The sequence below is a fragment of the Balaenoptera musculus genome, chromosome 10 (assembly GCF_009873245.2).
Source record: "Balaenoptera musculus isolate JJ_BM4_2016_0621 chromosome 10, mBalMus1.pri.v3, whole genome shotgun sequence".
NCBI lineage: Eukaryota > Metazoa > Chordata > Mammalia > Artiodactyla > Balaenopteridae > Balaenoptera > Balaenoptera musculus.
Window position 1 is genome coordinate 95,294,298 of NC_045794.1, and position 140,578 is coordinate 95,434,875.

Here is a 140,578-nt window from a genome sequence, read left to right on the forward strand (position 1 = left end):
AGCCAGGATCCAGCCCTAGTGAACACACGGGTCACTGCAGCAGATCCAGGAGGCCTGGGCAGAATGACTCTGGTGGTCCCACATGACCGAGGCACAGCAGCTTGTGACGAGCTGGTAGGTAGACTAGGGCTAAATTGCGACGCGTCTTGAATGCCACACCAAGGTGCCTGATGCGTAGGAGGTGCTTAATACATGTTTTCATTATATGAATGTGCAGCGGGGAGCCATGGAAAGCTCTTGAGCAGGGGAAGGCCCTGACTTTGATGGGATGTATCTGTGGAGTGCTTAGGTTAGTGGCTGGCCCTGAGGAAGCAAGAGGGCATGGTGTCTCAACGGGCCTTCGTGTTGCCGTGCTGGTGAGTTCACAGGCCCTGGCCTGATGGAAACGGTGTGGCTGTGTCAGTGTGGAGGTGTGTTCATGGGCACTGGTGTGTGAATGGGCTGGTGTGTAAATGGGAGCTGCTGCCCCCTTCTGCTTGGGCTCCCTGCCTATAAGACAGGGGTGAGGACTTCCTGGTGGTTCACTGGTTAAGAATCCACCTGCCAATGCAGGGGACACGGGTTCGAGCCCTGGTCCGGGAAGATCCCACATGCCGCGGAGCAGCTAAGCCCATGCGCCACAATTACTGAAGCCGGTGTGCCTAGAGCTCGTGCTCCGCAACAAGAGAAACCACCGCAATGAGAAGCCCGCGCACCGCAACGAAGAGTAGCCCCTGCTCGCCACAACTAGAGAAAGCCGTGCACAGCAACGAAGACCCAATGCAGCCAAAAATAAATAAATAAATAAATAAATAAATAAATAAATAAATAAATAAATAAATAACAGGTGTGATAAAAATAAACAAACAAATAAATAAATAAATTTATTTTTTAAAAAAACAACAGGGTTGATAATAATGCTCCTTTCCTGTCAGGGGGTACTTCAAGAGTGGACGAGGCACATCCCTGCCTGGCCCGGTGCCCGGAGGGTAGGTAATCTTCACATCAGGACCACTGCCTGGGTCCCTGTGCGGTGCCCCAGGCTGGGCAACCAGGCTCTGAGTGGCTGCCGCTGGGGTGGGGACCCACTGGCGGAGCCCACGGGGGACGAGGTGATGGCCAGCAAGGATGGGGAAGTCGGCGAGTCAGCTATCTTTAGCTCCTTCCCTCACGGCCCTTTTCCTCTGCCTGGCAGCATGTGGCCGGGGTGGGGGGTGGGGGGCGGGGAGCGGCCGGGAGGGGCTACTTCTCCATAGTCACATGAGGCCCGGTGACCCAGAGGCCAGCTGTGGGGCTGGGGCAGGAGGAGGTGGGGCCGGCTGTGGTACCTGGCTCCCCTACCCCGACCTGTCTGCTGGCAGCCCTGAGGGTAGCATCCCCTGGTGCCCCCGTCTCTCAAGCAAGCAGGGGCCCCAGGGTGTGCGCCTACAAGAAGTGGCGGGCGAAGGAACACTGGTGCCGCGGTGGCTGCTGGGATGAGGTGTCCCTCCTGCTCCTCACGGGGAGCCTCCAGGCCCCCACTCGGTGAGGGCAGTGCAGTGCAGTGGTTAGCGCTGAGCTGCTGATGCCTGGATTTCACTCTCTGCTTCAGCACTCCCGAGTGAGAGGCCGTTGCTTGGTCTCTCCAAGCCTCCATGTCCTCACTGTGAAAACAGGAGTGTCAACACTCACGACTCACAGGGCTGTCATGACCACTCAGTGAGACACAGCACCTAAGATGCCTGGCAGACTATATTCTAGCTCTCTGACCTGGGAGGATTCTCTGAATCTCTCTGGGCCCCCATTTTCCCCATCTGTAAAATGGGAATAGTGATTGCAAGGATTAAATAAGATAGCTTTGAAAGGGTCCAACACAATGCTTGGCACACAGTAGGTACTCAAAAAACAAGCACCCTTGGGGACTTTCCTGGCAGTCCTGTGGTTAAGACTCCATACTTCCACTGCAGGGGGCATGGGTTCAATCCCTGGTTGGGGAACTAAGATCGCGCACGCTGCACGCGCAGCCAAAAAACCCAAAACCAAATAAGCACCCGACTCTCTCCCTTGAGCCAAAATATGCTTTCCTGGCCCCTAGTACCATAGGTTCAGGGTGAAGTGATGCCTGGGCTCAAATCCCAGCCCTGCCAGTTATACACTGTGTGCCCTTGGGCAAGTGGCTCACTCTCTCTGAGCCTCAGTTTCTTGTTTATAAAATGGGGTAATAATAGAAGCTGCCTCAAGGGGTGATCCTGAGTATTGAGTTTATATATATAAAGTACTTAGGACAGTACCCAATAGGTACAAGGTATTCACAATTACTACTACCTGTCAGCCTGGGCACCACCCTCCAGAGGCATTCAAAGTCAACATGAGCGCTTGTTATCGAGGGCCAGGGGCTGGTGAAGTTGGGCCCTGGGCAGCATCATGAGTCCAGGCGGCCGATGGATGCCAAGGACACAGTCATTCAGACATTTAATAGTTCTGATGTATTAATAGGCCCTGGAAGTTTCCTGGATGCCACCTCTCTCATTCCTGGGCTCATGGATGTTGCTTTCTTGCCTCCAAGAGTTCGGGTCAGGCCCCTCTCCTCTCAGAGGTCCAGACCGGGCTTCAGAGCCTCTGCTGAAAGCACAGGGAGAGCTATTTGGGCTCCTGGGAGCAGCCCAGGAGTCCAGACCCCAGGAGGCACACGATGCTGGTGAGGTCGGCAGGCCCCGAGTGCCAGCCTGAGTGCCAGAACATCGCATGAAGGGCAGGGGCACCACAGAAGCTTCAGACAAGTAGCTTCCTGCTGAGAGCCGATGGGAGGAGGGTGAGGCCGCTGGAAGCCAGGGCTGGGCGGCCCCCCCCCCCGGGGTGGGGGGACAGGGCTGGAGGCTCTGGGGGATGAGGACTGAGGGGCGAACACGCAGCCCCCACTGGCAAGGCTGTCAGTGAGAATCGGGGGAGAGCACTTGGGGGTGAGCCCTCGAGGCGGCAGCAGGCTGTCCACCCCTCCACCCCCCAAGGCCACCCCCAGGTAAGCTCCACGAAGTCACTGGCTCTGCCTTTTAAGGCAATGGTGGCTCCTGCCACCTCCCTGTTCCCACGTGCTCAGACATTCCCAGCAGGTATTTTCTTTTTTTTTTTTTTTCCCCAGGAGGAATGGAATGAGGCTCCTTTTTCTGTCACCACAGGATCCCAGAGAGGCCTGTCTGGGGATTCTGGTGACAGGAAGCACACACCGCCAGGCACTTGGAGATGCGCTCTCTGTGACACACACAAACAAGGTCTACAGGAGGCCCAGACCGCTGCCCAGCTCACCACAGGCCCACGGAAATGCCTGGGGACCCCCTCGTGGGACACCCAGACGTACACAAGCACGGGCGACTCCCAGAGACCCTGGGAACAACATTTACTGAGCACCTACTATATGCCAGGTCGTGGCTATGGAGGCGGGGGGGGGGGTGGGAGCCAGTCCCACCTTCGTGGAACTCACTCAACTGCCTCCCTCGGGAGTTCATATCTGAGCCCCAAAGCCTCGTTCCCACCTCAGGGCCTCTGTGCCTACTCTTCCCTCCGCATGGGGTGTTCTCCCCTTAGAGCTCCACCAGGCTGGATCCTTTACACCCTCAGGTCTCAGAAAGGCCTCCTCTGCCCCATCACTCAGCATCCCAATGTCCTGTCTTATTTCTTCACAGCATTCATCACTTTTTTTCTAAGTGCATTTAGGGGAATTCCCTGGTGGTCCAGTGGTTAGGACTCTGTGCTTTCACTGCCGTGGACCCGGGTTCAATCCCTGGTCAGGGAACCAAGATCCCGCAAGCCATGCAGTGTGGGCAAAAAAAAATTTTTTTTTAATTAAAAAAATAAAGTGCATTTACTATGAAAGTAACTTTCCCAATGTCCATAATACAGTTGCGCTTTCACAATCCAATATACAACTCAAAACTTTTTTTTACAGCCCAAAACTTATATTTACTAAGTTTCCAATTTGAATGAAGTCTAAAATATACAAATCAGGGCCCTGACCATACAAAAGGATAATATTCAAAGAAAGCTCAGTTCAGAATCATTCTGTTTTTGGATCCACAGCAACTTTTGTAGTAATTAGATTTAACAGTAATATAATTCCAATGAAGAAAGTTAAATCAGGGATCTCTAAATTCTGGCCCACGTCTATCACCAATAACTCAGATGTTTCTTCTTTCTAATGAATTAAACATTTCATGCATAAAGTTCTGAAATGGCCAACAGACCATAGATACTTCTTTACGCTCCTGCTTAAAACCAAAAGCTTCAGGGCGAAAGCGTTATCACTTCTATTACCCAAATATTATCTTAGCAGACCAATGCTTTCTTTTTTACTTTTTTAGGCCACACGGCATGTGTGATCTTCAGGGATCGAACCCACACCCCCTGCAGTGGAAGAGCAGAGTCTTAACCACTGGGCTGCCAGGGGAAGTCCCTCATCACTTCTAAAACTGTCTTGTTTGCCTATGTCTACTGTCTGCCCTCCCCAACTAAAATAAAAGCTCCTTGAGAGATGGACCTTTGAGTTCAGCACTGCTTCCGCAGCACCTGGAGGAGTGCTCTGTCCACCGCGGGCGCTCAGGTTTCTTGAGAATGAAGCTGATCCCACACACGTGGCTGAGCTTTCCGCTGCCCCCAGGAAGCCCAATTACTCGTCCTGACCGGTTCCAGGCGTTGTGTGCACATGCTGGGGCTGTCTTCCACACTGGGTCCCATAACCACCACCTCTGAGGCGGCCAGTCCCCAACCAGATGAGGCTGAGGCTAAGATCTGTGATCCTGGGCGTGCCTCAAAGCACTCACTGGCCAGGGGCAGGGCAGAAACGAGGACGGGGACGTGGGGATGGTCAACAGATAAGGGCTCAGCCCTTGTCAAGCAAGCCTGCCCCTGAAAAGGCTCTTTGTGCACGTCACACGTGTGGGGACATGAGCGTGTGCTCTGTGCTGTTGGAGGCACGTGTGCACACCCTCAGCCTGTTCTCTGGACCCACGTCCCGAGTCATCCTGGCCATACCTACAACTGGGCAGAGTCCCGAAAGGGAGTGAGGCCCAGCCAGGACGTCTCAAACCAGCAAAGCGTTTTGTACCTGGGCTGGGTGGGCAGCTGGGCTCCAGGGCTGGCCTAAGGGTCTGGGGAGGCCCACAGGCTAAGAGGCCAAGGGCAACCGGGACGAGTGAGGGGATGAGGTGGGGCCACTGCCCAGCTCAGCAACCTCCCCAGGATATGACTGGACAGAAGCTCCCGCAGTGAAAAGAACCCAGACCAAAGACCAGGAGCCCAGCTCCCACGCCTGGCTCTGCCACAGGTGCCTGGTGGCCTTGGGGCAAGTCCTGACTCCCTCTGGCTGTGGGCTTGAATCCCAGGATTATGGGGCTGAAGAGACCCTGGTTGGGGAAGGGATTCTGCGCCCCCTGCAAAGCCCAGAGAGGTCCTCCTGCAAGGCTGCCCCAACTGGGTGCTGCCCACTCTCGCCCCCTGGTGGCTCCAGCCTGAAATGCAGCTCTGGCCAGTCTAGGCCTGGATCCTGAGCCCACGGGTGCTGCATGGGGTAGCAAATTGGCGCAGAAGTTGGCTTTGAGGCCCACTGCCCCACAGAGCTCAGAATGGACTCCAGAAAAGTGTGCAGACGTTGGGGAGGGGTCCCACGCCAAGGACTCTTGCTCAGCCCCTCCAGACCTCAGCTAGCCTCCGCCTCAGGGCCCACATGTAATTCCTGCAACCTCCTCTGTGCCTCGACTCGACATCTTAGGGCCTCACACGAGTCATGGGGATACCATGCTCATTGGGAACCAGAGGTTCAACTCGGGCCACCTCGTCATCTTGAGACAGCACCGTTAAGTATGGGACCTCCGTCCATCCCCAGCTATCACTACCCCTTTCGAAGAGGAAACTAAGCCTCAGAAGATGCCAGAACCCAGGTGATTAATTGGTGGGCAACCAGCCGTCTGCCAAAAGGCTGAGCAAGGCCATCAGCGCTGCTGCAGCTGTGCTCTCTGCCCTCCGCTTAGGTGGGGCTGAGGCAAACATACCACATGGGCAGATGTGACGTGACGTGGGGAGCAGCTACGGCTGGAAGGGGGATAAGCAGGGGCATCTTGTACACCTGTAATGCCAGGGGCTGGACTGGGGTTCAGTCACCCCACCAAAGGGTGGGCCAGACATCACAGGCCTGGGTGCTGGGCTCTAGCAGCCAAGCTCTTACCAGCCTACATGATGCAGGTGCACAATATATGGTCAGCACAGGGGACACTGGCACGGGACAAGGGGCTGAGCCAAGTCACCAAAGCAGACCTGGACCAGAATGGAAATTGGGGTTCAATGACCTCACCAGCCAGGTGAGCCTGGTCAAGGCACTCAACCTCTGCCGGTCCACATTCTCACCTGTTTTAATGAAGTCCTTGTTAATCACCAGGGCTTTCCTCAAAGCAAACATTCCAGTGTTTTCCTAAGTCCCAGGTGCCGTTCAGGGCTTCTACATGACACCCTCTCCCATGGCCAGAACTTTGCCGCTGGCTACAGAAGAACCTCAACAAGCCCTAACTGGAACTCCTCCTGCATGGATTAGTGACTAAATTAGGTATCTGTACACTCAGCAGAGAGCCGGGGTCTGCCCTGCCATGCCCGTGGGCAACAGCAACCACCAGGTCCTCACTGCCTCCTTCCAAGCTGTACAGACACAACGCGTACAGCAGAGACCCAGCTTCCTTGCTCTGTGACAAACATTTCACACAGAGCTCACTCCCCAGGCTGGCTGTAACAGTGCAGGGCAGACCAGGCTGGCTGGCTCTCGCCTCCCGCTTCGCCTAGTCTGCTCCAAGCATGGGGCCCGGCCAGTGGTAGGGCAAAGAGGCAGCCAAAGAGGCTGGGGGGACAGCATGCCTCTGGGAGCATGAGGGCCGAGGGAAGCAGCCAGGACCGGGAAGGTGAAGTACAGGCAGATGAAAATATTTTCACTGGAAAATAATTTTATTGAGATTCTACCAGCTGTATAATCTGTTCTGACATTAGGCCCCTTCTTCCTTTGCAATTCGGTCCTTCTTAAGTGGTCCCTGTGGAGAGAAATGCAGCAGGCAAGGTTAGAGATAGAAGGCAGTTAAGAATAACCACCAAGGGCTTCCCTGGTAGTGCAGTGGTTGGGGGTCTGCCTGCCAATGCGGGGGACGCGGGTTCGAGCCCTGGTCTGGGAGGATCCCTACATGCCGTGGAGCGACTAGGCCCGTGAGCCACCGTTGCTGAGCCTGCACTCTGCAACAAGAGAGGCCGTGATAAGGAAAGGCCCGCGCACCGTGATGAAGAGTGGCCCCCGCTTGCCACAACTGGAGAGGGCCCTCGCACAGAGACGAAGACCCAACACAGCCATAAATAAATAAATAAATAAAAATTAAAAAAAAAAAAGAATAACTGCTACATAAAATACTTTGCCTTATTTCTGACACAATATCCCTAGTAATTCTTTCTAAGGAAAAAAAAAAAGAATAACCGCCAACCACAGTGCGATCAGATTCCGGGCAGGTCTCCACAGCCTGGGGCACACACATGCACAAAGTGGCCCCCTCTGCATCAGCACCAGATGGGCAGGCTGACAGCTGACAGCAGCTGAAAGCCACCCCCACCCCAGCCTGAGGGCAGCAAGGTAGGTGCTCACCATGAATGCTTTCTTCTCCTCCACAGTCTGGAAACGGCCATGGCCAAATTTGGAGGTGGTGTCAATAAACTTGAGGTCAATCTTCTCCAGGGCCCGCCGTTTGGTCTGCACCAGCAAGGACTGTGGACCAAGAGTGCAAGGGTTCAGAGCCAAACCTTTCTCTGTACCATCTTTGTTCACAGGTCCCTCATCTTAAGAGGGCAGAGGTCAACTCCATCTAAATCAGTCCTGGAATCAGGACACCCACCCACCCCAAACACCACCATCCAGCCACTACCAAGGGGTTTCCTCCTGCCACCAGGCGGATGAGAATACACTTAAGAACAGAAGCAAACAGCTGGGCCAGGCCAGACACGGACTTCCCTCCTCCCGGGACTTCAAAGTCAGGAGTAGCAATCCCTCCCCACTTTCCCTCCCAACTCCCCTAACAGAGATCAGTCTCCCCTCCTCCAGCCTCACCTTGCGAAGGGTGAGCACTCGCTTCTTGGTTCCCACCACGCAGCCTTTGAGCATGACAAAGTCATTGGTCACTTCACCGTAGTGGACAAAGCCACCCTGGGAAGGAGCAAGGCCATCAGAGGTCAGCACAGATAAAGCAAGGGGCTGGAGACAGGTCTGACCACGCACATGACACCCCCCCGCCGCAGGTCCTGGCGGTCCCACCACCTGACCAGAGCTGTTCTCAGAAGGAAGGCAGCAAGGAATACTTCCGCAGTCTGACTCGGGCGCCGCACCCAGCGCTCATTCCAGGGCCTCATCACTGAACAGCTGGGCCTGCCACCCCACTCCTCACCAGCCAATCTCCCTCCAATGACAAAGGGTGGACAGACAGCTGGATGCTGTGCAGGGGTCCAGTTAACTGGCTGTAAAAATGGCCCCAGCCCCATAGGGGAGGCCTGGAACTGGAAATCCCCCACCAAACCAGATATCTGAGGCTTTGCAAGGACAGCTCCCATTACTCACCAGAGGGTTGATGCTCTTGTCAGACAGATCGTAATCAGTAGAGGCATTGTTCTTGATCAGTTTGCCATCCTTGATGAGGTAGCCCTGGCCAATCTTGTAGATCTGGAGGAAATGAGCATAAATACTTGAGAACAAGAAAATTGGGTGGGGAGACAGCTCAGAGGCCTCTGGAGCTGGCTGGAGGCAAGGACAGCCATTAGGGACAAATGATCCATCTTGGGGGTGGGCTAGCCTACAAAGGCCTCTGGGAAAGCAGCTATGACCTCGGCCCTAGCGAGGGGGCGTCCCAGGCTCGGAGCAAAGAAAAGGTGGCTGGGCCTGAACTGCAAACAATGCCATCCAGCGAGACAATGGACGAGGCCTCTCCAAACACCATGGAACAGGAGAGGGTAGACAAAGCTCATATCCTCAGCCCCGCCAAGGGTCAGCTGCACCAGAACCACCTTCAAGGATGGCACTTTACTCTCATGACACCCAAGAGCCAGAACTCTGCCACCAGACATGAGCGACTAAGTCCACGGGATGCTCCACCACAAATGGACCGATGGTGACAGGGACTGGGACCCCCAGCTCCCAATAGTGGGGCCACCCTGCCCCTCCTAGGGTTAAAGTCTCCACAGGACCCCCTTGGGCACCTCACCTTCTTGTTGATCTCGGTGCGGTGATGGTAGCCTTTCTGACCGGCCCGAGCCACAGAGAAGGCCACCCGTGCAGGATGCCACGCCCCAATACAGGCAACCTTGCGCAGCCCTCGGTGGGTCTTACGGGGCAGCTTCTTGGTGTGCCAACGGCTGGTGACCCCTGGAATAGACACATGCTATTACTGGGGTGCCTGGTACCCATGCCATTGGCCCTTTCCTGCTATGAATGCCCAACTTGAGTTTGTGGTACTCTGTCCACAGAACATGCAATGCAACACATGATTGCCGTGTCCTCTCCCTTCTTATACCTCCATCCAAGCTTGAATACCAGCTGAGACATAACCCTTGAGTTACAATCAGCAAACAAGAAGAGGCCTTGGAGAATCAGCCTACTAGAATGTGATCATGCTCATCTGAGGGCATTCAGGAAGCCTCCCAGTGCGTTCTGCAGTGTGCTCGAAGCGTATGTATGTCACCCCCGGTCCCACATGCTACCCCAGCCACCTGACCACAGCAGTCCTCAGGAGGAAGGCAGCGAGGAATACTTCCGCAGTCTGACTCGGGCGCTGTGCCAGCGCTCATTCCAGGGCCTCATCACAGAACAGCTGGGCCTGCCACCCCTCTCCCAGGTTAACCACAGCAATGTGGGCCACTGCGAAGCTCACCTTTGTAGCCTTTGCCCTTGGTCACCCCAATGACATCAATCATCTCATCCTGCCCAAACACTTGGTTCACAGGGACCTGCTGCTCTAGCCTCTCTCGGGCCCAGTCCAGTTTTTCGGCCACAGTGCCTCCGTTCACCTGGATCTCCATGAGGTGGGCCTTCTTCTGGCGTAGAGGAAGCAGGCGCATCTAGAAGGGAACAGATGCTTCAAGGTGAGAGGAACTCAGGCTGCGCACAACAGGCAACAGCACTGCTCTCCAGTGTCATGACTCCCCACTGGGTACCATTCCCCTTTCAATTCTGGTGCCTGAATCAGGTCAGAATGAGCTGCTCCCTGACAGACACACCAGGCCCACATTAAGACAGGCTCATTTAACCAGATCCTGGGACCACCAGCCCAATGTTCCTGACCACTGTCATTTTGGCCAGTTCCTTTCAGGTACCTGCCCTGGTTTACCCTGGCCATCTACCTTGCTCTATTAACTACCAATAAGCCACTTATTTTGGGAGCAGGATAACACTGCGAGTACAAGCTGTGATTAAGGAATGAAGCTAAACAAAGATTTTAAAGCTGTCCGGTGTTATCCTACTGACGCGTCTTCAGTAATGGACACACACCACAAATCTGTGGTAATCTGGTCACCACTAACCACACAGGACTACTGATCACTTAGGAATCATGGGTATACACCCAGGATAATCGCCCAGACTGACAGCAAAGGCGGCACCCATTCCTACCCAGACAACCAAGAGCTAATTCAGCTCACGTCAGGTCTGAAGTGCAAATAGCCAGCATCTCAACACTATTTTCAGTTAGGCGCTAGACAACATTAGTTATGACTCACCAGTTCCTTCGACCAGTTCTCCTAAAATGGGATATGGTTTTCCCTAATTAAGAACCACCGGGGACACAGTGCCCTCTGCTGGCAACAAAAAAACCAACCCTATGTGAGGAGGCCTGGATGCCTTCTCAAGCAGACAACTGTCCTAAACATGGCCCCAGGAACCCAGGCCTCAAGGCAGGGCACTGGCTGGACTTTGTTGCTTTTAACCCCTTCCTCCACCAGGAAATAAATTTAAGAACCTCAAAGTCTTACCATCCCTAAAATCCTGAGGCTTGACAAAACCAGTGTGAGCTGAGGATCAACTCAGAAGATAACTGAGCCCCGCAAAAGCCACAGGTGGTCATGTAGGTCATCACCTCCACAGACCATAGCAGTGGGCACTCACCTGGGTGTGGGCAATGACACGGATGACCTGGCAGTACTTCTTCATGCTGCTGAAGTCCCTCTCCAGCTGCTTCTTGCCGTCTACATCCTGCCACTTCTTGCAGTATTTGGTGAAGGCCTTCTTCTTAGATTTATGCCTTCAGAAGCAGAGCAGAGTTGGGGAGGGGGCCAGGTGCCAGCCTTCATCACCCCTCCAAGGGGTGAGCGGAAGGCACACGGGCACCATGTGGGGACGGGGCTCATTGCCGGCTTCTAAGGAGCCTTTTCCACCGGCAAGCGGAGCCTGGATGGAGCTCATCGGGCAGAGCCGAGCGGAGCTGAGCAGAGGTCCACAAGATTAATGATGCAAGTCACACACGTTCAGATACACAAGTTCTTGCTCTAGGTTATCCATTAACCAGACCACACACCGGGGGTGGTGGGGTATGGGGGCATTACTGCTATCCCTCAGCTTCTAAGTAGACTCAACACTTGCCAGCAACTCAGGAAATACTGACTCAAGGTAGCACCCACTAAGGTGAACACTGAAGGAAATGTCTCAAGATGCTCCTCCCAGCGCAGGAAAGAATGGTTCTGCTCTGTTCCGCAACTAAACCTGACACCAGAGCACCTCCTCCCACCCCAGCTATGGAGCTGAGGCCCTGCACGGCACACTGCCCCTCCTGGCCAGCCTAACCCAGGGCGAGGGCGGCATTGGCCCCCTTACCAGTTCTTATAGAAGCGCCTTTTGCATTCATCACTGATATGCTCAGCAAAGATGGTCTTAAAGGTCCGGAGGCCTCGAGGTGTTTCCACGTAGCCCACAATGCCCACAATGACCATGGGCGGCGTCTCCACGATGGTCACAGCCTCCACAACTTCCTTCTTGTTCACCTCTGCAGACGAAGCAGGCAGTTAGACCTGAGTGGGCTGCCTCAAGTACCCGGCAGGAGGGCTGTCTTTTGGAAAAATGTCACGTGCCCTTCCAGGCCAGCAACGCAAGTTGCTTCAGATGACAGGAAGGTTTGTGGGGAAGTCTGCATCGCAGCCCAAACTCCCTCACTGCTGAATGCTCAGTCTGTGTGCACTGACCTTTTCAGCACAAAACTATCTGGACCCTAAGCAGCCAAGTAACAGCCTGGTTTCGGTGCTGGTTTATCATAACCTTCTCCAGAGACAAACTCCTTATTACCTAGAAAATACAAGGGTACTAAGTATAGTGAGGTAGTAATTCCTCAGCATAGACAATTTTAACTGTCTACTTACTGTGTTTCAATCACCAGCACCGTGTGTTCTACTTAGTGCCTTTTCTACTTCGAACTTCACAACCCAGGAAGGTGGGTAGTATTCAGGCGCTCAGATGAGGCTCACAGTTCAGTGCTGCCACTAAAATGTGAGTGGAGTTTCTATTTAACCCTCAATGGTTGCCACCTCCCATGTTAGCATACTTCTCTGCTGCAGCTCTTGACAAATTTCCTCATCACGCTCCCTGACTCCATTACATCTCTCTGCCTAAATCAAGCAGTGCCAGCCACCTGAACCCTGGAAGCATTAATCAATCCTAAAATATCTTTCCATTGTGATATCTAGAGGTTCTGTTGATCTCTCCAAAGCCTGCTCTTTTCTGAGAGCTTGGCCCCATCTAGTCAGCTCCCACCAACTCCTACCCTCCCAGCAGCTGGGGAGACACAGCGTGTACTTACTGGAGCCTGGCCTATCGACCTCCCTCACAACGTGGGTCATGCCAGCCTTGTAGCCGAGGAAGGCTGTGAGGTGCACGGGCTTGCAAGAGTCATCCTTGGGGAAGCTCTTCACCTTCCCGCGGTGCCGGCTGCTGCGCTTCCGAGGCAGAAAGCCCAGGGACCCATGCCTGGGAGCGGAGAACTTCCTGTGAGACTAGGAGAAAACGATCAATCAACGTTAGCACCTTCTAAGTAGCTCACGCCTCTTCATCCCCAGAGGCCTAGGTTCTAAGAAGATTCCCAGCAATGCTGGATCCACACCAGCAACCCAGGTAACGGGCTTACGTGCGGGATTTACTTTTGTCGGGATCACACATCTAAAAGGCATTATTCAGCCAAATGAGTTGAACATTTATCTCAAACCCTCACCCTGTAATTTAAAGAACATGAACCATCCACCTTTTCCTCTAAAGAGGACAAAGGCACACCAGGTAATGGTATTAAAAATCGCTTAACAAGCAGCTTTATGTGCAAGTCAGTTAAGATTCTGATCACGCACATACATACAATGGAATGTTACTGAGCCATAAAAAGGAACGAAATTCAGTTATTTGTGATGAGGTGGATGGACCGAGAGTCCGTCATACAAAGTGAAGTCAGAAAAAGAAAAATACCGTATGCCAACGCACGTAAATGCAATCTATAAAAACAGGACTGATGAACCTAGTGGCAGGGCAGGAATAAAAACGCAGACGTAGAGAACGGACTTGAGGACACGGGGGTGGGGGGAAGCTGGGACGAAGTGAGAGAGTAGCACTGACATATACACACTACCAAATGTAAAATGGATGGCTGGTGGGAAGCTGCTGCATAGCACAGGGAGATCAGCCTTGTGACGACCTAGGATGGGATAGGGAGGGCAGGAGGGAGACGCAAGAGGGAGGGGATATGGGGATATATGTATGCATGTGGCTGATTCACTTTGTTGTACAACAGAAACTAACACAACACTGTAAAGCAATTGTACTCCAATAAAGATTAAATAAAAGAAACAGATCCTGTCCACAATAGGGACTTCTGGTCAAACGCCTGGGTGGCAGATAATAGTAGTAAAGGTTCCTCATGCTCCCAAGGGGAGCTAAACGGGCAAGTGGAGGCCACTAGAACTCGACAGAACCAAATCAGAACATGACAATCAGCACACAATCTCTGTCCGCCCGTCAGTAAGTTCATCATCTCTGGTTTCTGAGACCTCTAGAGGCCCAAGAGGTTGTACCAACCGTCCCAGACGTTTCAGAAGAGGATTCAACAACCCATACCCAAAGCCTCCCCTGCCGCCTGCGGCCTGGATTTCTGCACCTCCCACTTTCACAACAGTGCCAAACGCCCCCACCCAAGGTCCTCCTGGCGAAAGTGCTCATGACTCGCATCTCGAATGCTGAGGTCGAGATCTAGTATAAGTCCATGGCCTGAAGATTATCGGGCCCGGGCGCCCCAACCCAGCTCCCGTGGCAAGGCCTCTTGCCAGCCGACCGGCAGGCCCAAAGCCAACCTCAAGCCTCGGACATTTTAAGAAAATAGACCTGACTGCGGATTCTGCTGAGTGCCCCATGCTTCTAGAGCACAACCCCGGCGCCGGGTGAGGCGAGATGGCGGGGATGTGCCGCGGATTCACTCATGCCGCCGCAGCGGACAAGTAGAAGTCCGCCATCACAACACTCACCATCCAGCCGTCGGATGCTGCCGGTAGAGATCGTCCGACTCTCAGCGCGCAATATATAAATCCCAGTCTAGCTCCGCCCCTTCCGGCGTGAGAGCGCGCGCCCGCGGCAGCCGTCGGGTCGGGGGGCGGGTACTGGGTGCCGTTTCCACGCACGCTCATCCTCGCCTTGCTTACGTTCCGACCGGGACGTCAGTTTCGTAGGCGGGACTTAGAGGCTCTACGGCGAGCGGCCGAGTTCAAACTTAGTGAAAAGCCTTGGACTCGCCGGCAGAGAGTTGTATTACAACGACCTTGAGGCGTTGGGCAGCGGCCAAATTTGATGAAACTGCTGATACGGTGAAGGAAAATGGCTACGTCGGTTCTTTTCATATGAAATGCAGGTTTCATATGAATCCTCTGGAATTGAGTAACCCTGTTGGGGCTTCAGTTCCAAGGCGCTTTCCCACGTGGTATCCCGCTTCCGTCCCACACAGCGTTGTTGCCATTTTGCAGGCACACAGAAGTGGGACGAGTCGCACCGCTTCCACCAGCTCGAAGTTGGAGAGGAAAGACAGGAACCCTGGTTTCCTGGCTCCCAACCCAGAGCCGCTTCCCGGTACCAGCTTGCCTTTAATGCTTCCTGATTTCGGGCCCCCCTCCCTCAAGCCCCATCTCGGCTACTCCTCCGAGAATCTGGCTGTGGGGCCCGTGCTTGGTTCTGAAGGTCTTAGGCGACGGAACCACCTCACCGTCTAGGGTCATGGGTCCCGCTGCCCGGCCTCACGGACCCTGGCCCTCCCTGCTTCCCAGACTCTCTGCATGAATGGCTCTTGCTGATGTCTGCTTGGGCTCGGGGTCACCTAGGTCCTAGGAGGCTCCTAGCGGCTCACCCTGCCGCCAGGCTTGCCCCTCCAAATCTTTCTAAGAATCAAATCCCTTCTTGCTACTTCCCATGCCCCTCCCCACGCCCACCCCCAACCCTCGTTGTTTCCTGTGGATGAAGCCTTAACTTCTGAGCCTGCCAGCCAAGAATCTGCCCTAACTAGCTATTCCAGCCTCTTCGCTGCAGGCGAATACACACACTTTTTCATAGATCACCACCTTCCACATGCATCCTTCCCCGTCCTGTGCTTTGATTCTGGGCCTGACCATTGCTCACACCGTTGTTAAAAAACATTCTCTCATGTAACCCTCACGCCATCCCCCAGTGGCAGTGCTGATAGTCCTCAGCCCCTTACTGGAAATCTTTGGGGCCAAATATGTATCCAAATTAAGCATTCTTCACGTTTTAGATAATACCGTGCAATATGGTGCACATACTGTATATTATGTAATCATACCTAAGCTGTTGAGTGAAACACGTTAATTCTGCTAAGAAACGTGAATATTCACATGGAGTGGGATAATTATAAATAGCCTCACAGTTAAAGGCTAACTTAGCTACCTAAAAAATTCAGGTTAGTTTGGTTTTTGCCACCAAATGATTTAAGAAGTTTTTTCATAATGCCCTTTACAGCAACATGGATTGACCTAGAGATTATCATATGAGTGAAGTAAGTCAGAGAAAGACCAATACCGTGTGATATCACTTATATGTGGAATCTAAAATATGATACAACTGAATTTATTTACAAGACAGAAACGGACTCACAGACATAGAAAGCAAACTTACGGTTACCAAAGAGGAAAAGGGGAGGGATGGATTTGGCGTTTGGGATTAGCAGATACAAACTACTATACATAAAATAGATAAACAAGGTCCTACTGTATAGCACAGGGAACTGTATTCAATATACTGTAATAAACCATAATGGAAAAGAATATGAAAAAGATATAACTGAATCATTTTGCTATACACCAGAAACTAACACAACATTGTAAATCAACTATACTTCAACTAAAAAAAAAGTTTTTTCATTTCAGAATTGCAGACAAGGAATTATGGCCCATATGACAGAGAAAACTAAGTTCAGGCCAAGAGGAAATAATTTGGCAAAAGTCATGCAATAAGGACAGAGCTCAAGTCTGACTGAGTCTAGGTTGGGTTTTCATGACATCAGACTCAGGGTTCTGTAGCCCTTTCACTGGAAAAGGAGCTCTGGGGTCCTGAGTCACTCATTCACTCAATAAGAAATTCTTCCTGAAGGCCTGCTCTGTGCCAGGTACTGCACCAGTCTGTGGGAATACATAAGAGAACAAGACAGCTACCGTCGCAGAGCAAATAAGACTGTTTAAAATTATGATGAGGGTTGAAAAAGATTTAACAAACAATGTTACCAAAGGTCCTGGACAAACCATTCCCCCTAAAAGGAATTCCCTCTTTCCAGTCAGAGAAAAGGGAGTATCGACAGACCTGCACAGTCCTGCCAGTTGTACACATAGCTCACTGAGTTATTGCCTTGGGCCTCAGTTTCCCCATCTGTCAAATGAGGGATTCATTCATTCACTCAACAAATGTGTACTGAGCCTCCTCTGCCTAAGAATGACATTAAAGGACCAACTAAAGGTGAGAATAAGGTCGAAGGGCTTTCACTACTCCATGCAAGCCGTCAGGTGGGTGACCTGGGAAAGGACACTGAGGGTAGACATGAAGGAGTAGAATCTGGAGATATTTAGGATAGCAGGATCTGGAGACTATTTGTATGAGTCATTGTGGGTGGGGGCAGGGAGAGGAAGCAGAGATGGCAGGAGTCAGGATATCCGTTTTGGAATATTGGATAGATAACATTACTTTTAGAAAGGATAGATTAATTTAGATATGTAGGTTTGGATTCAGTTATGGGGTTAACTGTATCTTTCCTTCTTCCAAGAACATGTCTAAGACTACACAGCAAGGTGTATGCAAATCAACAAGAAAAAAATAAGGGACTTCCCTGGTGGCACAGTGGTTAGGAATCCGCCTGCCAATGCAGGGGACACAGGTTCGATCCCTGGTCTGGGAAGATCCCACATGCCGAGGAGCAATGAAGCCCGTGCGCCACAACTACTGAGCCTGCGCTCTAGAGCCCGCAAGCCACAACTACTGAAGCTGGCACGCCACAACTACTGAAGCCTGCGTGCCTAGAGCCCATGCTATGCAACAAGAGAAGCCACCGCATGAGAAGCCCGCGCACCTCGACGAAGAGTAGCCCCTGCTCGCCGCAACTAGAGAAAGTCCACGCGCAGCAACGAAGACCCAACGCAGCCAAAAATTTTTAAACAATAAAAAAAAATTTTTTAAAAGGAAAAGTCTATTTAAAAGAAAAAAAAAAGTAAGGACGTGAGTGAAGGGAAATAAGATGAAGCCAGAGAGGGATTGATGCCGAAAGCTCAGCCTCTCTGTACACCCATGCCGAATCGAATCTCGGAGACAATTTTGGGTGAAGCAGAAAAGAATAGCTTTATTGCTTTGCCAGGCAAAGGGGGACACAGAGGGCTCCTGCCCTCGAAAACTATGTGTCCCAACCCAGGGTGGGGTTCTTAGTTGCGGCATGTGGGATCTTCATTGCGGCGGGCGTGTGGGATCTAGTTCCCTGACCAGGGATCAGAGCCAGGCCCCCTGCATTGGGAGAGCGGAGTCTTAACCGCTGGACCACCAGGGAAGTCCCTGGTCCCTTTAATCTTGTCTCAGGTGGTTTCTTGGCTGCTCCTCCCTTGATTAGCAACTGTTCGAATCTGCCCTTTGGAACTCAGGGAAGGTCAGGAAGGCTGGAGTCTTGCCTACAAGAAATGGGGGGACAAAAAGGCCTCCGTGCCCGGGAGCCCCATAGGGCCCCGCTCGGTTTCACGATCACACCCAAAACAAACATTATAGAACTCTTGTTTGTGCTACAGTAGTCCTCCCATTAGGTTTCAAGCCTCTGTCCAGCTAAATAAGAAAGATAAATATGATTAGTAACATGATTCACAATATCCACGTGATAAAAACAAACCAATGGCCAAAGGAATCCACTGTGCCTAAAGTAAGGCTTGAAAGAAATTTCTCTGGGGAGATGGGGTTCTCCTAAAGGGGCCAAAGTGGGATGCAGCTAACGACACCCTGAACATCACCCCACAGTGAACACACAATGGTTGAGCACATTCGATGCGGACCAGTGAAATCAGGGTGACTCACCGAGCCCATCTGTGCGAGCCCGTTACAAAAGACCAAAACAAGGGGGTTGGGTTACCTGATCCCGGATTGCTGGTTTAATCCAAAGATAAAATCCAGAGTCTGGAAAGAAATGGATTAACTTTGTTTACAAATGGTCCCCCATCGATACTGTTTTTCAAAATGGAACTTCTAGTAAGGAATGGAAAAGGGTCCAAGGTTTTGCTCACATCCCTGAAGGGCAGATGTTCTCTGCTGCCAGGTAAAACCAGAGGTGTGGACTAAACTCGGCAGAAGTTAGGGGGACTTGAGGGGCAGGATGGGGAAGCATGGGGGAATTCCCTGCTGGTCCAGTGGCTAGGAGTTGGCACTTTCACTGCCAGGGCATATGAAAGCACCAGGTTCATCCCAGGTTCAATCCCTTGTCAGGAACTAGGATCTTGCAAGCCACATGGTGTGGCCAAAAAAATAAAAGAATGGGGAAGCACGAGGGCAAGAGAGGAGCTGAGTGATGCAGTTTTATCATGAGGGCGTTTCAATGTCCATCTCTCTTACTGGACGGGAAGCTTTGTGGTGGCAGAGATTGCAGGTCCTAGCCCAGAGAAGGCTCTGGCTCACATTTGGCAGATGTGGGCATGAACTAGAACATCACAGTTTCCAAGGATGCCTCCCTTGCCCATTGAAGCAATAATGCTCCCTCTTTTTTTCTTTTTTTTTTTTTATTTATTTTATTTAATTTATTTTATTTTTGGCTGCGTTAGGTCTTTGTTGCTGCGCGCGTGCTTTCTCTAGTTGTGGCGAGCGGGGACTACTCTTCCTCGTGGTGTGCGGGCTTCTCATTGCGATGACTTCTCTTGTTGCGGAGCACGGGCTCTAGGTGCGCGGGCTTCAGTAGTTGTGACACGCGGGCTCAGCAGTTGTGGCTCGCGGCTCTAGAGCACAGGCTCAGTAGTTGTGGCGCACGGGCTTAGTTGCTCCTCGGCATGTGGGATCTTCCCGGACCAGGGCTCGAGCCCGTGTCCCCTGCATTGGCAGGCGGGTTCTTAACCACTGCGCCACCAGGGAAGCCCAGCTCCCTCTTTGACAAGAGCTCACATCCTGATCTCTTGTGCTGTCACTGATTGTTGCAAAGCCACCTGGCTCAGATGACAGGGCATTTGGGCCAGAGGCTCAGTTAATATGAGCTTGTGGCATGAGTGCAGCCCCTTGCCCCTGGAGCGGGAGGCTGGGCACAGAGCCTCTGCGTCATGAAGGCCCCCCTCCCTACTCCTCCACCGCCAGCTGCCAAGGGAATGCCCCTCAGAGAGGGAGTCGGCTGGCCAGAGGCGCCTGGCAGCTCCTGCTCCTGTGCGGGCCGGGCCTGGTGAAATTCTATGGAGCCCTGCTGGGGCTGCAGGCGACCATGGCAAACACGGCTTCTCACTGCCTTTGTGTCTCCATGCTGGGCCTCTGCATCCTGTGCGGCAGGAGTCTGCAGGTGACTGGGGGGCTCGTCCTGGCCTGGAAGCTGAGCGTGGAGGTACTGCTGCCCATCCAGCAGGCCTTGTGGCAGCTGCTGACTGTCGTGCAGGGCTAGGGCCTTCAGCTGCTCGCCACCCTGCTGCACGGAGCTTGCCACTGCGTCCTGTGGCTCCAGCGGCACTTGCGGTGGGAGGCCCCCCAGCCCTGCTCTCTGTGGCCCAGTGGGCCTACTACAGCCTGGTCGACTCCCACCACGAGAACTGCAAGGCCTTGGAGCTGCTGCTGCGGGCTGTGCTGCAGCTGGTGGCAGTGTCCCTGCTGCTCCGCTGCCAGGACAGGCTGTGGGTGATCGTGGGACAGGTGGCTCAGGCCCTGCCGGGCAGTGGCCTGCAGTCCCTGGGGTGGGCCGGGCTGTGCGGGGCACCCTCCAAAGACCTGGATGCGGTCACCACCATCCTTCCAGCGACCACCATCCCTTTTAGCCAGCACTTCCCTGGACCTGACCCGGCCACCCTGAGGTGGGTTCACGCCAGCCTCCATTAGCCTGTGCCTAGTGGCTGGGGACAAGGATGCCAGTGAGGGAGAGGGAAGCTGCAGTCTGGGGGCCAGTTAAGGTGCCCATTAGCACCAGGTTCCAGAGCAATAGGACAAGCAAGATAGCCTTCAGGTCTTCATCCAAGCAGGCCCTCGCACGACAAGTCAAGGCGACCTGTATTCTCATCATTCTTCTGTATATCTATGCCACGTGTCTCTTCGTGCAGATCTTAAAATAAAGGACCAAGTGTGAGCCAGCCTCTGGTATGTCCATGACTTGCTTTGTCAAGAAGAGATTGAATGGCATCAGATCTGTCCACCCAAGCCTTTGCTGGGCTGGGGGCAAGGGTGGGTGGTACCCAGTATGCAAGCCACATTGCATAGCAGGGCCTGGGCTAGGGGACCTGGTCTCAGCTCTGTCACTTCTATGTGTCCTTGGGGAAGTTCCTGGGCCTCAGTTTCCTTTTCTGTAAAATGTGGATAATAAGCCTCCAGGGAGAAGAGGTGTATAAAACTAAGCCATTTGTAGGTTGTAGAGGGCTCTTCCCCCTCAGTTATCCTAACAGAGCTTACAAGGCCTCCTTGGAGAACACTTAGATTCTATTAAAGGACATGAAAAGAAGACCCGAATAAAGAGGGACATAATCAATTTACGGGTGAACTGGCCTAATGTTCTAAAAAAGTCAGTTGTCTCCAAATTAATCTATAAAGTCATTAGGATTCCAACCAAAATCTCAAGGGATTTGAGGGCAAGGGAGAGGACTCATAGTGATTCTAAGATGTATATGGAAAATCAAGGTCCTTAAAATTTTAAAGCATTTAAAAAAAAACGGAGCCAAGGTAGGAGACTTGCTCTACCAAATATTAAGACATAGTATGAAGTCACAGTAGTAAAAACAATGTGGCAGAAAAAAACAGGCAGATGAATGGAACAGAATGCAGAGCCCAGACATAAGCTGGCTACAAATGGGAACTTGGTACACGGAAAAGGAGACATCACAAACCAGTGGGGAGAGCAGGAACTATTTAGCAGATAGAGTTGGAGAAATTGGTTCACTATATGAAAAAATAAATAAATATGCGTCTTCTGGTTGTTGGAATGGTGGTCCCCCAAAGATATGTCTATCTAGAACCTGTGAATGTGGCCTTATTTGGGAAAAGGGTCTTTGCAAAGGACACTTTGAACTAAGGATCTTGAGATTAGATCATCCTGGATTAAGATGGGGGACCCAACGACACGTGTCTTTATAAGAGAAGCTAAGGGGAGGAGAAACACAGAAGAGAAGGCCATGTGAAGAGGGAAGCAGATTAGCCAAGGAATGCCAAGGGTTGCCAATAGCCACCGGAAGCTAGGAGAGAGGCATGGAACAGTTTTTCCCTCAGCCCCTCCAGGAGGAACCAACCCTGCTGACACCTGATTTCAGACTTCCTGTTTCCAGAACTGTGGCAGAGTGAGTTTCTGTTGTTTTAAGCCACCAAGTTTTTGGTGATTTCTTACCGCAGCCATAGGAAACTAATACAGATCTTTACCTTGTATCTCAACTCTATACCTAAGGTCCAAAAATATTTGCGGCAGTATACCAATGCAGAGGTTATTTTAATGTGCTTGAGGCATTTATTATTCTTTGGGAAATGATATTAGCTGCCATTTACTGAGGGCAGAACAGTCTTTTATTTCATTGGATCATCCAATCAACCCTTTGAGGAAAGCACTCTTTTATGTCTCCATTTTATAGTTAAGGAAATTGTCTCAAAAGAATTAAGTAACTTCCTGAGATCATACAGCAGAGCTCACACCTTCAACCACACCTCCTGCTCAGGTGTCATGTAGATGGGCTCTGCTGAGTTCCCTGCTAAAGGCCTAGAGCATTTATCCTATGAATGAAATCAGATGCAGGACTTCCCTGGTGGTCCAGTGGTTAAGAATCCACCTTCCAATGCAGAGGACGCGGGTTCAATCCCTGGTTGGGGAACTAAGATCCCGCATCCCTCGGGGCAACTAAGCTGTGCGCCACAACTAGAGAGTCCACGCAGCCTAAAATAAAAATAAATAAATAAATAAATAAATAAATAAATAAATAAGAAATCGGACGCACTGTCCCCTTGTAGACTTTCGCCTGTGCCATCCCCATTTGTTTGTGGTTCAGCAGATACTCAACCCTCAACCCACTAAGTCTAGGTCACGGTCACCTCCCACCTGGATTGCTGAACCAATCTATAGGTGCATCCTCTTGGCCCCCCTCCTCCCCTTCAAGCTGTTCTCCACCCAGCAGCTAGGTAGATATTATACCAAGAATCAGACCATTATTCCACCGATTAAGACCTCCAGTGGCTTTCCATATGAGGCCTCTGGGGACTGCCAGCTGGGTCCCAGCACATCCCTTGGTCCCGGGATTTCCCCTCACGCTGACCTCCCCCCTTCCACAGGCAGCCCTCCCTGCAGCAGAGTCTTTGGACCTGCTTCTCTTCCTGCCCGGAACATGGGCTGACTTCTATTCTTGTTAAAGCATAAATTGTAAAAGATGATAAAATCACGACACTTGTACAGATATAAAATGAACATATGTGAAAGATTTTTATTTAGCTCATTAATTAACGAGGAAACCAGGCAGATGCCGCAAATGGTTCAAAGGAGAACACAGAACCACGTAGTTATATGCAGCAAAGAAATGTTGAAATGAATTTACAAATAGACATAAAACTGGCTTTTTCCACTGGTGGGGGTGGGAGTGTCCTTCCACTGGACAGGATTTATTTGCATGTATACAGATAAGGATTATGTGCATTGCTATCCTTTGTCTACAGTGTACAGAGATGCAAAATAGTTTAAGGGCAAAAAAGAACCTTTAAACTACAAAGAACTAGATAATCTCTGAGGCTCCAGCTTGTCATTAAAAGGATAGCCAGTGATCTCTTTTGCTTATTCCAAAAATCTTTTTTTTTTTTTTTTAAATGAAGGGCAGGGATCTGTGGATCTGCCCCTAGCTGGGTATCTGCCTCTGGTGCGTGGGCCTTGGAGTTGTTGTTTTTTTTTTTTTTTTTTTTTTAATATGATGAAAGCTTTTATTATTTATCTATTTATTTATTTTTTGGCTGTGTTGGGTCTTCGTTTCTGTGCGAGGGCTTTCTCTAGCTGTGGCAAGCGGGGGCCACTCTTCATCGCGGTGCACGGGCCTCTCACTATCGCGGCCTCTCTTGTTGCGGAGCACAGGCTCCAGTTGCGCAGGCTCAGTAGTTGTGGCTCACGGGCTTAGTTGCTCCACGGCATGTGGGATCTTCCCAGACCAGGGCTCGAACCCGTGTCCCCTGCATTGGCAGGCAGATTCTCAACCACTGCGCCACCAGGAAAGCCCTCCAAAAATCTTTAAACGTTCCTATACTCTTCACATCTCACCTTGTATGTTATCTCTTTGGGAGCCTTCCTCAGTCACCTGATCTTGTAAACTGGCCTCTCTCCCCTCCCCAGATCTTTTTTTTTTTTAATTAATTTACTTATTTTTTAATTATCTATTTTTGTCTGCATTAGGTCTTCGTTGCTGCACGCGGGCTTTCTCTAGTTGCGGTGAGCGGGGGCTACTCTTCTTTGCGGTGAGCAGGCTTCTCATTGCGGTGTCTTCTCTTGTTGCGGAGCACAGGTTCTAGGCACGCAGGTTCAGTAGTTGTGGCTCACGGGCTCTACAGTGCAGGCTCAGTAGTTGTGGCGCACGGGCTTAGTTGCTCCGGGCATGTGGGTTTTCCCGGTCCAGGGCTCAAACCTGTGTCCCGTGCATTGGCAGGTGGATTCTTAACCACTGCGCCACCAGGGAAGTTCCCCCTTCTCAGATCTTATCCTGCATTGTGGATTCTAACTTATCAGCTTCTTCAGAGACGGGGCTATTTTCTGTTTTGTCCAGCAGCAAGCACAGAGGAGGGCTGCAGAAATATTTGTGGGTAGATGCAATGGTGAGCCTGCTTGTTTGGGCATATGTAAGTATTGTCAGTGGAGCCCCAAGCGCGGACATCCTGGGTCTCTCTAACAAAAAGGCATTTCTCTTCCCTGGGGGAAATATGAGGATGAGGAGCCCCTTCTCCCAGAATATCCAAAAATGTAGTTGTGTGTCCTGGCCTTCAAGTCTCTGGAAACTTCCCTTTTTGCCATCCCCCAAACACCATGCCCATCGCCCCCAGCCTTTTACTACTTTGACCAGCTAACCTAATAGCCAACTAAACCATTGTTTCCTCAGCTGTAAAATGAGAACATCACATGTAAATCAAGGGGTCATTTATTCATTCAGCGAACACATAAGGAATGCCTGTTACCAGATTCCGTTATACTCATTACATATAATTCATTATATAATTATAATATTCACTATCTCAGTCATTCTTCAAAATCTCCTGAAACGGTGTTTTTCAAACTTTAATATGCAAACAGATCACCAGGCAGCTTGTTAGAATGTGGGCTCCGATTCAGGAGGATTGGGGTTCCAAGGCTCCTGGTCCATGGAACACACTTTAAATAGCAAGGCCCTAAGTACATCTTATTAATTATACCCATTTTACAGCCCATTACTGAGGCTCAGAGTGGTTGAGGGTCCCACAGCTGGCAAAGGTGGAGAGGGGTTTCAGGGACAGAGTAAAGCAGAGATTCTTCAGCATTGGCTGTACATTAGAATCACCCAGGGAGGTTTTAGAAATTCTGATTCCCAGGCTGACTCTCAGCACAACAAATTGTAGTTTCTGAGGGTGAGACTCAGGCATTAGACATTTTGAAAAGCTCTCCAGGTGATTCCAAGTGTAGCCAAAACTGAGAACTACTGGGCTAGAGAATTCATTTGGAGGATGAAGTTGTAGGTTTCAACGTTATCCATTCAACCAATCTTTTCTATTTTCTGAATGTGTGCGATGTTCTGCCCTGGGGGGTTGGGGATTTGGACATGAATCCCTTTGGTGTTCATTCAATTCACCTGGAGAGAGGTGGGGAAGGGCTGTAGGAGGGGAAGGACGGAGGGGGAGGAGGGGCAGAAGGGGAGGGGGAGAGGGGGGCCATCTTTCAAAAGGAGGCAGATCTCCCCTGAGGCAATAGCGTTTCTGTGTCCTGCCCTACAGGCTCCTGGGCTGAGTAACTTGTGCTGGGGTAAGTCTCCCAGGGACCTGAGGTGACCCTGGTGTGGTTCTTGGGCACAGAATCCCCTGAAAAATAAAAAATACGTATCAGTCGGGGGTGGCGAAATAAATCACAGCTCACCTTACCTGACATTAAGACATTTCACAAAGTCACTCATTCAGCACATATTTTTTGTGCACCTGCTGTGTGCCAGGCACTGATTTAGGCATTTGGGAAAAATCAGTGATTAAAACAACGCTTCCTGCCCTCTGGGTGCTCACATTCCAGCCTTAATGATAAAAAGAGCATGGAACCGGGACAGGTACAGACAAAGGAGTAAAGACAGAGCATGGAAGCAGATCTCCATGCACCTTGGGACCGGACCCATGATTGATGAGCCACAGGCCATGGGGCACAGATGGACTGACAAGTGATATGTATGGTGTGGGGAGAACCGATTCACTGGGGGGAGAAAAACTATGGCATCTTCTACATATGTCATATATGAATGCAAATTTTAGGTAGATTAAAGAAATGTACGACTATAAAGCTTTTTTTAAAATGGGAGAAAAATCTTTGTGACTTACGGATGCTGAAAGACTTCTTATATAAGGCCCCAGAGGGCTTCCCTGGTGGCGCAGTGGTTAAGAACCCACCTGCCAACGCAGGGGACACGGGTTCGAGCCCTGGTCCGGGAAGATCCCACCTGCTGCGGGGCAACTAAGCCTGTGCACCAAAACTACAGAGCCTGCACTCTAGAGCCCGCGAGCCACAACTACTGAGCCTGAGCGCCACAACTACTGAAGCCCACACGCCTAGAGCCCATGCTCCACAGCAAGAGAAGCCACCGCAATGCGAAGCCCACGCACCGCAATGAAGAGTAGCCCCTGCTCACCACAACTAGAGAAAGCTCTCACACGGCAACGAAGACCCAATGCAGCCAAAAAAAAAAAAAAAAAAAAGATTGACACCATTGTAAATCAACTTACTTCAATAAAAAAATTAAAAACAAAATTAAAAAAGAAAAGGCCCCAGAAACACACATTATAAGGGGAAGATGATTGTATTCAGCTATGTCAAAATTAAGGATTGCTTTTCATTGAAGGAGATTATACTTAGCACTTGCAGAGTATTGCCTAGGTGCCTGGCACTGTTCTATGTGTTTACAAATGTTAACCCATTTCATCTCCCAGCTCTATGAGCTCTGTTCCATTCATATCCTCATCTCATACATGGGAAAACGGAGCCACGGAAAGGTACACTTGAAAGTGATGAGAGCAGATTCAAGCACAAGTAGTCTGGGTTCAAGGTCTGGGTTCATTAGCCAGGGCTCCACAAAAGCTTTCTGCAAAGGGCCAGAGAGGAAATATTTGGGGTTTTGTGGACCATATAGTTGTGGGGATTCAAAATGCACTCCAGCGGCATTAAGATTATTTTAAGCCGAAAATATCTGAACAAACCGCAGCCACAGAAAAAAAACTTACCTAAATGTCTTTGCTGCCTTAAGCAGGACCACCTGAAAGATACAGCCACCATAAATCCCCGGTCTGGGAGGTTCACGGTCAGAAAGGAGACTAAGCATCATAACCTGAATATTGCTTAAACCAACTTTATCTGAAACTGTCACACCTTCCATTTGTTCTTCCATAGACGCCCTTTCTACCCACTCCCTATCCCCTTATTAAGTGGGTATATAAATTTATTTATTTATTTATTTATTTATTTATTTTTGGCTGCGTTGGGTCTTTGTTGCTGCGCGCGGGCTTTCTCTAGTTGCGACGAGCGGGGGCTACTCGTCGTTGCGGTGTGTGGGCTTCTCATTGCGGTGTCTTCTCTTGTTGCGGAGCATGGGCTGTAGGGTCATGGGCTCAGTAGTTGTGGCCCTTGGGCTCTAGAGCACAGGCTCAATAGTTGTGGCGCATGGGCTTAGTTGCTCCACGGCCTGTGGGATCTTCCCAGACCAGGGCTCGAACCCATCTCCCCTGCATTGGCAGGCAGATTCTTAACCACTGTGCCGCGAGGGAAGTCCCTAAGTGGATATATAAACCCCTATCTTCCTTTCTTTTTCTTTATTTTTTTATTGAAGTATAGTTGATTTACAATGTTGTGTTAGTTTCAGGTAATACAGCAAAGCGATTCAGCTATACATATATATTCTTTTTCAGATTCCTTTCCATTATAGGTTATTACAGATATTGAAGAGAGTTCCCTGTGCTATACAGTATGTCTTCCCTTTACTTTAATTCAGTAGTTCTTGAAGCAAATGAGAACAGTGGAATTGAAGCAAGAGGTGGCGGCAGCCCCAGTGGCCACCACTATGGGGATGGATGAATAAGATGTGGGGATGTACACAATGGGATGGACCACATTTGGAATTGCCAAGTTCGATGCTCCTACTGTAACATGGAGGAGCCTTAAAACATAATGTGGAGTTGAAAAAGGGAAGAAACAGTAAGATGTATAGCCCAATGCCATTAATACTATTTAAAAACACAAACACAAATGCATCCATACTTAATTTACAAGGAGGAACAAGGTAGAAACACAAAGGCCCAGGCCATACCTGTCAGCAAAGCTGGGGCTCCGTGTTCTTTCTTAGCTCTCCCGGGGAGGCTGTTACACTCCAATGTTTGAGAACCTCTCTTTAGAAACTGTTGTGATGAAGGGCCTGGGAGTGAGGGTCAGGGGAAAAGGCAAGAAATTAGAGGAGACAGGAGAGGGCTTTTGACCCAGTCTGGAGACCGTAATGTGTTGTGAGCTGAGGAGACCAATGAACCTGGCAGTTTGCACTTGAGGTGAACAAAGAACAATAATTATTATTATTACCATGACGATTGTAGGGGAGGAAAAAATTTTTTTTCCTTCTACGCTTCTAGGTTCTTGGCTGGGGCTCTATAACATATGACTGATTAACAAGAAAAAAACAAACAGAAGTTTATTAACATTTATATAGTATATACACATGGGAGAAACCCATGAGTAACTCAAAGGAGTGGCTAAACCTTGGGCTTATCTTGCAGCTGCAATAAAGAACCACACAACTGTAGAAGAATGCCGGGACAAAGGAAGTGGGTTTAAGCTTCCAAGGGTGGCAAATTGTGGGGAAGTAAATACATGGGGGGAAACGAATGGAATACAGTTCGTTTTCAGATTCCTCTGGTGCTGTCTCTGGGCTAATAAGAGTCTAGAGTTGTCTCCAGGAAAGGAAAATTTATACCCTAGAAAAGGGGAGGGGAAAGAGAGCTTTTCCTGTATTTGCTACTTTTTAAAAAATTTTTTTTCTTTTTTTTAATAGATTTTATTTATTTATTTATTTATTTATTTTTGGCTGTGTTGAGTCTTCCGTTGCTGTGTGCAGGCTTTCTCTAGTTTCCGCGAGCAGGGGCTACTCTTCGTTGCAGTGCGAGGGCTTCTCATTGCGGTGGCTTCTCTTGTTGCCAAGCACGGGCTGTAGGCGCGCGGGCTTCAGTAGTTGTGGCACGTGGGCTTCAGTAGTTGTGGCACGCGGGTTCAGTAGGTGTGGCTCACGGGCTCAGTAGTTGTGGCTCACGGGCTCTAGAGCGCAGGCTCAGTAGTTGTGGTGCACGGGCTTAGTTGCTCCGCAGCATGTGGGATCTTCCCGGACGAGGGCTCGAGCCTGTCCCCTGCATTGTCAGGAGGATTCTCAACCACTGCGCCACCAGGGAAGCCCCTGTATTTGCTACTTCTTAATTGCCTTCAGCTCAAAAGAATTCTTATGTCAAAGAGGTATATTTGGGGGTGACATATTCTGGTTTCCTTCAGTGAAATAGTTTACAGCCTGTTAATCAGAATTAGGTAGATCTATATATAGTGACGTGAGAAGACTTTCAAAACACATCAAGTTAAAATAAAAAAAGCAATACATGGAATAGTCCAAATGCTATAATCCTATTTATTTAAAAACTAGGGACTTCCCTGGTGGCACAGTGCACTCAGCTAGGGAAAGTTTGGGCAAATCGTTTAAGCTTAAAATCCGAGTAATTGTATAAGTCTTTGCTGTGCACCAAAAAGCTCCTGTAGGACATTACAAAGCTCTTGTTGGGAGCCTTTGAGCAAATCCCTTCCCGTCTCTGGAAAATGAGGGGGTTGGACCAGAATCTCTTTAATGGATGGTCCCAGGCCCCTTCCACTTACCTTTAGGATTCTAGATGAGCTGTGTTTCTAATCCAACCAACCAAAATCTACTACTATGTTGTTAAAAAACAAAACACCAGATAACAGCTCTGCTAATAAATACAGAATAAAAATAGACAAATCACCCCTTTGTAATCCCTAATTGAATCAGGCAAGAATCGTCAAGAGACGTTAAAACCATTGGGTGAAACACAGCTGGGAAACAGGCTAGTCATGCGAAGGATCAGCTACAGATTACTTATTAATAACCAAGGAAAAGTGCACTTCAACATCAGGGAGACTGATGGTCACACTTTAAGCCAGCAGCACATAGTAGGACAATCTGGCATCATGTCCCTCCCAGTGGGGTGCACGGTGAAGTGCATGACATCATATGTGAACTACTAACGTCCAAATGTTTCACATAGGTGTCATCATGAGGAAACAGACAAATCGTGCCTCTTTGGCCTCCACTTTCCCCCACCCCTTCTCAAGCTCTCCCCTTCAGCTCCTCTAAATTTATTGCAACTCCCACAGATGGGGTTTGCAGTGTATGTAGAGGTGACACATATGACAAGTACAACATAGAGCAGGGAGGGTAAAGGGACTTCTATGATGGCGAGATTTTTACAACCTACTTGTATCAGTTGAAGTTCTCCAGAGAAACAGAACCAACAGAACCAATAAAAATATATGTATGATTTATTTTAAGGAATTAGTTCATGTGATCATGGGGGCTGGCAAGTCTGAAATTTGTAGGGCTGGCCAGCAGCCTGGAAACTCAGAAAGGGGTTGATGTTGTAATCTGGAGTCTGAATTCCTTCCACTCTGGGAAGACTTCAGGCCTTTACCTGATGAGATGAAGCCCACCCATATTATTGAGGATAATCTCCTTTACTTAGTCAAATGATTATATGTTAATTACATCTACAAAATACTTGCACAGCAACATCTAGACTAATGTTTGACCAAACAACAGGGCACTCTAGCCATCAGTAAACTATACCAAGGCATTTAATCACTCTGATCATCCACCTCACTAATTCATTCTTCAGCTGTATCCATGCTGTGTTCTTTATTTCAACATTTATATTTTTCATTCAGTACTTCAAGGGAGTTCCCTGGTGACTTAGTGGTTAGGATTCTGGGCCTTCACTGCCGTAGCCCAGGTTCAATCCTGGTCAGGGAACTGAGATCCCACAAGCCATGTAGTGCGGCCAAAAAATAAAATAAAATGAAATACTTCTGCTGGATTCACTTTGATTATTTCTTGTTCCTCATTTATATCATTAATGTCATCCCTTAGCTCTGTGTCAGGCCTATTTTATATTCTTGGTTTGTTTTTTCCAGTAGCCCAGCTTCGAATGGTATATGTCCTGCAGTTTACTGTGTTTATTTTCAGGGACTTGTCCTACTCAGACGTCTAGTTATTTTAGCCTCTGAGCCCCACCCTCTCCCACAAGGATTTCAACTATTCAATCTGGTAATGTGTATTGGGAAAAGAAAAAGGGCAGTTTCGGGCTTCCCTGGTGGCACAGTGGTTGAGAATCCGCCTGCCAATGCAGGGGACACGGGTTCAATCCCTGGTCCAGGAAGATCCCACATGCCGCGGAGCAACTAAGCTCGTGTGCCACAACTACTGAGCCTGTGCTCTAGAGCCCGTGAGCCACAACTACTGAGCCCTCGTGCCGCAAGTACTGAAGCCTGCGCGCCTAGAGCCTGTGCTCCACAATGAGAGAAGCCACTGCAATGAGAAGCCCGCGCACCGCAACGAAGAGTAGCCCCCGCTCGCCTCAACTAGAGAAAGTCCGCGCGCAGCAACGAAGACCCAACACAGCCAAAAATAAATAAATAAATAAAATAAATTAAAAAAAAAAAAAAAGAAAAGAAAAAGGGCAGTTTCTAGTGTGTGTTTGTCCCAGGAAATTGAAATAGAGGGGAGGGTGAGCCCTGGGGCAGAGAGCTCCTGGCTCCACAAGACAGCCAAGCACCCACTCTTGCTGACACTACCTCCCACTTTACCATGGTTTTACCTCAAAACACTTAGGGTGAAGGGGCTTTGGGAGGAGGCCGTCTCCCAGCTGTCATCCCTGGGCTGCTGATTTGGAGGGGAGGGGTGGGTAAGTGACTCCTGCGGCCAGTCCACACCTGTTTTCACAACTGCCACACCCGCTGGGGCTTTTGATTTGCACTGATGGTACTTGCAACCAGCATGTGGAATTAACTTGTGTGAATGATGTGAGGTAGGAACCCAACCTCATTTTCCCCCCCATATGGATAGCCATTCTTCCCAGCTACTACTTACTTACTGAATGGCCCATCCTTCTGTTTGCAGTGTCACTTCTGCTGTATAACACACTTCCATATGTTCACTGTTCTATTTCTGGGCTCTGTATTCTGTTCCATTGTTCTTTCTGTCTACCGCCTTACTTTAGCTTTATAATAAACCTTTACAGCTGCCCTACCTGTCCAATAGGGCTTGCCCTTCTTCCTCAGACTGTTTTACCAATTCTTGGCCCTTTGTTTTTCCATAAACATTTTAGAATCAGCGTATCAAGTTCCACTAAAAAGCTTATTGATATTTGAATTGGAATTACACTGACTCTGTAGATCAATTTGGGAAGAATTGAGATCTTTATAATATTGAGTATTCATACCTGATTATCTTGGAATACCTCTCCATTTTCTTAGGTCTTCTTTACATAAGTCCCCTATATACGAATGAGGTCCGATCCGAGAGCGTGTTTGTAAGTCCAATTTTTTCGTAAGTCCAACAAAGCTAGCCTAGGTACACAACTAACACAACTGGCTATATAGTATTGTACTATAATAGGTTTATAATACTTTTCACATAAATAATACATAAAAAATAAACACAAAACATAAAGAAAACAATTTTAATCTTACAGTACAGTACCTTGAAAAGTACAGGGGTACCGTACAACAGCTGGCACACAGGGGCACGTTCGCATCTTTGAAAGTTCACAACTTGAAGGTTTGTATGTAGGGGTTACTGTGTTAGGGCTTAGGTTTTATTTTTATTTATTTATTTATTTATTTATTTATTTTTGGCTGCGTTGGGTCCTCGTTTCTGTGCGAGGGCTTTCTCTAGTTGCGGCAAGCAGGGGCCACTCTTCATCGCGGTGCGCGGGCCTCTCACTGTCGCGGCCTCTCTTGTTGCGGAGCACAGACTCCAGACGCGCAGGCTCAGTAGTTGTGGCTCACGGGCCCAGTTGCTCCGCGGCACGTGGGATCTTCCCAGACCAGGGCTCGAACCCGTGTCCCCTGCATTAGCAGGCAGATTCTCAACCACTGTGCCACCAGGGAAGCCCCTAGGTTTTATTTTTATTTTTAAAATATTTATTTATTTATTTACTTATTTTGGCTGCGCTGGGTCTTAGTTGCAGCACATGGGATCTTCGTTGTGGCACGCGGGATCTTTTAGTTGCGGCATGTGGTCTTCTTAGTTTTGGCATGCATACACGATCTAGTTCCCCAACCAGGGATCGAACCTGGGCCCCCTGCATTGGGAGCACGGAGTCTTACCCACAGGACCACCAGGGAAGTCCCCACACCCCCCACTTTAAAATTAACCCTAGATTTAAATTTAAAAATTTTTTTTAATTTTTACTTTTTTAAAATTTATTTATTTTATTTATTTATTATTTTTGGCTGTGTTGGGTCTTCATTGTTGCATGCTGGCTTTCTCTAGTTGTGGTGAGCAGGGACTACTCTTTGTTGTGGTGCGCAGGCTTCTCATTGCAGTGGCTTCTCTTGTTGCGGAGCATGGGCTCTAGGTGCCAGGCTTCACTAGTTGTGGCTCGCAGGCTTCAGTAGTTGTGGCACACAGCCTCAGTTGCTCGGCGGCATGTGGGATCTTCCCGGACCAGGGCTCGAACCCGTGTCCCCTGCAATGGCAGGCAGATTCTTAACCACTACGCCACCAGGGAAGCCCTAGATTTTTAAAAAATGCATTATAAATGGCTCCCTTTAAAATTTTACATTTTCTAACTATTGCCTGTGGGAATATAAAAATACGATTGCTTTTGGTATTTTGACTTTCTAGTCAGCATACTTACTAAACTCTAATCAATTCTAATAATTTGACTGTACATTCTTTAGAGTTTTCTATGTACAGCAATTATATCACCTGGAAATAATAAATATTTCTTTCTAATCTTTGTACCTTATATATAGTTTTTCCTTGTCTTACTGTGCTGGCTATGATCTCTAGAGCAATGCTGAATATAGTGATGGCTGGTATTCTTGTTTTTTCTCTAATTTTTAAAAGGAATGCTTTTAATGCTTCATCTATTAAGTATACTCATCGTGGGGCTTCCCTGGTGGCTCAGTGGTTAAGAATCCACCTGCCAATGCAGGGGACACGGGTTCGATCCCTGGTCCGGGAAGATCCCACATGCCGCGGAGCAACTAAGCCTGTGTGCCACAACTACTGAGCCTGCGCTCTAGAGCCTGCAAGCCACAACTACTGAGCCTGAGCGCCACAATTAATGAAGCCCACGTGCCTAGAGCCCATGCTCTGCAACAAGAGAAGCCACGACAATGAGAAGCCTGCGCACCACAACGAAAAATAGCCCCTACTCGCTGCAACTAGAGAAAGCCTGCGCGCAGCAATGAAGACCCAATGCAGCCAAAATAAATAAATAAATAAAATAAAGAAATTAAAAAAAAAAATTTTTTTTAAAGTACACTCATCCTATAGGGCTTTTGTAGATAATCTTAAGGATGTTGTATTTTTAGTTTTGGAAGAGATTTTATATTGAACAGGTATTGATTTTATTGAATAGTTTTAATGCATCTATTGAGATGATCATGTAGTTTTTACCTTTTAATCTGCTTATATGAAAAATTACATTTATTGATTCCCTAAAAATGAACCAAGTTTGCATTCCTAGGATAAAACCAACTTGCTCATGATGTATTATCATTTTATGCATTGCAGGATTAGGTTTGCTAATATTTTCTCAGCACTCTTTGCAATGATATTCATGAATGAGACTGGCCTGAGCTTTTCCTTTCTAGTATTATCTTTCTCTGATTTTGATGTCAAAGTATTCTAACTTCATAGAATAAAATAAGTATACCCACTTTTTCACTCTAAAAGAATTTGTGTGAAAATGAAATCATCTTTTTTGGGTGATTGTTAAAATTCACTCATAAAATTATCTGGGCCTTGTATTTTATTTGTAACTAGATTTTTTGGCCACTGTTTCAGCTTCTTTCATGGTTATAGGACTACATAGATTTTTCTATGTCTTGTTGAATCAGTTTTGGTAAACTATATTTTTCTATAAATTTTTTTATAGAAAAATATATTTTTCTATAAATATATAGGCAGTTGTCCATTTTTCTTTATTTTCAAATTTTATTGGCATAAAGTTCACAATATTCTCTTGCTATATTGGTATTATTATTTTAAATCTCTGCAGCTCTCACAATGATGTGTTAGGGCTCCTTCCTATGGACATATTGGGGATGCCTTGTTTGGGGTTGCAGTGGGAGGCTTGCTTCAGCATTCGGTGGCAAGCTAAATCTTTGTCCTCCCTTCCTGGACCCATCACTTTCTTAAGTCAGAGTCCCAGGCAAGAATCCCCTGCAGTTCTATTCTTTGCTTCCTTTCCCAGTGATGGAGTGCCACCCCTGTTGCTGAGTTCAGGCAAGAGCCTGGCTCAGGTTCTGTCTCTTTTGGAAAGTTTTAATCTCTGTTATCCTACAAAAGCCAAAGCTTCGGTGGCTACTTGGATGCAGAGCTCAAGTATCCATGACTTCAGCCCTCTCCCCAGCTCGTATTTCTGCTCTGTGGTATCCAGCTGGTACATGATCAGTCTGGAGGGTTCAGGACAGCGGTGGTGATGGCTGGAAGGATGGGCTCGGCTGGGAAAGTGCTGAGTCGTAACCACTGGACTGCCAGGGAATTCCCTCAGCTGGGATTCCTGACCTGAGTATGGACATGATGTCTCAGTGGTGTCAACATAGTCAGACTTCTTACATGACAGCTCAGGGCTGAGTGTTTCAAGAGGTGGAATGTGAAAGCTGATATTTTCTTAAGACCTGGGCCAGGAAAAGGGCACAAGGCCATCCTATTGATCAACGAATCACAAGCCTGCCCATATTCAAGGGGAGGAGACATAGACTCCGCCTCTCTGTGGGAGGAGCGTCAAAGAGACCACGTACTATGTCACTGTTGGATCCCAAGGGTCTTCAATGACCTGGAGCACAGTGGTGTTACAGATATATTGAACAAATGACTAGGTGAACGTGCAACCCGGTCTTAGAGCTAACTAGATCTGTGTGTACTTCCTACATCCCTTCCTTGGGAAAAGAATGGGATTTCTGTATCAAATGGCACATTCTTTATTCAATTGAAACACACTGCCAAACAGCTCTCCAGAAAGGTACCTTGGGCAAATTTTTAACGTTATCATTATGCTGTGGCTCATGCACTCAAATACAATGAATGCATTGCCCATTTGCCCAGGTAACTCCACACTCGCAAAAAACAGACCAAACACCTTCCATACCAAAGCGGCCTCCAGGGGGCAGGAGAGAAGGAACAAAGGCGAGTTACAGCTCAGCCTGGGCTGGGAACTTGAAAGACCAGGCAGTACAAGGCATGATCCAGGCAGCTCTGCGTTTGCAAAAGCTTGACCTACAAAGGACAGCCTGACTTCCTCCTTTGGCCTTGCCGCTAATGCAGAACACATAAATACAGACAGTAGAAGAGGAGGTTTCTATGACCTGCAATGATAGTTAAAAAGTAGAGGTTCCTGGGTGAGTCGGGAAGCTACCCACCATTTATAGCTTTGTGTTTCTAAGAAAGTGCCTATATACCCTGTTGTGCACAGCTACCCTGAAGACCAACGGGGATGGGTAGCTCACTAACGTTTATTGAGCTCATTCTTTGTATCAAGCGCGATTCTAAGCACATTCTGTGAGTTCTCTCCTTTAATCCTGTCAATAATCCTCAGAGGTAGGTACTATGCTTATTTCCATTTTTCAGATGAGGAAACAGGCACAGAGAGGTGAAGCCATTTGCCCAAGGTCACACAGTGAGTGAAGGGTGGTGGGAGCCAGGACGTCCACCCAAGAATATCTCAGTCTGAAGCTCAGGTTCCTGAACACTACCCTTTCTGAGATTTAATTCATTAGTGTGATCAAACCTTAGTGCTGGAAGGTCTAGGGACAGTCTCTAAATTCTTCACTCTTATGGCCCTATGCTTAGCACAAAGCCTAATGCATGGTGGGCTTCAAATAAATATTTATTGAATGAATAAATGAATGAACATGACTCACTGATCTGAATATTACTCACTGATTCAGCCCATCACCCTTGCACACTTTTTTCTCCATTAAAAAAAAATTAGGTATAACTTCAATACAGTGAAAGTCACACTTTTATGGACATTTTTGCAAGTTTTGACAAACATATATAGTCAATTGTATAACTATCACCACAAACAAGATATAGAATGGTTCCATCATCCCCCCAAATTTCCCTGTGCTTCTTAGTAGTAAATCCTACACACACACACACACGCACACCCCAACCTCACTCCTAGCCCCTGGCAACAACTGGTCTGTTTTTTGTTCCTACAGTTTTGCTTTTGTAAGGATGTCACGTAAAGGAAGTCGTGTAGTCTGTAGTCTCTTGTGGTTGAGTGTATCAGTTGTTCATTCCTTTTGATTCCTGAGTAGTATTCCATTGTATGAATGTTCCACAATTTTTTTTATACAATCTACAGCTGAGGGACATTTGGGTTGTTTCCAGATTTCAGCTATTCCCAATGAAACCGCCATAAAAATTCCTGTACAGGGTTTTGTGTGAACGTAACTTCTCGTTTCTCTAGGGTCAATACCTAGGAGAGGGGTTGCAAGGTCATATGGCAAATGTATAGTTACTGCCATAAGAAGCTGCTAGATTGTTTTCCTAAATGGCTGTACTATTTTTTATTTTCATCAGCAATGTACAAGAGTTCTAGTTGTTCTAAATACTCATTAACACTCAAAACTGTCAAATTTTTATTCAATTTAATTAATTAATTTATTTATTATTTTTGGCTGCGTCGAGTCTTCGTTGCTGCGCGAGGGCTTTTCTCTAGTTGCGGTGAGCGGGGGCTACTCTTCGTTGCGGTGCACGGGCTTCTCATTGTAGTGGCTTCTCTTGTTGCAGAGCACAGGCTCTATGCGTGTGGGCTTCCGTAGTTGTGGCACGCGGGCTCAGTAGTTGTGGCTCACGGGCTTAGTTGCTCTGCGGCATGTGGGATCTTCCCAGACCGGGGCTCGAACCCATGTCCCCTGCATTGGCAGGAGGATTCTTAACCACTGCGCCACCGGGGAAGCCCTAAATTGTCAAATTTTTAAAACATTAGCCATTTTAATAGGTGTGTGGAAGTATCTCATTGATATTAATTTGCATTTCCCTAATTACTAGCGATGTTGAGCATCTTTTCATGTGCTTAGTTGCCATCTGTATATCTTCTCTGGTGAAGTGTGTCTGTTCGAATCTTTTGCTCATTTTTTAAAAAATGGGTTGTTTATCTTATTATTGACTTTTTAGAGTCCTTTATATATCTGGGACGCAAATCCTTTGTCCGAAATGTGCTTCGCAAATATTTTCTCCCAGACTGTGGTTTGCCTTTTCATTCAGTCTTTTAACAAGGTCTTTGGATGAGTGTTTTTTTTTTTTAATATTTATTTATTTATTTATTTGGCTGTGCTGGGTCTTAGCTGTGGCACGCGGGATGTTCGTTGCCACGTGCTGGATCTTTGTTGTGGCGTGTGGGATCTTTTAGTTGCAGCATGCGGGATCTTTTAGTTGCGGCATGTGGGATCTAGTTCCCTGACCAGGGATCGAACCCCAGCCCCCTGCATTGGGAGCGTGGAGCCTTAACCACTGGACCACCAGGGAAGTCCCCGGATGAGTGTTCCTAATTCTGACGAAGTCCAATTTATCGATTTTCTTTTATGGATCATGCTCTTGGTATCGTATCTAAGAACTCTTTGCCTAACCCAAAGTCACAAAAAATTTCTGTTTGCTTCTAGAAGTTTCATATAATCATAGAATATGATTGCTGTATTAAATGGGATAACGTATGTAAAGCCCTTAGCTCAGGGCCTGGTGCTGAGTTAACACTCACTAAACAGAGCCTAAGATGGACATTTGTCTATGGAATGTTTATAAGGGGTGGCCTCACACCCACCACATTTCCTCCGCACGGATCTGGTGTCCTGTCATCACAGGATGCGGCATGTTCTGTCATCACCAGGACAGCAAAGGCCCCTGCAGATAGACATCCTTATCCAACAGCCTCCTGGAACCAGTGGAGACATGAGGCCCTAGGGACTACAGGTCATGCTAAGAGCCAGACCTGGAAGGCAGTCATTCTCACTGCAGCAAGCACTCCTCCATCCAGCCTCGGTTTCCATGAAAGCTGGAGCTCTAGGCCAAGCAGTAATGGGGTGATGGGGATTAGGGTCTGTTTACTGAGCACTTACTGTGTGCCAGGCCCTTGGCTACCGCAGTGAACAAGTCAGACAAAATTCGCAGACTAGCAGAGGAGGACAATGAACAAATAACTACATGATTAATTAGTGGATTAAGGAAAAGGGTAGCGTGCTGGTGGGGTGGGGGTGAGGGTGCCTCATAAAGAATCAGTTGCCCTTCCTCAGTCTCTGCCTCTGAGTCAGGTACCTCGGACCCCTCCAGGCTGGGGGTTGGGGGTGCGCAGACACGGGGACTCACGTGACGTCAGCGTAAAAACAGGGTGGAAAGGTCCTCCGGGGCGGTGGGGCTGTGCTTTAGAAGGCTCTGAGAGAAGGGTTATTCATTCGTGGTTCATTCATTCGAGAAGTCCTGCGGCACCTACTGTGTCCCATGCACCCCATGAGGAGTACAAACGCGGCCCCTGTCCGCTCACTATATTGGAGGCAGACAGAGCGACAAGAAACCAGCAAAAATGTCACGAAGGTGGTTTCATCCAGGGCCGTAGGCTCGGAGGGGGTAGGGCGGCCCGGCAGACCCGCCACCCGGGGGCGGGGACAAGACTTGCATTTACTGCACCCCCCGTCCCCCCTACTCAGCAAAGAGGTCACCAAGCCAGTGACGAGCGCGCCCTCCGCCGGCGCCGCAGCACCCGCGTCCCCACGATCGAGGGCGCGCGCGACACCCCCGCCCGCGCCGCGCCCGCCCGGCGCCCTCGGCTTACGGCGCCCCCTCGCGGGAGCCCTCGGCCTCGCCGGTCGCGCGAGCAGGGGAGGGGGCGGTGGCGCCGCGCACGCGCACGGGCTGGCGGCGCGCGCCGAGCGGGGTGCACCGCGCGGGTGCAGCCACGATGGAAGGGGGTGCGTACGGAGCGGGCAAAGCCGGGGGCGCCTTCGACCCCTACACCCTGGTCCGGCAGCCGCACACCATCCTGCGCGTCGTGTCCTGGGTAAGGACGGCTGGGTGGCCCAGCCAAGCAGGGGGTGGGGCGGGGTGGGGGCGCGGGCGAGGGCGGCGCGCCCGGACGGACCCCAACCCCACCCGGCTTGCTGCCCGGGCGCGGCCGCGGGCGGGGAGCCGTCCGGCCGGCGTACTGGCGCCCGCCCCTCCCTCCTTCCCGGGCTCCGGGCGGGGGTCCCGGCGTTCGCGGGGGCGCCTGCTCCCCGACCCCTGGCTTCCCGGTGTCCCCACTTCTTACTCTCCCCCCCGCCCCCCATCGCGGTGACCTCCAGGCCGCGACCTGGCGCCTCGCGGTTCGGGTTGCGCGCGGCCGCCTGGGCGGACCGGCGACCGTGGGGACGGAACCCTGGTTTCAGGTGGCCTTTTTTCGGGGGTGGATCGGGGCGTGGATCGTTTCGCGGGGTGCACGCGCTCTTGCCATGGACGATCAAGGAGGAGAGGGCAGGAAACCGGGTTTTTGTGGCTTAGCTGGACTCGTGTGGAGCGACGCGTCGGGAGCCGGATACTTGGTCTCTCTCCCCGGGAACTGCCTTTCTGCAGCGTGACCTTGGGCTGGAAGCCGCCCGAGAAATGTTCACGGAAAGCGAGGAGTTAAATTCCGAGGTGGGCAGCGTCACCTCCTCTCGCTTGCCTCAGTTTCTGGATTTGTAGCGGGGTGGGAGGAGCCTCCTTGAGACCTCCTTGGGCTCGGATATTTCCCGAATTCGTGCAGACACCTGGATGCCTGAGGGGGCCGTGGGCCGGGAGGGCGTGAGAGAGGTCCTCTGACCACCGGGAAGAGCAGAGAAGCCCGTTCTGGACCTCCAGCCTGGCGAGGGCAGAATCCCTCAGTGCAGAGAGCTGAGTGGGGATCCCTGGTCAAACCTGGGGTCGGGGAGAGGAGGATGGGACAGAGTCAGCACACAGGGAGGGGTTCACATGACCTGGGCAGCACCCCAGAGAAAGGAGGCCTGCTGCTGTCTGGGGAGGGGTGTCTGGGCCTCCCTAGGGTTGCTGGCCATTGCCCAGACCCCCTCACTAGAGGGTCTTGCCTCTGCAGGCCTGCCGGCGCCTTCCTGTGGGCCTAGATCAGAAAGGCCTGGATTGGGGACGCTGGGCAGGGGCCCTGTCAGCCCCCCCAGGGGGCTAAGCCTAAAGCCAGCTGTGGGGTGCTCAAGCTCCCTCACTTCCTGGATTTTCAGGGCCATATAAGGGTGTGATGGGTGGGACAGCTGGAGTGTTTATCTCTGGCCTCCCAGAGGGAAAGGGAGCTACCTTTCCTTTGTCTAAAAACGTTCAAACCTCCCTCTGGTGCCACAGGAAGGGTGGCCACGTTTAAACCCCTTTTTCTCAAGTGCCCACCAGATGGGGAGCTTTTTGAGGGCAGGGAAGCCCTGTTCTTTAGTCTTTGGGTCCCCGGTGCTGGCACATGGCCTGGCACCCTGGGTGCATCCAGGAGGGTTTGTGGTGCTGAGTTCATTCATCCGTGTTGTCTCCAGCTCCCCAGAGACCCTGGTAGGTCCTCGGCAAAGGTAGAGCTCTGGGGGACACCTGCCTGATGAGGTGGGCTGGCTCTGTGCACTGCTCCCCTCCGCCGGCCCAGAGCGTGAAGTCACTGGCTTTGTGAGGGGGTGTGGGCGTTTTGTCTGCTTGGTTCACTTCTGCCGGTGAGGGCTTCATTTAGCAAAGCTTTATTGAGTTGGCTAGGCTTCCAGGGAAGGCGGCATGACTCAGACGCAGCCCTTAGTGCTCAGGGAGCCTACAGTCCCGCTGGGGAGTGAGCCAGGCACCCTCAGGCAGAGGCCGGCAAAACCAGGAGAGCAATCAGAGAAGCTTCCTGGAGAAGGCGATGTCAAATTGGGCCTGGAAGGATGAGGAGGGTTTACATGTGTGCACATCAAGGTGCCGGGAGGACATTCCAAGCAGAAGGGAGAAAAAGTCACTGAGCACCCACTGTATGCAGGGCTGTTCTCACGATTACCTGGCTAATTCCCCCCACAGTCTGTATCACACTTGAGGGAACTGAGACTCAGAGAGGCCCAAAGTTACTGAGCATGTAAGTGCAGATGGAGGATTTGAACCCGGATCTTCCTGTCTCCAAAGCACAGTGCTTCCCCTGGCTCAGGAAGAGTTTGAAGTCCTGGGATTTCAGGTTTGGAAAGGATAAGGGTCATCTGGGTCAACCCCCATCCAATGTTCAAATCCCCCCGGAGGCCCCCAACAGTCTCCCAGCCCTGCTCGCTACCTTTGCGTGAGCAGAGGTATCTGATAACAGGCTGATTGAACTTTTAAAAAATATATAGGTTTTTTCCTGATCATAGAAGTAATACCTGCCAGTTATTGGAAAACATAAATCACTTGTGATGGTTGCACAACAATATATATGTACTGAATACCACTGAACTGTACACTTAAAGATGGTTAAGATGGTAAATTTTATGTTGTGTGTATTTCACCAAAAAAAAAAAAAAATTGGAAAAAAAAGCACGTGTGATCCCACCACTTAGGGAGGGCTGCTATCTCCTACCAGTCTTTTTCAAAAACACGTGATGCACTGAGACATTTTAACACGTGGGGGCACGTAGTGGACGCACACGGCCACCTGCCCTCCTCCCTCGAGCTCCCTCTGCTTGCTCACCGCAGGGTCTGGCAGGCAGAGTCTGGCTGGCGTTAAGCTTCACCTTCAAGCTAATGGAGCCTGAGCATTCAGCACCAGCTTGCCCTGGGTTTGCCAGAACTTTCCTGGCTTCAGCACTGAAAGTCCCATGTCCTGGGAGCCCCCCTGTCCCAGACAGACAAGACGGTTGGTCACTCTATCCAGGACTCCTGTGCTCCCCAGACCCCTTCTGCCGCCCTGTAGGGCCCTAACAACATGAACACATGGGCTTGCGATTTTGTAAAATTTGTAAGAGAAAGATCTTTTTTCTGTTATTTGTTTATTTGAAAGTGGGTCCCCAAACATGTAAGCTTCAGGGAGTCACCAAACCTGGACCTACCCTGGAACCTGAGCCCCCAGGCCTGCAGGACCCCTTATCTCTTGACTGAGGCTTTCTCAGCTCCTCTCTGCCCCTGTGTGCCCTACACCACCTCCCCCGACCCCCCACACACACCTGGGCGGGGGGGGGGGGCGGTGATTACTCACAGCGGGAATTGAGGAATGGACCGTGATCCCAACTTGGACCCTTCCTGCCCTGGGCGAGGAGGTGATGGCTAAGTTGGGACAGTGTCCAGGGTGAGCTCAGAGCTGCCTCCTCTGACCTGGGTTGGCGGGGAGGTGGGCTGTGCTGGCCGGGGGCCAGGAGATCTGGCACCAGCTGTGGCCACCCCCTCTGCCTCTGTCTCCTCATCGGAAAGCGGAGGCTGGGCTGGGTCAGAGATGCCCAATCCTGCCCCGATCCTGCAGCCTGTCAGTGACCCCTTTCTTTACCTGGAGCCAGGTGGGGGGAAGTGGAGTTTCAGCAGGGAGCTAGCTGATTTCATATAAAGGACCACCTTCTATTTGGAATTTACATCCTTTTAGAGCTTTGAAATGACGTATGGGAAAAGAATATTGGCGCTGGTAGATGAGAGGTTTTCTTTTTCTTTCTTTCTTTTTTCTTTTTTTAATTAATGCTCTGTTTTGGCAATAAAACAATAAAATGTTTGAAATTTTGCCATTTTCAGGGTTGATCTCTTAAGGGCTTTGGCTGTAACACTCAGGATGTTGTAAGGAGGGTGGGTGTCATCCCTCCCATGACAGAAGTAAGGGGCAGGCTGGAGGTGACTTCTCTACTGACTAGAGACAGAGCTACTGGGCCCTGGACTGTCAGAGCCGCAGTTTCAATCCACATTGAATGTGGACATGGGTCCACATTCAGTGTACTCCCCATGGCTTCCCTGTCTGAGTCGCAGTGGCACCAAGGAGTGGCTTGAGGGAGCAGTTTTACACCCTCATTTTTATCAGACCCCCTCAATCACTCCAAGCAAACACTGAGTATAAGAGCTGAGGTTGCAGGACTTCCCTGGCGGTCCAATGGTTAAGACTCCGTGCTTCCACTGCAGGGATCGCGAAGTCAATCCCTGGTCGGAGAATTCCGGATGCTGCGAGGCTCAGCCAAAAAAAAAAAAAGCTGAGTTTGCTTTGCAAACGCAGCAGCTTCAAAATGAGACCCCTCGTCTTCGTACCCAACCAGATTGCCACACTCTAGCTGTCCCACATAGAAATTCTAGAGCCTGCAGGGGCTGGGGTGAAATGGGTCCAGGGTGGAGACAGAGCCTCTGGCCAGCTCTGGCATTCATTCATTCATTCCACAAATACCAAGTCCCTGCTCGGTGCCAGCCTGTGTGTCCCACCGGAGATGCTCTCAGTCCAGTGAGAACAGAATTGAGTCGACAGGCACCATCCAGAAGGCTTGGGATGCAACAAGAAGGAAATCCAGTGGGGAGTAGGTACCTCTGCCAGGGGGCGTGGAGGGCTTCCAGGGGGAGGTGACCCCTGTGTTGGTCCTAATAAAGAAGGTGGGGGGGAGGTGCATTCCAGGTGGGAGGAACAACATGTATAAATAAATACCTGGGGGCACAAGGTCTGAGTGGGTTTTAGAAACGTTGCTGAGCTCCTGGGGACCCCGGGTGTGTGAGTGAGAGCAAGTCAAAGAGGTGTGGGGGGCAAGCAGGGTGGGCAACCCAGGGTCGGCCTTGGATGCCAGTTTCACAAGCTGGGCTGCATCGGAGGGCCATGGACAGCCTCAGAGAGGGGTTTTAAGCAGAGAAGAGGTGTGTTTCGGAAGCTCCCTGCGGCACCATGTGGAGGTATGGCTTGGGGAGGGCTCTGGGGGCAGGAGGCCCAGCAGGAAATGTGTGTTGCGGTCTAGCCTGTCCTCTCCCAGCACCGGGCAAGGCCCTGTCACTTACTCAGGGAGCTGGGTCCACGCAGGCATGTCCTGTGCTCCTTTGGCGTGTATCGCTGACAGTCTCGGAATCTTCTTGACCTCTTCGCCTGCCTGTGGCTGACCTTTGGCTGGTCCGTCTCTCTCAGGCCTGGGAGAGAGTCAGGACAAGGAGGTCATCAGGAGACGCGGATGATAGGTTTCTGCATGCGTCTTGGGCATTTCCTCGTGTCCTGGGGCAGTGTGGGAACTTGAGGAGTCTTGGGTTTGGCATCGAGACCAGGGCCACCAGAGAGGGACCTTGGAAAGTCCTCACCTGTAACGTGGGATTGAAGTGCCTGGGTTCAGGGCGGACTCGATTTGTGAAAATGGATGTACAAAGGGCCTGCCATCCTGTTCATTCCTCTAGGCACGTGACATCCCTGTCCAGTGGGTTTCGTTACCCCCACTTTAGGTGAGATGCTGAGGCCCAGAGAGGTTAACTGGAGCTGCTGGGATTGCAGCCCATGCCTGACTTCCAGGGAGTGGCCCTTGCTTCCTGCTTTGGGGAGTTCCCAGCCACATGGGGAGTCCCACACGGCCACTTGTGCAGAGCTGTTAGGCAGGCTTGAGCCTGGGGAGAAAGAACAAAGGCTGGGTGGGGGGGAGGGCGGAGAGGAGGAAGAACCAGGAGGAGGAGGGAGGAAAGGGAGAGGGCAGATGGCAGAGCTGGCACGGAGCCACATTTGGCACCTACACCGGAAGAACCAGCTGTCCGGTGGGAGGAGAGGCAGGGCAGAGCGTCAGGAAGTGCCTGGGGCCCGAGGCCTGAGTCCGTGTGTGTTCTGCGCCCACTCCGCCCCTGACAGGTGGTGTGACGTGAGCAAGATGCCAGTGCTCTCTGGGCCCCAGTTTCCCCATCTATCAGATGGGAAAAGGGTAGTCAGATTGGGCTGGTGGTTCCCAGCCTCTCCACCCTCAACAAATGCTACTCTTGCTCCTAGTGGATTGTAGGTTGGGAACTTCGGGACTGGTCAGTATTTAAAGAAGTGATGTCAAGGACCAGCCTCCCACACCCCTGATGCTTTGTGGGGGCCTGCAGGGGGAACCTGGGCCCCAGCTCCATACTGCAGGAGCAGAACGGTGTCAGCTGGAGCCGGCAGGGTGGCCCGTGCCCCTGTGTTTCTGGGGAAGCCCTCCCTTCCTGGAGGGAGTCGTGCTCACCCCCACCTCTGCTTGGGAAGATGGTGTGGGGGGAGGGGGACGGCGGGGAAGGGGTGGCTAGGACAGTCCCAGGCTGTCAGGCCCAGACTATTCAGAAAGCCATCACCTAGGGACCCCAACCGTCCCGGCTCCTCAAATGACTCAGGGTCCAGGGGTCAAGAGGACATGGTCTTCCCCAAATCTTGGCCCCCGCTCTGAACATCCCTGACACCTTTTGTCAGTTGCACTGTAACCTGGCCTCCCCACCCCCAGACCCTGCTTCCCCAGCAGCCTTCTCAGTGGGGGCTGTTCTTTGCCTCATGCCCTCCCTCCGCCGGGCCTGGAGATGGGACACGGTCCTCCCGGCTCCTGAGGCTGCTTCCAGACCATTCTCCCCCAGCTGTGAATCTCATCGCAGCCCTGGACCAGCCACTCCCCTCATTGCAGGCCAGCCCCAGGTCACTTCCCCTGTCCCTCAGCACCGTCCCGCCTTCCGTCCTGCTCCCCGTAGTTCCCGCTTCAGTGATCCTTCTCACAGCCTGGCCTCTCATTTCCTGGGCCCCCAGCCTCCCACAGGCTTGTCCTCCCTGCCTCAGCCACTCTCACTGGGTGTACCCTGGGCCTGGCCCTCGTTCCTGGCGAGAACTCAGGTGTCCGCCTCTCCCCAGCCCTCCTGTGGTTCCAGCGCTCTGCCTCGCGCACGGTCCTTGGCCTGGGACCCTCCCTCTGTGCACCGGCCCTCACCCCATCCTCCCTGTCCCCCTCTCCAGCTTGGGCTCCCTGGTGGTCTCACCCACCTGCTCCCGGCTCTGGCCCTCCTGCATCTCTGCGCTCACCTGGCAAAGCCCTGCTTGCATCCGCCCTTGGCCTCCTCACACCCGCCCCTCCCCCAGGCTCTCTCCTGTTCTGGTGGCCAGGCCAGCCTCGCAGTGTCCACCAGGGGCACCCTCTCACCTGCTCGAGGACTCAGGTGCCCTCCTTCCCTCCTTCCCTCCCTCCCTCCGCCCTTGCCTCCATCCTCCACTCTGGCTCTTTCCCATCAGCTTACAAATGTGAGTTCTTCCCACCCCCTTGCCCGTGCCTCTGGTCTTGCAGAAGATTTGTCTATGGTCACTGTCTCTGGTGTTTCTCCCCCGGTTTTCTCTCACTTGCGCCCTGCTCAGGCTCTCGCCCTCACCTCTCCATCTCGTCAAGATCATCCGTGACCTTCACGTTGCCAAATCCTGTGGCCGATTGTTATTAATGGCTCTCACGGCCGCATCTGGCGCAGTGAGGGGTTCGAACGTCCTCCCGTTGGTTCCGACAGCCGCAGGACTGTCGCCTTCTCTTTAATGTGCCTGGTCTTTGCGAGACTCACAGTCTAGTGGCGGGAAAAGTGGCTGAGAAACCACTTAAAATATGGAGGTGAGCATAAGCCCTAGAGTGAGGGAACGCTCACTCAGGCTCACTCGGGCTCGGGACAGGTGGGAGGGATGGGGCCAGCCAGGCGGAGAGGGGGGACATTCCAAGCAGAAGGGGCAGCACGGGTGAAGGCCAAGGCCAAGGCGGAGAGGCGCGGCAGGGCGATGATGAGAGGCTGCTGCCCCCCCCCCCACGCCCCATGGGCTGTAAGCTCTGGGGGGCAGGGACCGTGTCTGTCAGGTCACTGTCGTATCCCGTGCCAGACGGCACCTGGCATCTTGTCATGGCTCACACGTGGGTGAATGAGGCCGGCAATTGCAGTGCTCTGTCCTCCTCCGTCCACCCACCGTCCGCATTCAAGTCTCCAGTCTTCAGGCCTGGGTCTCAGTTTCCCCGTTTCTAAGGAGGCTCCCTGCTCTCCTGGTGTTTGTGCAGCCACAGGAGGGAGAAGACAGGGGAGCCTTCAGATCACCGGCTCGAGCGAGTCTCAGTGCCGCGGACACAGGGCCCCTGCCCACAAGCCCACTCCCCACCCACCCCCACTGCGTAAGAGCACACGGAGACAGCTTGCAGGAAGATTACGGCCTAATCCGCAGCAGGTCTCTGCTTCCAAGGCTGCAGAGGTGGTGGCCGGGCCGGGCCTGGGAGGAGAGAAGGGAGCCCGCCTGCCCCGCCCCCGCCCTGCGGCTCTGCACGAGGCTCTTGAGGAAGCCGAGTGCCCCCCCCCCAGTGCCCGTCACGCGCCCCTGCGTTGGCTTCGGCCCTTTCCCTCACGTGACCCAGGGAGAGAGAGGCAGGGCCCGTTCCCGTGAAGGGGGGCCCTTGCAGCCTGACTCATCCCTCAAACGCTCGGCTGCCCGTTTCCTGGTCCACTCTTTCCGTGGGGCCCAGGAGGCCGGTTGAGGACTTCATGGGGGTGCCGGCAGGAAGGCGGGGAAGGCGGGCTCAGCTCGTGCCGAGGGAGAGGACGTGGCAGCCCTTTGTTACGGAGTGAGCTCCCTGTGGTCAGAGGTGTGCAAGCCAAGGATGCTGAGGAGAGAATATAGCCTTTCTCCCAATTCTCGTGCTGCCTGTGCCTCTGCCCATCTATCAGGCTTGCTGTTCACTCACCTTGAAGCCTTTCCTGACCCTACCTCTGGATCTGGAGTGGAGACATACACCCAACAACTGAACCAAAAAATAAGAAAAAAATATGTAATGAGATTATCAAGAAAATAAATGGGGTTATTGGAGAATATTGGGAGCCAGGTCCGGAGAGCTTCTCTGAGGAGGTGGCTTGCATTGAGATTTGGATGTTGAGAAGGAACCAGCAGGAGCCAGCCTGGAAGATCTGGGGAACTCTAGGCATCCCAGGTAGAGGGAACAGCCGGTGCCAAGGCCCTGAGGCAGGAATGAGCTTAGGAGGGAGCGAGAGGAGAGTGGCAGGAGAGGAGGGTGAGAGGAAGGCAGGAACCCTGGGGGTTGGGGTGGGGAGGGGGATTTCACCATGCGGGTGCTAGTGAGTGGGATGCAGCAGGGGGTGACACGATCTGACTTAGGTTTAAAGAGATCTTTTCAGCCCCAGTGAAGTGGATGGTGCAGGGGCGCGGGAGTGGCACAAAGAGGCTGGGAAGCTGCTGTCATCGCTTAGCAAGAGGTGATGGTGGCCTGGACCGGCACGGGGGCGGGGGCGGGGGGCTGCATGGAGGAAATTGAGTGTTGTTTGGGGAAGGATGAAGAAATAGACCCAAGTGCCAGGTTGGATGGGGTTCAAGGACGCACCCACTCTGGGGTCTGAGCAGCTGAGTGGGGGCCAGTGTGCAGATGGATGAGGGACTGGAGGTCACTGGGGGCGGGGAGAGACCAGAGGTGAGACCAGCAGCCCGTCGTCGTCGTCTTCGGGGCTGGACTTTATCCTCAGCCCCAGGAGGGACTGATGAGAGTGGGGGGAGTGGTGAGCGCCCCCTGGCGCCCGTCTGGAGATGGGTTGGAGGAGGCGGGAGGGGAGACTGTCCTGAGTCAGGCAAGCAACACTGTGGCCTGGAAGGGGACAGTAGCCGATGCCGCGAAGTGGAGAGCCGGCGAGCAGGTCCGCTGGCCGCCTGCAGCGTGAGGCAGGGACCGGGGACTCCTCCCAGCCCCCCGTCTTGGGAACAGATGTCCCTGTACAGGGTGAGGTAGAAGGTGCCGTCCGGAGCTGGCAGGACCAGAGGGTCGTGGGCTCCCGACCTCATCTCTTGACAGCTTGTCTGGGGGAAGACTCAGCAGGTGCCTAAGGATGTTTAAAGCCAGGCCTCTGGGAAGTTCCCTGAGAACAGCAGGAACCTCTGTCCCCACCTGCCCCCGACGCTGGCTGGGCCCAGCTGTCCCTGGAGCCCGAGTTAGCCTGATGCCCGGCCCTGGCCCAGGCACAGCCTGCCAGCTCTCTGGGAGGATGTGGAGAAAAGTGGGCCGGGCCCCTCCTGCACTGTGGGATGGTGACAGGCTCGGCACAGCAGCTGTCTCTCCTGGGTCTCGTGCTGGTCCTAGAGTCTGGGATCTGGAAGTCATTTCTCCACGGGGAGGCAGCTGAAGGTCAAGGTTTGGCTCACATTCTGGAATGGGGCTGGACCGGGGGCAGGCCTGGGCAGGAGGCCCGGCACCATGCTTACCTGCCCCGGATCGTCCGGCCGTGGGCTGCCCAGAGACCTGGCCTTGTGGAACCTCAGCTGCCCTCTTCTGGAGTGGGCTAAGTAAGCCTGCTTTGTGGGGGTGGGCGTTTTGTTATTGTTTGTTTATTTATTGAAGTGTAGTTGAGTTTTACAATGCTAGTTTCTGGTGTACAGCAAAGTGATTCAGTTATACATATAGGGGTATATATATATTTTTTCAGATTCTTTTCCATTATAGGTTATTCCAAGATACTGAATATAGTTCCCTGTGCTGTACAGTAGGACCTTGTTTATCTATTTTGTGCATAGTAGTGTGTATCTCCTAATCTATGGGGTGTTTTTAGGTTTATTTTTTTCCTTAGAGGTTTTGATGAGGATTAAATGAGATGATTTTTGTCAAGCCCTCCCAGTGGGTGCAGGGCCCCTGCAGAGGCTGTGGGCTGGCTCAGGGTCGGGGGTGAGGGTGGGCCGGGGGGGACAGACCGGTGGATGAATCCCAAGCAGGAGTATGTGCAGGGTTAGGGGGGGCGAGAGTGACTGGGAAGGAGGGTGTCCCAGGAGGCAGCTGCAAGTCACCACCTCCCAACAGGGTTTTGAAGGGTGGGAAGGAGTTCGTTCCTATTTGAAAGATGAAGAAGGTGGGGAAAGGCATTCTGGGAGGTGGGAACAGCTAGGGCGAAATTATCAAACAGCCTGTGGCTTTGCTAATGCTGGCCCCCTAGGATGGTTGAGTCATCGGGTGGGAGAGGGAGAGATGTGAGGCCAGGGCAGGGTCTGGCAGTTCTGGGGTCTCTGTTTCTGTGTGTCTCTGAATCCAGGAGCCTGAGATGCTGAGATTCCTTCGATTTGTTTTTCTGAGTTTGAGATAGCTCTGCTCTAAGTGCCATCTGGAATCTGTTTTTTTAAGACTCAGGATTGGATTATAAAGACGGTGAAAAAAAGAGTGTTGCCCCGGTTTACCTTGGTGCATTTTTTTTTTTTTAAACATTTTTCTCTAGTGCAAGGGAGGGAGGTTGTTTTTCCTGTGCCTGCCTGTGACCAGTGGCCCCCCTGAGTACCTCCCGAGGCCCTCGCCCTCCATCCTCTCCTGTTTCCCGGCTGCTGGTTCTGCCTCCGCAGACCTGTCTCCGGCCCCCGCAGCAGATCTGCTCGCTGGGGTGAGCTTTTCCCTCCCATGCCTCTGCCACTGCGGCCAGCGTAGAATTTCACTGTGGTTTAATTTCCGGTTCTCTGGTGGCTGCTCTGCGTGCTCCCTGCCGTCCCTGCCGATCCGGCCTTAGCAAGTCACCCCAGAGGCCGCCCGACACAGGGCACCGGCCTCGCATTTTTGTCAATACTCCATCCACCCTTAAACAGCCGTGGGACCTGGGCAGTTCCCTGGACGTGGGTAAAATGAGAATAAGGACCTGGACCTTGTGGAGTGAAGAGCGTGTGTTTCAGTCACATCGTGGGTCTTGAGGGAGTCCCCGTTCCTCTTGCCTTGGACGGTGGAACAGAAACCTGGGGCCTGGGCCTGCTTTTGGGAGGCTCCCTCCCACTCGGGGTGGGGAGACTGCAGCTAAATGGAGGAGTTAACCTGGGGCCCAGAGGGTCCTGCGGGGGGTGTGGTGAGACTGCAAGGGCCTTGTTGTGTGGCCTTGGCAACGCTTCTTCCCCTCCTCTGGGCTCAGTTTCTCCATCTGTAGACTCTCAGCCTGGTCCAGGGGTGGCTCCCTGCCCTGGCCCAGCCCTGCAGCCTGCGGGGGACGTGGCACGACACCTCTGTTCCCAGTTCTCACCCAGCCCAGCCCCTCCCCGACCTGCTCGTGCTCTTCCCCTGCTCCCCGCAGCAGGCCAGTGTCTGCAGATGCTGGTGGCTTTACCTCCAAAGGACATTCAGCCCCCACTACTTCACCCCATCCCGCTGCCCATGCCAGCCCCGCCCCCTTGTCCCTCACCTGGGCGCTGATTAGCCCCGCTGGTCTCCCTGCTTTCACCCTCGCCCCACAGTCTTTTCTCCACCATGAGCAGGGTGAGTCTTCTTAAACGTAAGTCAGATCAATCACTCACCTGCTGTTAACCCCAAAGTGATTCCTGAGCTCAGCCTTGCCCTGCAGGCCCTGGGGGCCGGCCCCTGCCTGCCTCGGTGACCTCCCCATGCTCACTGTGCTCCAGCCACACCCTGTGCACCTCCTCGAGGCACCAAGCTTATTTGCGCCCAGGGCCTTTGCACTTGCGGTTACTTCTCCCTGGAACGTCTCTCCCCAATATCTGCATGGCTCTGCCTTTCTGCATATGGGCGTCTGCTCAAAGGTCACTACATCAGTGACCGCCATTCACCCAGTCTGTCTCCTCCTGCCCTGCTTGATGCTTCTTCGGGACACTTGTCCGGACTTTTGTACATGTTTCTCAGCTGTTTGTCTTCCTGATGAGAACAGGGACCTTGCCCCCTCAGCCTCTCGCACAGGGCCTGGCACATACTGGGTGCTTAGAAATACTGTCAAATGAATGAACAACCGATAGGAAGCCCCAGTTCTCTGGCCTCCGAGATGCGGCCTCCCAGGCCCCAGAGGCAGGGGGCCCTGTGACTGCAGAGCGGTCAGCTCCCTGGGTAGTGCATGCCCAGCAGAGGGGCAGCTCACCCCACCCCCACCCAACATAATCAGAAAAGTTAGTTATAGCCCAGCACCTACTGCGTGGTAGAAAGAATATTACAGAAAGAAAACAGTGGAAAGGGCCGGGGGTGTGAGGTGGGCAAGTAGGTGGCTGGTAGGAAGTGGAGGGAAGGGAGGCCCCGGGAGAGGCGGGCAGAGCGGGTACTTAGAGGACCTTGACCACCAGCCCTAGAAGCTTGGATTGTGTCCAGAAGGCCCAGGGCCGGGGATTGGGGGCGGGGGCACTTAGGTGACCTTCGTGCTGCAGGGTGGGGACCATGATCCATAGACCCAGATCGCGCGCGTTGCTCCTGTGGCTTCTCACTGCATTTAATCCGATGTTCCCGTGGCCCACCAGGCCCTGCCCTCCCTGCCGCTTCCTGCCCCATTGCCTCTCCAGCCCCAGCTCCCTGGTCCCTGCTCCAGCCGCGCTCCTTCCCTCACCTTCAGCCTTTGCCCCTTCTGTTCCTGTGCCTGAAACACGCTTCCCCTGATCTGTGCAGGGCTGGCTCCTTCTTGGCCCAGCTCAGAAATCACTGCTCAGGGCTCCCTTCCCTGACCACTGCCACCTCTTCCCAGCACCTGCCACCGTGGGTCATTGCCTCCATTATCTATTCCACTTGTTTAGTGTCAGTCTGGCATTTGTTGGATGCTTACTCTGCATCACGTGCTCTTCCTTACACGCAGGACCTCGTTTATTCCTCACAGAATGTCAGTGGTTTAGGTGCTATTGTTGTTGGGAACTGAGACTCAGAGAGGCTAAGGCCAAGGTCACCCCGCTAGACAAGGGGCCTGGCTCGGATTCAGCAAGCCCGGGTAATCTGATCCAGGCTCTCGCCCCCTCACTCCTGTCCCTCCAGACGGTCAGCTCCCCGACAGCAGGGGCTCCACGGACGCGGTCCCCCTTGACGCCCCCTCCCAGCACAGTGCAAGGCACTGAGAAGCGTGTGACCTGTGATGAATGCCTGACCGAGGCCCAAGTCTGCAGGAGGGAGCCGTGGGCGGAGAGGAGGGCGGGGAGCTCGGGGCCTGAAGGACTGGCTGCAGGGAGCTGGCACGCCAGCTCTGCCGGTTCCGCGGCCCCGCCAGGTCCCTCGGAAGCTGTTTTGATCTTGCTGCTTCCTCTCTTGGGGACACGTCCTCACCAGCATTTTCCTCCTGGCCTCTCTGAGGACTCGCTGCTCCTCTTCCCCAAGAGGGCCTGTCTTAATGGTTCCTCCTCTGCTGTCCCCAAAGCCCCCACCCCTCCACTCAGCCTGCTTTAGGGAAGGGGTCCACCCTTGTTCCAGCCCCCAGGGAGCGTGTCTGTTAGGAGGTGCTGCTCCAGCGGGCCTTCCTGGTGCTCTGCCTTCTCTCCCAGGGCCTCTGGAGAAGGGAGTTAACCCTTAACTAAATCCTGACTGCTGTGCTCTGTGTACTTGCGTGTAATTCTCCCATCAGCCCTGGAGGGAAGGTTAATTTTTACAGAGGACCAATCTGAGGCTCAGAGAGGTTAAGTCGTTTGCCTGAGGCCACACAGCATGAGCAGCAGGCCTGGGATTTGAGTCCAGCAGGTCTGTGTGACTCCTCAGTGTCTGAAGTCTCTGTCTAATCAAGAGGCTTTTCCATTTTGCTGGATTGGTGACGTCTGATGACATTGGGACTGGGCTTCAGATTCCCAACCTGGCAGTTTTCTGGTAGGAGCCTTGGACTTGTCTTGGTGCACAGGCCCAAGGGGCTGTGTGAGTGGCGGTCCCTGGAGTTGTGCAGTGCACGGCCCAGGCAGCTGGCTGTCAGAGCCCGCCTTTGTCTCCCAGTGGCGTCTGCGTTGCTTGTCTGGGCTGTCAGTAGCCCAGGGGTCCCTTTGACAATTGCTTTGAAGTCTGGACTTCGTGCCTCTCTTCTCCTGTGCCCCTGAACGCCAGACTTGCCATTCCAGTCCCACGGCCTGTTCCTGTCACACTGATGCTTTCCTACTGATCCCCTGGGTCTCTGGAAATAAAGGGTCACGCCTGCTTCAGGGCCCACCTCCTGAGGCTGAGAGCTTGGTCAGGTGGAAGAGAGCGTAGGGCTGAGATTCAAGAGACCTGGGTTAGGGCTTCCCTGGTGGCGCAGTGGTTGAGAATCTGCCTGCCAATGCAGGGGACACGGGTTCGAGCCCTGGTCTGGGAAGATCCCACATGCCGCGGAGTAACTGGGCCCGTGAGCCACAATTACTGAGCCTGCGCGTCTGGAGCCTGTGCTCCGCAACAAGAGAGGCCGCGATAATGAGAGGCCGGCGCACCGCGATGAAGAGTGGCCCCCACTTGCCGCAACTAGAAAAAGCCCTCGCACAGAAACGAAGACCCATCACAGCCATAAATAAATAAAGAATACTGGTAAAAAAAAAAAAAAAAAAAAAAAGAGACCTGGGTTCAAGTTCAGCCTGTACCCTGACAACAGTGTCACCTTCTCTTTCTGAGCCTCAGTTTTCCTTCTCTGTCAATTGGGGGCAGTACGAATTGCCCTTGCTGCTCCATGCGGAGATGGTGAAGATACAGAGCCTGTGACTGGGCAGAGCTGCGTGCCAGGAGGCCTGCACTGGTCTGCAGGTTGAGGTGACATGTACATTCCCAAATCAGGATTGGCAAATGTGTGGCTCACAGGCCACCACTGCCCATTTCGGTGCCCGTGGCTGAACCAGGACACAGCCCCCCCCCCCACCGAATCCTTTCTCTTTTTTTTGAATTGCAGAAAAATTCATATTATCCACAATAAACCATTTTAAAGTATACAGTTCAGTGGCATTTAGTGCATTCACAATGTTGTGCAACTACCACCTGTCTAGTTTCAAAACTTTTTCATCACCCCATAAATACCCCCCACACCCATTAAGTAATCACTCCTCATTCTTCCCTCCCCCAGCCCCTGGTAACCTCTAGTCTGCTTTCTGTCTCTGTTTTGCCTATTCTGGGTATGATACATAAAAGAAATCATAATACTGACCTTTCGTGTCTGGGCTTCTTTCACTTCTTTCTTCACCTGTTTTAAGGTTCATCCAGTTGCAGCATATATCAGAACTCTGCCCCTTTTTATGGCTGAATACTATTCCATTGTATGGATGTGCCATAGCTTACTTCTCCATTCATCCATTGAAGGACATTTGGGTCAGAATCCTTGTTAACACACAGTGTCATGAACCAGTGGTCTCCAAACCTTAGTTCATGCCATCCTTCAGGAAAAATTTTTGAATCAGTCCTCCCATTAAATGTAAATTTGAAACCCACGGACCTATGGTCAGTTAATCTATGACACAGGAGGCAAGAATATACAGTGGAGAAAAGACAGTCTCTTCAGTAAGTGGTGCTGGGAAAACTGGACAGCTACATGTAAAAGAATAAAATCAGAGTGTTCTCTAACACCATATACAAAAATAAACTCAAAATGGATTAAAGACTTAAATGTAAGACTGGAAACCATAAAGCTCCTAGAGGAAAACATAGGCAGAACACTCTTTGACATAAATCATAGCAGTATTTTTTTGGATTTATCTCCTAAAGCAAAGGAAATAAAGGCAAAAATAAACAAATGAGACCTAATTAAACTTAAAACCTTTTGCACAGCAAAGGAAACATGAACAAAACAAAAAGACAACCCTACTGAATGGGAGAAAATATTTGCAAATGATATGGCTGATAAGAGGTTAATATCCACATATATAAACAGCTCATACACTCAACGTCAAAAAAAACAACCTGATTAAAAAATAGAAGACCTGAATAGACATTTTTTCCAGAGAGGAAATGTAGATGGCCAGCAGGCACATAAAAAATGCTCACCATCGCTAATCGTCAGGGAAGTGCAAATCAAAACAAAAATGAGATCTCATGTCACACCTGTCAGAACGGTTATCATCAGAAAGAACACAGGGACTTCCCTGGTGGTCCAGTGGGTAAGACTTCGCACTCCCAATGCAGGGGGCCTGGGTTTATCCCTGGTTGGGGAACTAGATCCTGCATGCATGCTGCAACTAAGAGTCCAAATGCCGCAACTAAAGATCCCGCGTGCTGCAGTGAAGACCCGGTGCAGCCAAAATAAAATAAATAAATATTTTTAAAAAAAGAACACAAATAACAAATGTTGACGAGGATGTGGAGGAAAGGGAACCCTCATACACTGTTGGGGGGAATGTAAATTGGTGCAGCCACTGTGGAAATCGTATGGAGGGTTTCTCAAAAAACTAAAAATAGAACTACCATATGACCCAGCAATTCCACTCCTGGACATATATCTGAAAAAAACAAAAACACCCGAGTTGAAAAGATACATGCACCCCAATGTTCATGCATTATTTACAGTTGCCAAGAAATGGAAGCAACCTAAGTGTCCATCAACAGATGAATGGATAAAGAAGATGTGGTAAATATTGTATATATATACAATGGAGTACTTACTCAACCATAAAAAAGAATGAAATTTTGCCATTGCAGCAACATGGGTGGACTTGGAGGGTATTATGCTAAGTGAAATAAGTCAGACAGAGAGAGACAAGTACTGTATATCACTTATATGTGGAATCTAAAAAACACAACAAACTAGTGAATATAACAAAAAGGAAGCAGACTCACAGATATAGAGAACAAACTAGTGGTTAGTAGTGGGGAGGGGCAATATAGCGGTAGGGGATTAAGAGGTACAAACTATTACGTATAAAATAAGCTATAAAGGATTTATCGTACAACAAGGGACTATAGCCATATTTTATAACTATAAATGGAATGTAACCTTTAAAAAATTTGTGAATCACTATATTGTATACTTGTAACTTATATAATATTGTACATCAACTATACTTCAATAAAAAATGTGGATTTGTTTTATATATATTACTGCTACACTAATATATCCAGTACATCATAAAACCCATGTAAAGTGTAGACATCTTAAAAAGATACAATTTAAAAATGATGCTTCTTATATTTTTTTCTCACACCTGCGCTGGGGTCACTTCCCATCCTAGGTGTTAGCTAAGGACGAAAATGTGTCTGGGTCATATTGAAGTTCTAGTTCCTTACTGTAGAAAAATTGGAAAGCAAAGTGAAGTGGAAAATGGACAATAAACCCTCTGCAGCCTGCACCTCAAGTTCACTGTAGGCCACATCTGAGGTTCTGTTTTCCTGTTTGTTTGTTTGTCAGTTGGGTCTGGGCCTCCTCGTAATCATAGTTTCCGGGGAGGCGAGAGGTAGGAGGAAAAAGCATGGACTTCAGAGTCAGGTCCCTGGGTTTGAAGCCAGCTCTGCCACGTACCAGCTGTGTGACTCTGGGCACGTTAACCAATACCTACACCTTCCCTGCCTCATCTGCAAAACGCCGATGATGCTGATTGTATTCGTTAGCTGCTGCTATGTAACAAGACACCCCAAAATGTAGTGGCTTAAAACAACAAACATTTGTTACTCACAGTTTCTGTGGCCAGGAATCTGCTTAGCGAGGTGCCACTGCCTCATATCGTGGTGTCAGCCAGGGCTGCGGTCTCATCTGAAGGCTGAGGGAGGATCCATTGTCAAGCTCACTTACATGGTGCTGGCAGGACTCGTTCCCTGTGGGCCGCGGGGCTCAGTTCCCTGCTGGCTGTTGACTGGAGGCCTCTCTCAGGTCCATGCTGCGTGTGTTTCTCCATAAGGCAGCTCAAAACCTGGCAGCTGCTTCCATCAGAGCAAGCAAGTGAGAGGGGTCAAGAGAGGGTGAGCACAATGGAGGCTGGGTCTTTGTAACCTCCTCGCACAAGTGACATCCCATCACTTTTTGCCATATTCTGTTTGTTTAGAAGCAAATCGTTAGGCTCAGCCCACAGTGTAGGGGAAGGAGATTGCACAAACGCGTGAATACCAGGAGGTGGGGTCTTAGGGGACCACCTCTGCTGGCTGCCAGCCCAGCTGAAGTAGACCTGTCTTGGAAGTTGTTGGGGGCACTTAAGGAGGTAACACATGTTACACTTGGGGTCCTGCAAGTAATTGACCTGTTGCTCTGTAACTGACAGGGTTGTGACTGTTGTATTCTTTTCATTTATCGTTCTTTCCACTTGTCAGGGCCTGGGCAACAGAGAAGGGTGGGACCAAGGACAGGGCCTGAGACCCCAGAACAGCCCGTGGCTCTGCAGAGCAGAGGAGAGCACAGAATGGGCCTGGCACGTGCCCACATCCGGAGGAATCAGCTGGGGGCTTCCTGGCTTGGCAGTTCACCACCCAGAGGGCTGAGACCTCTTCTTCTGGGAGGCCAGGTCCAGTCCTAGAGGAACTGTGGTCTCAGGGCCCAGGAAGACCTCTCAGCACCTGGCTGGAAGGGGAGCGGGGCCACATCTGTGGTCGGAGGGTCCTCAGTGCCTGCAGCTGAAGAAGAAAGCGATTGACCCCGCCTGTGCTGTGTGACCCCAAGCAAGTTCCCCTCCCTCTCTGGGCCTGCCCTCTGAAATGCCTGCTTAACACCGGCCCTGTGGCTGTTTGGGGTGAAGAGGGCTCACAGAGAGGCAGGCAGCAGGCCGAGGGGGTTGGCGGCCCTCCCCTCCCCTGGGGCTGGTACTGGGAGGGGTCTCACGCCCGCCCCTCCCCCGCCACCGCAGGTGTTCTCCATCGTGGTGTTCGGCTCCATCGTGAATGAGGGCTACCTCAACAGCCCCTCGGAGAGCGAGGAGTTTTGCATCTACAACCGCAACCCCAATGCCTGCGGCTACGGCGTGACCGTGGGCGTGCTTGCCTTCCTCACCTGCCTGCTCTACCTGGCCCTGGACGTGTACTTCCCGCAGATCAGCAGTGTCAAGGACCGTAAGAAGGCCCGTCCTATCCGACATCGGCGTCCTCGGGTGAGCCCCCATCCCAGTGGGCACCCCCCAACCCCAGCACAACAGAGTCCACAGGGGGGCTGTCCGGCCGTGGTCCTGCTCATCCTCATGCACACCTGGGAGGCGGCTTGCCACTCTTCTCCCTATTTTCCAGATGGGGAAAACTGAGGTGCAGGCGGGTGAAGGGACAGACTTGGGGTCACAGGGCTGGCAGCAGGGAAGGGTGGGACCAGGGCTGGGCCTGAGACCCCAGAACACAGCCCACAGCTCATGCGGGGAGGGGAGCACAACGACCAGAGGAGTCCCCTCTTCCTTTCAGTGGCCTCTTCTGGCCCCCTCCCTGGTGGAGCCCCGTGAGAAGTAAGCAAGGCGATGGCTGAAGGCCCTGGCACACAGTAGGTACCCCGGGAGGGTCAGGACCTGGAGCTGGGGAGCTGCCGTGACCTGCCACTCTTGCCCTTCAGTAAGGGCCTTTGGCAGAAGTACCCTGGCCTCTGTCCCCATGAGTTCTGAGAGACTGATTGGAGGGTGCTTGGGTTTGGTGTCACTGGCCTAGGGTTGTGGTCTCAGGTGTCTGGCTGGGACCTCCCCCCACTTCCTGGCCCCAGGACTCTCAGGATGTGCCTGGCTTGCAGGCAGTGAGGCCCAGGGTTCCTTAGACTTGAAGGAACTAGAATGACATGAGTGGTTCTCAAACTGTGTTCCATGGAGCCCCAGGGTTCCCCAGCAGTGCCTCTGGGAGGGGCTGGGCTCTAGGCACCACCCCCAGCACACACGCTTTTTATCCTGAGCAGCTCTGGACTTCTATGGATAGACTGTGGGCATCCAGAGATCTTGTTGCCACAAGGCTCGCACCACTAAACTCCCCAGACCTCGGCTCTCAAAGGGCCCCTCACTAACCTCGGGGCTTTGTGAGGCTGCAGACACATTAGTGGTTGAGACTCAGACCGGCTGGCCCCAGCGTCCCCTCATCGTCCCCTGCCCAATTCTCTGGGAGGCTGCAGTCAGGTGCGGGGTTGGGTGGACGCTCCTCCCAGAGAGCTGCAGGCCTCAGGGTGGACCATGGGTCAGTCAGGGATTCAGCCAGGAAATCTGTGTTGGCTGAGGTTAGGGAAACGCCGGCCGAGGCTGACTGACTTTTCTCTGTCTCTCCTTCCCTCTGTCTCTCCCTCCCTCTCACTGCCCGGCCCTCCCTGGGTCTGCTCCCGGCCTGGCTGGTTCCTTTCTGTGGTCTCTGTCCCGCTCTGCATCTGACCGGCCTCTCTGTTCTCGCCTGCACCTTCCTTGTGCTCTCCCCACTCTGACCCCCACCTCCTCTCCCTTTGGGGGTGGGGGAATGTGGGAGACGTGCTCTTGAACCTCCCCTGTTCCTCGGTTTCCAATTTCCTCCCTATTCGCCCTCTCTCCCCATGCGGGCGTTCCGCCTGGCCCCGTGCACACCCCAGCCTTCTGGGCCTTCCTCTGGTTCGTGGGCTTCTGCTACCTGGCCAACCAGTGGCAGGTCTCCAAGCCCAAGGACAACCCGCTGAACGAAGGGACAGACGCGGCCCGGGCTGCCATCGCCTTCTCCTTCTTCTCCATCTTCACGTGGGTGAGTACACCGCCCACCCAGCCCGCACTCACCGGCCCCAGCCGGGCTTCTGGGCCGGTGGCCTTTGAACATGGCCATGGACTCTGTTCTGCTTCCCTCCTCAATGCTCATGGCGGGGCTGCTCCTTGAGGAAGGAGACTGTCCAGGAAAGACAGTCAGGTGGTGGTGGCGGACCCTGGCTTTGGTGCAGAGCACCATTCCTGTGGTAATGGACTCCCCTCCCGACCACTCCAATAGTTGGGTGGTAGGTATTAACTGTCCCCTTTTACAGATGACAAAGCTGAGGCCTAGATGGGAAGATAAGGCCTTGAGGTTCAAGGCTGGGAAGGAGCCCAAGCTGAGAGTCAGGAGACCTGGGTCAAATCGTGGGGCTGCCTCTTAATTTTCTGGGCCTCTGTCTTCCCATCTGTAAAATGGAGAGATTGGATTTGCTGTGGGGTGTGTCACAAACACAGATGGCCACGGGGCAGGCAGGATGTGAGAAGGCGTGAGTGGACCGGGTGGCATGTGCACACCATCCTAAAAGGGTACCCTCTGCCCGGCCCCTGTTCTGAGCAGTAATGGGGACCCACAGAGGCCAGGTCTTCCTGTTTTCCCAGGGAGCCCAGAAGTCTGAATTTCTATGAGAAATCTGATCTTTATGTGTTAGCAATTTGTTCAAGTTTAAAAAAATACGTTGTGTGGGTCCAAAAAAGCATGTCTCTGGGCCCCACTGGCCAGAGGCCACCCCTTTGCAGGCTCTAGACCGAGTGGTCTTGAACACCCATCAGCGTGACAGCAAGGCTGGTCCTTCTTTCCCACTGGTTCCAGGTCCTCTCGATTTATTTTTTCTCTCTCGGTCTTCCTCCTGCAGATATCTGGGGTTATATAGGCTCTGTTCCCCCATCCCAAGGGCTCTCGCCCTCCCCTCTGACAGTGCCCCCCGGCCCCAGCCCCCTTCCCTCCAGACCTTCCAGCTGTCCTGGCCCCTCCTGTGAAGCCTTGCTGCAGCCAGCCTTCCCTGTCCCCCCTGCCCTCCTGGGCCTGTCCTAGACTTCTTCCTTTTTTTGTGGGCTCCTGGCTATCCCTTTTCTCTTGGGGGCGGGGCTTGCAGAGGAGGAGTGGGTGATTGGACACCAGGATTTCCAGGGGTGGGTCTGAAAGCCTGACTGACAGGTGCCCACCAGCCCACTGAAGTCAGCCTCCCTGCTGGCACCTCTGCCTCTCCCTGTTCTTCCCCGCTGGCCTCACCCCTGCTCTCTCCCTGGCAGAGCCTGACCGCAGCCTTGGCCGTGCGGAGATTCAAGGACCTTACCTTCCAGGAGGAATACAGCACGCTGTTTCCCACCTCAGCACAGCCGTAGGCCCACCCGGCTTCCAGAGGCAGGGAGCCCTAATCATGCCCAGTGGCAAGGTTGGGGGGCAGCCCACTTCCTGGACCGGCCGAGATGCCAGGGCGTGCAGGGCGGTGGAAAGCTGGCTAGAGGGGCCAGTTAAGACTCACCACTCGCTCACCGCCTCCTTTGTTTGTTCTTCATGTGTCCGTTCATTCAGTACAACATTATTGAGCAACTGTTCTGTGCCTAGTGATGAATCAGATGTGGTCCCTGGCCCCAGGAGCCCACAGCCTGGGGAGGGGAAGACAGACAAACCGAAACCTCCCCCAAATGTGCTGCACAGGCTGTAGAAGGGCCGGAGGTGGCTCCACACGTGGGCTGTCAGGGTGCTGAGCTGTGGGCTGAGAGCCCGTCCCATGGCTGCAACATGAAGGCCGATTTTCCAGTCCCCATGGAGGCTGGCTGCCAAGGGGGGTCTGGCCCAGGACATCAGAGGACTCATGGTCTGGCTCTGCTCTCGTGTGCTTTGTGACCCTGGGCAGACCTGTGCACCTCTCTGAGCCTCAGTCTTACTTCCCTGGACTGAGGATGATAATGGAACCAACCTCTCAGGGCTGTTGCACAGATGAAACAAAGCTTGGCACAGGGCTTGCACAGAGATGCTCAATAAATGTAGGTTCTTTTGTTCATTCATTCATTCATTCTCTCCAAGGAGTCAAGGACACCTTCATAATCTCTACTTGGGAGTGATTCCCGTGTGGTGAATCCCTGTTCTTCCAAAGGACCTTGGCCCCCATTTCTACACAGGTTCCCTCCGCTGCCCTGGAGTACAAACTGGCCCCCAGGGCAAAGCACTGCACGGTGGAAGTGCCACAGAGAGTGCGCCTTTCTCTGAAGAAGCAGCGCCAGGTGGACCACCAGGTCCCTGGGCTCTGAACAGAACTCCCAGCCTCACCTCTGCACCCCAGTCCAGCGGGGGCCCACACCCCTCCATGGCTCCTGTCTGGGGCTCTTTGAACTGGCTGGCTAAGGAGGCCTTGACTCAGTGGGGATGGAGGAGTGACCACAGACATCGCAACTAGGTGCCTGCAGCGGAGGCCCCTCCCTGGAAGGGTCTGCAGAGGTCATCTGCTCTAGCCCTCTGCCTCCGTGCAGACACCCGTGGAGCCAGGGAGCTGTGGGAGGACCAGGTCTGCAGAAGTTCCTCTCAGGGACTCATTCATTCATTTCATTCATTCATTCCCCCGTGTGCTCTTGTGGGCTCACTGATGGCTCAAGGGTGCTGACAACATGGCCGGTACCCCAGGGGGGACTTTTCACCTTCCCTGCTTCTCCAGGGCTCCTGCATCCGAGCGCCCCCGCAGCCAGGACCTCGTACCAACATAGTGGAAAATACAGGAGGGCCACTCCTAACTTCCTCAGCCCAACCTCCTTGAGGCCTGGTCTGCCTTTCCCAGGCCCCTGGCCCTTTGCCCCCTGCCTCTCACCCACTGACCCTTTTGGGTTCCTGGTGGACTTAGTGCCTTGTCAGCAGGCTGATCAAAAGGAAGGAGGTGGGGGGACTTCCTGATGGCGCAGTGGTAAGAATCCGCCTGCCAATGCAGGGGACACGGGTTCGAGCCCTGGTCCGGGAAGATCCCACATGCCGCGGAGCAGCTAAGCCCGTGCGTCACAACTACTGAGCCGGCGCTGTAGAGCCCGCGAGCCACAACTAGAGAAAGCCCGTGTGCAGCAACGAAGACCCAACACAGCCAAAATACATAAATAAATAAATTAAAAAAAAAAAAAAAAAAAAAAAAAAAAAAAAAAAAAAGGAAGGAGGTGGGGAAGGCCGTGGCCTGGGAAGGGGCAGGACCCCTGTGTTCAGGTCTGGGTTCCGGCACTGACTGCCATGAGGCCACCCTTTTCTAGGCCTCAGTCTTCCCAGCCCCAAAACAAGGGTATGTAGAACATTAGCATTTTCTCATCACAGGCAGATGACCTGGATTGGGAAGGTCTCTGGAGAAGGCTTTCAGTGTAAACCTATAAACTTCGTCGTTTAATGACAGATTTAATTGATTCCCTAGCTTCATGTGATCAGTGTCATTGTCCTTAATAACAATGTAACTGCTTTTACTGGAAAAGAATTTCCCGCCTATGCATTTATGCGGTAGACAAGTCTTTCCCAACTGGGTCCTATGAAAAAAGGGCTTCAGTGGTTGGATAAGGTTGGCAAATGTTGCTTGCCATAGTTTTCCCCTTGGGGATCCCAGCATACATTAGTCAAGCTCTGACAAGTCCTGTAGTCTTCTATTTAACTCAGTTTCCCAAACTTGTTTGGTGAAGCATTTCAGTTAGAATTAGGTTCAGCGACAAATGACCGAAATCACAAATGACAGTGGTTTAAGCAAAGTCTAAGTCTGGGAAGACAGTCCAGGGCTGGCATAGTGGCTCCAGAAGTCTTTAGTGACCCAGCCCTCGTCCATCCCTACAATTTGGCTCATGGACCTCATGGTCCATTATGACAACTAGAGCGCCCACTATCACACCTGCATTCCAGGCATCAGGTCAAAGGGTGGGACAAGAACTTGGGGTGACCCATTGGCTAGAACTTAGTGATATGGCTATGCCTAACTGCAAGAGAGACAGAATATCTTTTAGGAGATGCCGACATTTCTCTGTCCCACCAAAAACTTTTTTCTCCATTCCATCTAACTCCCTAAGAACACATTTTGAGAAGGATGCTGTGGGCCTTGGGGGCATTTTAACACTCCAAAATGAAGACTCTAGAATTTTTGTTGACCCAGAGTGACCTCTGGGATTAGGGGACATAGGGCAGGTAATTTCCGAAGTTCTTTCTGGCTAGAGAGTGTGGTTCTGGGCTGGCTGCAAGGACAGCCTTCCTTCCTCCCCAGTCAAGCTTGGTTTTATCTTCTGTGTTTTGAGGATATTTAACCCTCTATTGCCTGTGTCCTGTGGACTAACCTCTACTAACCCAGTGCTCTTGTCTGTCTCTCCCCTAACCATCCCCTCCCGCCTGTCCTTGTCCCCGCCGACCCCTGTCCCCAGGCGGGCCAGGCTGTGCTGGCCTTCCAGAGGTACCAGATTGGCGCAGACTCGGCCCTCTTCTCCCAGGACTACATGGACCCCAGCCAGGACTCCAGCATGCCTTACGCCCCCTACGTGGAGCCCAGCACCGGGCCAGACCCCGCCGGCATGGGTGGCACCTACCAGCAGCCGGCCAGCGCCTTTGAGCCCGAGCCCCAGGGCTACCAGTCACAGGGCTACTGAGCCACAGTGACCGCCTGCCCCCCGCCTGCCTATGACCTGCTCCAGCTGCCCCCTGCTCCCTCCCTTCACACCCGGCCCCCTTCTCCCTCCCAGGCTGCCCTGGCTGGTCCCTCCAGGTGGTTCCACTGAGGTCCAGGGCAGCTCGGGTGGGATGGGGCAGTGAGGTGTTGGGGGGGTATCCACATGTGTGTGCAGGTGTGTCCAGCAGGGCCCTGGGGTGTTTGCATTCATTCCTTGTGTCTTTGAGCGTTTGTTGAGCACCTACTGTATATCAGGCCTGTGCTTGGCATGAGTGCTGAAAGACAAATGGTCCCTGGAAATGGGGAAGAGGAGATGTGGAGGAGGCCCTACTGGTACCAGAAGTAGGAATGGAGAGAAAGCTAGCCCGGGAGGATGCTGGGAAGGTTTGGCTGCAGGGTGTGAGCACCCACAGGACACCGGGGGCTGTCACCTGCTAGGAGTGATACAACCGCCCTGCTAGGAGTGTTGGCCTGTCTCCATTTTATGGCTGAGGAAACTTGAGGCCTGGAGAGGTCAAGGTCACTCGCCCAGGGTCACTCAGGCAGCCAGTGATAGAGATGGGGCCAAGCCCAGGCCCCCTGACTGCGGAGCACCTGCTGTCCCCTGGCCTCCCCACCATCCCCCCTCCCCGAGCCGGGGGCTCCACCGCTCAGTGCTACCGTCACTCTGGGAGGCCTTGGAGACCTCAGCCCATGAGACACCCTGATTCTGCTGCAAGCCAGGGGCCTGCTCTGCCCCGACTGTTCCCCCCAGTGGGACAGCCCTGCCTCCAGGCCCCTCTCCCCACATCCCGCCAGCCCCTCCCCTGGCCGCCTCCCAGGGCGGGAGAGCCGAGAGGGCGGGCCTGGCTCCCGTGTGCCGCTCCGTGCTGCGCGTATCCCGCCAGGAGCTCCAGCACGCCTTTGTGGCCTCCCGACTGACCGCTGTCCCTGCCTCTAGGAGGGGCTCGCTATGTCCCTGCCAGGGGCCGAGTGAACAAGGAGGCCTGGATGGGGAGCACCTCGCCCAAGGTTACAGTGAGTGAGTGGCAGGGCTGGGCTTGCTACCTGGTCTTCTTGGTCCCAGCTACCCAGCAGGTGCCCCATTCCCTGCCCTTGTGACCTCCCAGGAAACAGAACTGATCTGGGACACTGTGTCATCTTTCCTCATTCGGGGTCAGCCAGGGGCCCAGGGGCTGGGACAGCCAAGCCAAAGCCTTCCAGAAGGCCTGCCAATGGCTGGTCTCCCTATGGGAAGACAGGGGCTCTAGACCCAGCAAGGCCAGCCTGCAAGCTGCTGCCGTGGGACAAACTGTCCTCAAGATGAACGGTGAGAGCCCCTGGGGCGGGGCGTGGAAGGCTCTGGGAGGACACAGGCTGTAGGGCAGAGGGTGGCAGGTGTCCTCAAAGGCACAGGGAGGGTTGTGGGGGACAGGGAGGGACTTTTACACAACGTGGGCTCTCCACTGAGCCCTAAGGGTTGGGGAGGCCTTGAAGAGGGGAGAGGTGTGGGGAGACCTGGGGCCCAGCGTCCACCAGTCAGTGCCTCGGGAAGCAGGGCACTGGCATTGCAGGTAAGCACGGTGCTGGGTGTTCCCACCACCAGCCCCCACGAGAACCCTAAGGGGCAGGTAATATTTGTTCACTTGCCTGTTGATTCAGCAGTTATGGGGCATCTGTGCTGGGAATACAGAGGGTGGGGTCCCTGCCCTCAAGGAACTGACAGTCGTCAGAGATGAGCATTAAACCGACAGCTGTACCCAGGTCCATTACAGGGTGAGGCGCAATGCGAGTGCGTGACGGGCTGCGGCTCCCCAGGGAGGGGCCCTGAGGATGGCAGCAGTTAGCTTGCAATGAGGGAAGGAGAGGGAATTTCCTAGGCAGAGAAGTAGCATCATTGTCTCCACTTAAGGGGAAACTGGCGCTCAGCACGTGAATTAGCAGTGGAGCATTGATCAGGTCTGGTCAAGTCCTCCCAAGGGGCAGCGGTGACAGGAGAGGACCCCAGACAGCCGAGTGACAGCTGCTTGTTGCTGACTTCAATTTTCCACATCTGGGGAAGGGGCTCTATCTATGGTTCTCTCCCCCTGGGTGGCCCAAGTGGGGACAGGATGGGGCTCTGGTATCTGCCAGGTTGAGCAGTGGAACCGGTACCAGACCAGAGGTTTGCGAAAAAGGTAAGGGTGGGAGTGGGTGTGTTTCTGGCAGAGAGAAGTTCTGTGCCCACATAGGATTCTACAAGAAGTCCTCTCCCTCACCCACTCCCCACCAAAAACTTCCCTTGCTGATGGGCACCAGGAGACCCCAGGATGCTGCCCATCTCTTCCCCTGGGCACCGACCAGCTGCTGGTGATGCTGGGCTAGAGGGCAGGGTACCATCTAAACTTTACCCGGTCGCTGGGTGTTTATTACAGACTCTACCTGCCACCCCAGAATGGGAAAATTTACAAGGCCCTGCCAGGAGTAGGGGCTGCTGAATCATCTCACTCAGCATTCCCCCCTAGTCCTGGGGTGCTGCCCAGACAGGGTCCCGTGGTCAGGCTGTGCTGCGGTGGGGGTGAGAAACAGGAGCAGAGATTTGGAGGGCGGGATTTGATTGAGACCCAGGGCTCCTGACTCCCCTACTGAGTGGTTGGTGGGGAAGCCCTGCTCCTTCTGTTGGCTGAGGACAGCCCCCTGGGGGCCCCAAGCTTAGAGCCTGTGCTCACAGGCCAGCTGTATCCCCTTTTCCCTCCCTGCTGCCCCCCTCTGCCTCTCCCTTGCTTCCAAGCCCTTCCTTGGAGAAGGGCACCCCTGCAGTCCGGCCTTGCTGAGTTTGGGCTCCCTCCTCCCATCAAGCACAAGAGAGGGCCAAGGAAAACTGGGTTCCACACAAGTTTAGAGCTGCAAGGACACTTAGGGGTGGTAGAGTCTGGGCCAGGAAGACAGTGACTTGTCCAAAGTCAAGCACAGAGCTAGAGGCTCGGGATCCAGGTCTCCTGCCTCTGAGTTGACACTGATCCTGCTGCATCACAGGCATCTGCCTGGGTGTGGCTCCCGGTCCACCTGGGTGTGTAACAACTGAGGGACTAACTCCCAGGGTACTGGTATCTGCTCCCCACTCCACCCTTCCCTGGTGGTTCTTGATCTTCGAAGACTGTTGGGGGTCCCAGGCTTCCCCCATGTAACCAAGAGCCCCCGTGTTACCCCTCGGGAGCCCCCAACCTTGGCCCAAGACCCCTTTGATTCTCTAAGGATCACAAAGGGGGAGCACCCCTCCCAAGAGTTTGTGGGAGGATGGACTTGTCCATCTGTCTCCCAGCGCTGCCCCTTGATGTGACGCTCCCCATCCCCTGGTGCCCACAGCCCTTGTCTGGGTGCCCTGGCCCTTCCCGCAGCGTTACTGCCTGTGTATAGTATAAATATATATATTTTCTATATATAAGATGTATAATATAAGGCTCCACAAATATATCTCTGTGCGTGTGTGTGTGCAGTGAATGGCAGTCCCCATCCTGGGCCCCCACTCTGGACTCCCCCACCACCTGGTTAAGTCTCTCAAGAGTGAATCCAGTGGCCCCGTGGCACCCTCCTCTATGACATCCGTCCATTTGTGGTGAACCAAGTGAAGGTGGTGACTTCTGGTGACATAGTAATAAAGTGAAGACTCCAAACCCACCAGTGGATTTCAGAGTGTCACAGTGTTTTTTTGTTCTTGGTGAGTGTGGCTTGGCATTTGCCCATCCCCTCCGTCTCCCCTGACCTGGAACATGCTTTATTTGTTCATTAATGTTTAGTAAAAAGTAAAGTCATTACAGATGAAGCCAATGCCCCCCAGCTTTACATGTGTGCATGCACGCACACCCCATCGCCACTCCCTTTCCTGGTCCCTTCCCCAACCACCAGAGGCAGCCCAGATTAGCTTGGCCTCATTCCTTCCAGACCATTCCCATGCTCTTACATACACATGTTTGCAGGGCGCTGTTTTTAAAGTTAGTGGCCCTCAGCTGGCACAGTATTTATTCAGACTCTATAAAGTGCCAGACACTGTGCTGGGCCCTAGGAGTTCAACACTGAACCAGGTAGACACCCCTGCCCTTGCAGAGGTGGTCTTCCAGCAGGGGAGATGGACGTTAAACCAACATGCAAGCAAAAATCTCAACTGTGTGAAGTGCTGAGAGAGTGTCAGAAGATGCGGTTTAGACCTGGGCCCCTCTGAGCAGATGACCCTTAACTTGAGCTGTCTAGGATGAGCAGGGGTTCGCTGGCAAGAAGGTGGGCTGGTGAGCATTCTGGAGAGGAACTAAAACGCCGTCCCGTCTGGGGAAGAGCTTGAGAGTGGCGGACACAGGAGAGAATGCGGAGGGTACTCGAGTTGCACGGCGCAGGGTCTTGAGGCCTGCGTAGGGGTTTGGTTCAGAGCAAGTGTGTGGAACCCAGTGAAGAGCGAGTGACCGTTCCAGTGTGTTCTTTAAAAAGACCACTCCGGTGGTGAGATGGCAGTCGAGGTTGCTGCTCAGTGTTCATACAGGAAGGTCACCATGGCGATGAGAAGAGTGGAAGAAGTTTGACGGAGGAGCAGGTCAGTAAATGATGGACTGAGTAAAGAGGGGTGAGGTAGGTGTGACAACCGCTCCCAAGTACTGGAAGTGCTGGAGGTCAGGCTGGCGGGGAGGAGCAGGTGAGCTCGGCTCTCAGTATAGACCCGTCAGTTACGGTGCTGGCCACGCCCACTCCCCTGCTCCCTGCAAATTTCACAGTAGTCCCGGCCTGGGAAATAACCTCTAGGCCTCTGATTGGACAGAGGTGAACACCTGATCCACGGGCTGCCCCTTCACAGGCTGATGGGTCCCAGGGCCTTGGCGCCATGGCTGTTATAAAGCACCACCCACACTATGACTAAGCCAATCAGATTGCTCCCCTCGGCGATGGAGCAGAGGGACTGGTCAATCAGGAGTGGGCGGAGACTCAGGAAGAGGCGCGAGTTCCAGGAGAAAGCGGAGAACCGCAGGTTTCAGCCTACCCAGGTTCTGTCCTGCTTTGCTTTAAGGAGGCCTGTAGGGCCGCAACTGCTCGCAATCAGAAGAGCCCCACCACCCCTGGAAGGCCCGCCCTTGAGGCTGCTGTCCCCCCACCTCCAGCCCGGCGTGAGGAAGCGTACCCCTGGGACACAGTGGGGCCGGGCTCCAACCCGCTAGCTTCTGCTTGACCCCGGGGCTCACCTGTAACAGCCTTTCCCCTCAGTCTTCAAGAAGATTAATGGAATCGTGATCACTTAGTAGTCACACCGTCCTCTATTTGCACTTTCTGTCCTCGTCATCATTATTCAGGTATTCCCTCCACTCTTTACAGTTACCAAAGCACTTGTCACATATTGCCAAAGGACTTCAAAAATTGACAGCGAAGGATTCAGATCTGCCATCTGGGATGGGGGTGGGGGAGCGATTCAGAAGAATGTGTCTCAGGTTGAGAAGACTGCGCCCCAAAGGGGATGAATAGGACATCACAGTGAAGAGTGTCAGCCTTCCAAGATGACCAGCCCTCCACACTGTGATGTGGGTTTTAAAAAGTTATCACGTGATGGCCATTCATTGGACTGGAGGGAAGTCTGTAAAAGCCTGAAAGTGTTGTCACAGAGTCAGGACAATTTGGGGAAATGTGAAAACCCTTGAAGAAAATACTAGTTTTCAGAATCAGGGCTGCTATATAATTTGCAGAGCCCAGTTCAAAATTAAACGCAGGGCCTCTTGTTCAAAAAGCAGTTAAAAAAAAAAATAGTGCAGTTAAAGGTACTAAAATATAAAGATTTTTCCTTTCGAAATATTTTATTACTTATAATGATAAGTAAGGGGTAATAGTGATACATGAGTAACACCATAAACCTAAAATTGCAAAATAAAATTTTTTTTGTTGTCATAATTTTATATAATACAATAAATAATAATACCTTGTTAATATGATATCTGATCATTAAACTATTCTGGCTTACTTTTTTGTAAATTCATTTATTAAGTCATCAAAACATACTTTCGTCAACTTCATTTCAATTGACATAATTAAAAGCTATGACAGTCATTCTTGGCAAATGCAAGATCACGAATAATTTTTTATAATTTTTAATTTTGAGGATCTTTCTGCTGGTGCAGTTGTTACTGGAGTTGTTAAGAATATTTTATAGGCCGTCACATTAGAAGAAATTTCTGATAAACTACTTCAAAATATATCAAATATTAGTACATCTAGAGCTGATGATTCTTGTGGAACAATTTTTCTAAAAAGATTTAACTCTTCATACAAACCAATTTCATATGTCTGAATTTAATTTTATATGTAAAGTTACACAGTGACATTTTAATGTTTCCCCTAACATTTTCTGTAACTTGCGGAAGTTGTATAAGAAACTGAGAGACTTCATGATTTGTATATAATTTTTTTTTTTTTTAATTTGGTTGCGCCGGGTCTCAGTTGAGGCAAGCGGGCTCCTTAGTTGCAGCTCACGGGCTCCTTAGTTGTGGCATTAGAACTCTTAGTTGCAGCGTGCATGGGGGATCTAGTTCCCTGACCAGGGTTCAAACTTGGGCCCCCTGCATTGGGAGCATGGAGTCTTAACCACTGTGCCACCAGGGAAGTCCCTGTATATAATTTTAATAACAACCTGTTTATACATTTGCTTGCTCTATCTTCGATTACAAGGAAAAATTAATTTTAAATTGCCTTCTTCATTAATAATGAAACTTCAGTGAAAATAGAATTCTTTCCTGAAGAATATGATCTTTAAATTTAATTTGTATTTCTAAGCCTGTGAATACTTGCTTTGCAATGCTGCAGCAGTTTTTAAAACCAGAGGTTCTAGCTCTGATGAATTCTGATGACTCCCTGATATGCTTTGTTGCAACATCCATGTGTATGCTTTAGTTTTGTGATAATTTACTGACATCTTACTGTGTGAGTGCTGGCAGCTCCTGTCCCAGACTTAGGCCGCAGAGCTTATATTTGTGTAGATGCCACAGAACGGGCTCTTCCGTACGGGGTTCCTTCTCTCACCACGGCCTTGGTGGACTGCTACATTCTTCTACTGCTGCCGATCTGGGCTCAGATCCTGGCCCCTTGCAGCCCCACGGTGTCCCAGATTGCCCAGCCAAATGGGTGCACGCGGGGTGGCCAGGCCAACTGCTCGTCACCCATGCTGCCCACTGCCTGCTGTTCCTGGTGGCCAGAGCCTGCTTGCTGCCACCTGGTGTATCTTCTCCGCTCATACACATGCATCATCGGCCCATTGGACTTCTCTTACAAAACAAGTTCAAGGAGAAAATTATTAAGAATTTCAAGATGGCGCGTGCCGGCATTAAACCAAAAGCTGGGTCCATTCTGAGAGCAGGGCTCTGTGTGACTGCACAGGTCACATGCCCATGAGTTCAGCCCTGCCCAGAATACTGATTCTGGCCCCCTCTCCATTTCCCCTTTATTCTATTCTGAATCTTTTTTTCCTTCTCCTTTTACTCTCTTTGTCAAGTACATAGCTACACTTGACTGTGGGCCCGTAATATTGTGCTATAAGAAGAAATACATATTTGGTCTTCATCCAATCCCAGTTCCTGGCACAGAGCTCCTAAAATCCTTGGAATTTCTGAATGATATGGGTAAAAGAAATGTCTTTTATTATTCATAATAAGCCCCTTTCAACCACACCTGAGCAGATGTTAATGAGGTGACTTTTGGAAAGCCCCTAAGGATGGGGGATTAGTTCCAGGGGTACCAACCATGTGCTTAGAGGGTTGGAACTTTCAGCCCGACCCTCTGACTTCTGGAGAGATGGGAGGGGCTGCAGATTGAGTTCAATCACCAACGACCAATGATTTAATCAATCATGCCTACGTCATGAAGCCGCCATAAAACTCCTAACCAAAGGGGTTCCAAGAGCTTCTAGGTTGGTGCTGGGAGGATGGCAGGCCTGAAGAGGGTATGGAAGCCCTGTACCCCCTTCCACATGCCTTGCCCTATTCATCTCTTCCATCTGACTGTTCCTGAGATGTATCCTTTTATAATAAATAGGTAAAAATAAGTAAAGCACTTTCTGGAGTTCTGTGAGCCATTCTACCAAATTAGTGAACCCAAGGAGGGGGTCATGGGAACCTCTGATTTATATCTGGTAGGTCAGAAATAGTTTCTGAAGTGAGGGCAGTCTGTGGAACTGATCCCCTAACTTGTGGGATGGGACCCTAACTCCAGGTGGATAGTGTCAGAACTGAATAGGGTTCGGTTAGGACACCCAGCTGGTGTCAGAGAATTGGTCAGTGTGGGAAAAACCCCACACCTTTGGTGTCACAAGTGTGAGTGGGAGTAGGTATAGAAGAAAACAGTGTTTACCTGCTGTATAGCCCAAGGAACTCTACGTCACTATGCTGTACAGTAGAAATGAACACAACATTGTAAAACAACTATACCCCGATTAAAAAAAAAAAAAGGAAGAAAACTGTTTTTTTCTTTTAGGGCCAGTGCTGTGCTAGGCACTTTGCATTATCTATTTCACTTCTTCAACGCCTATGGATAGAGGCACTAAGCTGATCCCCTTCTACTGCGGAGGAGCTGGGTAGAGCCAGGGTCACACTGGGGCAGAGCCTGAAGCGCCATAGTGCACCACCTTCAAAACCCATGCTCTGCTGCGCTCTAGAGCCCGCGAGCCACAACTACTGAGCCCGCATGCCTAGAGCCCGTGCTCCACAACAAGAGAAGCCACTGCAATGAGAAGCCCACGCACCGCAACGCAGAGTAGCTCCCACTCGCTGCAACTAGAGAAAGCCCGCACGCATCAACGAAGACCCAACGCAGCCAAAAATAAATAAATAAATTTATAAAAAACAAAAAACCCATTCTCTGGGACTTCCCTGGTGGTCCAGTGGTTAAGACTCCGCACTTCTCCTGCAGGGGGCGCGGGTTTGATCCCTGGTTGGGGAACTAAGATCCCGCATGTTGGGCGGTGCGGCCAAAAAAAAAATGCTCTTAGCCACTTTGCTGCTTTTTGTTGAAATATTTTTATATACTTTCAGTAGTTCACATATCCTTAAAGGCTGTTTTATGCAACAATTCCCCCGGCTCTGAATATTTCTGGATCAGCAAAGGCTTCAGCTTTGGTACCCATCCATCCTCTGGGCTTACCCATCTCTGCTGTCTTCCCAAGCCTGTCCCAATACATGTCCTAGAAATGCTACTTCAAACGTTTGAGAGAGCTCCGACAAAACCAAGAGCCTTTTCCTCAAGCTTTTTCCAAAGTCTGCAGGCTTTTCAAGTCACATCAATTGGGTGGTGGCATCGGTTGAGCCCTAGCATCAACATGGCAGACTCCCAGGCCCATCCTTGGCCCTTTTCTCAATACATACTCGCTTCCTGGGTGAGCCCATCTGGTCTCTTGGCTTTAAATATCCACAGTATACTGACCACTCCCAAGTGTACACCCCCAGCTCGGGTCACTTGTAGATCCAAGTGCCTTTACACGGAGATACCCCGTCGACATCTCCCAGTTAACATACTCAAAGCCCAACTCCTGATGTTCCTCCCTGAAACTGATGTTCCTCCCTGAAACCCAGACTCCCCAGCTCAGTGAACTCCGTCTTCCACATGTTCAGGGCGAAATCCTTGGAGCGGTCCTTGGTTCTCCTTTCTGTCATATTTCACATCTGATCATTGGCAAATGCTGTCAGCTCTTCCTAATTCTCCATTTCCACTGTGGCCTCTACTCCAAGCCCTTCTCATCGTTCTCCTGGACCACGGCAGGAGCTGCCCAAATGGCATCCCTGCTTCCACCCTGGCCCCCTCCAGTCTGTTCTCAACGCCAGCAGCCAAGATATAACTATTCAATATTATCATAATCACTGCTCCCACTATACGGTGCTATAATGTGCCAGAAACTGTTCTAAGTGTTTTGTTTTTTTTTAATTATTTATTTATTTATTTATTTATGGCTGTGTTGGGTCTTCGTTTCTGTGGGAGGGCTTTCTCTAGTTGTGACAAGCGGGGGCCACTCTTCATCGCGGTGCGCAGGCCTCTCACCATCGCGGCCTCTCTTGTTGCGGAGCACAGGCTCCAGACGCACAGGCTCAGTAATTGTGGCTCACGGGCCCAGTTGCCCCGCGGCATGTGGGATCTTCCCAGACCAGGGCTCAAACCCATGTCCCCTGCATTGGCAGGCAGACTCTCAACCACTGCGCCACCAGGGAAGCCCTCTAAGTGTTTTCTTTATATTAACTTTAAATAATCCTCACAATATCCATACAGAGTGAGTACTATTATTATCCTCATTTTACAGATAATGAAACTGAGGCATAGAGAAATTAAATGACTTGTCCAAGAAGGGAGGGATAAATTTGGAACATGGGGTTAATACTACTAAATATAAAATAGATAAACAACAGGGACCTACTGTATAGCACAGGGAACTATATTCAATATCTTGTAAAAACCTATAATGGAAAAGAATCTGGAAAAGAATACATGCATACATGTATGTATATATACGTATATATATATACATAAAACTTATCCAAGGTCACCCAGCTGGAAAATGGTGGAATTGGGAATCTAAAGACCAAAGAATTCTTAATCATTAAGCTTTTCAAATACAGGTTAGGGCTTCCCTGGTGGCACAGTGGTTAAGAATCCGCCTGCCAATGCAGGGGACACGGGTTCGAGCCCTGGTCCGGGAAGATCCCACATGCCGCGGAGCAACTAAGCCTGTGCGCCACAACTACTGATCCTGCGCTCTAGAGCCCGTGAGCCACAACTATTGAGCCCGTGTGCCACAACTACTGAGCCTGTGCTCTAGAGCCCGTGCTCCGCAACAAGAGAAGCCACCGCAATGAGAAGCCCACGCACTGCAACGAAGACACAATACAGCCAAAAATAAATTAATTAATTAAAAAATAAAAATAAAAAAAGGTAAAATACAGGTTAGCTCATGGTCCTCTTCTGCTCAAGACTCTCCAGAAAGTTTTCCTTTCCTTCTGAGCATAAAAGCCAGAGTCTTTACAATGACCTACATGGCCCCACAGGATCTGCCTCTGCTACTTCTCCCATTGCATGTTCTCCAGCCACACTGGCCTCCTCACTGTGTCTTGAACACACCTAGCACGTTCCTGCCTCAGGGCATTTGCACTTGCAGTTTCCTCTGCCTGGAATGCTCTTCCCCACTCCAAGTCTCTGCCCACATGACACCTTCTCAATGGCATCTTCCCTAGTCATGCCTTTAAAAACAGCAGTCCCCACCCCCACTTTATTTTCCTCCATAGCACTTTTTACCATTTAACATGTTTGCCTGTTTATTTCTTTACTGTCTGGCTCTCCTCACTGAACGTACATCTCATGAGGGCAGAGATCTTGTCATTGCTCTATCCCAAATACAAAAGTACCTGGCATTACAAAAGAAAGAAAGAGTGGATATATGTATATATATATGTACAACTGATTCACTTTGCTGTACACCTGAAACTAACACAACATTGTAAATCAACTATACTCCAATAAAAATTTAAAAAAAAAAAAGGTACCTGGCATAGAGCAGTTAGGTGCTTAATTGAGAATTGTTGAGTTACTGAATTGATCTTCCCACCAAACCTCCACTTTTCTCTGTGTTCACCATCTCAGAAAAAGGTGCCACCAGTCTCCATTTCCTGCCGGGGGTGTTATCTGAGATTTATCCCTCTCTGCAGAAATCCACCCCCGGATCTTATTGACTCAACTTCCTAAATATTTTTTAAACCGTCCACTTCCCACCATCCCTTCTGCCACTTCCTTGGTTCTGCCCTTCCACAACAGATGCCAGGAATGCATACAGTAATACACTGAGTTTGCATATTTTGAATTTTTCCGTGTCTTCTCCACCCCTGCCTCTCCCCATCCATCCCCAAGTCCTCCCAACCCCGGGCCCCAGCCTGCTCCTCCTGTCTCAGGAAACCCTCCACCATTGGCCGGTTGCCCGAGCCAGGCACCCGGGAGGAATCCTCAGCTCCCCTCTCTGCCAACCTAAGGCCATTCTTTCTATTCTACCTATTCGGATATTTTGGAAAACTGCCCATTTCCTTTCCTCCTCATGGCCACCATTCTAGTCCAGGCCACCACCCCTGACTTTTATTTGGGTTTTCTTAGCAGCCTCTTAGTCCTGGTCTCCCTGCCTGCTGCCTGGCCTGGGGTGATCTTCCAAAAACACAAGTGCGATCACGTGACTCTCCCACTTAAATGAAGCCCTACTCTTTCCCGTGCACCCTCCCTGACTTGCCATCCCCCACATCCTGCCACATTCAACTTCAGTCATTGCCCAACACCCCCACAACCCACCCCTTGGTCGTGCTGTTCCCTTGGCCTGAAATGCCTTCTCCCTTCTCTGCCTGCCCAATTCCTCTCCCCTCCTAGACCCAGCTCCAAGGTCACCTCCACTGTGAACTCTTCCCTGACCACACCCTCCCACCTCCCCAGCACTGTGTAATTACCACCTTCCTCACCGGGGGATCGCTCATCCAGTCCTCACGAGCAAGGTCACCTTGGCTGAGATGATTAACAGGCCAAAAAGCAGTTTGGGGGGCCCAAATGGCAAAGGCCTTAGTAAACACCTTCTGTGACTCTGGAACTGTTTCCAGAACCCCAAGGGCAAATGGTAGATGCATATGGCATAAGAAGAGGGAAACGGGACTGGGAAAGAGAAGGAGAAGGGACGAGAACCAACAGATTGGAGCAGATTCTATGTTCTCGTGCTAAAGGCTCTGAAGATGCTACTTCATTTAATCATCATAACATCCCTGGGAGGTAGGGATTTGAAAAACAAAGGAACTGGTGTATAGGATTTCCAAAACTAATAAAGGTAGCATTTCAATAGCTACTTTATTTATTTAGTTATTTATTTTTGGCTGTGTTGGGTCTTCGTTTCTGTGCGAGGGCTTTCTCTAGTTGCAGCAAGTGGGGGCCACTCTTCATCGTGGTGCGCAGGCCTTTCACTATCGCGGCCCCTCCCGTTGCGGAGCACAGGCTCCAGACGCGCAGGCTCAGCAGTTGTGGCTCACGGGCCCAGTTGCCCCGCGGCATGTGGGATCCTCCCAGACCAGGGCTCGAACCCGTGTCCCCTGCATTAGCCAGCAGACCCTCAACCACTGCGCCACCAGGGAAGCACCCAAAGGGAGCATTTCAAAGCCATGGGGGAAAGAAGAGACTCTTCAATAGAAGACTTCAATGTGAAATTGGCTATATACATGGAAACAATCAAGTTGGATCCCTTACACTGCATTAAAACTCCAAATGGAGTAAACACAATCATTTAAGTGATTATTTATGTGAATTTGGGGTAGGGGAGGTCTTTCTCAGCATAACACAGAAGGTAGCCACCAGAAAGGAAAGTACTAAGAGACTTGACTACGTAAAAGTGTAAACGTTTTATGTCAACAAATTAAGTTAAAATGACAATGGAAAACTGGGAAAAATATTTCCTACATGTTACCAAAGAGAAATATAGGTTCCTAATCTAAACAGACAATTCACATAGGAAGAAATTTAAATGGGCCAGAGTTCAATTTTTCTAGTAATCAGAGAAATATAAATTAAATCATATTGAGGTACCATTTAAAATTTACCAGATTAGGGGCTTCCCTGGTGGCGCAGTGGTTAAGAATCCACCTGCCAATGTAGGGGACACGGGTTCGAGCCCTGGTCTGGGAAGATCCCACATGCCACGGAGCAACTAAGCCCGTGTGCCACAACTACTGAGCCTGCACTCTAAAGCCCGCGAGCCACAACTACTCAAGCCCGTGTACCTAAAGCCTGTGCTCCACAAGAGAAGCCACTGCAATGAGAAGCCCGCACACCGCAAAGAAGAGTAGCCCCTGCTCGCCGCAACTAGAGAAAGCCCGTGCGCAGCAGTGAAGACCCAATGCAGCCAAAATAAATAAATTAATTAAAAAAAAAAATTTTACTAATTTATCAAACATTCATTTTAATAAAACGAGAGTGTCATGGGGCGCCATGGGAGAATGCATCATAAAACTGCTGATGATAGAAACTGTCATCGTAAAGGTTATAAACATCTTTTGCATTCTAGGGCAGCAGAGGGGATCTGTAAACAGATCCTGTTTACAGAGACGATCCTCCCTTTGTTCTGGATTGTTTTGGAAAGACCACTTTCTTGAACCCTCTTGGTCAGGCAGCTGTGAAGTAAGAGCCTCCTGCTGTACTTGGGGACGCCCAAAGCCAGCTGCTTTAGACTAAGGTGTTAAGTATTCTATTCAGTTATATAAACTGGGTCAGCTAGTTAAAGAACTTTTTTTCCCCCCTTAATCTCGATTTTGGATTGCTCTATGCAGGAGGGTGCAGGAGCAGGAGCTGAAGCAAGTTTTAGACGGGAGGCCAGGATTTCTTCTCCCCTGGGGTGGGGGGCTGGGGAGGTCTGCATGCTGGGCAATAGGGACCCCGTCAAGGGCACTGAGCCCCTGCACAGAGGCCAGTGGGGGCTAAGAAGAAAGCAGGCATGTGGCCCCCGTGAAGAATCCCAGACTGTGGACTTCCGGTTTATTTTTAATTTTTAAATATTTATTTATTTATTTGGCTGTGCTGGGTCTTTAGTTGCGGCATGTGGACTCTTAGTTATGGCATGAGGGATCTAGTTGCCTGACCAGGGATCGAACCCGGGCCCCCCTGCATTGGGAGCATGGAGTCTTAACCACTGGACCACCAGGAAAGTCCCTGACCTCTGTTTTAAATCTGCCTTTTGTTCTCCCCAAACCTGCAGCCAGGTTTTGTCAGGTTGGTGGTAGCTATGTTTTAGGGAATTCAGGGAGGGTGCTGAGCCCAGAGAAGCCATCCTGGGAGCTGAAGCCTGGAGATGTCACCAGATGGCAGGAGGTGACCCATTTCTGGGGAGAAGGGCAGTGGTCCAGAGGAAGAGAGGTGGCCGAGGTGACGAGTGGCAACCAGGTCAGGGCAGGAAACGGGAAGCATTGCTTGGAAGTCACTGGCAAAGTGAGCCTTGGAAGGCTTGGTCTCCCGGGCTGACGCTTAGGTGATTTTCACTTCAGTATTATAGAGCAGAGTGGCCCAGGGGATGCAGAATCCCAGGACCCCTGGCTGCAGGTTGGAGGCAGGAGAACAGGCCCTTTTATATGCTGGGTGACTGGAAATTGCACCTGCAAACTGGAAGACAACTTTCCAATTGCAGCAAAACCTTTTAAAAGGTTTTGTGCATCCTCTGACCCAACAAAACAGTTTCCTGGAGTTTATCCGAAGGTCAAAGAAAGGTAACTATACAGCAGGGATCTGTGAACCTGGATGGGGAACAAAAACATGACACCTTTATTTCCAGGAACCTCTCGATGAAATTTAGCACTTCCTTCACTTACAAATATAGGCAGCAAACCACAGTAGAATTAGCCATACCTGCGGCTTTGCCGTCAACAGAAATCACAGCGTTGCAGAAATCAGAGCGTTGGGCACTCATCACCATTTCAGAGTTCCATCATTATTAGCCCTGCTATGGGATCTTGCTATTAAATGCATTCATAAGAAGCACATCCATAACTACAACCCATTTTTTTGCGTTTCATAAGACTTTATTTTTTATTTTTATTTTTTTTTAATTTTATTTATTTATTTATTTATGGCTGCGTTGGGTCTTCGTTTCTGTGCGAGGGCTTTCTCCAGTTGCGGCGAGTGGGGGCCACTCTTCATCGCGGTGCGCGGGCCTCTCACTGTCGCGGCCTCTCCCGTTGCGGAGCACAGGCTCCAGACGCGCAGGCTCAGTAGTTGTGGCTCACGGGCCCAGTCGCTCCGTGGCATGTGGGATCTTCCCAGACCAGGGCTCGAACCCGTGTCCCCTGCATTGGCAGGCAGATTCGCAACCACTGCGCCACCAGGGAAGCCCCCAAGACTTTATTTTTTAGAGCAGTTTTAGGTTTACGTAAAAGTTGAGTGGTGATCATTTTGAAATGTACAGAAATATCGAATCACTATGCTGTGCACCAGGAACTAACATAGTATTGTAGGTCATTATATTTCAAAAACAACCAAACAAACTCATAGAAAAAGAGATCAGATTTGTGGCAGGGGTGGGGGGGTGGAGAAAGGGGGAATTGGATGAAGGTGGTCAAAAGTACAAACTCCCAGTTATAAGATAAATAAGTACTAGGGATGTAATGCACAACCTGATAAATATAATGAACGCTGCTGTATGTTACATATGAAAGTTTTTAAGGAAGTAAATCCTAAGAGTTCTCATCACAAGGAAAACAAATTTTTTCTATTTTTTAAATTTTGTATCTATATGAGATGATGGATATTCACTAAACTTACTGGGGTCATCATTTCATGATGTATGTAAGTCAAATCACTATAGTGTACACTTTAAACTTATACAGTGCTGTGTGTCAATTATATCTCAGTAAAGCCGACAGAAAATAAAATTGAGCAGGAGGGAATTCCCTGGTGATCCAGTGGTTAGGACTTGGCGCTTTCACTGCCAAGGGCCCGGGTTCAATCCCAGGTTGGGGAACTAAGATCCCACAAGCCACGCTGTGTGGCCAAAAAAAAAAAAAAATTAAAATTGAGCAGGAAGGGACTTCCCTGGTGGTGCAGTGGTTAAGAATCCGCCTGCCAATGCAGGGGACACAGGTTCGAGCCCTGGTCTGGGAAGATCCCACATGCCACGGAGCAACTAAGCCCATTAGCCGTAACTACTGAGCCTGCGCTCTAGAGCCTGTGAGCCACAACTACGGAGCCCACGCGCCTCAACGAAGAGTAGCCCCCGCTTGCCGCAACTAGAGAAAGCCTGTGTGCAGCAACGAATACCCAACACAGCCAAAAATAAATAAATTAATAAATTAGTTTTTTTTAAAGTGTTAAAAAAAATTGAGCAGGAAATACAGAAGGTTCCCACATACTTCTCGTCTCACTGCCCCCAGAGTTTACCCTATTATTAATGTCCTGCATTACTGATACATTTGTTACCATTGATAAACCAATAATGATGCATTATTATTACTACTTTTAAAAAATTTATCTTGTTGAAGTACAGTTGATTTACAATGTTGTGTTAATTTCTACTGTACAGCAAAGTGATTCAGTTATACATATATATATATTCTTTTTCATATTCTTTTCCATTATGGTTTATCACAGGATATCAAATATAGTTCCCTGCTCTATACAGTAGGACCTTGTTGTTTACCCATTCCATATATAATAGTTTTCATCTGCTAACCTCAAACTCCCAATCCTTCCCTCCCCCACCCCCCTTCTCCCTTGGCAACCACAAGTCTGTTGTCTATGTCTGTGAATCTGTTTCTGTTTCATAGATAAGTTCATTTGTGTTATATTTTATTTTATTTATTTAAAAAAAATAAATTTATTTATTTAATTTATTTATTTTTTGGCTGCATTGGGTCTTCATTGCTGCACGCGGGCTTTCTCTAGTTGTGGTGAGCAGAGGCTACTCCTCATTGTGGTGTGCAGGCTTCTCATTGCGGTGGCTTCTCTTGTTGCGGAGCACGGGCTCTAGGCACGCGGGCTTCAGTAGTTGTGGCTCGCAGGCTCTAGAGCACAGGCTCAGTAGTTGTAGCGCACGGGCTCAGTTGCATCATGGCATGTGGGATCTTCCCGGACCAGCGCTCGAACCTGTGTCCCCTGCGTTGGCAGGCAGATTCTTTACCACTGCGCCACCAGGGAAGCCCTGTGTTATATTTTAGATTCCACATATAAGTGGTATCATATGGCATTTATCTTTCTCTTCCTGACTTACTTCACTTAGTATGATAATCTCTAGGCCCACCCACGTTGCTGCAAATGTCATTATTTCAATTTTTTTATGGCTGAGTAGTATTTCATTGTATATATGAATGATACATTACTCTTAACTAAATCCACAGTTTACATCAGGGTTCACTCTTTATGTTGCACATTCTATGGGTTTTGACAAATGCATAATGTCACGTGTCCACCATTACAGTACCATATAGAATATTTACATTGCCCTAGAAATGCCCTGTGCTTCACCTACTCCTCCCTTCCTCTCTCTTCCTGAACCCCGGAACCACTGATTTTTTACTGTGTCTAGTTTTGCCTTTTCCAGAATGTCATATAGCTGGTATCATACAGCATGTGGCCTTTTCAGACTGGCTTCGTTACTTAATATGCAGTGAAGTTTACTCCACGTCTTTTCATGAAGCTTAATAGCTCTTTTTTTTTTTTTTTTTTTTGGCCATGTTGTGCGGCTTGCAGGATCTTAATTCCTTGACCAGGGATTAAACCCCGGGCCACAGCAGTGAAAAGTGAAGAGTCCTGACCACTGGACTGCCAGGGAAGTCCCAATAGCTCATTTCTTTTTATCTCTGGTAATATTTCATTGTCTGGATTCCCACAGTTCTTTATCCATTCATCTACTGAAGAATATCTTGGTTGCTTCAGTTTTGGCAATCATGAATAAAGCTTCTATAAACATCCATGTGCAGGTTTTTGTGTGGATGTAATTTTCAACTCATTTAGATAAATACTAAGGTGCGCAATTGCTGGATCATATGGTGAAACTATGTTTAACTCTGTAAGAAACCACCAAACTGTCTTCCAAAGTGTCTGTGCCGTTTTGCATTCCCACCAGCAATGAAGGAAAATTCCTCTTGTTCTACATCCTTGTGAGCATCTGGTGGTGTCAGTGTTTTGGATTTTAGACATTCTAATAGGTATGTAGTGGTACCTCATTGTTGTTTAATTTGCAGTTCCCCAAAGACATGTGGAGCATCTTTTCATATGCTTATTTGCCATTTCTGCTCCTGGTTTAATCACAAGCTTAGGTGATGCCTTCTGTAGGAAGGCTATCCTCCCCCACTGTTATCAGTTAGCCTTTGCTGTGTAACACACTATTCCAAAACTCAGTAGTTTATTTATTTATTTTTAATATTTATTTCTATTTATTTATTTATTTGGTTGTGCCGGGTCTTAGTTGCGGCAGGCGGGCTCCTTAGTTGAGGCTCCAGGGCTCCTTAGTTGCAGCACGTGGGCTCCTTAGTTGTGGCATGTGAACTCTTAGTTGCGGCATGCATGCGGGATCTAGTTCCCTGACCAGGGATCGAACCCGGGCCCCCTGCCTTGGGAGCGCAGAGTCTTAGCCACTGCTCCACCAGGGAAGTCCCAAAACTCAGTGGTTTAAAATAAACTCACGCATCTGTGGGTGTTGCGGGGTTCAGCTGATTGCGGCTGGGTGGGGCTGGGTGGGGCTGGGTGCTTCAGGCCACATCCAGCCTGAAGACCCATGGGCTGCTCTGTTCCATGGGTCTCACACCTTCTTTGGACCGCTGTAGCCCAATTTAAAAATATATTTTGATAAATGTGTTTCAAGATAATTGGTTTCCTTTGCAAACTTTGGTATATTATTTTATGCATTTTAAAATATTATTTTTGGGTGGTGGGAGGCTTCTCCTGGTGGCCAGAGGCTCTCTTGCATAGAGAAGTTTAAGAAATCTTGGTCTACAGGGATACACCATGCAACCTGGAGTTGAATCCTGAGAAGCAGGAAACAACCAAGACATCATGCAAGGGAAACTGGTTAATTAATCTTGGTTGTATCTTTACAATGGAATACCATGAGGGAAATAAGAACTTTATTGTAGAAGAATAATGAAATAAAACATTAAAATTATATTCAGTGAAAAAAACAGGTTATAAAGTAATATGTACAGTGCTATCCAACTGCTTCCCTGTACCCCTGGTACCTACTGACCTGCTTTTGGTGACTATAGTTTTGCCTAAGAATTACTCATTAAAGAAAATAAACAATTGATGAGATGTTTAGAGAAGTTAGCTGAATTCCCTAAGGTTGGGCACCTCCTCCGGGAAGCCTTTTGGATTCTCCATCCTCTTTATTCCTCCCCGCCCCCACCCCATCCAGCATGTCTGTCCTTCTACGCCAAACCCAGGGTGTGTTTTTACTAATCACTGATTCAGGTTCATCTCTCTCTCTTCATTTGCTCCTCAAGGGCAGGGGCTCCATGTTACTTACCTTTCAACCTCCAGCACCTTCTATAGCAGCAACAAGGCCATTTATGGAGTACTCATTGGGTGCCGGGTGCATGCAAAACTCCTTACTGATGTCTATTCTATCTTTCCAGCAGTCCTGAAAAGAGGATGGTAAAAATCCTTCCATTTAACTGACGAGACAAAGAAAGCTCAGAGAGGTTAAGCAACTCATCTGAGGTCACACAGTAAAGGGCTGAGCTGGGACTTGAACCAGGTCTGTCCGTGTCCAGAGTCGTGCATATACCGCCCTCTCTAAGGGTCTGATGCATGGTAGGTGCTAGGTAGGTATTTGTTGAATGAGTGGCTGGATGGAGGGCCACGCAGCGAGCAGTGCTCTAGCTGAGACTCAAACGCCGGTCTTTCTTGTTCCACAGCCCTCTGGAGGCTCAGGAAAGACACCTTTTGCCCTTTTCTTTGTCAGCTCTGACCGTCTTCCAGCAAACTCCCCTTCCTTTGGGCTCCTGAAGCCTGGGGTGGGCACTGTGGGTCTGGGGTGCTCAGGGAGGGGTCTGGAGTGCCGGAAAGGAGAGGCCTTGTCTCCAGGAGCTGCCAGGTGGGGAAACAGCCTGCCTGGCAGATGGGCAGCCTGGTGGCACCGGGCTGGACTCAAGGAGGACCTGCTTCCCTCGGATGGCTCGGAAGCCAGGAGTCTCCACAGACAGAGCTGAGGGGCAGATGCAGGAGGGAGGTCACAACTGGGCCCCGGGGGGTGGCTGGCCAGAGGAGTCCCCCGCACAGATATCCTCCAGAGGGTTGAGCCACAGGAGGCAGGGACAGGAGCCACAGGACATGGTGTTGTCCGTGAGAACCCGACCATGGTCAGGAGCTGGAACCGAGCCGGGGAAGGATTCCCAGCCTCGGTCATGCTGCTGGCTGGGGGCCGGGGCCCATTCCTGCTGGAGTCGGCTTCCTCTTGTCACGCTGGGCCACTTCCAGGGGTTGGCAGGGACCAGAGGAAGTCAGAGCCACCTGGGGCTCTGAGGGGCCTGCGTTCACATCCTGGCTGTGCCACATTCTAGCTGTCGCTTCAACTCCCTGGGCCTCAGTCTCCCTCTCTGTAATAAGAGCACCACCTTGCCTTTCCCAGTTTGGACATCTTTGCATACATTCCCCCGTGTGTTGTGAACCCACGACAACACTGTGAAGTAGGTATTACAGCTCCACTTTAGAGAGGAATTCACACCGTCATATTGGATTAGAGGCCCACCTGACTCCAGTATGATCACATATTAACATATTACATCTGGGACTTCCCTGGCGGTCCAGTGGTTAAGACTCCATGCTTCCACTGCAGGGGGCATGGGTTCGATCCCTGATTGGGGAACTAAGATCCCACATGCCATGCAGCACGGCCAAAACAAACAAAAAAAAAACATATTACATCTGCAACGACCTATTTTCAAATGAGGTCACATTCTGAGGTACTGGGGGTTAGGACTTCATGAATCTGAGGAGACACAATTCAACCCATAACAACACTGTCATGAAGTAGGGGGTCACAAAGACAGCCCTTGAGGCAAAGGAGCTCCACTGCTTCTTAGCTGTGTGACCTTGGGCAAGTGACCTAACTTCTCTGGGCCTCAGTTTTCATGACTGTAAAATAGGGATTGTGCATATCATTGACAGACGGCTCCAGCTGCTGCCTTTCCAGATCCACCCTCACGTTCCTGCCGAGGTTGCAGGAATGGGCTGCTCCCAACTAGTGACTGAGCAGAGGGGAGCTAACTCGGGCTGGTCCCCACGAGACACAGGACGCCTTTAACCAGGACTTTCCAGGTCACCTGACTGACACTTTCCTATGACTGTACTACCTGCCATCTGAGACCCTTCTTACTCAACCCCCCGCCCCCCACCCCCAGGAGTCAGACCTTCAGACCTGCATCATGGTCCGATGGCATATCCCAGACAGGGGTAATAGTAACACATTCCACAGGAGTGGTTATGACAACCCTGCACACGAAGTAATACGCGTAAAGCACTGAGAAAAGTGCTTGGCACTTGGTACGTGCTCAATAAAAGTTCATTCATTCACAAAGCATTTATTTAGTGTCTGCTATGTGCTAAACACTGGGGTTGCAGAGATGAGTAAAACCTAGTCCCTGCTTTCAAAGAGGTCACAGCATCTTTGCAGAGGTAAACCAAAGTGAAGACAGCAGTAGCGCACAGAGAAATTGAGAGCACGACATGGGGGTGAGCATTCTGGAAATGATCTTAAAGGAGTAATTCAGGGGAAAGTAAAGCTGCAAACGTGAGGATGCCCGGGGCTTTCTCCACCACCCACAATCCACCCTGCACCCAGGAATCACAGAGATCAGAACGATTATCCTCAAATCCAGATCTGACCACATCCTTCCCCAGCTGCCAGGCACCTGGAGGCCCCCAGACACTTACGGTTCATGAAGCACCGCTGGTCCTGCCCCCGCCTCTGCTCCAGCTTTGGCTCAGCCTCACCAACACTGAAGCCAAACAGACCATCGCTGCTTCAGGCTTTAGCTGCCGCCTTTCTTTCTCTACCAGTTGTATGCTCTTGCAGGTACCTCTGCCTGGAACACCCTTCCCTTCCATATCATTTGACCACCTCCTATGTATCCTTCAGGCCTCAGCTAAGATGTCACTTCCTCTGGGAAGCCTTCCCTGATTTCCTAAGTCAGAGGAGGTGGCCCTCTTCTGGGTCCCCTAGCCCCATGCTAGCCCTGTCACACTGCTCTGCCAGGATCTGCTTCCTTGTCTGTTTCCTTGCAGGACTGTGAGTTCCTTGAGGGCAGGAACTGTGTTTACATTTCTATTTTTAATTTTTTATGAAAAATTTCAAACATACACAAAAAAGGGAGAGAACAGCACCATAAAATCCCATTCACCCATCACCCCAGATTATACTGATTTTGTCCCATTGGTTCTCTCTCCCCTTTTCTTTGTTTTCTTTTTTCCCCGTTTGCTAAAATTGTAAAGCAAATCATTCCCTACCCCCCTCCATGTATTTCACTGTGCTTCTCTAAGAAATTTAATGAATAGTTTTTAATCATACGAATGACTGCTGCCAAGCTGTTTATAATAGCCCCCAACTGGAAACACGCTTATCAGCTAACATTTGAAAATGAGGGGGTTCCCAAAGGACTCTGATGCCTCCGTTCAGATGGTCAGTATGAAGACCACACAGCCCCATGGCAAAATGCTTGTGACCAAGAAAAGCCCAGAAAGGCAGAGAGCCCAGTCCAAGGTGGTGTCTGCATTCTCTTTTGGCAACCAGGCCAAAATATCTGCCTGGGTTCCCAGCCAGAATGGAGAAGGCAGAAAGGAAGGTGAGGATGAGGGTGGTGGGACGTGGGCGAATATGCTATTCTCTCTTCCAAATATTCTTCAGCGTCTTTAACAGCACCTTTCCAAGCTGTTACCTGCAAACCAGACTCGCTGCGGGGCTGTGTGTGAGGCTGAACAAAGGACTGATGGCATCTGCTGGCTCCATGGGGAGCTGGCTGGAGCCATAGAAAGCCTTGCTGCAGACCTCATGACAAAGGGCGGGCGGATCCAACTCCCAGGCACAGCCCTTCTCAGTTCCCAGAAGGTGGCCAACGAGCTGCACGGCTGTTTGTTCTGCACAGCTGTTTGTTCTGCTGTTGGGGGTTTGGAAAGGCCACGGTGGGGTGGCACGGAGTCATCTGATGTCCCGGGCCACGTGTGTGTTTCACAGTGCATCGGGGCCCTTGTCCCGCCAGATGGCCTGCCCACTTGGGCACCTGCAGCTTGCTCTGGCTGTTTAAACAGTTATCAAGGTCAGCAGTTGTGACATCTTTGTTCCTCTGGCAGAAGCACGACTTGGACTGATGGCAAACCCTGACCCACAGGGTTGTCCTGGGGAAAACAGGATCCACTTTACAGCTTGCTTCCCAGGCACGGTGACCCCAGAGGAGAAGGGGGCCTGTCCCCAGTGGACTTCCTTGGATCCACCCCTACCCCTTGGGAGCTCAGTGTCCTGCAAACAGGAGGCACTGACTTAATGCTTGTTCTCCCAAGTGCCATGCTGAGCCCAGTGTCTTTTTGCTCCCTGGAAAATCAGACTCGAGGAATTTTGGAAAAAGGACCCATCATAGTGCATTGGTTAGGGGGTCAGGGGTGGAAAGAGGCATTGGGGGGTTATCTAGAAGCCCCAAGTCTAGTCCCAGCTCCCCTGTAAGTCACTTGGGGACCTTGGGACTGCCTGCCCCCCACTTGCCTCATCTCCCAATGTATCCATTCATCTCCATCTGACTCTTCAACCAATCTGATGCCACACACGGTCACTGAGCAGCTTCCCCAGGGCCTGCGAGGAGACCCAGAGCTGAACCGCCATAGTTCCTGTCCTCGGAAAGGTCACTCCAAACAATAACTGTGGTTTTAAATGATCAAAAAATGACGGAGGGAGTGATTCTTGGTGAGGGAATTGATGGGGTTCGGGGCAGGCCACCCCCAAACATGCCACTCTGGCATATTATTTTGAATTAAAGTTTCTTGGGAAACAGCCAGTGCGAGAACACGCTGACCCTCCTTTGTCCCCCTGAAAAAGCAGGAAAAAAATCTCCCATGTGAAGATACCCTCTACCAGGAGGAGAGGAGGCATCCTTATCGCCAGAGATAGGAAATTCAAGGTGTCGAGGCCAAGAAGGCTGTATAAACAAACTTTGTTACTTCTTCATTAATTTGCTGCCCCAAGCAAAAAGGCTTCCGTTTTGTCAAATCTTCACAAGTAATTGTTTCTTTGCCTACAAGGTATAAAAGCTGGCTGCTTTAGTCACTTCTTTGAGCTTCATATGTTTGGGGCTCCTGTACGTTTGAAATTAAATTTGATTGTTTTTCTCCTGTTGATCTGTCTTATGCCAATTTAATTATAATAGACCAGCCAAAGAGAACCTAGAAGGGCAGAGGGAAATTTTTCCTCCCCTACAGGATCAAGAAAAATGTCAAGGGCTTTCATTTGTTAAGGGCCTTGAAGATGGAGCAGAAGTTCACCAGGCAGGCAAGTGTGGGAACCACAGGGACAAAGACGGAGGCAGGAAACATGTGGTTGTCTGAGAAACTTGAAGAAGTTATGCCGAGGCTTAGCTGGGAAGGGCCTTGGCGGGTCTGCTTACTTCACAGGTTGCCAGGAAAGGCCTTGGCGTCTCCTACTAACGTGTTTTTACCCACAATAGCAGGACACTTCTGACACCAAGTGTGTGGGTTCCCCCAGCCAGCAATTCTCCAGTTCTCTGCAGACACCAATGGGGCGCCCTGTAATTTAATTCATTCTAATGTTAACCACCTGGAGTCAGTGCAGACCCCACGGGTTAAGGGTCGAGTACACAAGACCGTCCCCCTCTTCAGTTGCAAGTAGAGGGTCCTCAGGTTACCCACATTTCTGTACAATTTGGCTACAAATCAGGGATTCCCTCCACCCCCTCCTCACCTTTCATAATTTGCTATAACAGCTCACATAACTCAGGGAAACACCCTACTTCTGCCGGTTTATTACAAAGGATACAAACAGCTACATGAAGAGGTACATAGGGTAAGATCTGGTAGGGTCCACAGAGGACAGAGCTTCTGTCCCCATGGAGGTTGGGGTGTACCACGCTCCCAGGAAGTGGATGTACTCACAACCCAGAAGCTCTCCAAACCCCTTCGTTTAGGGTTTTTATGGAGGTTCCATTACACAGGCATGATTGATGAAATCACTGGCCACTGGTGATTAACTCAATTTCCAGCCCCTCTCCCCTCCCCGGGGCAGGGGAGAGGGGCACTGAAAGTTCCAATCCTCTAATCACAAGGTTGGTCCCTCTGCGATTAACCCCCAACCTGAAGTTATCTACGGGCCTCCAGACACCAGTCATTCATTAACCGTAAACTCCAGTACAGTGGAAAGCTGCTTGTTATGAAAAACAAAAGATGCTCCTATCACCTCTGTCAGGAAATTTCAAAACCCTTTCAGAAGCTCTGCGCTAGGAACTGGGACGAAGACGAAATATACATTTCTTATTATATCACAACATCGCAGAGTCAGGAGACCTGAGTTCAAAATCCTGACATTTCTATGTTGGATGACTTGCTGAATTGGAGTTTCCTGCTTTATAAATTAGGATGATTACAATACCTATCTCACCAGGTTGGAGTGAGAAGTAAATAAGTGTATGATGAAAAAACATCCAACAAGTTCCTGGCATCCAGTAGGTGCTCAATGCGTGTTTATTCTCTTTTAAAAAATTAAAGTTTACTCTGAATGTAATAAACATCAGCACCTACCACAGGTCAGGTCTTCCCGTGGCATCTCATTTAATCCTTGCAGTCATTCTGCCAGGTAGGTTATCACTCTCATTCTACAGAGGAAGATACTGAGGCTCAGAGAGGGCAGGTGGCTTGTTCAAGGTCACACAGGTGACAGGACATGGAGCCGGAATTAGAATGGAGTGGGCTGGACTCCAAATCTTAATTCTTTCCAGACGCTTCCTCAACAGACAAACCACCAGGCCTCAGCAACCCCCTTCATGGCAGAGACTGCACATAAGCTCCTGGTATCCGTTTCCCAATCCTTTTTCAGTAACAGAAACTGTAGTTGGTCACTTTGTAGCTCAGTCCAAAGCCTTCATTTCCTGACCTCCCTTTCAGTGAGATATGGCCATGGGGCTAGGTTACAGCCATTGAGATGTAAGGAGAAGCATTATGAGGAACCTCTGAAGTCTCCTTAAAAGGGAAGGGAGATTGCTTGCAAGTAAATGTTGATTTGAAAAAAAAAAAAAAAAAGGAGGAAGCAAATGCCATCTTCCTACCTTTCTCTTTCCTTCTTGCTGGATGAACTCAGACTAAATGACTGGAGCTCAAGCAGTCATCTTGGGCCATGTGGAGCTGTGCTGGTAGGACAGCAAGATGGTGAATCACCATCCCAGTCCTAGACTGCCTCCCTCTTCCCTCTTCTGAGTATCAGCTCTGCTCTATTAAGCCTTTCCTTCAGCATTTAAACAGGCTCACGTTTCTCCCAACCTAAAAGAAAAAACTCTTCTCAAACCCACGTTCCCTCCCACCAACTGGGAAGAACCACCTATTCTCAAGGTCTTTGTGTCTCCATTTCCCAGCCACTCCTCAACTCACTGCATCTGGGTTTCCGTACTACCATTCTATCCGAATTGCCTGGGCCAAGGGCCTCCGGACGGCTAAATCTAACAGGCTTTCTTCGGTTACCTTCTAACTGGATCTCTCAAAAGCATGTCATGTTGCTGCCCATGCCCTCCTCATCTTGGGTTCTGTGCCACCTCTGCTCCTCCTGCCTCTCCAGCTGGTGACTCTCTGTTGGCTTTGCTTACTAACCCGCTGCTCTGAGCGCTAGTCTTCTCTAAGGAATGATCTGACTTCTTTTCTTGCATGTCTCAAAAGCAACTCAAACTCAACATATCCAGGGAATTCCCTGGTGGTCCAGTGGTTAGGACTCTGCGCTTTCACTGCCGAGGGCCAGGGTTCAATCCCTGGTCGGGCAACTAAGATCCCACAAGCCACGCTGCGCAGCCAAAAAAAACCCAACATGTCGAAAATGAACATTCTCCCTCTCCTCACACCTGGCTGTTCTTGCCAGAAATCTGGGAGAATCTGACACATCTCTTCCCATCATCACCCACAACCAATCCATGGTCAAGCCCTGACGATTTCATATCCTAAATAAAGTTCACCGACCGCCATCAGCTGACACAAACCACTTTTGGGACTGTTGCCTGGATCCAGTACAACAGTCCCCTAATTGGTCTTTCTGTCTCCACGCCAATCCTCTTCTAAACACCAGTTTTGTACACAGTAGTCAAAGGGATCTTTCTACCAACAGGGTCATGTCAATGGCTTGCTCATTAGTCAACAACTTTCCTTTGTCCTCCAGACAAATAGCCCAACTCCTGCCTGGGGCTAGCAAGGTCAGAGCCTGCCCCCTACCCTCTTCACCTCACTCCCCCTCCATCTCTGTTCCAGCCACAGCGGCCTTCGGTGACACCCATGCTTCCTGAACCCACCCGCTCCCTTTCCTCGTGCCTTGTGCACTAGCTGTCCCCTCCTGCCCTTCCTTGTCGCCAGTTACCTGCCACACTGCCAAGCCTGCCACATCCATAAACTCCCTTCCCAGTAAGCAGCACCATTCGAAATGACTTACGTATGTAAATGTTGTCCTCCCCAATTAAAATGTTAGCTTTTGGAGGGCCTGTCTTGCTTGCTGCTTCACCCCAAAGGGCCAGGCACAGTCACCCAATGAATATTAATTGAGTGAATGAATAATTCGCCCTCTCCCGCCCCCATAGTGCTCATAAAGTACCCTAATCCAGGGTCTTAGGAGCCCCACCTGAAAGGGATCCTGGAGAAAGTTCGTAAATAAAGATGAAGAAGGGCAACCACATAAGGAAGCCGTCCTTCCCTTTATCTTTTAGGGGAGAAAGGATGGAAGAGCGCGCCTGCGCGCTCGCTTCCCTACGGCCGCATCCTACTTCGGCCGTAGGGTGGCGCTGGGCGCAAGCTCCCTGGCAGCGCTGTCCTCCTGGCCGGCTTTGGGCCGCTCTAGCCGCCTTTCTCGCCTGCTCTGCCGGGAGGCGGGCACGCCCGCGGGGGTCCCTCCAAGATGGCGGCGCAGAGGAGGAGCCTGCTGCAGAATGTGAGGAACCCAGTCGCTCTTCGGGCTGGGGGTTGGGAGCCCGTGGGGACCTGTCGGGTGCAGGCGCGGCTCCTTCTCCGCCTTTGGTCGCCTCCTCGTCCCTAGCGGGGTGTGGCCGCCGCCCTCCCCTTTCCCGGGCCGGCCCCCCCTCATTCCCGACCCCGGACGCGTGCGGCCCCGCAAGGCCCGCGCGCGTGCGCGTTGCCGGCCGGGCCGCCGGGGGCTCGGATTCGCCGTCCAGCGGCCGCGAGCGTCAAGGGCGCGTGGAGGGTGGGAGCGTTCTGGAGCCTGCAGGGACAGTGGCGCGCGGCCTCGGAGAGAGCAGGGGTAGCGAGCCTACCCCGGGCCCTGGGCGGGTCGTGCGATAATAATAATCATAGCAGCAGCAGCAGCAGCAGCCAGTTGTGTATCGCTTACTATGTCCCAGGCTTTGTGCCAGTAGCTTTATATTTCTAAGTTTAATTTTTCATAACAGCCCCGTGAGACAAGTACTGTGATTCTTCCTGTTTTACAGATGAGGAAACTGAGGCACAGAGAGGTGGTCATTTGCCAAAGGCCACACAGCTGGTAAGTGGCAGAGGCAGGATTAAATCAGGGATTCTGATTCCAGAAACCCTCTTAACCTCTAAGCTATACGGAGGGAATGACTGGGTTCTGGTCCTGGCTGTAACTCACTGTGCTTCCATCAGCCTCAGTTTCCTTATCGGTTAGGTAAGAGCAGGCAGTGGGAGGATTGTCTTGAGACTCGCCCCTCCCACCTCCCCCCTCCCCCCAGTCTGGAACCTCATGGGTTTGTCACCGGTGTCTTCCAGCCCCTGCATCCTTTTGACACTCATATACATAGATGCACACGCGTGTTGGCACCATGGACCGAGGGCAGGTTGCTGGTCCCCTGGGTCCTCCTCAGACATGGCAGTCTGTTGTACTTGCCTGTGGACTTGTCTGCCTCCTGTACTGGAAAGTGAACTTGAAGAGAGGGTAACACTGAATAGTGTTACCAGCACCTCTCACCACTAGGTGCCGGGCATTCAATAAATTGTTTATAAAATAATGAATAAAGCATTTGAGGCCAGGTCCAGTGCTCAGTCGTGACTTTACAGAAATGCAGCAGATCTTGGCCCTACTGCCCTAAGGGGTCTTGAAGCATTGGAACCGGAGGGTAAGGGTGGCCTTCACTGCTGTAATCTAATGAGAGGCTTTGTGTAGACTCCCTTTGAAATTGCTCTTCCAGGACAGCGATTCCCAGCTTTTCCCAGTGGGGAATGCTCTCTTCCCCTCCACACCTTTGGCTGTCCCTTTATTTTACTACTGCCTGGCAGTTTGGCCTTATCCTTGAGTTGGTTAGGTAGGCCTGGCCCTCTGCTTTGTAGGAGGGCAGGGCCCCTATGTAAATGTCCCCAGTGTAGTAAATATTCCAGAAATACTGGGTGGGTTGTGGCAGATGGTGGTGTGGTAACTGTCGTAGGCTGACGTGGCTTGCTGAGGAGAGTGGCTACCAGCTTCCCTCCCTTATTGGTGTGATGGAGCCCAGGGCACTCGGTTAGACAGAGGCGAGCTTTGCTAGCTCCAGAATGTGTTCCTCGGTGGTGTGCAATCTTTTAAAGTTGGATGGTTAGCTTTAAGCACATAGCACTGTGATGAAAGGCAAAGGGATGGCAGGGATGTCCACACCAGACCCCTCCCACGCTAATGATCAAGACATCTCTGCTCACAGGGTATCCAAGGGTCCATGCGGTGTGCTGGGCTTGACCTGCCCTCCACTGTCCTGAGTCTGGTGAGAGTAGCTCAAACACCGTCATTCAGCAGGTGGCTATGAGAGCTGCTGGTCTGTAGTTACTGGGCCTGGGGATAGGGAGATAAATAAGGCAGGTGTCCACCCCCACTGCATTTGCAGTCCTGCGTGGGAGAAGGAGCCTGTATCACTAATGTGATGTGTAAGGCACTCTAGTGTCAATGTGTTGAGGGGCTGCAGATGGCCTAATTTGACCAGGTCAGTGGAGGCTTGCAGGAGGGGCTGGGGATCTGCTGTCATGGTGCTGGGAGGGAGTGCCAGGGACAAGATGGCAGAGCACTTCGTGGAATGTCATCCTGAGGAGTTTCACCTTTGCTCCCCAGGTAGTGTAGTACCTTAAGAGGTCTTTCGCAGAAAAGATGAGCTTTTGAAGTAGCTTCAAAAAAACTTGGGGGGCTTCCCTGGTGGCGCAGTGGTTAAGAATCTGCCTGCCAATGCAGGGGACACGGGTTCGAGCCCTGGTCTGGGAAGATCCCACATGCCGCGGAGCAACTAGGCCCGTGAGCCACAACTACTGAGCCTGCGCGTCTGGAGCCTGTGCCCCACAATAAGAGGGTCCGTGACAGTGAAAGGCCCGCGCACCGCGATGAAGAGCGGCCCCTGCTTGCTGCAACTAGAGAAAGCCCTCGCACAGAAACAAAGACCCAACACAGCCCTAACTAAATAAATAAATTAATTAATTAAAAAAAAAAAAAAAAGGCCCTTCGGCCTGATAAAACAGCTCACGGGTCCTGTATGGCCTTGGGCAAGTCACTAACATCCCTAAACCTTGATTTTTCACTTAACATCCCTGAACCTTGGTTTCCCCACCTGAGAGGACTCCCAGGAGTGTTGTTAGTATTAAATGAACACATTACACTCCTGACCTGGTGTGGTTACCCTCCAGCCGTGAAGCTCCACCTTCAGTCCTGATGTGAATGAAGGCCTACGGTTCATTCCCTTAAATGTCACTGAGTACTCAGTATGTGGCAGGCACTGTGTAGGTGCAGGGGACCCTGCCCTCATGAAGCTTACGTTCTAGTAAGGGAGATAAGAAACAGAAGTACAGATTATATATGATATAATAATATCCAGAATATAACATGGGGGTGCTGCGAGGAAGAATAGGCAGGATTCACAGACAGCGGGGTGTAGGGCCTGTTTTAGACAGAGTGGTCGGGGAAGACTGTTGAACGTTTGATGAGATGAGGTGGGCGATGTGGGAGGGAGTATTCCCGCGTGAGGGAACAGGGGTGCAAAGGCTCCCCTATTAGGGGAGCGTCAGGGAGGCCAGCGTGGCTGGAGTGGAGTACGTTGGGGGAGTAGTAGAAGCCGAGGTCCGAGGGAGCCTTGTGGATCCTGATGTGAGCTTTGGATTCTGCGCTAAGTGTGATGTGGAACTCTAGGGTGGGTTTGAGTAGCGGCGTGAAGTGATCTGATTCGTGGCCGGAGAAAGAGCCTTCTGTCGAGAGGCAGACGTTTGAGCGGCGAGAGTGGAAGCCTGGGACCTGCTGCGTGGTGCTCCCCGTTGGCCAGGTGTGAGACGACAGGCTTGGTCAGAGTGATGGGAGAGGAGTGGTGAGAAGGACCCAGTTCTGGCTGCGTTTGGGGGGAAGAGCTGATACGGTTTGCTGACGGATCAAGTGTGAGGTGTGTGACAGAGGAAGAAGAGTCGAGAAGGACTACAAGGTTTTGGTTGGAACAACAGTGGTGCCATTTACTGAGGTGGGGAGCCCTGGAGGAGGCGTGCCCTGGGGGCAGGGAGAATCAAGAGTTTAATTTTGCCTAAACTACTATTTACTTAATTATTTTAAAAGTCAACTTGAAATCAAATTTTTCCTGAGCAATTATATCTATGAAATCACAGGTCCTAGCCACATATTTTTCTTCTAATGTATGTTAAACACACAGCCTTAAAAACATCCTTTAGACCATCACCTACAACCATCTCATATGCCGTCAGAATGTGGTCCAACTGCTGCAGCACACGGTAAGCTCCACAATTATTAGTAGCCCCTTTAAGAATGTATTAGTGCTATATTTGTGATGAAAACATAGAGGACCTTTGATGGAAACCCTAGTGAAAGAGGTGGGGGCCAGGAGTGGGGTCGGTCCCAGAGAAGCGAGGAAGGAAAAGGGGGTCATTCAGAAAGATAGAGATGGCAGGAGGCGTCGGGGTGTTTTAGGCTTTTTGGAGAGAGAGAACTGCTGCCCCCACCCAGAGCCATCTTCCTGGGGGCATGATTCTCCCTTTCAGAGCTTCCTTTTTGCGTCTAAGGAATCCGGGTGCTTTCCCCACAAAAACACTCGGCCTTTTCATACTATAATTTGATATTCAAGCTGTGGCCTGAACTTGGAATCATGCTTTTGTCTATTTCTGCTGCCCAGGAGTTTGAGATGAGTCTCTGGGACTACTTTTTTTTTTTATTAATTAATTAATTTAATTAATTTTATTTTTGGCTGTGTTGGGCCTTCATTGCTGCGCTCAGGCTTTCTCTAGTTGCGGTGAGCGGGGGTTACTCTTCATTGTGGTGCGCAGGCTTCTCATTGCGGTGGCTTCTTTTGTTGCGGAGCACGGGCTCTAGGTGTGTGGGCTTCACTAGTTGTGGCTCGCGGGCTCTAGAGTGCAGGCTCAGTAGTTGTGGCACACGGGCTTAGTTGCTCCGCGGCATGTGGGATCTTCCCAGGCCAGGGCTCGAACCCGTGTCCCCTGCATTGGCAGGCGTATTCTTAACCACTGCGCCACCAGGGCAGCCCTTACGGACTATTTTTATGTGACATGGTCACGTGTACATGAGGTGCTAATGCTGAAATATACATGTACAAGGTGTGACTCCCTTAATGGGTTAAATACAATTGAATAACTAGAGAAATTTATACCAAAATATGAATTTTGGAATCTCCCTCAGACAATCAAGTTAAAATTAGGCTTTTCGAAACAGATTCTTTCTTGTGAGAAATGAATTTGTAACCCATCAAAGAGTTAAGTGAGCCATACTCACTGTTGTGTGTGTTCATGAGGCTCTGAGCCTGAGACTCCCCTTTCTCAGCTTCTCACGACTCATGTTCAGGCGCTAAGCACCGCTTGCTTGCTGCTGGTGCTGCGGGCCTGGCATTTGCGGGCGTGGGAGAAAGTGTGCATCAGTGTGTGCAGAGGTGGAGGGGTGGGTGGTTTGTGTGAATAGAAAATACATGACCTTTCCGAAAATTGTTCAGAAACGTGGAGGAGGGAAGCAAGAGTGTTGGCAGTCTGGTGGGGTTTAATAGAATCAGCAATGAATGCTTGGTATGGATAATCCCCGATGGCGGTGGAGAGAAGGGGGAGAATACAATTGAAGCTTACCCGGCCACAGCAGGGTGAGAATGATTTGAGGACCACTGCTGAAATCAGGGAGGACCAGATACTCTCCCACTCCCACACGGGTAGCACCTCCTGGAATTCTCTGGCAGCTTGTTACTGAATGTTTCAGCTGCTGTGGGGACTGCACTCTACGCAGGGCCGTCGCTGAAGGAGCACTCATGAGTATCTGAGAAATTGCCCATATGTCACTGGGTCTAAGACACTATGGATTATAAGGACACATCATTATTTTATATACTACTAAGAAAGAAAGTGCCCTGCTAGTTAACTTGTAACACACTAACTTCAGCGATACTAAAAATGTTGAAATTACATGTCTTTGAATCGGTGAAATAAAGTAGCCAATTAACAATACCGGGCTATAACCTGAGAGTTGCCACAAGTTGCCAAATAGTTAATAGCCAGTGAGTAGGTACCCAGAATGCACGGTGAGGCCACGGGATGGATTTCTCAGGGAAGGGGCCCCATGGCCTTGGGCAGTATTTTCCCAGAACCTGGAACACATTCAGTGAGGTGGTTAGGTGTATGCCGATGTAAAACACATCCTTACATATGGAGGTTATTTGCTTTTTAGTTCTCTTTGAAACTTTCTGATGATATCAGGAGATAAACTTGGTTTGGTCCTAGTATGTATGTAACACCTTTCTGATTCTTGCTAATCTCCCTTTATTTCAACAGAGAGAACAGGGCTTCAGCTCAGAGTGCAACAGCCCATGAGTTCAGCTAGAATTTAATAACCTTGTTTTGTTTTCCTTTTTTATTACCATCAAGATTTGGCAGGTAATAATGGTTTTCCACTTATAATACTGAAAAGTTTACATCAAAATGAAGTCATTTGAATAAAAGAAAAAATGGCAGATTAAAGAAAAAGCATGAAATGGATGATTTGTTGAAGATGGTGAGTGGATGGTTGAGGTTTGGGAAACACGGGCCTCTGGCACTAGTGGGATTTGAGCCGGGCTTTTGTGGGTGGATAGGACTTGGAAAGACAGAAAGGGGGAGGCTCTGCCTTACCATAGATACTATTTAATATGCTCTTTGGGTAATTTTTTTCTTATTTCTTCTTTCTTTATTTAAATAGCAAACCAAGTTGGCTAGAAACTCATTGTTTAAAGAATGTCAATGTGAAATAGGAGAACTTTGCTCAGCAAGGTTCATATATAAATGGTTTGTTTTAAAGTATGTGCTTGTTTCTGTGACTGTACCTCTAGGGTCAGTAGCCTCTTTATTTGAGTCTCCAAAAATACACATGGCTTTTCAAGTATCCTAAACCTTTGGCGGAGGTGTTACTTCCCTTCTGTGTTTGGTGCAGACACCTCCTGTCAGAAGTGGGTTAGCTTCCCACGCTTTTTGTTCTGGTCACGGTTTTTTAGAAGTCATTTGGAACACTCTGTAGCAGGCCTTATCTGTACAGGATAGACAGCTGAGTGAGATTGTTAATCTGTCAAAGGGTGAGATTCAAAACTATGTCAACAGGCTGGATGGCTGAGATGAAAGCATTAATATATAATCCAACCGATATAAATTTAAGTTTAAAAAACTCTTGTACAGGAGTGTGGTTTTGGGGAACTGACTCAAGAGAACTTCAGAGGAAAAAGACTGTTATTTTAGTTGACAGTAAGTAGAGGCTAGATGCCCATCTTTTCTTTAAGTATGTGAAAGCTGTTGATTTTTTGTGTTGATTTTGTATCCTGCCACCTTACTGATTTATTTCATTTGCGTTAGTTTTATTATTTATTCTTTAGGGTTTCCAAATACCATCATATCAACTGCAAATAGAGTTAACTGTACGTCTTTTTCAAGTCGTATGCTCTCCTTCTTTTCTCTTGTCTAATTGCATATGCTAACACCTCCAGTTCATTATTAAGTAATGGAGATTATAGGTATCCTTGCTGTGTTCCTGATCCTAATGCGAATGCCTTTTGTGTTTACCCACTAAGTAAGATGCTGGTATTAGGACTGACTGAAGTATATATATGATGGCACATTAAGAAAATATCCATCAATTACTGTTTCTTTAAGTGTTTTTATCAGAAATGGACAAACACTGCCCTTAAGCCCTGGAGTCTTTACCGACTGACCTAAACACTGATTGCCAATTACTAAAATAATGCATTTCCAAAATATTACTAGCCCAACATTATGAAAATCAAATTTCAGAAAAAGCACTTAACACTGTAGAAGTGTCCGGACACTAGGCATAAATACTTTCTGAAGAATAAGGTGCTTGTTAAGTAGGTTGACCACTGTCAGACACACAGTCCTTCTGGTTTGGGCAGCTTGCTACGCTCATGCCAGCCGGGCATGGCGGCATCAGCCCGCTCCTGAAAGCAGCTTCGTGCGCTCCCGTCGTGAAGTGCTTTTACATGAATCGTTCCTCTGCCACGACACACTGATGTGGCAAGTTCCTCAGTCATCCATTTGAGTTTGTCTCCTTCCTTGTGAAAGGTTAGTGTACTAGTCTTTTTCATAGTGTATTTCTCAATGCCGAGTGGGCCCATAAGTCGCTTGGGTAATATTTATTTTTTTTTGCTGGAAAGTATGAACTTATTGGAAAGCTCTAAGTCCCTGGAAGCCTGTCTCTGTCCCTTGTGGGAGTTGGATAACGGCAGAGGAAGCACTGTGACTGCAGCATCGATGACAGGTTTTGCATCGTGGGCGACACATTCATATTGTTCATCTCATATTAGAGGACGAGTTCAATCCATCTTAATCTCAGTTTTAATCACAGACAGGATTCTAGAAAGTATAAATGTCTTCTCCTCCCATGCTTTAAAACAGCTGTGACATTTTGGGGTTCCAAATACTGGCTTCTTGGCCCATCTTTTCAGGACAGGGGACACTCCTAGTTGGGGAGATGCTTTTGTGCCTCTGCTTAATCTTATGCTTAATTTCATCCCAGTTGGAGGCAGGAGACAGACCCTAGAAAAGGGAGTTTCTTTGGGAAATTTACTTACGAGGTTGCCTGAGACCTTTGTGAGGTCCTTGGTGATGGAGGTATGGTAATCAGATCTAAGACATAGGGGATGATTGGCAATATCTGTTCCTTGAAATATAATTCCTTGGCAATGAACTCCTTTCTGTGGCCTAAAAGGCCTTACACTGTCCCTACTTGGGCATACACGTGCATGCGTGTGTGTGAACGCAGGAGCAAGCCACTTTCCCCGCTACTCACTACAGAGGCCATGCCAGCCTCACACTTCCTTAAACCTAAGTCATTTTATTTTCTACCTCAAGGTCTTTGCATCTGCCTGGAAGGCTCCTCCCCCACTTTCTGAAATGGCCACTGCTCCATAATCGTTCAGGTCTGTCTCAGAGGTCACCTCCCCAGAGAGGCTTCTTCTGACCACCTCATCTGAAAGAGCCCTCCCCACCACTGTCTGTCCCCTTACCCTGATGTATTTTCTCCATAGCATATTTCCTTGTCTAAAAGTGCCTTGTTTATTTATCGTGTTACATGTTTGAAGTCTCTCTCCCTGGAAAGGAAGTTTCAAGCCAGGACCCTCGGTTGTTTTCTCCACTGTGTCCACAGCACCTGGAGTAATGCCAGCCTGTTGTAAATGTTCAGTAAACATTTGTTGAATGTATGTATTAATCAAATATACTCTCATTGCATAATGTCGTATGTGGGTTCCAAAGACTGAAGTTCTCACGTATGTTAAGAGAGACATTTTTGTTGCTTTAAAATGAGACAGGTCAGGATTAAAACTAGAAACAATTTCATGTTACTATGAAGCAGTTTTTTGTTTTGTTTTATTTCCCTGTAGCTTGACCTGAAAGAGTTAAATGCTCAGCATCATCGGGAGCTGAGCAGAATTTCAGCTCTTGTTGCTGTTCCTTTTCCATTAGTAGATTTTCATCATATGTTCTGTTGTCACAGACCGCTAGTAGGCATTGATAGCTTTTAAGCCCTTGTGGTGAAGTTGTGTGAATTTTTAAAATCCCATAAAGAAGACACAAGGACTTTTAAAGACATACCATTTGATGAATTGCAAGATTCAACATAGTGAAGATGTCACACCTCCTCAGATTGATCTATGGATTTGAAACAATTCCAATCAAAATCCCAGCAGGATTTTCTTGTAGATACAAGCTGATTCTAAAATTTATATGGAAAGGTAAAGGATCTAGAATAGCCAAAACAGTTTTGAGAAAGAATAAAGTTAGAGGCATCACACCAACTGATGTTATAATGTAGATTTTAAATACAGATTAATAAAGCTGTGGTCATCAAGAGCATTGAGTTGGTGGAAGGATAGACACATAGATCAGTGGAATAGAATAGAGTCAAGAAATAGACCCATACATGTATGGCCAGTTAATTTTTGACAAAGGTGCAAAAGGTAATTAAATGGAGAAAGGATAGTCTTTTTTTCTTTTTTTTTAAAGTAACCGGAAGTATTTAAAATACTCTTTTTTTAAAAAAAATTTATTTTTGGCTGCGTTGGGTCTTTGTTGCTGCGCGCGGGCTTTCTCTAGTTGCGGCGACTGGGGGGGCTGCTCTTCGTTGAGGTGCACGGGCTTCTCACTGCGGTGGCTTCTCTTGTTGCAGAGCACAGGCTGTAGGTGCACAGGCTTCAGTAGTTGTGGCACACGGACTCTAGAGCGCAGGCTCAGTAGTTGTGGTGCATGGGCCTAGCTGCTCTGCGGCATGTGGGAAGCTTCCCAGACCGGGGCTCGAACCCGTGTCCCCTGCATTGGCAGGCGGATTCTTAACCACAGCGCCACCAGGGAAGTCCAGAGAAAGGATGGTCTTTTCAACAAATAATATTGGAAAAATTGGACATCCATTTGCCAAAAAAAAAAAAAAAATTTACCTAAATCTCCTGCCTTATGTAGAAATTAACTCAAAATGGATCACAGGTCTAAATGTAAAACTATAACACTTTTATTTTTTACTTATTTATTTTTAAATTTGTTTATTTGGCTGTGCTGGGTCTTAGTTGTGGCATGAGGGATCTTTTAGTTGAGGCATGCAGGCTCTTAGTTGCAGCATGCATGTGGGATCTAATTCCCTGACCAGGGATCGATCCTGGGCCCCCCTGCATTGGGAGCATGGAGTCTTAACCACTGGACCACCAGAGAAGTCCCTATAACACTTTTAGAAGAAAACAGAAGATATCTTGACCTGGGACTGGGCAAAGAGTTCTTAGACATGACATCAAAAGCATGAACCATGAAAGAAAAAAAATGATTAAATGGATTTCATGAGGGGCCACAACTATTGAGCTTGTGCGCCTCAGTGAGAGAGCCTGCGTGCTGCAAACTACAGAGCCCACGTGCTCTGGAGCCCGTGCGCCACAACTGGAGAGAAGCCCGAGCACTGCAATGCAGAGACGGTGCACTGTAACGAAAGATCCCACATGCCTTAACAAAGATCCTGTGTGCTGCAACTAAGACCCGACGCAGCCAAAAAAATAAGGAAAATAAATAAATATATATATATATTTTCAAATAAATTTATTTATTTATTTATTTATTTTTGGCTGTGTTGGGTCTTCGTTTCTGTGCGAGGGCTTTCTCCAGTTGCGGCGAGCGGGGGCCACTCTTCATCGCAGTGCGTGGGCCTCTCAGTGTCGCGGCCTCTCTTGTTGCGGAGCACAGGCTCCAGACGCATAGGCTCAGCAGTTGTGGCTCACGGGCCCAGTTGCTCTGCGGCATGTGGGATCTTCCCAGACCAGGGCTCGAACCCGTGTCCCCTGCATTGGCAGGCAGATTCTCAACCGCTGCGCCACCAGGGAAGCCCAAATAAATATTTTTTAAAAAAGGATTTCATCACAACTAAAAACTTTTGCTTTACAAAAGACACTGGTAAGTGAATGAAATAGCAGGTAGAGACTGGGGAAAATATTTGCAAATCACATATGCAAGAAAAGACTTTTATCCAAAATATATGAAGGACTCTCAAAATTCAGTAGTTAAGAAAACAAACAACACAATTAAAACATAGGTATGAGACTTAAAGAGACACTTCACCAAAGAAGATATGTGAATGGCAAATAGGCACATGAAAAGATGCTCAACATCATTATTAGCCATTAGGGAAATGCAAATTAAAGCTGTGATGAGATATCATTATACACTTCTTAGAATGTCTAAAAAAAAAAAACAAACCACGTGATGAGAATGTGGAGCAACAAGAACTGTCGTGCAGTACCTGTGGGATGCAGATGGTACACCACTTTGGAAAACAGTTTGGCAGTTCCTTATAAAGTTAAACAGCAGTCTCACTCCTAGGTATTTACCCTAGAGATATGAAAAGTTATGTTCACACAGAAACCTGCCCATGAGTGTTTATAACAGCTCTCTTCATAATTGCCAAAAACTGGAAACAGCCCAAATGCCCTTCAGGGGATGAATGGATAAACTGTACTACATCCATAGGATGGAATACTGCTCTACAATAAGAAGGGACCAGCTGTTGATGCACGCACCAGCTTGGGTGAATCTCAAAAGCATAATGCTGAGTGAGAGAATCCAGTCTCGAAAGGTTATGTACTTAAAGACATAGAGTACAATGGTGGTTGCCAGGGGCTGGAGGGAAGGGAGAATGGGGAGTTTTTGTTTAATGGGTATAGAGTTTCAGTTTTACAAGATGAAAAGAGTTATGGGGATGGATGGTGGTGATGGCTGCACAACACTGTGAATATATTTAATACCAGTAAAATGTACACTTAAAGATGGCTTAAAAAATGGTTAAGATGATAAAGTTTATGTTATATGTGTTAACCACAATAAAAAGAGGAAGAAAAAGGTCATGCACTGCATAATTTGATTTATGGCATTCTTGAAAAGACTGTAGAGTGATGGGGCACAGGTCAGTGGTTGCCAGGAGTTAGGGGAGGATGTGGCTTCAAAGGGGCAGCATGAGGGCGTGTTTGGGGAAGATGGGCTGTGCTGTGTCTTTATTGTGGCGGTAGTTACACAAATCTCTACGAGTGTTAAAATTCATAGACCTGCCCACCAGAAAGGCAATTTTACTATACGCTAATTTAAAAATAAAAACAAACTCCCACACTCTGCTGAAGTTGCTCCAGGGTGCAAAGCACAAAACTAAAGCGCTGGAATAAATGCAGCATAAAAGCAATTGAAATGAAAAAATAAAAATGAAAAAGCTATAAAGTCACTCCCTGTCAGTATGTAAATAAACAAAAGATGAAATTTGCCACGAAAGCTGACCACAGGCTTTTTACATATCTGATTGCAAAAGCCTGTTGAAGTAGTTTTCACATCCTTTTTTGAAGTCTGTTACTGCTTACTTGTAAGAAGTTGTGCACAGTATTCGTGCTTGTTTAATTTTCAATAAAGCTTTCAATCCAAATTTTACTCTCCTTGCAGTTGAACTTTGATTTTTCCAGTTTTAGTTTGCTCTAGTTCAGTTTGGTGGGCACGGGAATGCCTTTGTGAACCAGGCACGGCTCTCAAGTGGGGGCTGGGTGTAGGGGAGGCTTTCAGTGAGAGTTAGTGGATCACACCTGCGCCTGGTGTCAGGGTCGTTTCTGGGGCTTAGAAAATGCAGGTGCTCAGAGTGCCCCCCCAAGGAGATTTAGGAAATTCAGAGTCTGTGTTTGGGCTGGCTCCTAGACAGCTCTGTGTATATGTGTGTGTGTTTGTGTTTAAAGCTCTGTCGTGGTTATACTGAACAGCCTGCTTTGAGATCCGTGGGGTAGAATGGGAGTCAGACACAGGCAAGAGTGGGGGGCCAAGTGTAGTAGGGATACACAAGAGGGCTGGCAACCAAGCCTGGGGAGGGGCTTCCTGAAGGAAGACTTCCTGGAGGCGGTGACTCCCGAGCCAGAGTCCCGAAGGACATGGAGAATTATTAGACAAGGACAAGGAGGGTGTTCCACGCAGAGGGAAAGAGCGGGATGTGGACAGGGTACTGCAAGCATTTGGTACTAGTGGAGAAGCATATGGCAGGGGGGCAGATGGGAGAGGACGACACCAGGGTGGAGTGGGGACCAGGGCGTGGAGACCCCAGTGCCAGGAAGAGTGACTGAGGCTGAGCTTCTAAGTCAGTTTCTCTAGGTGTGGATCTGGGTTGCTTGAATCCGTCCCCCTGGGAGGAGCCAGCTACACTGCATATATCCTGAGCCCCGCCAGGATCAGACGTTCTGTGGGAGGGGCCTGGAAATCTGTGGTTTTAACCAGTGCCTGAGGGATTGGAGTCAGAGCCGTTGCAGTGCAAGGTGGGGACCACCAAAGAGTTTTATACGAGGAGTTTGCTTCATTTGTGTATGTGTGTTTCACTCGTGCTCCATAGCGTAGCGCACTCCTGGAGATCCCTGCTGAGCCTTGCATGTGGGAACTCTAGTCTTTTTCAGGTTTCCTGGGGAAGTTTGTGGATTAGCCATAAACCACGCAAACCCTTCTGCAGGTGTTTGTTCATAACACGCATCATTGTTTTCCAGGAGGAAGTGGAACCCTCTGGGTGGGGCTCCGGGCCTGCTAGGTTTTTGTCGGGGAAGAAAAAGAAGATGAGGTGGGGTCTGCCCTGGGCGAGAAGGTAATGCGTCTTGGTTTCCTGGTGTCCTTCCCAGGAACAGCAGCCAAGCTGGACGGACGACCTGCCGCTCTGCCACCTCTCTGGAGTTGGCTCAGCCTCCAACCGCAGCTACTCTGCTGATGGCAAGGGCACTGAGAGCCACCCACCAGAGGACAACTGGCTCAAGTTCAGGTGAGGGTGCTGGCAGCGCTCTCCTGGGCATCAGAAGTAGGTTTGCAAGCAAGAGAAAGCAGTTTTGCAGCTGTTTTCCGTGGGGCTTCCTGGTGAGATATGGCCCATGGGAGGTGGTGTCTGCTGCTGTCCCCTCCACATCTAGACGTTAGACCAGCTGAAGGCCTGCTGCAGGGGGCAGGGGTATCCTAGAAGGTCATGGCCAGAGAGCAATGATGGTTAAAGTGGGGGACCCACGTGGGCACCTGAAGCCACAGCTGCTGTGTCTTTTGTCTCCCCAATGCCTTTCCCTCCTCCCCCTCACCCTGGAGCTGGCATCACTCTTCTGTGAGTGCCTGGTCTCAGGCCACCTCCTGCCCTCTCCCTCTGTCAGGAGTGAGAACAACTGCTTCCTGTACGGGGTCTTCAACGGCTACGATGGCAACCGGGTAACCAACTTCGTGGCCCAGCGGCTGTCCGCGGAGCTCCTGCTGGGCCAGCTCAGCGCCGAGCACACTGAGGCCGACGTGCGGCGGGTCCTGCTGCAGGTACTGGGGCTCGGGCTGGCTGGCCGTGGCTGAGGTCCCTGGGCCTCGGCCCTGCGGCTGCAGAGCCTGCGGTTAGCCCGGGGCTGGTCCGAAGACCTCGCTGGCTCCTTGTCTCTGCAGAAGAACCAGCTCTGGGAGCCTCTCCCAGCGGCAGGGGCACCCCACTTCCCAGGTGCGGGGCCGGGCAGCCAGCAGCAGTCCTTCCCCACGACTGGCAGGGTTGGCTCTGGACGAGATGCTCCTGGGGAAGGGGATTATGGACGTCACCTTGGACGTGGAGTGTGGTGGCAGTTGCTCAGCCCTGGTAGAAACAAGGTCGTTGAGGGTGATCCTCTCCCTCCGTGTGGCTCAGGCACTCAGCCGCTAGTCACTGCGGGCTCCCCAGGCCCTGCCTCCTCACTCCCAGTTGGCTCGTGCTTGTTTGCCACTTCTGTGTTTCTGCTTGCTGCTGTTCTGGAGTTTTTCCTCCTGGCATCTCCTTTTGGAAGCAAGTCCAGGGGCACTTAGTTTTAGATGAGAAGTGTGGATTCCTCTTCCTCGAAAACAGCGCTCCCAGCCATTTTCCTGCCTTGGCACCTGAGGGCCCAGGCACCGGCCATGGCCTTAGGGCCCAGTGCCAGTGATTCTCAGCTGGTGCCCTTGGGAAAGGTGGCAGCGTGAGCTGTGTTGAGGGGCCCTCAGGATGTGGCAGTGACACTAGCTGTCACTGACCTAGACTTAGTCTGGGCCGGGCGCTGGGTGCTCGGGGTGGATACCCTCAGTCACTCTCAGAGCAGCACTTCGTCTGTTTCATCGATCCATGAGGAGGCCGCGCTGCCTGGCCGGCAAGTGCAGAGCTGGCTGTCGCCCTCAGGCAGCCTGACTCCAAGCCTGTGCTCCTCACCTCTCTGCCGCGTCCCGCCTCTCTGGTCGCCCTGCACTGCCACCTGGAAGGCACCAGCCCCGCGGGGCCATCTTTATCAGACCTTGCTCTGCAGGAGCAGCAGTGCCTGGTGGTGCGCCGTGTGAAGCCCCATCACATGGTAACCTGCAGTTGATACAACTTGTTGCTGTTAATAGTGAGCATTTCAGCAGCAGATGACAGTGGTGTTTGAACTGGCCTTTGCCTCCTTGTCCTCTGCCTCCAGGCCTTCGATGTGGTGGAGAGGAGCTTCCTGGAGTCCATCGATGACGCATTGGCAGAGAAGGCGAGCCTCCAGTCCCAGCTGCCTGAGGTAACGTCCCCAGCCTGTGCCCCAGGAGAAGCAGATCAAGGTCCAGCTTTGCCAGGAGCAAGGACTCATCTGCCATGTCCCTCCCAGACCACTGACACAACTGGGCCAGAGCAGCAGGCGTTAGGGGACAGTTTCTGATGGGATGCGGGTGGCAATGGGTCTGCCCTCCTAGGGCCCTCCTTGGCTGGCTACGAGCAGCCGTACTCTGGGACTCCACTTGGGGTGGGCACAGGGTGTGAGAGAAGCTCCTTCCAGGTCGGTCCTCTGCCCGAATCTGTCCAGGCCTCGTCACCTGCCTGCTCACGTCATGCGCAGGTACCTTCAGGGCCGACGGGACGAGTTAGGTCACGCCTGGCTCTGCTGAAAGAAGCCTGCCCTGGGGCTGCAGCCAGCTTCCTTCCCGGCTGGGCCTCAGATGCTCTCTCTGTAAGGGAGGGGAGGTTGGTGAGACGGTCTCCGAGGCCCGGCCTGCTCTGACCGCCGATGATGGCTTCTAGGGCGTCCCTCAGCACCAGCTGCCTCCTCAGTATCAGAAGATCCTCGAAAGACTCAAGACGTTGGAGAAGGAGATTTCGGGAGGAGCCATGGCCGTGGTGGCGGTCCTTCTCAACAACAGGCTCTATGTCGCCAATGTCGGTGAGCCACCTGCCTGTCCCAAGACGGGAGAGCAGGGGAGAAGGTCAGCCTCGGGATCCGTGTGTCCTTTGGGCGGTCTGCTTCCCAGACACGGAAGACCTCCACCTCGAGCGTCCTGAGACCACTTAAGAGTTTCCCGTTAACTCCATAGGACATCTCAGTCCCAGCCCGGGGCATTTGAAGTACCTGCTGAGAGGCTGGTGTCCCGGCTTGAGTCCCCCCTGTGCCCCTAACTGGCTTGTGGCCTTGGGGAGTTGTGTCCTCTCTCTGGGCTACCTCAGTGCCTTCCTTGTCTGGAAGAGGTTGCCCGGCTGTGGAAGACCCACTTGGCATGAAGGGCGGCAAGATGGGCTGGGTGTGGGCTGGAGGGTGAGAGGTCACAGCGACGTTTGGATTTGTAGGTGAAGAAGGGCCATGTGGGAGCCCAAGAAGGCGGTGCCCTCAGGGTGCAGTTTACTGCAGGGGCTCTGGAGAGACCCCACTGATACGGTCCCTCTTCTCTTCCTCCTTAAGATTTCGTTATGGAAAAAATTCAAAACTGTAATAAACAGCAGAGTGAAGAGCATTTAATGAACTGCTGTGTGCCCATCCCCCAGCCCCAGCATCCTTCCCCCGGCCAGCATCTGGGGCTTCACCTACAGCCCTCTGTCCCCGCGTTGTTGTTGAGCAAACCCAGACATTGTGTCGTGCTATCTGTGAATATTGCAGTGTGGCTCCTTAGAGAAAAGGTCTCTTATTAAAATCCTGATCGTAACTGTCCTCGGATGTCACTGGAAAAGTTTAACCTAATTCCTTAATATTATCAGCTCTCCCTGACTGGTGACTGGCTCCAGTGGTCTGAGCCTATTTTCTTTGCTCATTTCAAGGATTTCCATGTGTGAGATGCTTGCCTTTTCTCTCTTTTCTCAACGTGTCCTGTTCTTCGCTGTGCTCTCAGTCTTCGCTCAGCTGCTCAAATTCTCCTGCAGGTACGAACCGTGCACTTTTATGCAAATCCACGGTAGATGGTCTGCAGGTGACACAGTTGAACGTGGACCACACCACAGAGAATGAGGACGAGCTCTTCCGGCTCTCACAGCTGGGTGAGTGGGGGGCGGGGCCTGGTGGCTCGCCCTGTGCCTTCTGTTGGCCATGTAGAGAGAGGCATGAAGTGGACGGGCTGTGACCTTGGGCTTGGGACCAGCCTGCCTGGGGCTGAATCCCAGCTCTGACACTTACTAGTTGGTGATTTTGGAACTTACTCAAGTTTTCTGTGCCTCAGTTTCCCCTTCTGTGTAATGAGGATAATAGTAACACTTACCTCAGGGTGTTGTGAGGATTGAAAGAGTTATTACGTGTGAAATGCTTCCAGGAGTCTCTGGTATGCACTGTTATTGGTGGAGACTGAGAAGCCAAAGAAGTCCTGGGGCTCCAGCTGCCGCCATGGCCACCCCCTCCCTTCTCCGTGAGCCCAGGCTGCAGAGGGAGCTGAGCTGGGCAGTGCTGGATCTGCTGTCCCGTAGGGGAGGACTCAGCCAAGGGTGTTCTGATGGGGATGGGGGCTGAGGACACTGGGGGACTTTGGGCTCACTGCCCTCCAAGGTGCCTGCTATGATCTCACTTCCTGTTCAGTGCCTTGTTTTTGTGGATAGGTCTGTATCCCCTTCTTTTGGTTCTTCTTTATGAACAAACTCTGAGGTTGTCGTGTTGTTCTTCCTCTGGTAGGTTTGGATGCAGGAAAGATCAAGCAAGTGGGGGTCATCTGTGGGCAGGAGAGCACCAGGCGCATTGGGGATTACAAGGTCAAATACGGCTACACTGACATCGACCTACTCAGGTGAGTGGCCGGCCCAGCTGCCCCCATTTGTAAGACCAGAGGCCTGGGGCAGATGCAGATTTTAGGCTCTAGGAACAAAAGGTACAGTTGAGGTAGTATGGAGCCCAAGGAGATTCTTTCGTTCTCCCAGAGAGGTTGGTGTGGGACAGGCCCTGGACCCAGCAGGCCAGGAGTTGGGGTCCTGTAGAGCTAGGCTGGCAAGGGGTTAGGTGGGGAGCTGGGCCAAAGCCAAGGGCAGCAACCAGTGCCACAGGGCCTGGAAGGAGAGGCCAGAGTTGGCATGAGCTGCCTGGTGTGGATAGAGACAGACCGAAGGCCTATTGGTCGGTATTGTCATGGCTGGGGCCAGGGCGGGGCTGCCAGATGGGTTGTCCCTTCTGGATGCCACCCACTGCTCATAGCAAACAGACGATGATAATAATGTGAGCCTTTATCCAAGCCCGTGCACAGTTTTTACATCCGTTCTCTTATTCAGTCCTCAGGCCCTATGAGGTGGGTGCTGTTATTGCCCCAAAGGTATTTTCGTATGAGGAAACTGACACATGCAGACACTAGGTAGCCTGCCTGGTCTCAGGGCTAATAGTGGGCTTAGGCAAGACTTGAACCCAGGCAGGCTGAATTCAGAGCTCGTGTCCTGAACTACGGTGACCCTGTATGCGAGAACACTGTGTGTGTGTGTGTGTGTGTGTGTGTGTGTGTGTGATGCCCATCTTGTGTCTTAGGAAACATGTGTTACAGCTCCTTACCCTCACAAGGTTTAAATAATTACATTTGGAACCTTTTGTCTCTAATTTGTCGGGTTCTGTTTGCTTTATGGAAAGGTCCATCTGTGATTTAAAACATGAACACTTGATGCCGTTTCTTTCGATATTTATTTCTAGATTTCAGAGGCAACAGAAATGCCCTCACAGCAGGGACTTATCTGGCCGGTGGGGATGGGGGAGGAGATGGGACACCCAAAGCTTTTTTGTTAAGAGGGAAATTCACATGTCCAAAAAAAGTTAAAAATAAACGCATTAAGAGGTTTATTTGGGTAAAAAAAAAAAAAAAAATAAAACAATTCAAACAGTGCCCAGGATATGCAGTGAAAAGTGAATCTTCCTCCCACCCCAAGCCCAGACTCCTTCCTCAGAAGCTGCTAGTTTCTGAGGTATCCTGCCCTGGAGTTTCTGTGTACATGCGCGCATGTGTGTGCGCGCCGCCTGCCCTGTGCATGGCGCGTGCTTGTTGGGGGTGGGGAGGGAGCAAGCTGCTTTTTCAAAACACCCACAAATGCTAGCATTCCGCGCCCAGTGTTGTGCACCTCACTTTTTTCAGTATAGGCACCCACTCCTCCATTCCTGCACACCTACAATTTAGGCTGGCAGCATTCTTGGTAACAGTTGCTAGGATTCCAGTGTGTAGCTGTCAGCGCTCACCTAACCTGCCCCTACTGATGGACCGACCTTCAGGATGTTGCCAGACTCACTCTTTCAAATCCTGTTGCCAGGAACATCTTCTCATCCCTGCCCTGTGTGCATGTGTGCGTGCTGGAGCTTCCCGACATTGAGCAGCTCTGATGGTGCGTCAGTTCACAGTCCCTCTGCAGCTAGAGTGTATGTGGGGCCTGGGTCAGCTTGGAGGAGCCCAAGAGGAGTGGGCTTTTAAAAGAGAACCCACCCCTCTGGCTGTCCCACCCTCCCCCTGCCACCCCCCGGCTCTGTGGACAGGAAATGCGGAGTGGGACCAGGATTGGGCATTTGACCTTGGCCGTTGTGACCCCAGCCTCCCTCTGGCTTTCTTGGCCCTCTGAGCTTTATTTTAAGAGCTGCCCTCAGAAGACAGGTCTGTTTTTCTGGTTTTCTCTCTCCTCTCTTTCTTTTCCTCTTGTCAGATGTGTGTTTTATTTTACATTCTGGGTGTAGATTCTTCTCACCGGAATAAATGTCCCCAGGGGGCCATTCCAAGCACAGCTGTCCCCTCTGCTCTCTTCCCACAGTGCCGCCAAGTCCAAGCCCATCATCGCGGAGCCTGAAATCCACGGTGCACAGCCTCTGGATGGGGTGACTGGCTTCCTGGTGCTGATGTCCGAGGGGCTGTACAAGGCCCTGGAGGCAGCCCATGGGCCTGGGCAGGCCAACCAGGTGAGCTGGGCCCGAGGAGAGCACGGCTGGCCAGCCTGCACGGTGGCATGCTCCCCAGAGCTCTGATTCTCACGTGCTTTCCCCAGACATCTTCTCTGGGTTCAAAGTTGGGGGAAGAAAAAGCCCAGAGTTCCAAGAACACCCATCCTACCCAAAAGCTTTGCTCATCTGGGCTTGAAGCAGTGTCAGTCTCCAGGGCCCTGAGCAAAGCCTAAGGGAAGAGGGTGAGGGAAATGAATTTCCACAGGCACACGTGGCTCTGGAGACTGTCTGGGAAGGGCCCGGGTGGGCCACGGAGGAAAGCCCAGCAGGGGCGCGGCCTGGTACACAGAGCGCTGGCCAAGGAGTCGTGCGGCCCGCCCAGGTCCCGCTCCACTGCCTCCTTCGCTTCCCTCTTTGAGCTGCAGATGATATACAGTTCATTCCTTGTTTCTGAGACAGGGATGATGACATCTACCTTTGTGGGGTTGTGATGAGGGCTGGGCGTGGTAGACGTAGGTTCTCAGCCAGGGGGAGCTGCTGCTTTTTCCTGCGCCTTGGAATGCACGTGTCAGATGGTCGTCACTAAAGTGGGACTTGGAGGCAGTCACGTCGAGGATGATCTAGAAGGGAAGCTGCCTTTGCCTGACCTGGGCTTGCTGGGTCAGTCAGAGAAGTTCAGCTTGCGTTTCTCCTTCCATCTGTGATTCTGGTGAGAAGGTAACCTTTTCTGCTCTGTCCAAATTAAAAATAATGAGGGAAAGTCTTAGGTGCCTAACTGTCTCCTAATACCTGTGTTCAAGGTTTTTCATCTATTTTATCTCATTCCTTCCAGTAGCCTTATAACATAGTAGGGGCAGGGGCTCACTGCCGTGTCACGCTAGGGAACTTGGGGCTCACAGAGTTCAGGGTCTTGCCTGAGGTGACAAAGCTGGTCAGTGCTGGAGCTGAGCCCCCCGGACCGGGCCCAGGTCATTTCCTGTTACCTGCCCCTGCCCTCCTACCTCCAAGAGACTGCAGCCAGCCATCATGTAGAGGATTTTGTGTTTATATTTTTTATCTTACCATAAATGTGATTTTTTTTCCTTTCTTTGCTCTTCGCGATAAGACTATCCAGTGGCTTCTACTGGGTTCTAGAATACACTGGACAGTGGACTTCTCTGAGGGCAGGGACCCTGTCTTCATCCTGTATCCTCAATTTCTGACAAAATCGACATATCATCTCCTACAATAAGTTTGTTCCAGGAAAGAAAGCTGAATAATAATGACAATTTGTACTGAGCTTTTTAGTAGTCTCCGAAGCGCCCTCACATCCATCATGTTATTTAATCCTCGCTGTAATGCAGTGAGGTGGATATTATCCCCCATTTTTTTGGTGTGTGGAAGCCAAAAATCAGAGAAATCACAAGGTCACACCTTTTCTAATGAGAAAGTTCCAAAAGAGTTATTCTGAATACCTTGAGAAGCTCAGGTTGCAGGCTTGGCTGGTGGGGACGTCCGCTTGCTTGGCTGGTGACCCCTAAGTGTCCTGATTCGGCTGTGAAGGTGTGGCCTACACTCCCTGGGCCCCCTCGTGCCTCACCAGGTTTCTGCTCCCCTCGCCCCCAGGAGATCGCCGCCATGATCGACACGGAGTTCGCCAAGCAGACTTCCCTGGATGCAGTGGCCCAGGCCGTGGTGGACCGGGTGAAGCGCATCCACAGTGACACCTTCGCCAGTGGCGGGGAGCGTGCCAAGTTCTGCCCAAGGCACGAGGACATGACCCTGCTGGTGCGGAACTTTGGCTACCCCCTGGGAGAGATGAGCCAGGCCGCACCCTCCCCCGCCCCAGGTATGCGTGTGCAAGCCTGCACTAGGAAGGCGCCGGAGGCCATGTGTGTGCAAGCCTGCACTAGGAAGGCGCCGGAGGCCATGTGTGTGCAAGCCTGCACTAGGAAGGCGCTGGAGGCCGTCTGGGGCTGGGGCCTTGCTGCCTGGGGCGGGGTGGAGTCGGGAGGCCTGGCTTTGAGCAGTTCCAGGCCGGGCCCTGACTTTAAAGCTCTCTGAGCTGTGCTTACTTTTCCCTTTTTGTCTGTGAAATGAGGACAATACCACCTGCCCTGGCCTCCTTTGAAAGACCTGAGTGCGCGGGAAGCACTTTGCAGCGCCACGGGCCACATCGCGGGGACAGCGGCCGCTGCGGGCTTGGTGCCTGCTGTGCGCCAGCCACCTCACCCGCATGTTTCCTTTCGTCCTCATTAACAGCCCTTTCACAGAAAGGAAACTGAGGCCCTAGAATGAAGGGACCTGGCCGAGGTTGGGCATGTCAGAGGTGAGAGAGAGATGCTTTACTCTCTACCTTTTTAATTCTAAATCAAGTTGCCCAGAAAGAATTATTCTTTTGTTCTCCCTCCCAGTGCTGCTTTAGTGTCAAGACCATCAATTCCTGGGGGCTGCATTTCTTTTTCTTTTTTTCAAACAAGCAAGCCCTAGCACTCAAGCATCAGATGGATTTGTTCTCCCACGGACACTGGGGTTACTGGAGTTTCTCTAGCTTGTTATTGCAACCGTATTTTTGTTGGGCCAGCCTCAACTAGGAGCATACTTAGCCCTTGGGTTAAAGCACCGTGGGAAGCCAGGCAGTAACCCTTTCGTTGAGGCAGCTCAGCACTTCTCTTCCTGCTTTGAGCACCAGCAGTGCTTTGCTGCTGAGAGGAGGCCCCTGCCTGGCCCGGAAGAGTCTCTGCCACAGATACTCCTTCGCTGTCCTAAGGGGCAGAGGGTCAAGCTAGGGGAACTGAACCGGGCCACCGCCTACCTTCTCAGGCCCTGGAGCGGCCCTGTTGCTGCCACCCCAGGGTCCCCCCCAGCCGCGCCCTGTAGCCCACCACTCTCTTCCTCCCAAAGCTGCAGGAGGACGCGTGTACCCCGTATCCGTGCCTTACTCAAGCGCCCAGAGCACCAGCAAAACCAGCGTGACCCTGTCCCTCGTCATGCCCTCCCAGGGCCAGCTAGTCAACGGGGCCCACAGCGCCTCCACCCTGGACGAAGCCACTCCCACCCTCACCAAGTAAGCGGCCCCCGCAGCCCCAGCTGTCTCAGGCCTGCTTCCTGGGCACAGCCCTGGGTCCCTGGACAGGAGTGGCCGTAGGGCCACGTCCTGTGCCTGAGGAACCTTGGGTGAGGTGCCCTGAGATGCGCCGGGGTCTTGTTCCTCTCAAATCCCCCAGTTCCATCCCTGGGGAGGCCTCCCTAGCCTCCGAGGCGGGACTGCAGGTTCCAGCAGCTCCTTGAAGCCGGAAGGGAGGGGGTGGAGACGGGCAGCTCATTGCTTCTCGCAGGTGCCGTGGATTTGTTTTCATTGAATGGGAAGGTTGTCCTCTTGTTCTTTTCTCTTCTCCCGTCTCGGAGTGTGTGATTTGGGGGGCCTCCCCCATGGTATCTGTGCTTGTGGGACATTGTTTGGCCTGTGCCGGCTTATGAGAGCCAGTGCTCTCTGACTAAAGCGTCCGATTTTAGCTTTGAAGCGAGTTCTCTAGTTTCAGGCTGGGGGAGGGGTGGAGGCAGCAGGGGGTCTGGAGCCTGGGGGTGTGGTGGGCAGGCCCCCTCCTCACTCCTGGCAGACCTGCCTGACAGGTCTGGTGTCTGCCCTGCCGCCTCCACGTCTGGGGAATGTACCCCCACCTGCCACACCAGGGGGCTGGGCTCTGGTTTCCACATTCCAGCCCTGCACAGAATAATAGAGGTGCCCCACCCATCCCACTCAGGATCTGGCCGGTTGGAAGGGCCACCGGGAAGGTTTCCCTGTGCCTCGCAGGGGGCCTTTCCTTCTCCCTGCCCCCAGGCTGCTGCCGCTGCCACCACTGCTGCCGCCACCCCTGTGGGCTGGAGGGACCTGCCAGGCAGCTGAGTGATGGGCATCCTGAGTGTTGTACGGGTGGCCTCCCCACCCCTGCAGGGCTGCTCAGAGGAGCCACCAGCTGTGTCCACAAAGGCAGGGCGTGATAGCAGCCATCCCAGACCAGGCAGGAGAACCAGCCATTTTCCTGTGCCTCCAGCTCCCTGGGTCCCTCCATCCCGTCGGCGCTTAGTTGCTCCCCCCCCCGCCCCACCCCCGCTGCCGGGCTGGCCCAGCTCTGAGTGCTGGGAGTGTGCAGGACAGTGGGTTAGCAGGTAATTCCCAGATGTTACAGGCTGTGTGGCACAGGGTGGGTGCCTGGGGGGCCCGTCCCCACCCAGCTTGCGAGAGGAACGAGGAGGAGGGAGTAAGGAGGTTTTCCGGGAGAAGAGCCCTGGCCTGCCTGTGACCAGTGGGGTTTGGTCTGGGATGGATTTGGAGAGGTTGGAGTGGATGGCGTCCAGCTCGGCGCCGCTCTGAGGGTGGCAAGTTCTGCATCCTACACGGTAGCCACTAGCCATGCGTGATTACCGAGCACTGAAGTGAGGGATCCATTTTATTTAATTCTAGTTAATTTAAATAGCCACATGTAGCTAGAGCTTCAAAAATACATTTGACTTTTCCTCTGCCCTGAAGAACATCTGGCCGGCTGGCTCTTGTGGTTGCCTCTGTGCCCTGTGCCCTGAGGGGCTGGCCAGACGCCACGGCCTGTGACTGATTTGCCCCTGTTGTGCTCCCAGCCAGAGCCCGACCCTGACCCTGCAGTCCACCAACACGCACACCCAGAGCAGCAGCTCCAGCTCTGACGGGGGCCTCTTCCGCTCCCGGCCCGCCCACTCGCTCCCGCCCGGCGAGGATGGCCGCGTCGAGCCTTACGTGGACTTTGCGGAGTTCTACCGCCTCTGGAGCGTGGACCACGGCGAGCAGAGTGTGGTGACGGCGCCATAGCCCGGCCGCGGAGTGCAGCCCGAGCAGGACCTTGCCTGGGGACGGGGCCCAGCTCCGGGCAGGACGCCTGTGCCCCAGGGGCCAGCGGGGGCCTGGTGCTCAGCCTGCGTCGTACTCTCACTCCACAGCCTGCGGCGCCGTAGAGAACATTCTCTCAGTGCACCAACGCAGACCGGACCCCTTGTCACGGCGGCTGCACAGGGGCCGGAGGCAGTCCCCTGGGCAGCCTCTGCCACGACCGTTGCCGTTTCTCAGAACAAGGGGCACAAGTGCGGCAGCCCACGAGCCCCCCGAGTGGCAGCCACTGCTCTCCCAAGGCCACCCGCTTCCCGCCACCACCTCCGCTGGAGGAGCCTGTGGCCACTGCTAGCGCCCCCTCGCCCCTGGGCGGTGGTTCCCGCCTTCTCCAGCCGGCCTCTAGAGTGGAACCCCAGTTGGCGTCTGCACCTTCCAGGCCTGCACCCGTCCCTGGGCCCCGTCCCTAGGCCTCCCTGGGCTCAGGGGGACTGGGATGGCTGCAGAGGGGGCAGTCAGGTGGAGAGGAACTGGAGAGAACTGGTCCAAGAGGAGCACTGGTGCTGGAGCCCACCAGAGTGGGTAGGCTGGGCAGGGCTGGCTCCCCAGAGCCGGGTGAAGAGGAGAGGTGTGCCCGGACTGAGTGGGGGCAGGGGCCGCCCTTGTCAGGCCCCTCGGGAGCGGCGAGGCCCTGAGTCGGGGTGAGCGGTCCTGCTCTGCTTTTTCCCTGCTGGAGCTGGGGAGGGCCCCAGGGTGGGAGCCGCTAAGACTGCAGTCTTAGCCACTGACTGTGAGCCTCTGCCAGCTCCACGGTAACACACAGGTCTCAGGCCAGGCCTCGGGGCTCACTGGAAACAGAGAACAGTGGAGATGGTTCCAAGAGGGAAGAGGTTCCTGGAGCCCTGCTGCTCTGGGTGGTCGAGGGCTTTGGAGACGTGCACTGTTTTTACAGACACTTAGGGTCGGGATCAGGCCAGCCCAGGCCCTCAGTTAGACCATTTGAGGCATGTTCTCTGCCTTCGGTGGGGAAGGGGTGCCACCAGGGCTGTCAGCTGGAATTGCCCTCTGTATTTTCAGAGGAGGAAGCAGGCTCAGGAGACTCACACCTTGTCCAAGTCACACAGTCAGTGTGGAGCAGAACTCAAACTTTCTTGTCAGTCTTTGAGGCCCCCCTGGATTCTTGCCAACACCCCCCTGGTGCCCAGCCTCCTGCCCCATGATGCCCCAGACACAGCTCACCAGGGACTGACCGCTGTGCGTGGCCTCCAGTGTGCTTGGACTCTGAAAAGTCAAAGGCCAGTTCTGAGGTTCCCTGTTCGCCCTGTGGTCCAGGAATATGTTTTCCTGTGGCAGGGCAGGGCCCACTGTGGTGCCGGTTTCCGAGGGGAGCCGCGGCATGAGCAGAGGAAAAGCGGATCTCAGCGGAGGGCCCTGACCCCCCTCCGCTACGAAGCCATCTCCGTTGTGCAGGTGAGCAGATTTAAAATCAGTCCCAGAGGCTTGGGCACGAAGGGATTCTCTTCCGAGAATGTCTCTGTATGCTGTTTGGTCTCTAGAAATAGAATCACTTTTTTACGGCAGTAAAGAGATAATAAAGGGAGGTATAATACGTCGTGGTGTTAATAGTCTTCTACGGGTGTCTCGTGTAACTCGCGGCGGCCCTGGGAGGTGGCTGCCGCCTCCTGCCCCGCTCAGCAGCCGGAAGCGCCAGCTCACCAGGCCGGGGAGTGGCAGAGCCAGGATGCGAGCCCGGCCTCCGGACCGGACCGGCGCTGCCACCTCCCAGCCTGAGGGGAGAGCGCTGGGTTGCTCAGTGTCCCCCCAGGTCCCTGCACATCTGGAGGGGGTGACAGTTCTGCCCTGCTGCGGGCCAGCTCCTCCTCTTCCTGCAGGCAAGGCCGGCTCTCAGCGTGTGAGTGTGGTGTGGCTGTCAGGGCTGCGGTCACCAGGACCCAGCCCTCCCACTCCCACTCCCACTGGTTAGTAGACCTTGAGAAGGTTCCTTGGCCTCATTTTGGTTTCGTCTGCATGGAGGGTATTCTGTGAATACTAGCCCACAAAGCGCCTCTTCCCGCTTTACGGGACTTAAGACCTTGTCCCTCTAACACTGTGAAGTCATGTATAAGGAAGGGTCTGCCTGGGGCCTTGCGTGTAGCAGGTGCTACTTGCCACTTCCCCTGGGAACCCGGACGTTGGGCCGTGGGTGTGGTTATTGCCTCTTCTCAGCGAAGCCCAGAGGGGGGCTGCCAGCTGGGCTCCCAGGTGTTTCCTCCAGCAAGGGCGTCTTTCACGATTCTTCTTCCTGGGGCCCTGCTTTGAAGCCAAACAAGGACACAGATCCCTGCCAATCCTGACGGGCTCGGCACGAGCACGCGCTTTGTTCCCACGCAGAGGTGATGTCAGCCCGGAGCAAAGAAGGGCATTTCCATGAGCCTGGGCGTGCAGCCTCCTCAAGGAGGGACACAGTGTCTGGCAGCCGGCTTTGAGGAGTATTGACACCAGCTCAGGGGCTCCATTCCTGCCTCCGAGACACCCCTGACCTCAGGCTGTGTGGACCAGCTGGCTCATCCAGCCCCTTCTTGCCCTGTTCTCCCAGGTCCCTCGGTGGACCAGGGCCCCACCCTTTGCCTCAAGGCCAGAGCCCCCGCCTGTTTCCGCACCCTCTTGCAATTGTCATTTCAGCAAAGCCTGCCCTTTGCCCAGATGGTGCTGAGCTCAAGAACCTTCCAGAGCTCCTGCGTCCTGCCTCGCGGCACCTGCTGCGTTGGAGTCCTTTGTGTGCTTACCCGTCTCCCCCCGCCCTTCCACCCTGGACCCTGCACAGCCCCTGGGCAGGTCGAACAAATGTCAGGTGAACGACGGTAGGTGCACTGCCCAGAGAAGAACTTCTGGAACTTTCCTACAGGAAACATCTTTACCCTGTAGAAAACTCCCACCCCAGTACCCCCAGGGTTTGGAAGTTTGTAAGCAATTAGATGTCTCATAACTTATTTTGAATATCTAGGTGAATTCTGCAGTCAAATCCACAATAATCTCATGTTTGTTTTAGTATAAAAGCAACATTTTTTTCAAAAATGATATTTAAAATTACTTATTATCAAGTAAATTGATGCTTCGGGAAGTGCTCCATGTCAGTCCTATAGGTTTGTAGGTCTCAGCCCATCGCAGGGAACCCGGCAGGACCCAGGTGGAGGGGCCCAGGTGACCCTATAAAACCCGCTAACTGCTACGTGCCAGATGGGAACTTGCAAGGCATTAACTCCTGAGAGAGGCCCTCACGGTGGTCGCCCCCCACATGCCCCCCAGTGCCCCCAGGCAGGGATTTGTGTCTGAAGGTTCACTGGGTCCTATTGTTAGTTCCCACTTTGGAGATGAGGAAATAAAGCACAGACAGATGAAGGAATTTGCGCAGAGTGATCAGGAGACAGATTTCTGCTCGGGATCGGAAAGAACTTTCTAATAGCGTGTGAGTTAAACGTCGGAAGGGGCTGCCTATGGGAGGTGGGAGATTCCGATCTTTACGGCGTGTGAGCAGAGCTGCACCCACAGCATGTGATGGAGCCAGAAGCGTTGAGCTGCAGGCCCAGCCTGGGTGCATGTTAGAGCCATGTGCCAATGAGGGGGGGTAGTTGTTAAAAATATAGATTCCTGGGACTTCCCTGGTGGCGCAGCGGTTAGGAGTCTGCCTGCCATTGCGGGGGACGTGGGTTCGATCCCTTGTCCGGGAAGATCCCACATGCCGCGGAGCAACTAAGCCCGTGCGCCACAACGACTGAGCCTGCGCTCTAGAGCCCAGGAGCCACAACTACTGAGCCCACGTGCCACACCTACTGAAGCCCGCGTGCCTAGAGCCCATGCTCTGCAACAAGAGAAGCCACCGCAGCGAGAAGCCCGCGCACTGCAACAAGGAGTGGCCCCCGCTCGCCGCAACTAGAGAAAGCCCACACGCAGCAACGAAGACCCAACGCAGCCAAAAATAAAATAAATTAACTAATTAAAAAAAAAATATATATATATATAGATTCCTTGGCCCTACTCTGGACTCACAGCTCACAACGTCCAGAGGGAGGCCCCCGAGTCTGGAATCTCACAAGACCATGTGCTCCTGGAGTTCCTGACTGAAGGCCGAGCGGAATGGCTTCTGCCCTCCTGACCCCTCCACATGCCCTTCCGTGATTTGGTGCTTCTGTGAGTCCTACGTCTGTGTGTCCCTGAGTGGCCTTGGATGAGGCCCAAAAGCTCTCTGATCCCTGTCTCATCTCCAAATGAAGGTTTACGGTTCAGCTTTTTGTGAAAACAAAAACAAACCGCACACCTATCATTTAATGAGTTGTAACCATGTACCAGGCATGTACCTGACATGTGATCTCACGTGATAGTTAACAACTCCGCAAGGAGCAGGTGTCAGTGATCCCACTGTAGACATAAGGAAGCCAAGACTCAGAGAAAATAAGCCAGGTGCCCAAGATCACACAGGAGCATGAATTTGAACTCGGGACTTTTCTCCATGCCCCACAATGTTTCCTCATGATTTTCAAAGGCCCTTCCAGACCTGAGAGCTGGGATTTGACAGCAGTCTCTCAATGCTAGTTTCACACATCCTGACTCTCCTGGGTGTAGGGGGGAAACTTTCACAAGGATCCTCTGAGATCAAAGGTCACACTGGAATTTTGTCACCTGGTCTGACTTGTCTGCTGGATTGGGGACAAGGGACGTACCAAGCCTTTCCCAACACTGGGACTTGGCCCTCAACTTCAGACCAGGTGGGAATCAGCCATGGCCCTGTCCTAGCAGAGCTCACAGGCTGGGGCTACCCCTGACCAAGACTCAGGGGCTCCTGGAAGGTTGCCTGGAGGAAGTGGGCTTGCATCTTGTTGGAGCAGTGGCGATCGGGGGGGGGTAGGAAGGAAGAGAAGGCAGCTCCAGGCGGCCAGAAAGGCAGGAGCACAGGCCTAGGGTGTGGAGGGCCTGGGGGGTGGGGGGCTGGCGGCCGCAGGGGGCCTGGGGAGGCCATGGGGATCAGGCCGTTCTTCCTCGAGAGTCCTGGAGGAGACAGTGCACGTTTTAGCAGGGAGTGGGGCTGGGCTGACAGCAGGGGACAGGGATCTGGGAGAAGAGTCAGGCAGTGGTGGGGTGGCAGGGAGTGAGGGGGAGTGTTGCTGGCGCCAGTCCTTCCCAGGAGGTCCCAACCCCTGAGGCTCTGTGTCTGTAGCACCTAATGAGGTCGGCCCTGCCTCGCAGGGACGGCAGCAGGGCCTCAGTTCCCTTTAGTGGGGTGGCCTGCAGTTGAGGTCCCGGCCCCAGCCTTCCTGAACTTCTGAGCACTCCTGGGGTCTCAGGCCCAGGAAGAAGATCCAAGAAGCGTTCAAGAGCAGGTAGGGGGAGATCAGGAGATGAAAGTAGAGGAATGTCCCCTCACACTTGGCACTCGGCAGCTCCAAGCCTTTGCCCAGCTGCGTCTTCTTCCCCGTGTGCCCTTGCTTTTTTCCTCTGTCTGGCGACAAAACACGCTGAGTGCCATCTGTGTGCAGCCCGGAGCCAGAGGTTGTGGGTGGGAGGGTGGAGAGAGAGGAGGGAGTCAAATGACCCAGTTAAGACTCCTGCCCTGGAGAGAAGATAAACCAGCACCTGGAGCTCCAGCCCGAATAGGCCCCGAGACCCAGGCTGAGCTGGGGACCGCTTCCGGCTGATGGGTTCAGAAGCTCCCCGGAGTGGGGGCTGGTGTACTTCTGAAGGATACGGGCTTCCAGGCTAGTCATATCCTGACAACCTCGCTAAAGGTGGCAGACTAAACACATGCGCCAAACGTCTTCTGCTCCTAGAGCCCCATGAAGACTACAGAAAGGAATTGCTTCTCTTTTTCTTTTTTTTAAGGTATAGGATTCCCTGGTGGTCCAGTGGTTAGGACTCCGCGCTTGAAAGCAGAGGACCTGGGTTCAATCCCTAGTTGGGGACTAAGATCCCACAAGACGTGCGGCACGGCCGGAAAAAAAAAAAAAAGTATAAACCCATGAGGATGGGGCAAGCAGGACAGGAGGCAAATCAGTGCAATTTTGCAGCTGGAAAGTAAACGTAGAGTGGCGGCTGACTTAAAGGACTCAGAAAAGCCACGTGCCAGTCAAGCAGGGTGGCAGCTAAGCCCCAGCATGATTTACCCCACAGAACCACCAAGGACTCAGCCTGAGCTGGCAGCCCCAAGTGGGGGTAATGGGAGGGGGTGAAATAAGGAGCAGTCAGACCCCCAAATCCCCTCCCAGAACTGCTAGGTAGTCACTCTCCCCCCGCCAGCAGGAAACCAGAGGCATTCTCTGTCGTCGGTAAACCAGGGGTCCCTGGCCTGGGGATAGGGGCATTGTACTGAAAACAGGCAGCTGAGAGGGGCTTCTGAGTCTGGGATCCCACCCTTGTCTCCTGTCCTGCTCCCAGCGACAGCCAGGCCTTTACCCTCCAGGCAGGACACTGAAGGTCCTCTCTGGACAGTGAATCCTCCCAAGAACAAAGCCGCAAAAATACTGACATGGGGGGGATCCCCAGCAAGTGCCCCCCAAGCCTCCCTTCAGAAAGCTCAATTGTCTATCCTAACACACCCTGAGGAAGCAGTCGTCTCTTTGACAAAGTGTATCTAGGACTTTGGTAAATAAGGTGAAAAAGACAAACAGAACCAGCCTTTACCATATGACCGAGCAATTCCACTCCCAGGATATGGAAACATATGTCCACACAGAATTTATACACAAACGTTCATAGCAGCGTTGCTTATAACAGCCAAAAGGCAGAAACAACCCAAACATCCCTCAGTGGGTAAATGGATAAGCTAATGGTGGTCTGTGTGTACAATGGAATATTATTCAGCCATAAAAAGCAATGAAGCCCTGATAGATTCTATAAAATGGATGACCCTTGAAAACATTATGCCCAGTGAAAGAAGATAGACGCAAAAGGTCATGTATTATATAATTCCATTTATATGAAATGTCCGGAATAGGCAAATCCATAGAGACAGAAAGCAGATTAGTGGTTGCCAGGGGCTGGGGGAGGAAAGAATGGGAGTGATTACTCCGTGGATACACGGTGTTTTTCTGGGGTGATAAAAAGTCTGAAACTAGAGAGAGGTGGTGGTTGCCCAATGTTGTAAACACACCAGGGACCACATAGAATTGTACGCTTTAACACGGTTGAGTGTATGTTATGTGAACTTTATCTCAATTAAAAATAAACAAGAGAACCAGCCAAGGCTTCCGAGCTCCAAGTGGCTCCTCTAGACTCTCAAAAAGCACCTGGATTAACCCGGGAGGGTTATCTATCCAACAGAGAGAATTCAAACCACAAACACCATGCTAGATTCCCTAGTGGTCACACTCAAAAGGTGGAAAGATACAAGTGAAATTGATAGGGACAGAGTAAAGGGACAAAGTAGGTGATTAAATAGTTAATCCCAATAGGGGACTGTAAGTAAAGAAAAAAAGTATGGGAGACCCCTGTAAGTTAATAATAACTCAAGAAAGCAGGTTTGCTTAACTACAAAACCAAGCAGGCTTGCTTAGCAACAAAACCATGCAACAGAAGCATGAGACAAAACAATAAAACAATGGTGGCATGAGACCCACATCCTGCCCAGTGAGCTCAGTAAGTTAATGATTCCCAGGACACGCTCCTCTGTGTGCGCTAACAACAAAAATATAAGAAAAGGGTGACATTATACTGAAACCTGAGATGATTTACCATATTTTAGTATATGTTACTACCTTTTTGCTCATTTCTGTTGCACCATGACAGTCCCAGCTTGACCATGGAGGGACAAGAAAACTCCCCCACCTGACGTGGAGGAGAAGCTGATGATGGAAGCTTGACATCTATTCAAGAATGAGGAAGAAGGTGGTCTTCTCCCACTCCTCACTTTTCCTTTGATTATAAAACTGTAGCCCACGAAGTTCTCGGGGCATGGCACCCTCTGGCCCACCCGCTTGTAAGCCTCACAAACGTTCTGTTCTAATAAGTCACTTCTTACCTATCACTTTGCCTCTTGCTGAATTCTTTCTGCCCTGAGATATAAAGAACCGGAGCTCCTTGGAGCCCCCAAGACGCATTGCTGGGGTTTCAAAATTAACGTTAGTACTCTACTTCTTTTAACCCAGCATAGCCAAAATATTATCATTTCAACATGCAATCAATATAAAAATTACTAATGAGATGGCTCTTTCATGCTAAGTCTTTGAAACATGGGTGCCTTTACCCGCACAAAGCATCTCAAGTGCAGGAAGGCTGGCTGAGTTCCTGCACTTCATAGCCACTCGTGGCACACGGTCACCCCAATAAGACAGTGTAGCTCTAGAGAGTCTCAAACTAGAGTCTCGGGACATAATTTGCAGAGTATGAGAGTTTTAAAATTAAAACTATGAATTAGGGACTTCCCTGGTGGCGCAGTGGTTAAGAATCCGCCTGCCAATGCAGGGGACACGGGTTCGATCCCTGGTCCGGAAAGATCCCACATGCCACGGAGCAACTAAGCCCGTGCACCACAACTACTGAGCCTGCGCTCTAGAGCCTGCGAGCCACAACTACTGAAGCCTGCACGTCTAGAGCCCATGCTCCGCAACAACAGAAGCCACCACAATGAGAAGCCCACGCACCGAAACGAAGACCCAATGGAGCCAAAAATAAATAAATAAATAAAATTTAAAAATACCTATGAATTAAAAACAAATTGACGATAATCTTATTTAGGATCATCTGAGCAATCACCTAAAAATAAGTCCTAAATTAAACATAGAATTACCATATGATCCAGCAAATCCATTTCTGGGTACATACCCAGGAGAAGAGAAAGCAGGGACTTGAACAATGATTTATACACCAACGTCCATGGCAGCATTATTCACAGTAGGGAAAAGGTGGAAACAACCCATCGATGGATAAAATGCCCATTGACGATGAATGGATAAGCGAAATGTATCCACACAGTGGGATATTATTCAACTGTAAAAGGGAAGGAAATTCTGACACAGGCTACAACACGTGAACCTTGAGGATTGCACTAAAGAGAATAAGCCAGTCACAAAGACAAATACTGTGTGACGCACTCATATGCCGTACTTAGAGGAGTCAAATTCATGGAGACAGAAGGCAGAAGGGTGGGTGCTGTGGCGTAGGGGAGGCGGGGATGGGGAGTTAGTGTTTAATAGGGACAGAGTTTCAGTTTGGGAAGATGAAAAAGTGCAGGAGATGGATGCTGGTGGTTCTGCAACAGTGTGAATGTACTTAATGCCACTGAATTGTACACTTAAAAGTGGCTTAAATGATAGATTTTATGTTATGTATATTTTACCACAATTTAAAAAAATAGGTCCTGCCACTCAATGTGTTTGGGTGTGTGCTGACCAGGGCAGCTGAGAGTTTACAGTCTCTGGTGGTTAATGAAAAAAGATGCGAGGAGACTTCGTGCCCAGCGAGGGCTGCCTGGCTGCCCAGGACGGCCAGGAGCTGTCCCTGCTGGGACCTCGCAGGGTGGGTGGGAGTGGACAGAGGTGGTGCAAGGAGCGGGGAGGGCCCACACTGTGGCCAAAGCCCCCCAGCCCCAGAGAACCAGCTCTTCGTTGTGTCCCCTCGACTGCAGACCTGTGGTGAGAGCTGGCAAGGTCCCTTCCTGTGGTCAACCTGTATTTTTTTTTTTTTTGGCTACGCCATCATGTGGGATCTTAGTTCCCTGACCAGGGATCGAACCCCTGCCCCCCGCAGTGGAAGCACAGAGTCCTAACCACTGGACCACCAGGGAATTCCCCTGTCAACTTGTACTTTTATTGGTTCTGCTAATATTCTTTATATTTGTTTGTACATTTGCTTTGGTTTTAATGTGGGAGGTAAACCTAAGCACAAGAGGTTTATACCTGGCTCTGTGTCTGTGCATAGTTAAGAAACACTGTAATAAAAACCATCGAAGACAACCCCAGGGTCCTGGAACTAACTTTTTTCTTTAAGAGAGCGTCCACGCGTCATTGCTTGGATGTTGGGGTAACGCTGCGCTTTGGCTTCTGGGTCTGTTTCCCTTGAAGCACAGTCGTCTGTGTGTCCCTGCAGGGCCAGCACCCGGCGGGGCCAGCGAGGCAGCGGAGCAGGAGACTCAGGGAAGGCTGGGGTGGGGCTGCATCCTGGGTCTTGAAGGGGGAGTTTGAGGAGTAGGAGATGGGGCTGGGGAAGGGCCCATCTCGGGGGGAGGCACCCGCCCCAGCCCAGAGGGTGTCAGGGCGTCCAAACAAAGACTGTGCTTTGCCCGACTGTCAGGGGTGGGCGGCCAAGGGATCAGCCTTCCCCCTCAGACACCCCGCAACTCCCTCCTCCCCCTACCCCGGACATTACCTTGTCCTGTTGGTCTCACCTCCTCTCTCAGCCCCACCTCACCTGGCCCAGCCACCATCACTTCCTCCCTGCATCCCTGCACCTTTAGCCTCCCCTGCCAGTAAGGTATGTACTGGGTCCAGCAGGCCTTCACTCATTCACTCAGTAAACATGCACTGACTAGGGTAGCACCGATTAGGAACCAAGCAAAGGCCCTGCCCAATGGGAGACAGACAACAAACAAGGAAATGTAAGTGACATATGACAGCAAGGGGCCACAAGAGCCAGAGGAAAACAAAAGGAATCGGGGGAGGGGTGCTGTGATACCTTCCCTGGGTCCTCAGGTGGGTCTGCGGCTCCAGGCCCCTCCGGGGATGCCTGCCATGGTCCAGCCCCCGCTCCTGGAGGATCTGATCACCTAGCCTGGCAGCCCCAGTGAGTGCTCCAGCCACAAGTGGTGAGAAAGCCGCCTTGGTGTGGCCTCAGGAAAGGGGGTCTCAGGGAAGTGACATGTCCAAGGCCGCGCAGCTTAGGGGGTGTGCTCCTGGGGCTGGGCCCAGGCCTGACCCCACTTGGCCATCACATTACGTGGTGTGGCTGTGTGACGTTGGGCATGTTGCCGTCCAGTTCCGAGCCTCAGTTTCTCCACCTATAGGATGGGCATGGAATGGTAGGCAGGGACACTGCAGGAATCAGCAGGGCCCGGAATCCTCCAGGGAGGCTGAAGAGGAGCAGCCCAGGGAGGGAGGAGTGACTGTCATCCCAGCCTGAGTTAGAAGCAGCCCCTCTCCTGGCTCCAGGGCTGGAGACACTGGAATCTCACGGTTGTCTGCAAAGACAGATGTAGGAGGCCTGGCAGGCTCCCAGCTCCCATCAGATCGCCCTGTGGGCCAGGAGTCCAGGTAACAGACGCCCCCACCAGCAGCCTCAGAGTCTGCCATGTGACCATCAACGCCTCCTCCTACCCACAGGGCCCAAGTACTGATAAGCCTGGGAGGTGGAGGAGACCGGTTGGGAAAGCAGGAGCTCTAAAGCCCCCCTAAGAACTCTGGGTTCAGGGCTTGCTCTGCACCGCAAGCCCTGGGACTTCCAAACCTCTCCCAGCTTCAGTTTCCATGTCTATAAAGTGAAGATGGTCCCTCCCGAGGTAGTAGGAAGAGTAGATCATGATAGGTTAACCATCCTCTACTGGGAACAAGCGGTTCTTTTTTGCTGTTTTTTTTTTAATTTATTTTTGGCTGCATTCGGTCTTCGTTGCTGCACGTGGGCTTTCTCTAGTTGCAGCAAGCGGGGGCTACTCTTCATTGTGGTGCGCGGGCTTCTCATTGCGGTGGCTTCTCTTGTTGCGGAGCATGGGCTCTAGGCGCGCAGGCTTCAGTAGTTGTGGCACGTGGGCTCAGTAGTTGTGGCTCGCGGGCTCTAGAGCGCAGGCTCAGTAGTTGTGGCGCACGGGCTTAGTTGCTCCACGGCATGTGGGATCTTCCCGGACCAGAGCTCGAATCTGTGTCCCCTGCATTGGCAGGCGGATTCTTAACCTCTGCGCCACCAGGGAAGTCCCAGGAACGAGCGTTTTTAAGTTGGTGATCATCTTGGTGGCAGTGGAGTGTTGGTGACAGGAAATGGGGTGGGGGGATCTGGGGTCACCTTAGTCCTCCCTTCAGCCCCAAAGGAGCCATTTCCCGTGAGCTGCTGAGAATTCGATCGGGAAGCTGGGGTCTGGGTGCAGGGCCAGACCCAGCTCTGTCTCTTTCCTGCTGTGTGGTGTGGGCAGGTCACTCCCTGTCTCTGGGCCTCTGCTTTCTCTTTGGGGGCTGGTCTTGAAGGTAGCGAGGGTCGGCCCCCTAGGGGCTAGCCCCAGGACCCAGCTGCTTTGGAAGCTCTCCCCACCCCCGCCCGGGGCGAATGACAAGGCCTGCTTAGGCGGCCCTGGCACCCACCCAGGCTCCTTCCTGCACAGAGATGACCCACAAGATAAAGTGGCTTTCAGGAGACAGTGGGCAGTGAGCAGTGCGTGTGTCCAGGCCCACAGGAAGGAGGGTGGGGGATGAGGGGAGGGCAAAGCTGGGCACAGGGGTGCGAGTGGACCCCTGGCTGGGGGACAGACACATACAGACAGATGGCCCCACGGTTGTCTTGGCAACCCCCAAACTCCATCAGCCCCAAGTAGACGTGCTTGCTCTGGGGAGCAGCTGAAGACACAGCTCTTCCTCAAGATCCCCCCTTGCACAAGCCTCTCCTGTGTAGAAATGTGGTCCTACAGTCCGTCTGGGGCAGACTGAGTGGCCTTCCTTCCGGCGATTTCTCAAACAGGAGAGCCAGAAATGGGCTGGTGGGTGAGGGGAGGAATGCGGCACCCGGGGGAGCGCTTGGGCCAGGCCACTGCTCTCTTGCTGTGTGGCCTGTGGACTTAAGGCCCTCCAAGGGCCCTTTCAGCCCAGCCCTTCCACACCTGGCCCCGCAAGAGGGACCCCGGTACCCCAGGGGCTTGGTGGGGCTGGCAGAGGTGTGGCAGTGGACGGCCGTCTGCTGCCCATGAGTGGCCTGGCTGGGGCCACTGCCTTGTCTCCGTCTTCCCCAGAGCAGGAAAGGGTGGGGGTGGAGGGGAAGGTGGACAGGCGTGGAGACACAGGTCTAGGTGGTGTCGGGGAGTCACTTTGTCTTTTGGCCTCACCCTCCCCTTCTGTCACTTGGGGATCCATCATATGTCTCACAGGACGGTCGGAGGCTCAGAAGGGGTGGTGTTCCTGTGCGGACATGGCGGCTAGTAGGTCCCTGTGGCAATAGCCCTGGAGAGCATCCTGGTATCTCCGGGTCCCAGGAGACTTTGGCCAGCTTGAGAGGGGTCTGCCTGATTCAGTCCTGGAGAACTTTTTTTTAAAAATAAATTTATTTATTTATTTAGGCTGTGTTGGGTCTTCATTGTTGGGTCTTCGTTGCTGCACACGGGCTTTCTCTAGTTGTGGCGAGCAAGGGCTACTCTTCGTTGCGGTGTGTGGACTTCTCATCGGGGTGGCTTCTCTTGTTGTGGAGCACAGGCTCTAAGGCCCATGGGGTTCAGTAGTTGTGGCACGCGGCCTCAGTTGTTGTGGCTCACGGGCTCTAGAGCGCAGTCTCAGTAGTTGTGGCACATGGGCTTAGTTGTTCTGCGGCATGTGGGATCTTTCAGGACCAGGGCTCGAACCTGTGTCCCCTGCATTTGCAGGCGGATTCTTAACCACTGCGCCACCAGCGAAGTCCCAGTCCTGGAGAACTTTTTAATTCAAAAGACCCAAACTCCAGAAGCCTGATGACTTCCCTGGTATGGGGGAAGAGAATGACCCCCTTTGTCTCCCACAGCAGCCCCCTCAGCAGGTTAGGTGGAAGCAGCAGTATCAGCCATGGTGCTGTCAGGAAGAGGCAGGGAGGGACCATCGTTCTGCGGGGAGGGCTGTTGGCCCAGGGACCCCCCAACCCCAGGAGCAGGAGTGGCCAGGCCTCCACACCTCTTGTCTCTCTGACACAACCTCTGGGCCAGCTTCACTCTGCACCCTCATGCCAGGCCATGCGGTGCTGTTGTTATCCCTGTTTGTGGGGGAAACCAAGTCCCAGAGAGGTGATGTTACTGGCCCAGGCCGCCAGTGGAAGCAGGACTTGAACCCGGTCTGACTGTCATGTTGCTGTGATCTTGAGATTTCAGGGCCTTAAGATTCATGACTTGAAGTGTATTGGTTAACTATTGCTGAGTAACAAACAAGCCCCAAACCTAGTGCCTCAGTTCAAACACCAGCATGGATTTGCTCACAACTCTGCAGTTTGGCAGGGCTGGGCAGGGACTGCTTGTCTCTGCTGGGTGTGGTGTGGCTGGGGCAGCCTGACTGGTCTCCCTCACACGTCCGGTGCGCCGGTGGGAAGGGCAGGCTGGGTCACTCTCCTCCCTCCTGGCTCTAGGGCTTCTCTTCAGTGCAGAGTGGCCTCTCTCCAGCAAGGTAATCCGATTTCCTTACGTGGCCTCTGGCTCCCAAGCCGAGAAAATGTATGCTGCAAGGCCTCCTAAGGCCTAAGCCTGGAATCTTATCCTATTAGTCACTTCTACCTTGTCTTATTAGTCAAGGAATGTTGCACACAGGCCACCCAGACTCCAGGGGAGAGGAGATGGTGGGCCTTGTGGCCGAGTTACAGGGTTGGGAGCAATTGCTGGCAGCCATCTTGGCAGACATACTTCCACCCAAGGGCCCCGGCCTTAGAGCCACTGTTGCCGGCTGACAGATTTCTGTGTGACGAGGGGTGGGAGAGTGCATGGTGACTCATGAGAATGCGGAGGAGGGAGCGCCCAGGAAGCTCGGAGGCCCAGCTGCAGGGAGACGAGAAGGGTAGACCAGTTCTGGCCAGGTCCAAGGGGACCCAAGGTCTCAGAGCCCTCTCTCTCCAGTCTCCTGGGTCTTTCCCCCTCCTAAGGCTCAGCGGCCCTGCTCCCTGCCCCCCCCGAGGTGTGAGACTGCGAGCCCCAGTGGGGAACGAGGCCGGGCCTGCTCTTCCTGTTGGTGACAACACTCTGACAACTCCCTGCCTCGGTTTTGCTGGGGGTGCCTCGCTGTCAGGGAGAGATGCTGTGGCCTTGCCCGCCACCGGCCCTGCCCTGATCGGGCCTCCCTGATACTGAGAAACTTCCTTCCAGCAGTGCCACCTCGGCCCCACTGTAGCCTCACAGGTTCTGAGCAAATGCAGTCCTACATAGTGATGTTCACGAGGGGGCCAGTGGGGAGGAGACCATGCAAACCCTTCCCCTACCTCAGAAACTTCACGGCGGCCCCTGAGTACAGGCTGTGGATTCAATCTTGGCTCTGCCACTCTTAGCTGTACCATCTTGGGAAAGTTACTTCTTTGTGCCTCAGTTGCCTTATCTAAAAAATGGGGAGAAGAGAGGGCAAATGTAACCACTCTGTGCAGGCCCTGTTCTCAGCACTTTACATCTAGCAGCTCATTTAATCCTCCCCAAAACTCTATGTGGGCCAGGGGCAGGGGGCTCTGTTATTAGTCTCACTTTACAGATGAGGAGATGAAAGCACAGAGAGGTCAAGTAACTAGCCTGGGCTCACACAGTCATCATTCCAGAGCCTATGCTCCATCCACTCCTGCAGTGTCTGCTCCCCATCTCCTAATTCCTTCCTTTTTTTTTTTATTATGGTAAAATATACATAACATAAAATTTACCATTTTATCCACTTTTTTTTTATAAGCAGATATTCTTTTTTTTTTAAATTATTATTTATTTATTTATTTTTGGCTGTGTTGGGTCCTCGTCTCTGTGCGAGGGCTTTCTCCAGTTGCGGCAAGCGGGGGCCACTCTTCATCGCGGTGCGCGGGCCCCTCACTATCGTGGCCTCTCTTGTTGCGGAGCACAGGCTCCAGACGCGCAGGCTCAGTAGTTGTGGCTCACGGGCCCAGCCGCTCTGCGGCATGTGGGATCTTCCCAGACCAGGGCTCGAACCTGTGTCCCCTGCATCAGCAGACAGATTCTCAACCACTGCGCCACCAGGGAAGCCCTTAACCACTTTTAAATGTATAATTCAGTGGCGTTAAGTACATTCACATTGTTGTAAAACCATGACCACCATCCATTTCCAGAACTCTTTTCATCTTCCCAAACTGAAAGTACCCATTAAACAATAATTCCCCAGGACTTCCCTGGCAGTCTAGTGGTTAAGACTCTGCACTTCCACTGCAGGGGGCACGGGTTCAAGCCCTAGTTGGGGAAATAAGATCCTGTATGCTGTGCAGCCAAAAAAAAATAAAAACAAAACAACCCAATAACTCCTCATTTCCTGGCAACCACCATCCTGTCTGTATGAATTTGGCTCCTCTGGATACCTCATAGAACTGGAATCATACACTATTTTGTCCTTTTGTGACTGGCTTATTTCATTTATAATGCCTTCAAGTTTCACCCATGTTGTAGCATCTGTCAGAATTTCCTTCTTTTTTAAGGCCGAATAATATTCCGTTGCATACTGACACCACATTTTGCTTATCCATTTATTCATCAATGGACACCTGGGTTGCTTCTACATTTGGCTGTTGTGATTAAAGAGGCTGTGAACATGGATGCATAACTACCTGTTCAAGTCCGCGCTTTCCATTCTTTTGGGTATATACCCAGAAGTAACATTGCTGGATCATAGGCTAATTCTATGTTTAATTTTTTGAGGAACTGCTGTAGTCTTTTCCACAGTGGCTGCACCATTTTACATTCCCACCAGCAAAACACAAGGGTTCCTTCTTTCACCCAAGTGTGACTCCAAGCCCAGGGAATGCTGGCAGCCCTGGCAGGGCTGGGTAAGAAGCTGGCAGAGACTGTCCAGCAGCTCCTGAGTGCGGGGCATGCGGGGAGGGGCAGTGATGCCATCCTGGTGGGCACCAGAAAGCCTGTCCTGCCAACATCCCCATCGGTGGACACTGAGCCCTGGGCAGTCCTCTGGCTCTGACCTTTCCTGACCCCTCTCTGCCAGACCAGCCTGCCCCAAGGCAGAGGGAATGAGAGGGGCCCACGTGGGAGACGCTGGCAGGCTTAAGGCCATGGGACAGTCAGACCCTGGGGCAGGAGGGTCCCTGCTCAACCAGGCCTCACCCTGCCCTGCTGCATCCCTTTACCCTGTCATCCCCCTTCCCCAGCCTTGGTTACCTCCTCCCCCTTGTAGGGACAAGCCTGAGAATTGGCTTTGTGACCTGGGTGATGCAAAGCTCCTTTGAGGAACTGCCAAGGCCAAGGCCCTCACTGTGCAGGTGCCTGCTGGTGAGTCAAGGGGTGTGGCTGTTCTAGAACCCTGGCTCCTGGCTCCCACCCTGGCTTTCTCTACACCCTGCCCAGGCTGCCAGCATCCTCCCAAGAGGTGTAAGGCCAGCAGGCCCCCAAAAGTCTGGATTCATTGAAGGCCCTGGTCCCAGGCTGAGGGTGGGTGTGCTGCCCTCCAGAGAAGGTGCCAGAAACAGGGTGTCTCTTCTGCATAGGCCCCAGTCCTGGCGAGGCCTCATCGGGTCCTACGACCCCAACCTCCGCAGACCCAGTCCTGGCGGGAGCAGCGGCCAAACATCCTGAAGGTGGCAGCGCAGAGCCCAGGGGAGTGGTCTGGGCTTCAGAGCCTTGGGGCCACACACATGCTGTAGGTTGAAGGCCATGGTTATGGGGTCTTGTCCTAGCAGCTTCATATGATCTCGGACAGGCCCCAGCCTCTCTCTGAGCCCTGTCTCCTCACCGGTGTAATGGGGGTAGGCTGGAACTCAGTGGTCTTCAAAGACCCTTCCATCTGGAAGATTCCATGACCCTAAACTTTCAGAAAGGGAGGAGAAGTCACCGAGGGGGGCTCTGAGCGGCTGGAGTTTCTGGACAATAATCACCTACAAGTAGTAGTAATAATGGCACTTGCTATGTTCCAAGCATTTTGACACGTGTAAACTTACTTCATCTTTACAACAACCTTATGCAGTAGATACGATTCTTTTATTTTTTTTTGGCTGTGCCCCGTGGCATGCGGGATCTTAGTTCCCCGGCCAGGGATCGAACCCGTGCCCCCTGCAGTGGAAGTGCAGAGTCCTAACCACTGGACTGCCAGGGAATTCCCAGTAGATACGATTCTTATTCCTACTGATATTTTATAAAAGAGGAAACTGAGGCACAGAGAGGTTAAATGACTGGCCCAAAGCTACAACAATAGCAAAATTCAAACCCTGCCTTATTGATCCATGTTCTAACCCACGATCCTATACCATAATGTGGCTGAGGTTTTTTTTTTTAAACCAGAATTGTTGTGAGCACCTGGGCCTTTCCGAGTGCCAAGTCCCTGAACTTCAGGTAGCAGCTGGCAGGAAGTGTACAAGAGTGGTCAGAAACCTGACCGCAAAGGCAGGCCGCGTAAACCGGAGGGTCGGCCCGTAGGGGGAAGGGGAGAGGCCCTCGGCCTTTGTTTGTACTAGTCAGGCCGCATCTGGGGAAGGGCAGGGGCAAGTGGGAGAGTGGCTGGAATGGCAATTTCTAGAAACCCTGTCATTAGAGGAACCGCTAAAGAACCTGGGAGGAGAAGTGGTGCAGGGACTCTTGCCAAATTTCTGAAGGACCGTAGCATTCATGAAGAAACTGACTTGCTCTAACCAGTTCCAGGTGGCGGGATCTAGGATTTCTAACAGCCAAATCTGTCCCATAATAAAGAGCTGCTGTGGGAGAGAGTGAGCGCCATGTCACAGGAAGTATGTAAGCAGAGCTGCCTAGGGCGGGGGTCGGAGGAGATGACCTTGAGCGTGAGGCTCAGTCGAGCCACATCTGGGCAGCCACAGTAGCCTCGGGGTGCACATGGGTGAGAGGTTAACCAGCTGAGCCCCTGCTGCCAGCTTGGGCCCCCAGGTGGAGACCCAGTCCCGCCCGGGGCCTTTCTCTGTGGCCAACCCACAGAACAGATTTCGGGATGAATTCCTCTTTTCTTCCACTCCCACCCGTCCGCCCAGCTCCAGCTGGACAGCCAGGGCTCCCTGCAGCACCTCATTATTTACACTTCTGGTGTCAAAAGAACCAGAGAGCCTGCTGAGCCAAAGGACCTCTGAGACCCCTGGAGGACCACCTCTGGGCCCGGGGCTTTCAGGCTCAGACAAGTGAAAACAGTCTGGACGTTCCAAAGGTCGCCTTCCAGGCATGGGAGATGTGACTGAGGGGCTGTGGGCAAGGTCCTGGCTCAGCAGCTGTGAGGATGGAACCTCGCTGATGGGCCCCAGGAGCGCAAGCTGCCATCAGGTGGACAGGCTGTGCGCCAGCATCGTGGGCTTGTGCCCCTACCTCTGTTCATGGTGTTTCAAGGCGCATTTGCCAAGGCAGGTGCTGGTGGTATGGATGGGAACAACGGTTTACAGTCCTGCCCTCCCGGCTGTGGCCCACAGGAATGTTGTCGGGTGAGTTTGTGGGGAGTGCCCAGCAGTGTTTTGTGGGTGCAGGGTGTGTATCCTGTGTGTGTGCACATGGGGTGTGTCTGTGGGTCTCTGTGTACAAGGCTGGGTGTGCATGTGTGAGTGTGTGAGTGACACTAGGGTGGGGAGTCTCCAGTGGGTGCACCTGCTCCATGCATGCGCCAGGCATAGGCACGCAGGTGTGGTTGTGTGTACTTCTCTCTGTGGGCACGACCGCTGGTGTGACCCAGCGCGTTCCCCTTGGCGACCCGGCCCCCGAGCCTCACTCCAGCAGGCCCCGCTGCTGGGCTGGCATCTGCCACAGCGGGGGTCACTGGCTCAGCTGGTGACTGTCCAGCTCTCAGCATCTTTGGCGTCCCTGGAGCTTGTGGGGGGTCCTCAGGCTGAATCACTCCCTCTGTGTCCCCTGCACACTTTCTGGCTCTAACCAGTCCCTTCCCTGTCCATCCTCAGCCTGGAGGCCCTTTCCCCTCTTTTGCTAGTTTCCAAATCTGCCCCAACCTTTGAGGCCTGGCTGAGATGCTGCTTCCACCTCCCCAGCCCCGCAGGGGGATGGCACGGCTGTTGTGTTTCTGTCTCATCCCCTGCTCCCCATGGCCCAGGTTCTCCTGGGGGCAGGAAACAGTCTGATTCGTCTAGCCCAGGGCCTGGCGTAGGGTAGGTGCTTAATCAATGAATAGATGTAACCTCGGCCCCGCCCAAATATGCTCTCCTTCCTCTCTCAATGGGGTCTGCAGATGTGGATGAGAGGACTTGCGGGGGGACCCGCCCCTGGTGGCTGGAGGTCTGGCTCTGGAGTCTGAGTCCTGGCTCTGCCCTCAGCTGTCGCGTGGGCTCTGCCAATCAGTTTCCTCACCTGGGGTTCCCGTGTGTGAGGCTTGGGGGGGTTGCTCCGGGGAAGGCAGGGGGGTGGGGATGGAACAGGCTCCCGAGTTTCCAGGCGGGGTTGCTGGGGCCCAACTAAGTGTGCAGTTCATGGTACAAAAAGCGACTGGCTTCCTGGATCACATCCATTTGGTTGACACAGCGGCCCTGGCCCTGATGGGAGGACTCTTCCATCCAAAGGTCTCCCCCGCCCCGCTCCCACCGGAAGGCTGACACTTCCCTCTCTAGGCTCCCACCAGCCCTCAAGCCCCACACAGAAGACACTGACAGCTGAGGGATGTCCCCCAAACCCACATGGGGGCGAGGCTTCCTTCCTACGGAACAGAGCTTACTGAGCGGCTGCTATGCGCCAGGCTTGTGGGTACTGGGGAGACAACAGCGGGGTCAGGACAAAGATCGCTGCCTTGCTGGGGGTTATATTTAGTGGGGAGACAAGCAAAGAACAAGAAACATAGGAGGGGGTGTTCCCTGATGGCCTAGTGTTTAGGATTCTGGGCTTTCACTGCCGTGGCCTGGGTTCAGTCCCTGTTCAGGGAACTGAGATTTTGCAAGCCGTGCAGCACAGGAAAGGAAGGAAGGAAGGAAGGAAGGAAGGAAAGAAAGAAAGAAAGAAGAAAGAAAGAAAGAAAGAAAGAAAAAGAAAATTACCTAGTGTGCCAGAGGTGAACTACTGGGCATATACCCTGAGAAAACCATAATTCAAAAAGAGTCATGTACCACAATGTTCATTGCAGCTCTATTTACAATAGCCAGGACATGGAAGCAACCTAAGTGTCCATCAACAAATGAATGGATAAAGAAGGTGTGGCACATATACACAATGGAATATTACTCAGCCATATAAAGAAACGAAATTGAGTTATTTGTAGTGAGGTGGATGGACCTAGAGACTGTCATACAAAGTGAAGTAAGTCAGAAAGAGAAAAATAAATACCGTATGCTAACACATATATATGGAATCTAAAAAAATGGT

General features: G+C 51.5%; 3 protein-coding genes, 2 long non-coding RNA genes and 4 other non-coding genes across 12 annotated transcripts; 2 read left to right on the top strand and 7 right to left on the bottom strand.

Moving 5' to 3' along the window:
- Window positions 1-6,915: 6,915 nt before the first annotated feature.
- Window positions 6,916-14,583, bottom strand: RPL3 (ribosomal protein L3). Its single transcript, XM_036866504.1, has 10 exons — window positions 14,497-14,583; window positions 12,795-12,987; window positions 11,819-11,987; window positions 11,114-11,249; window positions 9,885-10,071; window positions 9,219-9,379; window positions 8,579-8,680; window positions 8,075-8,170; window positions 7,616-7,735; window positions 6,916-7,019 (listed from the first exon to the last, which is right to left on the bottom strand). The coding sequence occupies exons 1-10, from the start codon at window positions 14,497-14,499 to the stop codon at window positions 6,975-6,977; spliced, it is 1,212 nt and encodes a 403-aa protein (XP_036722399.1). The 5' UTR covers window positions 14,500-14,583; the 3' UTR covers window positions 6,916-6,974.
- Window positions 8,291-8,384, bottom strand: LOC118902932. The gene has a single exon (XR_005021644.1). It is a non-coding gene; the product is annotated as a small nucleolar RNA U83B (small nucleolar RNA).
- Window positions 9,733-9,825, bottom strand: LOC118902933. Its single transcript, XR_005021645.1, has one exon. It is a non-coding gene; the product is annotated as a small nucleolar RNA U83B (small nucleolar RNA).
- On the bottom strand, window positions 11,250-11,304 carry LOC118902940. Its single transcript, XR_005021650.1, has one exon. It is a non-coding gene; the product is annotated as a small nucleolar RNA U82P (small nucleolar RNA).
- LOC118902911 lies at window positions 13,951-14,014 on the bottom strand. The gene has a single exon (XR_005021626.1). It is a non-coding gene; the product is annotated as a small nucleolar RNA SNORD43 (small nucleolar RNA).
- A 10,202-nt stretch (window positions 14,584-24,785) lies between the features above and the next one.
- On the bottom strand, window positions 24,786-39,899 carry LOC118901693. The gene is made up of 3 exons (XR_005021447.1): window positions 39,523-39,899; window positions 28,189-28,293; window positions 24,786-25,711 (listed from the first exon to the last, which is right to left on the bottom strand). It is a non-coding gene; the product is annotated as an uncharacterized LOC118901693 (long non-coding RNA).
- A 145-nt stretch (window positions 39,900-40,044) lies between these two features.
- SYNGR1 (synaptogyrin 1) lies at window positions 40,045-69,548 on the top strand. The gene is given in 6 exon segments (XM_036865121.1): window positions 40,045-40,210; window positions 59,489-59,701; window positions 59,703-59,720; window positions 60,716-60,722; window positions 61,153-61,298; window positions 65,663-69,548. Coding segments are annotated over 6 exon segments (705 nt in total). The 5' UTR covers window positions 40,045-40,111; the 3' UTR covers window positions 65,885-69,548.
- Window positions 69,549-88,857: 19,309 nt separating this feature from the next.
- LOC118901694 lies at window positions 88,858-101,008 on the bottom strand. Its single transcript, XR_005021448.1, has 3 exons — window positions 100,997-101,008; window positions 91,476-91,479; window positions 88,858-89,504 (listed from the first exon to the last, which is right to left on the bottom strand). It is a non-coding gene; the product is annotated as an uncharacterized LOC118901694 (long non-coding RNA).
- Window positions 94,465-121,072, top strand: TAB1 (TGF-beta activated kinase 1 (MAP3K7) binding protein 1). 4 transcript variants are annotated; one of them, XM_036865117.1, is made up of 12 exons: window positions 98,263-98,280; window positions 100,423-100,549; window positions 108,192-108,328; window positions 108,702-108,855; window positions 109,983-110,069; window positions 110,567-110,705; window positions 111,674-111,787; window positions 112,410-112,521; window positions 114,500-114,644; window positions 116,232-116,454; window positions 117,510-117,672; window positions 119,241-121,072. In XM_036865117.1, the coding sequence occupies exons 2-12, from the start codon at window positions 100,529-100,531 to the stop codon at window positions 119,446-119,448; spliced, it is 1,503 nt and encodes a 500-aa protein (XP_036721012.1). In that variant the 5' UTR covers window positions 98,263-98,280; window positions 100,423-100,528; the 3' UTR covers window positions 119,449-121,072. The 4 variants fall into 4 exon arrangements, with proteins under 4 accessions (XP_036721011.1, XP_036721014.1, XP_036721012.1 ...); XM_036865116.1 differs by lacking the exons at window positions 98,263-98,280; window positions 100,423-100,549 and adding an exon at window positions 94,465-94,519; XM_036865119.1 differs by lacking the exons at window positions 98,263-98,280; window positions 100,423-100,549 and adding an exon at window positions 94,465-94,519 and having other exon boundaries at window positions 119,245-119,386.
- Window positions 121,073-140,578: the final 19,506 nt, after the last annotated feature.

Coding starts and splice junctions, on each gene's coding strand:
- TAB1 (XM_036865116.1), top strand. CDS start 94,487: ATGGCGGCGCAGAGGAGGAGCCTGCTGCAGAAT. Junction 108,329..108,701: donor GACAACTGGCTCAAGTTCAG/GTGAGGGTGCTG, acceptor TCCCTCTGTCAG/GAGTGAGAACAACTGCTTCC. Junction 110,070..110,566: donor TCCAGTCCCAGCTGCCTGAG/GTAACGTCCCCA, acceptor GATGGCTTCTAG/GGCGTCCCTCAGCACCAGCT.
- RPL3 (XM_036866504.1), bottom strand. Junction 10,072..11,113: donor GTGTCATTGCCCACACCCAG/GTGAGTGCCCAC, acceptor GTTCCCTTCTAG/ATGCGCCTGCTTCCTCTACG. Junction 9,380..9,884: donor CAAGGGCAAAGGCTACAAAG/GTGAGCTTCGCA, acceptor TGTCTATTCCAG/GGGTCACCAGCCGTTGGCAC.